Below are 144,179 nucleotides of genomic sequence, written 5' to 3'. Positions count from 1 at the left end.
CTTCAACATGCAACAAGAAGAAATGGGAGTGAGACAAAACATTTTTTGAGCATTCAATTTAATGAAAACAACGAATAAACTGAAACAGGCTGTTTTTCAGCTGATCAAAAGTTTAGGACCACACCGCCAAAAAAAGAACTAAACCCCCTCAAAACAGAAATCCAACTTCCAAACATGAACTCAGTAATGAGTAGCTCCGCCGTTATTGTTTATCACTTCAAAAATGAGTTTCGGCATACTTGATGCAAGCGTTTCTATGAGGTGAGGGAACATTTCTCCAAGTGGTGAAGATGGCCGCACGAAGGCCATCTACTGTCTGGAACTGTTGTCCATTTTTGTAACCTTCCCTTGCCATCCATCCCCAAAGGTTCTCAATTGGATTTAGATCAGGGGAACACGCAGGATGGGCCAAAAGAGAGATGTTATTCTCCTGGAAGAAGTCCCTTGTCCTGCGGGCATTGTGTAATGTAGCGTTGTCCTGTTGAAAAACCCAGTCGTTACCACACAGACGAGGTCCCTCAGTCATGAGGAATGCTCTCTGCAACATCTGGACATAGCCAGCGGCTGTTTGACGCCCCTGCACTTCCTGAAGCTCCATTGTTCTACTGAAGGAAAAAGCACCCCAGACCATTATGGCGCTCCCTCCACTGTGGCGCATAGAAAACATCTCAGGTGGGATCTGCTTGTCATGCCAGTAACGTTGGAAACCATCAGGACCATCAAGGTTAAATTTTTTCTAATCGGAGAATAAAACTTTCTTCCACCTTTGAATGTCCCATGTTTGGTGCTCTCTTGCAAAGTCCAAACGAGCATTTCTGTGGCGTTCAAGGAGACGAGGTCTTTGAAGAAATTTTTCGTTTTTGAAGCCCTTCAGTCTCAGATGCCGTCTGATGGTTATGGGGCTGCAGTCAGAACCAGTAAGGGCTTCCACTTGACATTTTTGTTCCATAACCCTCAGGATCATTTAAGACATTCCAAATGACTGCCTTACTGCGTCCCACCCCAGCAGCGATAGCGCGCTGTGAGAGACCCTGCTTATGCAGTTCAACAACCTGACCATGTTCAAAAAAGGAGTTTTTTTGCCTTTGCCATCACAACGTGTGACTACCTGACAGGAAATGACAATGAATCAGCATCTTTGCACAGATTTGGCTTTTTAAAGGCATGTGGTCCTAAAATTTAAATCAGCTGAAAAACAGCCTGTTTCAGTTTGATCATTATTTTCAATTAATTGAATGCTCAAAAAATGTTTTGTCTCACTCTCATTTCTTCTTGTTGCATGTTGAAGCTTTACTTGGAACCTTGTTAACCACTTCAGCCCCCCTAGCTTAAACCCCCTTAATGACCAGACCACTTTTTAAAATTCTGCACTACACTACTTTCACGGTTTATTGGCCGGTCATACAACTTACCACCCAAATGAATTTTACCTCCTTTTCTTCTCACTGATAAAGCTTTCATTTGGTGGTATTTCATTGCTGCTGACATTTTTACTTTTTTTGATATTAATTGAAATTTACCGAAATTTTTGCAAAAAAATGACATTTTTCACTTTCGCTTGTAAACTTTTTCAAATAAAACGACATTTCTATATTAATTGTTCTCTAAATTTATTGTTCTACATGTCTTTGATAAAAAAAATTTAATAAGTGTATATTTATTGGTTTGGGTAAAAGTTATAGCGTTTACAAACTATGGTACAAAAATGTGAATTTTTCCGCATTTTGAAGCAGCTCTGACTTTCTGAGGACCTGTCATGTTTCCTGAGGTTCTACAATGCCCAGACAGTAGAAATACCCCACAAATGACGACATTTCGGAAAGTAGACACCCTAAGGTATTCGCTGATGGGCATAGTGAGTTCATGGAAGTTTTTATTTTTTGTCACAAGTTAGCGGAAAATGATTTATTTTTTTATTTATTTATTTTTTCTTACAAAGTCTCATATTCCACTAACTTGTGACAAAAAATAAAATTTTACATGAACTCACCATACCCCTCACTGAATACCTTGGGGTGTCTTCTTTCCAAAATGGGGTCACTTGTGGGGTATTTATACTGCCCTGGCATTTTAGGGGACCTAAAGCGTGAGAAGTAGTTTGGAATCCAAATGCGTAAAAAATGCTCTTTAGATACTCTTTAGAATTTGGGCCCCTTTGCTCACCTAGGCTGCAAAAAAGTGTCACACATGTGGTATCGCCATGCTCAGAAGAAGTAGGGCAATGTGTTTTGGGGTGTATTTTTTTTCTCATATACCCATGCTGGGTGAGAGAAATATCTCTGTCAAATGACAACTTTGTATAAAAAAAATGGGAAAAGTTGTCTTTTAGAGAGATATTTCTCTCACCCAGCATGGGTATATATAAAAATACACCCCAAAACACATTGCCCTACTTCTCCTGAGTACGGCGATATCACATGTGTGACACTTTTTTGCAGCCTAGGTGCGCAAAGGGGCCCAAATTCCAATGAGTACCTTTTAGGAGGGCATTTTTAGGCATTTGGATTCCAGACTTCTTCTCACGCTTTAACGCCCCTAAAATGCCAGGGCAGTATAAATACCCCACATGTTACCCCATTTTGGAAAGAAGACACCCCAAGGTATTCCGTGAGGGGCATGGCGAGTTACTAGAATATTTTTTTTGGGCATTTTTTTGGCACAAGTTAGCGGAAAATGATTTTGTAAGAGAAAAAATAATAATAATAATTTTCCGCTAACTTGTGCCAAAAAAAAATATATTCTAGGAACTCGTCATGCCCCTCACGGAATACCTTGGGGTGTCTTCTTTCAAAAATGGGGTCATTTGTGGGGTATTTATACTGCCCTGGCATTTTAGGGGCCCTAAAGCGTGAGTAGAAGTCTGGAATATAAATGTCTAAAAAAATTTACGCATTTGGATTCCGTGAGGGGTATGGTGAGTTCATGTGAGATTTCATTTTTTGTCACAAGTTAGTGAAATATAAGACTTGTAAGAAAAAAATAAAATAAAATACATTTCCGCTAACTTGTGCCCAAAAAAAAAAGAATGAACTCGCCATGCCCCTCAAAAGTGATCTTTTTATAGCGCCGCAACAATTTTACGGTGTTTTTGCAGTGATCAGAAAAAAATTAATTTCTGTCACTGCGGTGGGGCGGAATGAACGCAAGTGTGCTCACAAGATCAGGCCTGATCGGGCAAACACTGCGTTTTTTGTAGAGCCTATAGAACATGTCCTATTCTTGTCCGCAATAGCGGACAAGAAAAGGCATTTTCTATATAGTTCTGGCAATGTGCGGATCCGCAAAATGCGGAAAGCACATTGCCGGTGACTATATTCTCTTCTTGACAAAAACTAAACGGGTGAAAATGCTCCAAACCCAGACACTGTAGCGCGTCTATAACAGGGGGAGCAATTCCTCTGCATGCGGTCCGCAGACAACGGCAATCCCCAGCAAAAAATGCGTACAATGGAGGATGCCGGTGCGGACCGCATGCACCACAAGAACATCTTACACAAAATGATACATTGTGCAGATGAAAAAGTATACATACACAATTCACTGCAAAAAATGCACCAAAATGATTCACAACTGACAATACTAGCTAATTCCTCAGGCTGATGTTAAAAGCTGAGAACTTTGCCAATATCTTCCAGTCAGGAACATATCGGAGCCCCTCATGCACCACGTCACGGTGTCCAGGGCCAGCTCTATCATAAGGCAGCCCAAGCGGCTGCTTGAGGGCGCAGAGAAGGGGGGGGCGGCGCCTGGGCGGAAATCAATTAACTTACATTTACCTCGCTGAGCCTGTTTGCTAAGCAGCTGGCCGAACCCCGCCCTCACTCTCTGTCACAGAGCGGCACGCAGCTGACAGGCTGAGGGAGCACACACACTCTGAGCTACGAGACCCTGGTGTATTTAAATCTCATTTAGCATGTCTTTCACATCACATCAGAGGCAAGGCATTTACCCACACAGCTATGACAGCTGTATAGCCAATTAAAAAATAAAAATAAAAAATATATAAGACTTCTACTGTAGATAGAAACATAGAAACATAGAATGTGTCGGCAGATAAGAACCATTTGGCCCATCTAGTCTGCCCAATATACTAAGTACTATGGATAGCCCCTGGCCCTATCTTATATGAAGGATGGCCTTATGCCTATCCCATGCATGCTTAAACTCCTTCACTGTATTTGCAGCTACCACTTCTGCAGGAAGGCTATTCCATGCATCCACTACTCTCTCAGTAAAGTAATACTTCCTGATATTACTTTTAAACCTTTGCCCCGCTAATTTAAAACTATGTCCTCTTGTAGCAGTTTTTCTTCTTTTAAATATTCTCTCCTCTTTTACCTTGTTGATTCCCTTTATGTATTTAAAAGTTTCTATCATATCCCCTCTGTCTCGTCTTTCTTCCAAGCTATACATGTTAAGGTCCTTTAATCTTTCCTGGTAAGTTTTATCCTGCAATCCATGTACCAGTTTAGTAGCTCTTCTCTGAACTCTCTCCAAAGTATCAATATCCTTCTGGAGATATGGTCTCCAGTACTGAGCACAATACTCCAAATGAGGTCTCACTAGTGCCCTGTAGAGCGGCATGAGCACCTCCCTCTTTCTACTAGTAATGCCTCTCCCTATACATCCAAGCATTCTGCTAGCATTTCCTGCTGCTCTATGATATTGTCTGCCTACCTTTAAGTCTTCTGAAATAATGACCCCTAAATCCCTTTCCTCAGATACTGAGGTTAGGACTGTATCACTGATTTATATTCTGCTCTTGGGTTTTTACGCCCCAGGTGCATTATTTTGCACTTATCCACATTAAATTTTAGTTGCCAGATTTTTGACCATTCCTCTAGTTTTCCTAAATCCTTTTCCATTTGGTGTATCCCTCCAAGAACATCAACCCTGTTACAAATCTTTGTGTCATCAGCAAAAAGACACACCTTACCATTGAGGCCTTCTGCAATTTCGCTGATAAAGATATTAAACAATATGGGTCCCAGAACAGATCCCTGAGGTACCCCACTGGTAACAAGACCTTGGTCTGAATATACTCCATTGACCACAACCCTCTGTTGCCTGTCCCTCAGCCACTGCCTAATCCATTCAATATGGGAGTCCAACCCCAAAGACTGCCATTTATTGATAAGCCTTCTGTGTGGGACAGTATCGAAAGCCTTACTGAAGTCTAGATAAGCGATGTCTACTGCACCTCCGCCATCTATTGTTTTAGTCACCCAATCAAAAAAATCAATAAGATTAGTTTGACATGATCTCCCTGAAGTAAACCCATGCTGTTTTTCATCTTTCAATCCATGGGATTTTAGATGTTCCACAATCGTCTCCTTAAGTATGGTTTCCATTAATTTCCCCACTATTGATGTCAGGCTTACTGGCCTATAGTTGCCCGATTACTCCCTACTATCTTTGATACCTAGTGTACATACACATGATAGCTGCCCCAGTACACTGTGTATGGATGTAGCAGAGCTGGGTGTGTTGGGGCAACTATTATGTGTATGGTTGTACCCTAGGTATCAAAGTTCTCTACAGTAGAAGGTCTTATATATATATTTTTTTTTAAGTAACTGTCTGTACAGCTGTCATAGCTGTGTGGGTATATGCTTTGCCTCTGATACAGAAGGTCATGGGTTTAAATCCCATCACAAACTTTTCTGAAAGACAGGCTAAATAAGAACATGAGCACCAAATCTTCAACACTAGAGGCTGCTGGGAACACAGGAAGAGGAAGAGGCTGCATCGCTGACATGGAGGTAAGTATAAAAGTTTATTTTATTTTTTTTCAAAATACCGGACTGTTACTTTACTGCCATGGGGTAGGGGGGTGGGGGTGGGCTATTGGCGCCATGATACTGGCACATGGAGGGGGGAGGAGAGAGGCACTTGATACTGGCACATTAGGGGGCAGGGGGAGAGGATGGCACTATGATATTGGCACATGGGGGGGGTATGAATCATGAGGGGCAGAAATGTGAAATGATGGGGGGGGGGGCAAGAAATGGATATGAATCATGAGGGGCAGAAATGTGAAATGATGGGGGGGGAGGCAAGAGATGGATATGAATCATGAGGGGCAGAAATGTGAAATGATGGGGGGGGGGCGCCAAAATGGAGATTCGCTTATGTTGACAAAAATCCTTGCACCGGCCCTGATGGTGTCTCAGCACGCATGGGGTCCTACCACTCAACTGCCCGAGGTGTGTGAACAGGGTCTGAACAGTGCAATTAACTCACAGCCACGCTCTCACATGCCTCCCGTTTAGGCCACTTTTTTCAGTGAGCTTTTGTCTTTATGTGTATGGAATGTGCCACTTTATTTTGTTGGTAACATTCTTTGCACCTGGTAGCTTCTGTGTCACATGGTCTGTTTTGGGTGCGGCTCAGAGCTTTATTTTACCTCACAGTGCATTGGTGATACCACTATAGAGGCATGTGAGAGCGTGGCTGTGAGTTAGTATTGTCAGTTGCATATTATTTAGGTGCATTTTTTGCAGTGGATTGTATATTCTCTTCTTACCTGATGTAGATGCAGTATGCCCTAATTTCAGAGTTCATCCATGATTTAGTAGCTAAGGCTACTTTCACACTTGCGACAGAGGAATCCGGCAATTTATTGCATTTTAAGGCCTCATGCACACGGCCGTTGTTTTGGTCCGCATTCGAGCCGCAGTTTTGGAGGCTCGGATACGGACCCATTCACTTCGATGAGGCCGCAAAAGATGCGGACAAGAATAGGCAGTTATATTAAAGGCTGACGGTGCCGTTCCGCAAATTGCGGAACGCGCATGGACACTATTCATGTTTTGCGGATCCGCGGTTTGCGGACTGCAAAACATACAACGGTCGTGTGCATGAGGCCTGATCCGTCTTACAAATGCATTGCAAGAACGGATGCCAGATCCGTACACATTTTTACCGGTCTGTGCATGCACAGACCGGAAGGACGGATCCGGCATTCCGGTATTTTGAATGCTGGATCCGGCACTAATACATTCCTATGCAAAAAAATGCCGGATCCGGCATTCAGGCAAGTCTTCAGTTTTTTTGGCCGGAGATAAAACCGTAGCATGCTGCGGTTTTATCTTTTGCCTGATCAGTCAAAAAGACTGAACTGAAGACATCCTGATGCATCCTAAACGGATTACTCTCCATTCAGAATGCATGGGGATATGCCTTATCAGTTATCTTCCGGTATAGAGCCCCTAGGACAGAACTCTAAACCAGAAAAGAAAAACGCAAGGGTACTTTCACACTAGAGTTTTTCTTTTCTGGTATTGAGTTCCGTCCTAGGGGCTCAATACCAGGAAAAAACTGATCAGTTTTATCCTAATGCATTCTGAATGGAGAGCATTCCGTTCAGGATGCATCAGTTCAGTCCCTCTTACATTTTGTGGCCGGAGAAACTAGTAGTGTTGAGCGCAAATATTCAAATCGCAAATTTTAATTGCGAATATCACCACTTCAAGAATTTGCGAACTTTTAGAATATAGTGCCATATATTCATGAATAGTGTTGATCGTGAATATTCAAATCTCGAATTTATCGTGAAAATATTACATTGCCGATTTTCGCAATCAAGTAAATAATGACTGGAGATCACAAATTCTCGGATTTTCAAATTTATGGCGGATATCCGGCCAAAAATTTGATAAATATCACAAATTTGAATATTGCCTTTGCCGCTCATCACTAATCACTAGGATATGCTACAGGTGTCAGACTGGTGTGAGTCCCACCTCTGGGATCTGCTTTTCCAAAGTGAAGGGTAAGCAGCCACGCATGTATGGCCACCTTCCATTTACTACTATGGAAGTTCTGCTGGCTCGGCTCTATCCGGCAGTCCCATAATGTTGAATGGAGAGGTGGCCAAGCTTACATGGCTTGCTTTCCACTCACTGCTGTGGGACTTTCCGAAATAGCATCTGGTTTCGGAAGTTCCATAGCAGTAAATGGAAAGGATACCGCACATGTGCAGAGTGCTCTGCTTCACTTCAGGGATCCTGTTCTGACATGCCACCGATCTGACATTTATGGCATGTCCTAGTGATGTGTCATAAATGTAGACATGGGCCAACGCCTTTAAGGACTGGCAACATTTTTCTGCCTCTGCGTTCCAGCTGTCATACGTTTTTAATTTTTAATTTTATTTTGAGTTATGAGACCTTGAATTTTGGGGGGCCGAGTTCTATTTTTTATTGGAACCATATAAAAAAAAAATTCCACTACATTCTGGCCAAAAGATGGGGATACTAAATAGAGGACCCCCTCATTCACAGGAATCAGAAAGGCATGCTCAATTGATTAAAATTACAATAAAATCCAGGAAGCTAATGGCAGATTACGTAAATTGGGGTATAAAGATTGGATGCTGGACAGATCACAAAATATTGTTGAACATAAATCCAGACATTTCCTTTTGTTTGACCCACATTGCAAAAATAACATGCAAGTTAACAAACTAGTGTTGACCGAGCACCAAAGTGCTTGGGTGCTCTGGTGCTTGAGTAGAACACCTCGGTATGGTCGGGTGCTCTACAGAGCACCCGAGCACAATGGAAATCAATGGGAGAACCAGAGCATTAAACCAGGCACCCACTGCTCTAAAGAGGGGAAGGTGTCTGGTTAACAGAAAAAGGTTAGAAATTGATGACAACACCACTGAAATGGTTCGGGAACAGCATGGGGAGGATGTCTGAATGCATCTTGGACTCCCAGGTCGCTGCTGGGAACGATGTTGTCCGAGCAGTACGCCACTTTTACAGACTGACAATAATACGCACAAAAGCGAAGATAAAATCGGTTTTACTTTCAATAGATTTTTATTGTCAGAGTATTGGCTCATGCCAAAAATGAAACATCATATAAAATACAGGCAGTAATATGAGTCACTGAGCACAGTACTCCTAATTTTTGTTTAAGTACAAAAATAAGATGTACAAACAAGTATAAATTTTCATAGCAAGATCATGTCATGCAAAGTATAACAAATAAACGTATAATCAAACAATAATCATACAGTAATTTTACAGTAATTTATGCCGCGTCCTCATTTCAACTTAAAATACAGGTGCAACCAATTTAAGAGACATTCAATAACACATATGTGCATCCACCCGATTCCCGTCACGATTGCTCTATCCCTCCCCTCTACCACAAAATATTATTATTTTGCATTATCCGGAGTCGCTGGACACAGACCCCCCCAGGGCTTTCCATTTCAAGTCATGCTGATCAACCTGAAAGGTTCGATGAGCTAGTATACAGTGTATATTCATATGATTTAGTGGTATTGACCGCAATAATGATCTCTTGAAGATCAGGAATAGTAGAACTTTTCCAACTTCTCAGGATTGCCAATTTAGTGGCGAGTAATAGATAGAAACATAGAAACATAGAATGTGTCGGCAGATAAGAACCATTTGGCCCGTCTAGTCTGCCCAATACAGGTCCTTCTAAAAAAAATTAGCATATTGTGATAAAGTTCATTATTTTCTGTAATGTACTGATAAACATTAGACTTTCATATATTTTAGATTCATTACACACAACTGAAGTAGTTCAAGCCTTTTATTGTTTTAATATTGATGATTTTGGCATACAGCTCATGAAAACCCCAAATTCCTATCTAAAAAAATTAGCATATCATGAAAAGGTTCTCTAAATGAGCTATTAACCTAATCATCTAAATCAACTAATTAACTCTAAACACCTGCAAAAGATTCCTGAGGCTTTTAAAAACTCCCAGCCTGGTTCATTACTCAAAACCGCAATCATGGGTAAGACTGCCGACCTGACTGCTGTCCAGAAGGCCATCATTGACACCCTCAAGCAAGAGGGTAAGACACAGAAAGAAATTTCTGAATGAATAGGCTGTTCCCAGAGTGCTGTATCAAGGCACCTCAGTGGGAAGTCTGTGGGAAGGAAAAAGTGTGGCAGAAAACGCTGCACAACGAGAAGAGGTGACCGGACCCTCAGGAAGATTGTGGAGAAGGACCGATTCCAGACCTTGGGGGACCTGTGGAAGCAGTGGACTGAGTCTGGAGTAGAAACATCCAGAACCACCGTGTACAGGCGTGTGCAGGAAATGGGCTACAGGTGCCGCATTCCCCAGGTCAAGCCACTTTTGAACCAGAAACAGCGGCAGAAGCGCCTGACCTGGGCTACAGAGAAGCAGCACTGGACTGTTGCTCAGTGGTCCAAAGTACTTTTTTCGGATGAAAGCAAATTTTGCATGTCATTTGGAAATCAAGGTGCCAGAGTCTGGAGGAAGACTGGGGAGAGGGAAATGCCAAAATGCCTGAAGTCCAGTGTCAAGTACCCACAGTCAGTGATGGTCCGGGGTGCCATGTCAGCTGCTGGTGTTGGTCCACTGTGTTTTATCAAGGGCAGGGTCAATGCAGCTAGCTATCAGGAGATTTTGGAGCACTTCATGCTTCCATCTGCTGAAAAGCTTTATGGAGATGAAGATTTCATTTTTCAGCACGACCTGGCACCTGCTCACAGTGCCAAAACCAATGGTAAATGGTTTACTGACCATGGTATTACTGTGCTCAATTGGCCTGCCAACTCTCCTGACCTGAACCCCATAGAGAATCTGTGGGATATTGGGAAGAGAAAGTTGAGAGATGCAAGACCCAACACTCTGGATGAGCTTAAGGCCGCTATCGAAGCATCCTGGGCCTCCATAACACCTCAGCAGTGCCACAGGCTGATTGCCTCCATGCCACGCCGCATTGAAGCAGTCATTTCTGCAAAAGGATTCCCGACCAAGTATTGAGTGCATAACTGAACATAATTATTTGAAGGTTGACTTTTTTTTGTATTAAAAACACTTTTCTTTTATTGGTCGGATGAAATGTGCTAATTTTTTTAGATAGGAAATTTTGGTGTTCATGAGCTGTATGCCAAAATCATCAATATTAAAACAATAAAAGGCTTGAACTACTTCAGTTAGTGTGTAATGAATCTAAAATATATGAAAGTCTAATGTTTATCAGTAATTTTTTGAGAAGGACCTGTATACTAAATACTATGGATAGCCCCTGGCCCTATCTTATATGAAGGATGGCCTTATGCCTATCCCATGCATGCTTAAACTCCTCCACTGTATTTGCAGCTACCACTTCTGCAGGAAGGCTATTCCATGCATCCACTACTCTCTCAGTAAAGTAATACTTCCTGATATTACTTTTAAACCTTTGCCCCTCTAATTTAAAACTATGTCCTCTTGTAGCAGTTTTTCTTCTTTTAAATATTCTCTCCTCTTTTACCTTGTTGATTCCCTTTATGTATTTAAAAGTTTCTATCATATCCCCTCTGTCTCGTCTTTCTTCCAAGCTATACATGTTAAGGTCCTTTAATCTTTCCTGGTAAGTTTTATCCTGCAATCCATGTACCAGTTTAGTAGCTCTTCTCTGAACTCTCTCCAAAGTATCAATATCCTTCTGGAGATATGGTCTCCAGTACTGAGCACAATACTCCAAATGAGGTCTCACTAGTGCCCTGTAGAGCGGCATGAGCACCTCCCTCTTTCTACTAGTAATGCCTCTCCCTATACATCCAAGCATTCTGCTAGCATTTCCTGCTGCTCTATGATATTGTCTGCCTACCTTTAAGTCTTCTGAAATAATGACCCCTAAATCCCTTTCCTCAGATACTGAGGTTAGGACTGTATCACTGATTTTATATTCTGCTCTTGGGTTTTTACGCCCCAGGTGCATTATTTTGCACTTATCCACATTAAATTTTAGTTGCCAGATTTTTGACCATTCCTCTAGTTTTCCTAAATCCTTTTCCATTTGGTGTATCCCTCCAAGAACATCAACCCTGTTACAAATCTTTGTGTCATCAGCAAAAAGACACACCTTACCATTGAGGCCTTCTGCAATTTCGCTGATAAAGATATTAAACAATATGGGTCCCAGAACAGATCCCTGAGGTACCCCACTGGTAACAAGACCTTGGTCTGAATATACTCCATTGACCACAACCCTCTGTTGCCTGTCCCTCAGCCACTGCCTAATCCATTCAATATGGGAGTCCAACCCCAAAGACTGCCATTTATTGATAAGCCTTCTGTGTGGGACAGTATCGAAAGCCTTACTGAAGTCTAGATAAGCGATGTCTACTGCACCTCCGCCATCTATTGTTTTAGTCACCCAATCAAAAAAATCAATAAGATTAGTTTGACATGATCTCCCTGAAGTAAACCCATGCTGTTTTTCATCTTTCAATCCATGGGATTTTAGATGTTCCACAATCGTCTCCTTAAGTATGGTTTCCATTAATTTCCCCACTATTGATGTCAGGCTTACTGGCCTATAGTTGCCCGATTACTCCCTACTATCTTTGATACCTAGTGTACATACACATGATAGCTGCCCCAGTACACTGTGTATGGATGTAGCAGAGCTGGGTGTGTTGGGGCAACTATTATGTGTATGGTTGTACCCTAGGTATCAAAGTTCTCTACAGTAGAAGGTCTTATATATATATTTTTTTTTTTAAGTAACTGTCTGTACAGCTGTCATAGCTGTGTGGGTATATGCTTTGCCTCTGATACAGAAGGTCATGGGTTTAAATCCCATCACAAACTTTTCTGAAAGACAGGCTAAATAAGAACATGAGCACCAAATCTTCAACACTAGAGGCTGCTGGGAACACAGGAAGAGGAAGAGGCTGCATCGCTGACATGGAGGTAAGTATAAAAGTTTATTTTATTTTTTTTCAAAATACCGGACTGTTACTTTACTGCCATGGGGTAGGGGGGTGGGGGTGGGCTATTGGCGCCATGATACTGGCACATGGAGGGGGGAGGAGAGAGGCACTTGATACTGGCACATTAGGGGGCAGGGGGAGAGGATGGCACTATGATATTGGCACATGGGGGGGGTATGAATCATGAGGGGCAGAAATGTGAAATGATGGGGGGGGGGGCAAGAAATGGATATGAATCATGAGGGGCAGAAATGTGAAATGATGGGGGGGGAGGCAAGAGATGGATATGAATCATGAGGGGCAGAAATGTGAAATGATGGGGGGGGGGGGGGGGGGGGGCGCCAAAATGGAGATTCGCTTATGTTGACAAAAATCCTTGCACCGGCCCTGATGGTGTCTCAGCACGCATGGGGTCCTACCACTCAACTGCCCGAGGTGTGTGAACAGGGTCTGAACAGTGCAATTAACTCACAGCCACGCTCTCACATGCCTCCCGTTTAGGCCACTTTTTTCAGTGAGCTTTTGTCTTTATGTGTATGGAATGTGCCACTTTATTTTGTTGGTAACATTCTTTGCACCTGGTAGCTTCTGTGTCACATGGTCTGTTTTGGGTGCGGCTCAGAGCTTTATTTTACCTCACAGTGCATTGGTGATACCACTATAGAGGCATGTGAGAGCGTGGCTGTGAGTTAGTATTGTCAGTTGCATATTATTTAGGTGCATTTTTTGCAGTGGATTGTATATTCTCTTCTTACCTGATGTAGATGCAGTATGCCCTAATTTCAGAGTTCATCCATGATTTAGTAGCTAAGGCTACTTTCACACTTGCGACAGAGGAATCCGGCAATTTATTGCATTTTAAGGCCTCATGCACACGGCCGTTGTTTTGGTCCGCATTCGAGCCGCAGTTTTGGAGGCTCGGATACGGACCCATTCACTTCGATGAGGCCGCAAAAGATGCGGACAAGAATAGGCAGTTATATTAAAGGCTGACGGTGCCGTTCCGCAAATTGCGGAACGCGCATGGACACTATTCATGTTTTGCGGATTCGCGGTTTGCGGACTGCAAAACATACAACGGTCGTGTGCATGAGGCCTGATCCGTCTTACAAATGCATTGCAAGAACGGATGCCAGATCCGTACACATTTTTACCGGTCTGTGCATGCACAGACCGGAAGGACGGATCCGGCATTCCGGTATTTTGAATGCTGGATCCGGCACTAATACATTCCTATGCAAAAAAATGCCGGATCCGGCATTCAGGCAAGTCTTCAGTTTTTTTGGCCGGAGATAAAACCGTAGCATGCTGCGGTTTTATCTTTTGCCTGATCAGTCAAAAAGACTGAACTGAAGACATCCTGATGCATCCTAAACGGATTACTCTCCATTCAGAATGCATGGGGATATGCCTTATCAGTTATCTTCCGGTATAGAGCCCCTAGGACAGAACTCTAAACCAGAAAAGAAAAACGCAAGGGTACTTTCACACTAGAGTTTTTCTTTTCTGGTATTGAGTTCCGTCCTAGGGGCTCAATACCAGGAAAAAACTGATCAGTTTTATCCTAATGCATTCTGAATGGAGAGCATTCCGTTCAGGATGCATCAGTTCAGTCCCTCTTACGTTTTGTGGCCGGAGAAACTAGTAGTGTTGAGCGCAAATATTCAAATCGCAAATTTTAATTGCGAATATCACCACTTCAAGAATTTGCGAACTTTTAGAATATAGTGCCATATATTCATGAATAGTGTTGATCGTGAATATTCAAATCTCGAATTTATCGTGAAAATATTACATTGCCGATTTTCGCAATCAAGTAAATAATGACTGGAGATCACAAATTCTCGGATTTTCAAATTTATGGCGGATATCCGGCCAAAAATTTGATAAATATCACAAATTTGAATATTGCCTTTGCCGCTCATCACTAATCACTAGGATATGCTACAGGTGTCAGACTGGTGTGAGTCCCACCTCTGGGATCTGCTTTTCCAAAGTGAAGGGTAAGCAGCCACGCATGTATGGCCACCTTCCATTTACTACTATGGAAGTTCTGCTGGCTCGGCTCTATCCGGCAGTCCCATAATGTTGAATGGAGAGGTGGCCAAGCTTACATGGCTTGCTTTCCACTCACTGCTGTGGGACTTTCCGAAATAGCATCTGGTTTCGGAAGTTCCATAGCAGTAAATGGAAAGGATACCGCACATGTGCAGAGTGCTCTGCTTCACTTCAGGGATCCTGTTCTGACATGCCACCGATCTGACATTTATGGCATGTCCTAGTGATGTGTCATAAATGTAGACATGGGCCAACGCCTTTAAGGACTGGCAACATTTTTCTGCCTCTGCGTTCCAGCTGTCATACGTTTTTAATTTTTAATTTTATTTTGAGTTATGAGACCTTGAATTTTGGGGGGCCGAGTTCTATTTTTTATTGGAACCATATAAAAAAAAAATTCCACTACATTCTGGCCAAAAGATGGGGATACTAAATAGAGGACCCCCTCATTCACAGGAATCAGAAAGGCATGCTCAATTGATTAAAATTACAATAAAATCCAGGAAGCTAATGGCAGATTACGTAAATTGGGGTATAAAGATTGGATGCTGGACAGATCACAAAATATTGTTGAACATAAATCCAGACATTTCCTTTTGTTTGACCCACATTGCAAAAATAACATGCAAGTTAACAAACTAGTGTTGACCGAGCACCAAAGTGCTTGGGTGCTCTGGTGCTTGAGTAGAACACCTCGGTATGGTCGGGTGCTCTACAGAGCACCCGAGCACAATGGAAATCAATGGGAGAACCAGAGCATTAAACCAGGCACCCACTGCTCTAAAGAGGGGAAGGTGTCTGGTTAACAGAAAAAGGTTAGAAATTGATGACAACACCACTGAAATGGTTCGGGAACAGCATGGGGAGGATGTCTGAATGCATCTTGGACTCCCAGGTCGCTGCTGGGAACGATGTTGTCCGAGCAGTACGCCACTTTTACAGACTGACAATAATACGCACAAAAGCGAAGATAAAATCGGTTTTACTTTCAATAGATTTTTATTGTCAGAGTATTGGCTCATGCCAAAAATGAAACATCATATAAAATACAGGCAGTAATATGAGTCACTGAGCACAGTACTCCTAATTTTTGTTTAAGTACAAAAATAAGATGTACAAACAAGTATAAATTTTCATAGCAAGATCATGTCATGCAAAGTATAACAAATAAACGTATAATCAAACAATAATCATACAGTAATTTTACAGTAATTTATGCCGCGTCCTCATTTCAACTTAAAATACAGGTGCAACCAATTTAAGAGACATTCAATAACACATATGTGCATCCACCCGATTCCCGTCACAATTGCTCTATCCCTCCCCTCTACCACAAAATATTATTATTTTGCATTATCCGGAGTCGCTGGACACAGACCCCCCCAGGGCTTTCCATTTCAAGTCATGCTGATCAACCTGAAAGGTTCGATGAGCTAGTATACAGTGTATATTCATATGATTTAGTGGTATTGACCGCAATAATGATCTCTTGAAGATCAGGAATAGTAGAACTTTTCCAACTTCTCAGGATTGCCAATTTAGTGGCGAGTAATAGATAGAAACATAGAAACATAGAATGTGTCGGCAGATAAGAACCATTTGGCCCGTCTAGTCTGCCCAATACAGGTCCTTCTAAAAAAAATTAGCATATTGTGATAAAGTTCATTATTTTCTGTAATGTACTGATAAACATTAGACTTTCATATATTTTAGATTCATTACACACAACTGAAGTAGTTCAAGCCTTTTATTGTTTTAATATTGATGATTTTGGCATACAGCTCATGAAAACCCCAAATTCCTATCTAAAAAAATTAGCATATCATGAAAAGGTTCTCTAAATGAGCTATTAACCTAATCATCTAAATCAACTAATTAACTCTAAACACCTGCAAAAGATTCCTGAGGCTTTTAAAAACTCCCAGCCTGGTTCATTACTCAAAACCGCAATCATGGGTAAGACTGCCGACCTGACTGCTGTCCAGAAGGCCATCATTGACACCCTCAAGCAAGAGGGTAAGACACAGAAAGAAATTTCTGAATGAATAGGCTGTTCCCAGAGTGCTGTATCAAGGCACCTCAGTGGGAAGTCTGTGGGAAGGAAAAAGTGTGGCAGAAAACGCTGCACAACGAGAAGAGGTGACCGGACCCTGAGGAAGATTGTGGAGAAGGACCGATTCCAGACCTTGGGGGACCTGTGGAAGCAGTGGACTGAGTCTGGAGTAGAAACATCCAGAACCACCGTGTACAGGCGTGTGCAGGAAATGGGCTACAGGTGCCGCATTCCCCAGGTCAAGCCACTTTTGAACCAGAAACAGCGGCAGAAGCGCCTGACCTGGGCTACAGAGAAGCAGCACTGGACTGTTGCTCAGTGGTCCAAAGTACTTTTTTCGGATGAAAGCAAATTTTGCATGTCATTTGGAAATCAAGGTGCCAGAGTCTGGAGGAAGACTGGGGAGAGGGAAATGCCAAAATGCCTGAAGTCCAGTGTCAAGTACCCACAGTCAGTGATGGTCCGGGGTGCCATGTCAGCTGCTGGTGTTGGTCCACTGTGTTTTATCAAGGGCAGGGTCAATGCAGCTAGCTATCAGGAGATTTTGGAGCACTTCATGCTTCCATCTGCTGAAAAGCTTTATGGAGATGAAGATTTCATTTTTCAGCACGACCTGGCACCTGCTCACAGTGCCAAAACCAATGGTAAATGGTTTACTGACCATGGTATTACTGTGCTCAATTGGCCTGCCAACTCTCCTGACCTGAACCCCATAGAGAATCTGTGGGATATTGGGAAGAGAAAGTTGAGAGATGCAAGACCCAACACTCTGGATGAGCTTAAGGCCGCTATCGAAGCATCCTGGGCCTCCATAACACCTCAGCAGTGCCACAGGCTGATTGCCTCCATGCCACGCCGCATTGAAGCAGTCATTTCTGCAAAAGGATTCCCGACCAAGTATTGAGTGCATAACTGAACATAATTATTTGAAGGTTGACTTTTTTGTATTAAAAACACTTTTATTTTATTGGTCGGATGAAATATGCTAATTTTTTTAGATAGGAAATTTTGGTGTTCATGAGCTGTATGCCAAAATCATCAATATTAAAACAATAAAAGGCTTGAACTACTTCAGTTAGTGTGTAATGAATCTAAAATATATGAAAGTCTAATGTTTATCAGTAATTTTTTGAGAAGGACCTGTATACTAAATACTATGGATAGCCCCTGGCCCTATCTTATATGAAGGATGGCCTTATGCCTATCCCATGCATGCTTAAACTCCTCCACTGTATTTGCAGCTACCACTTCTGCAGGAAGGCTATTCCATGCATCCACTACTCTCTCAGTAAAGTAATACTTCCTGATATTACTTTTAAACCTTTGCCCCTCTAATTTAAAACTATGTCCTCTTGTAGCAGTTTTTCTTCTTTTAAATATTCTCTCCTCTTTTACCTTGTTGATTCCCTTTATGTATTTAAAAGTTTCTATCATATCCCCTCTGTCTCGTCTTTCTTCCAAGCTATACATGTTAAGGTCCTTTAATCTTTCCTGGTAAGTTTTATCCTGCAATCCATGTACCAGTTTAGTAGCTCTTCTCTGAACTCTCTCCAAAGTATCAATATCCTTCTGGAGATATGGTCTCCAGTACTGAGCACAATACTCCAAATGAGGTCTCACTAGTGCCCTGTAGAGCGGCATGAGCACCTCCCTCTTTCTACTAGTAATGCCTCTCCCTATACATCCAAGCATTCTGCTAGCATTTCCTGCTGCTCTATGATATTGTCTGCCTACCTTTAAGTCTTCTGAAATAATGACCCCTAAATCCCTTTCCTCAGATACTGAGGTTAGGACTGTATCACTGATTTTATATTCTGCTCTTGGGTTTTTACGCCCCAGGTGCATTATTTTGCACTTATCCACATTAAATTTTAGTTGCCAGATTTTTGACCATTCCTCTAGTTTTCCTAAATCCTTTTCCATTTGGTGTATCCCTCCAAGAACATCAACCCTGTTACAAATCTTTGTGTCATCAGCAAAAAGACACACCTTACCATTGAGGCCTTCTGCAATTTCGCTGATAAAGATATTAAACAATATGGGTCCCAGAACAGATCCCTGAGGTACCCCACTGGTAACAAGACCTTGGTCTGAATATACTCCATTGACCACAACCCTCTGTTGCCTGTCCCTCAGCCACTGCCTAATCCATTCAATATGGGAGTCCAACCCCAAAGACTGCCATTTATTGATAAGCCTTCTGTGTGGGACAGTATCGAAAGCCTTACTGAAGTCTAGATAAGCGATGTCTACTGCACCTCCGCCATCTATTGTTTTAGTCACCCAATCAAAAAAATCAATAAGATTAGTTTGACATGATCTCCCTGAAGTAAACCCATGCTGTTTTTCATCTTTCAATCCATGGGATTTTAGATGTTCCACAATCGTCTCCTTAAGTATGGTTTCCATTAATTTCCCCACTATTGATGTCAGGCTTACTGGCCTATAGTTGCCCGATTACTCCCTACTATCTTTGATACCTAGTGTACATACACATGATAGCTGCCCCAGTACACTGTGTATGGATGTAGCAGAGCTGGGTGTGTTGGGGCAACTATTATGTGTATGGTTGTACCCTAGGTATCAAAGTTCTCTACAGTAGAAGGTCTTATATATATTTTTTTTTTTAAGTAACTGTCTGTACAGCTGTCATAGCTGTGTGGGTATATGCTTTGCCTCTGATACAGAAGGTCATGGGTTTAAATCCCATCACAAACTTTTCTGAAAGACAGGCTAAATAAGAACATGAGCACCAAATCTTCAACACTAGAGGCTGCTGGGAACACAGGAAGAGGAAGAGGCTGCATCGCTGACATGGAGGTAAGTATAAAAGTTTATTTTATTTTTTTTCAAAATACCGGACTGTTACTTTACTGCCATGGGGTAGGGGGGTGGGGGTGGGCTATTGGCGCCATGATACTGGCACATGGAGGGGGGAGGAGAGAGGCACTTGATACTGGCACATTAGGGGGCAGGGGGAGAGGATGGCACTATGATATTGGCACATGGGGGGGTATGAATCATGAGGGGCAGAAATGTGAAATGATGGGGGGGGGGGCAAGAAATGGATATGAATCATGAGGGGCAGAAATGTGAAATGATGGGGGGGGAGGCAAGAGATGGATATGAATCATGAGGGGCAGAAATGTGAAATGATGGGGGGGGGGGGGGGGGGGGGCGCCAAAATGGAGCTTCGCTTATGTTGACAAAAATCCTTGCACCGGCCCTGATGGTGTCTCAGCACGCATGGGGTCCTACCACTCAACTGCCCGAGGTGTGTGAACAGGGTCTGAACAGTGCAATTAACTCACAGCCACGCTCTCACATGCCTCCCGTTTAGGCCACTTTTTTCAGTGAGCTTTTGTCTTTATGTGTATGGAATGTGCCACTTTATTTTGTTGGTAACATTCTTTGCACCTGGTAGCTTCTGTGTCACATGGTCTGTTTTGGGTGCGGCTCAGAGCTTTATTTTACCTCACAGTGCATTGGTGATACCACTATAGAGGCATGTGAGAGCGTGGCTGTGAGTTAGTATTGTCAGTTGCATATTATTTAGGTGCATTTTTTGCAGTGGATTGTATATTCTCTTCTTACCTGATGTAGATGCAGTATGCCCTAATTTCAGAGTTCATCCATGATTTAGTAGCTAAGGCTACTTTCACACTTGCGACAGAGGAATCCGGCAATTTATTGCATTTTAAGGCCTCATGCACACGGCCGTTGTTTTGGTCCGCATTCGAGCCGCAGTTTTGGAGGCTCGGATACGGACCCATTCACTTCGATGAGGCCGCAAAAGATGCGGACAAGAATAGGCAGTTATATTAAAGGCTGACGGTGCCGTTCCGCAAATTGCGGAACGCGCATGGACACTATTCATGTTTTGCGGATCCGCGGTTTGCGGACTGCAAAACATACAACGGTCGTGTGCATGAGGCCTGATCCGTCTTACAAATGCATTGCAAGAACGGATGCCAGATCCGTACACATTTTTACCGGTCTGTGCATGCACAGACCGGAAGGACGGATCCGGCATTCCGGTATTTTGAATGCTGGATCCGGCACTAATACATTCCTATGCAAAAAAATGCCGGATCCGGCATTCAGGCAAGTCTTCAGTTTTTTTGGCCGGAGATAAAACCGTAGCATGCTGCGGTTTTATCTTTTGCCTGATCAGTCAAAAAGACTGAACTGAAGACATCCTGATGCATCCTAAACGGATTACTCTCCATTCAGAATGCATGGGGATATGCCTTATCAGTTATCTTCCGGTATAGAGCCCCTAGGACAGAACTCTAAACCAGAAAAGAAAAACGCAAGGGTACTTTCACACTAGAGTTTTTCTTTTCTGGTATTGAGTTCCGTCCTAGGGGCTCAATACCAGGAAAAAACTGATCAGTTTTATCCTAATGCATTCTGAATGGAGAGCATTCCGTTCAGGATGCATCAGTTCAGTCCCTCTTACGTTTTGTGGCCGGAGAAACTAGTAGTGTTGAGCGCAAATATTCAAATCGCAAATTTTAATTGCGAATATCACCACTTCAAGAATTTGCGAACTTTTAGAATATAGTGCCATATATTCATGAATAGTGTTGATCGTGAATATTCAAATCTCGAATTTATCGTGAAAATATTACATTGCCGATTTTCGCAATCAAGTAAATAATGACTGGAGATCACAAATTCTCGGATTTTCAAATTTATGGCGGATATCCGGCCAAAAATTTGATAAATATCACAAATTTGAATATTGCCTTTGCCGCTCATCACTAATCACTAGGATATGCTACAGGTGTCAGACTGGTGTGAGTCCCACCTCTGGGATCTGCTTTTCCAAAGTGAAGGGTAAGCAGCCACGCATGTATGGCCACCTTCCATTTACTACTATGGAAGTTCTGCTGGCTCGGCTCTATCCGGCAGTCCCATAATGTTGAATGGAGAGGTGGCCAAGCTTACATGGCTTGCTTTCCACTCACTGCTGTGGGACTTTCCGAAATAGCATCTGGTTTCGGAAGTTCCATAGCAGTAAATGGAAAGGATACCGCACATGTGCAGAGTGCTCTGCTTCACTTCAGGGATCCTGTTCTGACATGCCACCGATCTGACATTTATGGCATGTCCTAGTGATGTGTCATAAATGTAGACATGGGCCAACGCCTTTAAGGACTGGCAACATTTTTCTGCCTCTGCGTTCCAGCTGTCATACGTTTTTAATTTTTAATTTTATTTTGAGTTATGAGACCTTGAATTTTGGGGGGCCGAGTTCTATTTTTATTGGAACCATATAAAAAAAAAATTCCACTACATTCTGGCCAAAAGATGGGGATACTAAATAGAGGACCCCCTCATTCACAGGAATCAGAAAGGCATGCTCAATTGATTAAAATTACAATAAAATCCAGGAAGCTAATGGCAGATTACGTAAATTGGGGTATAAAGATTGGATGCTGGACAGATCACAAAATATTGTTGAACATAAATCCAGACATTTCCTTTTGTTTGACCCACATTGCAAAAATAACATGCAAGTTAACAAACTAGTGTTGACCGAGCACCAAAGTGCTTGGGTGCTCTGGTGCTTGAGTAGAACACCTCGGTATGGTCGGGTGCTCTACAGAGCACCCGAGCACAATGGAAATCAATGGGAGAACCAGAGCATTAAACCAGGCACCCACTGCTCTAAAGAGGGGAAGGTGTCTGGTTAACAGAAAAAGGTTAGAAATTGATGACAACACCACTGAAATGGTTCGGGAACAGCATGGGGAGGATGTCTGAATGCATCTTGGACTCCCAGGTCGCTGCTGGGAACGATGTTGTCCGAGCAGTACGCCACTTTTACAGACTGACAATAATACGCACAAAAGCGAAGATAAAATCGGTTTTACTTTCAATAGATTTTTATTGTCAGAGTATTGGCTCATGCCAAAAATGAAACATCATATAAAATACAGGCAGTAATATGAGTCACTGAGCACAGTACTCCTAATTTTTGTTTAAGTACAAAAATAAGATGTACAAACAAGTATAAATTTTCATAGCAAGATCATGTCATGCAAAGTATAACAAATAAACGTATAATCAAACAATAATCATACAGTAATTTTACAGTAATTTATGCCGCGTCCTCATTTCAACTTAAAATACAGGTGCAACCAATTTAAGAGACATTCAATAACACATATGTGCATCCACCCGATTCCCGTCACGATTGCTCTATCCCTCCCCTCTACCACAAAATATTATTATTTTGCATTATCCGGAGTCGCTGGACACAGACCCCCCCAGGGCTTTCCATTTCAAGTCATGCTGATCAACCTGAAAGGTTCGATGAGCTAGTATACAGTGTATATTCATATGATTTAGTGGTATTGACCGCAATAATGATCTCTTGAAGATCAGGAATAGTAGAACTTTTCCAACTTCTCAGGATTGCCAATTTAGTGGCGAGTAATAGATAGAAACATAGAAACATAGAATGTGTCGGCAGATAAGAACCATTTGGCCCGTCTAGTCTGCCCAATACAGGTCCTTCTAAAAAAAATTAGCATATTGTGATAAAGTTCATTATTTTCTGTAATGTACTGATAAACATTAGACTTTCATATATTTTAGATTCATTACACACAACTGAAGTAGTTCAAGCCTTTTATTGTTTTAATATTGATGATTTTGGCATACAGCTCATGAAAACCCCAAATTCCTATCTAAAAAAATTAGCATATCATGAAAAGGTTCTCTAAATGAGCTATTAACCTAATCATCTAAATCAACTAATTAACTCTAAACACCTGCAAAAGATTCCTGAGGCTTTTAAAAACTCCCAGCCTGGTTCATTACTCAAAACCGCAATCATGGGTAAGACTGCCGACCTGACTGCTGTCCAGAAGGCCATCATTGACACCCTCAAGCAAGAGGGTAAGACACAGAAAGAAATTTCTGAATGAATAGGCTGTTCCCAGAGTGCTGTATCAAGGCACCTCAGTGGGAAGTCTGTGGGAAGGAAAAAGTGTGGCAGAAAACGCTGCACAACGAGAAGAGGTGACCGGACCCTGAGGAAGATTGTGGAGAAGGACCGATTCCAGACCTTGGGGGACCTGTGGAAGCAGTGGACTGAGTCTGGAGTAGAAACATCCAGAACCACCGTGTACAGGCGTGTGCAGGAAATGGGCTACAGGTGCCGCATTCCCCAGGTCAAGCCACTTTTGAACCAGAAACAGCGGCAGAAGCGCCTGACCTGGGCTACAGAGAAGCAGCACTGGACTGTTGCTCAGTGGTCCAAAGTACTTTTTTCGGATGAAAGCAAATTTTGCATGTCATTTGGAAATCAAGGTGCCAGAGTCTGGAGGAAGACTGGGGAGAGGGAAATGCCAAAATGCCTGAAGTCCAGTGTCAAGTACCCACAGTCAGTGATGGTCCGGGGTGCCATGTCAGCTGCTGGTGTTGGTCCACTGTGTTTTATCAAGGGCAGGGTCAATGCAGCTAGCTATCAGGAGATTTTGGAGCACTTCATGCTTCCATCTGCTGAAAAGCTTTATGGAGATGAAGATTTCATTTTTCAGCACGACCTGGCACCTGCTCACAGTGCCAAAACCAATGGTAAATGGTTTACTGACCATGGTATTACTGTGCTCAATTGGCCTGCCAACTCTCCTGACCTGAACCCCATAGAGAATCTGTGGGATATTGGGAAGAGAAAGTTGAGAGATGCAAGACCCAACACTCTGGATGAGCTTAAGGCCGCTATCGAAGCATCCTGGGCCTCCATAACACCTCAGCAGTGCCACAGGCTGATTGCCTCCATGCCACGCCGCATTGAAGCAGTCATTTCTGCAAAAGGATTCCCGACCAAGTATTGAGTGCATAACTGAACATAATTATTTGAAGGTTGACTTTTTTTTGTATTAAAAACACTTTTCTTTTATTGGTCGGATGAAATATGCTAATTTTTTTAGATAGGAAATTTTGGTGTTCATGAGCTGTATGCCAAAATCATCAATATTAAAACAATAAAAGGCTTGAACTACTTCAGTTAGTGTGTAATGAATCTAAAATATATGAAAGTCTAATGTTTATCAGTAATTTTTTGAGAAGGACCTGTATACTAAATACTATGGATAGCCCCTGGCCCTATCTTATATGAAGGATGGCCTTATGCCTATCCCATGCATGCTTAAACTCCTCCACTGTATTTGCAGCTACCACTTCTGCAGGAAGGCTATTCCATGCATCCACTACTCTCTCAGTAAAGTAATACTTCCTGATATTACTTTTAAACCTTTGCCCCTCTAATTTAAAACTATGTCCTCTTGTAGCAGTTTTTCTTCTTTTAAATATTCTCTCCTCTTTTACCTTGTTGATTCCCTTTATGTATTTAAAAGTTTCTATCATTTCCCCTCTGTCTCGTCTTTCTTCCAAGCTATACATGTTAAGGTCCTTTAATCTTTCCTGGTAAGTTTTATCCTGCAATCCATGTACCAGTTTAGTAGCTCTTCTCTGAACTCTCTCCAAAGTATCAATATCCTTCTGGAGATATGGTCTCCAGTACTGAGCACAATACTCCAAATGAGGTCTCACTAGTGCTCTGTAGAGCGGCATGAGCACCTCCCTCTTTCTACTGGTAATTCCTCTCCCTATACACCCAAGCATTCTGCTAGATGTAATACTACGGTCCTAGACTTGAATGGGATTTTATCCAGGTCTATCAGTAGCAGGGCTAGAGCTGGATCTGGGGGAATCCGATATCCAGCGACCCCAGATATCTTAGTAAACACTTGAGACCAGAGAGGGCAAATTCCAGGACAGTACCAAAGTATGTGCAATAGTGTACCTTTATGTCCACAACCCCTCCAGCAGTCTGTGCTAGTATTTGGAAAAAATGTATCTAACCGGAGTGTAGTACCATCTCAGCATCGTTTTAAGAAAAGCTTCTAGATGTGCAGAGCATTTAAGAGTGGAGATAGCAAGCTTATTTGCTGCTGACCATTGAGCTGTGGAGAAGGTTGTTTTAAGCTCATTCTCCCATGCTAGGAATGGGGTAGTTTTTAGAAACTGATCCTTGTCCCCTAAAAACATATATAAAGACTTAATCCCTTTTTGAGCTGAGCCTTAAATGGACCATTGGACCAGTAATTGAGTATGATTCTTGAGAATAAAAGAGGGGTTACCCGACAATGTATGTCTTATTTTGATGTACGAAAACACCTCCTGTTGAGGGATATTGTAAGATTGCTCAATATCATTAAAGGTTTTTAAAACCGAGCCCGACAACAGATCTGCCACGGTGGAAAGTCCACTATTTTTCCACACCTTAACGTTTAAATCCGGAACCAGATATTGAAGAGAATCTATAGGGGTCAAGTGTTTCACTGATGCTGGGGCTGCTCGACTCAAATCATGGTATTTTTTCCACAAAGCCACTGATGTAGAGACATAAAAGTCATCATGCAACGCAGCCATGAGAAGAGCGCGTAGATTTCGATCTGGGATTTGTGATTGTTCGATGTGCACCCAGTGTTTTCCTACTTCTCCTTTCCACCATTCTTTAAGTTGATTTATCCTAGAGGCTAGATAATAATCGTACAAGTTAGGCATACCTAGGCCCCCGCATTTTTTATTTCTGCACATGATGCTCTCGCTATTCTTGGTTTAGCTTTATTCCAAATGAAGGCGCTTAGCATTCTGTTAGCTAGGTTAAAAAAGGATATTGGAACTGGAATAGGGATAGTGCAGAATAAATATAATAATTTTGGCAATATATGTTGTTGGAACGCAGCAATACACCCTAACCAAGATAGCTCCGATTTGGCCATGCTATCCAATTCCGGTTGAAGTGAAAGCAGGGGGGGGGGGGGGGGAAAGGAATTAGCTTTATATAGTTCCTGGGGGGTAACTGTCACTTTAAAAAAACCTAGGTACTGGACCATAGATTCCTGCCAATCTAAGGAGAATTCTGCTTTCAACCGAGACAAGATTGTCCCTGGGATCCCCAACGATAGAGCCTGGGATTTGCTTTCATTAATCTTATAATATGATATGGCCCCATAAGAACGAATGATATCCATCACCGCCCTCAAGGATTTCCTGGGGTTTGTTAGGGACAGAATAATGTTGTCTGCATACATCGATATGCAATGTTGCCTATTTCCAATTTGTACTCCCGTCACTTCGGACGCCTGACGGATCGCCTGTGCCAATGGTTCTAATGATAAGATAAATATTAAGGGAGATAGAGGACATCCCTGTCTCGTGCCATTAGATAGTGTAAACGGGTCAGACAATACTCCATTTGTTAAGACACGGGCTGAAGGATTAGAATAAAGGACCCGTATGGCTTGTATAGTAGACTCTGGGAACCCCATCCTACGGAGTACAGAGAAGACAAACGACCAGTTAACTCGGTCGAAAGCCTTCTCTGCATCCAGGGTAACCATAACCGTCGGAATACGGGCACGATATACAAAGTCAACCAGGTTCAGTACCCTCCTTGAGTTGTCTGTGATTTGGCGCCCTTGAACAAAGCCCATCTGATCAGGGGCCACTAGAGATGGAATGATGTTCGCTAGACTGGATGCTAAAATTTTCACATCAATTTTAAGGTCTGTATTAAGTAAGGAAATGGGGCGGAAATTTTGAGGAGTAGAAGGATCCTTACCAGACTTGGGCAAAGTCACGATAACTGCTTCCAACATTTCATTAGGCATATTACCGTTTCCATGGCACGAGACAGAGATGCGTGGAGGTGTGGTAACAAATGATCAGAGAAGGTCTTGTAATAAGAATTTGGAAGCCCGTCTGGGCCAGGACTTTTATGATATGGCAAACCCTTTATTACCTTAGAGATTTCGGCTTGAGTGACGGGAGCACTAAGGGATTTACTTTGGCATTTATCTATAGAGGGTATCATTAGGGATCCTAGGAAGTCCTCTATGTCCCCACGGGAAACAGGGACAAAGCCAGATTCTTCCTGTAAATTGTACAGTTGGGAGTAATAAGATCTAAACCGATTAGCTATAGCTTTTGGATCAAACAACTTGTGAGTCTTGGAAGGATCCCAAAGAAACGCTTTTTTCGATTTCACAACTCTTGATTTTACCCGACTTGCCAACAACTTCCCTGCTCTATTAGCTTGTGAGTAGTATGTAGCTTTAGTCTTATTGAGCGATAACTCATATGTGTGCAGGAAACTTTCTCTAAGTTGGGACCTAAGAACTTTCAGCTTTTCCGATAGTTCCAAAGAAGGGGAGGTCTTATTTTGTGCTTCTATAGTCTGTATTTGCAGTATAAGATCATTTTGATGTTTTTCCCTCATTTTTTTGTGTCTATGGCTTAGTTTCAATAGGATTCCCCTGATAAACGCTTTGTGAGCTGTCCATACTACAGAGGCAGCGTTAAATTTGAAATATTCCTGTAATGCTGCAGATATTTCAGATTAATATTTGGTGTTAGCTAATATGAAATCATTAGCCCTCCATAACGAGTTTGGTGGGGTTGTAAACTCTTCCCTTATTTCTAAGGTCACCGGGGCATGATCCGACCAGGTAATCGTCCCTATCGAAGATTTTTCAGAAACACACAGTGACAATCTATCGACAAGAAACAAGTCTATGCGGGAGTACGTTCTGTGTGCAGGAGAGAAATAAGTGAAATCCTTCTCTGAAGCATGGTGAATACGCCATACATCAAATAGGGAATTGGCTAGCAAAGATGGTATGAGGGATGTTGCATTAGATCTAGAAATAGAGGAGGAGTCTTGGGATTGGTCAGGTGCTATATTGAAGTCACCGCAGATAATCACTCTGCCTTCCTTCAGGGACTGTATTTTATTGAAAAGCTTGTTGAGAAAACGCACAGGACGTATATTCGGGGCATACACTCCCACTAGGGTATAGACTATATTATTTATAGAACACACATGAATAACATAACGTCCCCCTGAATCAATAACCGTTTTCTTCTCAGTGTGTGCCACTGAACTCCGTATTGCTAAGAGAACCCCCCTCTTTTTACCAATACTATGGGAGTGTATCAAGGTCGGAAAGGAAGGGTGTTTCAGCCTCCCTATATCAGCCTCCAGTATGTGTGTCTCTTGTGCGCAGAATATATCACATTTATTCGAGAGTGCCTCCTTCCACATCATCCGCCCCTTGAATGGACTATTCAAGCACCATCTTGTCACATATGAGGCTGCAAATGGGAAATCACTCAGACTGCGCGGAAGGAGACACTCGTCGGCATATTGCACTATGGTCATATGAATGGTGAGGTATAGACACGAGAAAAAATAAAGGCAAAAAGATATAAACATTAACAATGTAAACCAAAACTAACCACCCTGGAAAAGGGACGGTAAAGGAATAGCACAAGGGTTAGATCGCATATCCCCTTGTGATCTTTGTTGGGGGAAGACAGTCTTGCCTACCACCACGAGGATTCAAAGTAAGAGCACATTCCTGCTCCTTTTAGATGTAGGACAGCTGAAAGAACCTATCAGCGATGTTTTTTCTGGTGACGTCTCTCCACCTGATGCCACTCTCCATCTTCCGCAGGATGCTGGTGTTGCTTCTCAGTAGGAACCACAGACACCGTGATACCCCAGGTTGCCAGAACGGCTTTGCCCTCCTCAACCTTACAAATAACTGTCATAGCTCCATTTCTCTGTACAAGCAACTTCATGGGGTAACCCCAACGATATGGAACGGAGTGTGATCTCAAGGCTAAGGTAATTGGGGCTAGCGTGCGTCGGAGTTGCAGGGTAGCTATAGAGAGATCTGCAAAAAGCTTAACCGACTGGTATGGGTCCGGTAATGTGACTAGCTTCCTTGCCGCCGCTAGGGTAATCCTTGGCCTGGAAGAAATGCAGGCAGGCTAGCACATCTCGAGGCGTATCATCAGGGAGATGCTTTGGCTTGGCAATCCTGTGTGCCCGATCGATGATGAGGTGCAATCAGGCAGAAGAAGTTTGATCAGCTTTTTAATATAGGTTTGCAGGTCTGCCGCCAAGACCGATTCCGGCACCCCACGCAATTTTAAGTTGTTTCTGCGGGACCGATCTTCGAGGTCCGCCACCTTCGCCCGGAGGTATGCGATTTCCTCCGATTAAGTGTCATGCGAGTCTATCAGGTTATTATGCGAATCCGCGAATTCGTCCATCTTTTGTTCCACATGCTGGACTCTATTATCCAGGTCTGCGACTGACACCTGAATAGGTGCAATTAGATGCGATATGTGGCTGGTAACCGAGTGGTTGAATGCCAAAAGCATGTCCTTCAACAACAAGCTGGACGCCGGTTTATCGTGGGGAAGTTACAAAGCGCATCTGACAAGGTGTCAGCGTCTGACAGGCCATGGCTGCTGTTTGCTTCATGGGCATCCGCCCCCGGGTCTTGCAACCTGGGTCTTTGCTTAGCCGGACTTGTACCGGGAGATTGCTGTGACACCACGGTCCCCTGAGATGCCGTGATGCGCTCCGTTATGTCCCCTTTATTGTTACGTTGGCTCTTACCCGACCGGGGGTGTTGCGGGGATCCACGAGGGCTCTGTTGTTGCGAGCAGCCATCTTCTGAGGCGCGGGGAGATCCTCCACTAGTCGTGGATATCGACTAGGTTGTATCGGAGTGCCTCTTCCTTGTAATTTTTGGCAGCACTTGCACTTTATATACAGTAAATATACAGGAAAGAATGTTTCCTAACAATTTTTCCTCTAAAACCGATTTTATCGGGGGCGTGGCCGAGACGCAGAGGAGTATGGCCGCTTGATTCCAGAGCTCCTGCTCCAGACTAGCATTCCAACCCAGCAGAACCTTATTTTCGCTTTTTATTCTCTCCTTTTGGTGCCGATCGGGAAAAAAGAAGCATGAAAAACCAGGGGAAACTGGAGTTCTTCTTCAGCCACGAGCGAGGCAAAGATGGCGCCAACGCACGAGTCAGACAGACAGGGCCCAGCTCCAGCCCGATATCCACGACTAGTGGAGGATCTCCCCGCGCCTCAGAAGATGGCTGCTCGCAACAACAGAGCCCTCGTGGATCCCCGCAACACCCCCGGTCGGGTAAGAGCCAACGTAACAATAAAGGGGACATAACGGAGCGCATCACGGCATCTCAGGGGACCGTGGTGTCACAGCAATCTCCCGGTACAAGTCCGGCTAAGCAAAGAGGAGGGCCTCATTCACATTGTGGAACAATTGTTCAGGTAGTGGGACTCTTACACTCATAAAGCCTTTGCACTAAGTGAAAGGGCTGCCAAAAATTACAAGGAACAGGGACTGTAATACACCCTTTGTTACACATAAAGGAGGGCATCATACACACCCTTGAAAAATTATGATTGCTGGCCTGCTGGTGACCCTCAAAAACATTATAAGCAAGGGCCTGCTGCTGATCTGACAATCTAAAACATTAGGGGTGAGGGTCTGCTGCAGAGCTGACCCTTTAAAATATTAGGAGCGAGAACAGCCTAATGAGCATGTTGATATGATGGAGGAGGAGGACGAGAAAAAGAAGGTTGAGCCATATACCCTTTTTTGTGGTGGAAGGGGTGCATGGGAATACAGTATATTCAATACACCATAAAAGCCACAGCCGCATTTCTCTGGTGGAGTAGAGAAGTCAGGGACAATCCAGGCCTTGTTCATTTTAATAAGAGTCAACCTATCAGCGTTTTCAGTTGACAGTCGGATGCGCTTATCAGTTATTATGTCCCCAGTGGCACTAAATTACCGCTCTGACAAAACGCTGGTGGCAGGGCAGGCCAGCACCTCCAAGGCGCCAATTCGTGCCATGTGTCCAGCTTGGACACCTAATAGTTGTAAGGCATGGAGGGATCACTGAGGACGCTGACACGGTGTACTACGTACTCCTTCACCATCTTCCAAAACTATTCCCTCCCTGTGACTCTAGGCCGCGCATCAGTGTGGGGGATTAGCTCTTTTCCGGTGGTTGCAATCACACACTTCTTCACAGACACCAGGATTTAGGGGCCAAACTGTGGTTTATTGTGGCACACGGCATAAAGAAAAACACACAAAGCCAAAATAAAATACCTTGCCCGTCTGGGCCCTATCTAAACACATAGGTTTCCCTGACTCACCTAAAGCGTACCACAGTTCACACCCGTGATGAGATGCGGCTTTCCCAGCCCAACCTCCAGCAGCCTCCAGGCTGCTCCCACACCAGTGTCTCTTGTGGGATAGTGGTCTCTCAGCCCTCCCGGCTCAGACCACACAGAGCCACTCCAGCCTTCTGTGTGCAAGTCCCCCAAAGTCCAGGCTATTGCCTAGCCTCGTGGCCCCTCAGCCTTGCCTAGCTGAGACCACACTGACAGAGCCTCACCAGGCCTCTCTCTGCACACTCTCCAGAGTGAGACCCACCCAAGATCTAGTAGCAGGATTAAATAGGATCCCTGGACATGAGCATGCCCTAAGTCCCGGACTGGAACCTGGGGAAACAACACTTCAATGTTCACATTGCCACAAAGGGTACTGGCGGGGTGTCATGAAACTGTCCCAGCAGCCAAACAATTGCGCTGAATGTCACAGATATTTAGGATGCGCAAATGTAACACAAGAGATATACCAGAGGTTGTGTCACTGTCAGCAGCGGCCAAACAATTGCACGCAATTTAGCTCAGGGTGCGCTAATAATATGTATTGCAGCCATATAAAACAATAGTCCTTAAAAGGACTTTTGTGTCTCTAACACCTTTCAACAGTAAACCCTGCCTGGAAAAAAAAATAAAATTCCTGTCCCTACACTATCTGTCCCTTCTGCTGCAGCTCTCCCTGACTAAGACTGAGCCGAACCACGTGTCATTGGGTGCCAATCACTATAATGCCAGTAACCAACATGGCTACAGCATTACAGTAAGTGCCAGAACTTCCCCGCACGTTTATTGGCTGCGTAGCAGGCAACAAATGTGCGGGGAGGAGACTAGAGCATCGCGATAGAGCACACACGGTGTACGGCCAAACACTGCGATGTGCCGAGCATCACGATGCTTAAGTCAAAATGGTGTTCGGCCAAGCATGCTCGCCCAACACTATTAACAACTATTTGACAATTCCCATAGCATACAGTAACCAATTAAAACATATCAAAGATAAAATACTTACCTGTAGTTTATCAGGAAGATAAGTCATATTCTTGAGGGAAGTTATAGCTGGGTAGCAAAGAAGGGTAGACAGTCCCTGAGTCTTTCCAAATCTCCACTCCTGGGTAAGACTTTGTTGTCTCAACTAGGATTTTTTCTTATGGTGGTAAATTATATAATATGTGTAAATTCACTAGGAAAATGTCATGTTTTTCTCTTTCGCTTGTTAACAAAACATTTAAGATCAAGTCTTTTATTAACTGTGACACCAGATATTTTGTGTACATCATATGTTGTACGAAGTGTAGTGTTTTCTGTGTGGGTTGCACCAAAAGAAAAGTTGAGACCCGTAACGCAGATCATATTGGGTATATAAATACACAATAAATTAATAGACAACAAATTAATGGATAACTTCTTGTATTTTGGAACTGAATGTAGTATATATCTATATGATACGTATTGCATTTCTTATATGTATATTGTCTTTTCGTGATTGGTCCATTGTATGCTCATGCTGTGACTTAACACACACCTGGGCGAAACCTGTAAGTCAGGGATGTCAAACTCGTGGCCCTCTAGCTGTTGCAAAACTACAACTCCCATCATGCCTGGGCATACTGCAGCTATCAGGGAATGATGGGAGTTGTAGTTTTGCAACAGCTGGAGGGCCATGAGTTTGACATCCATGCTGTAAGTGATTTCTTTTTTCTTTTTTGTACTTGTTGCCTTTTTATAGATTACAATAAAGTGATTTTAGAAGATTTGGATCAGTTACATTTTTGTATTGCTCTGCTCGCTGGCGTGAGACGTTGGATCCGGACACTTTGTTATATCAGCAATTGCTCCTATGATACGCAAACTGTGAGCTTGTTTCCTTATTGTATAGAAATAAAACGGGGTATCCAGCTTCCAAAAAAGACGTAGTTCTTTATTCCAATGACACACAGAATAAAAAATCCAACATGGCGAGCAAGTCTACGCGTTTCAGATACTCTAATACAGATCCTTGTTCATGACAAGTTTGTTGCTAAATGGCTACATTCTTAAATAGCTGAACTTCCTGGCGCTCACAGGTGATTGCAATCGGCAGGAACGAACATATTGGGTTCTGCCTACTATCAAAGTGCCAGGTAAAGATGAGAGCAAGGATAAAGATAAAAAGTTGGATATATCAAAAAACATGAGCTCTAAAAATATGATATGAGCAAAGATCAGTAATGCAGAATTAAATCATGTTTGCCATTTAATCCTGTTGGAACTTGAGAACCCATGCGAAAAATCAAATAGGACTCCCTGTTTAGGAGTTTTCGCTTGTAGTCCCCACTTCTTGCAGGAGGATTAACTCTTTCTAAGGCCTGAACCTGGAAACCTGCGTTATCACCCTGGTGAGAAACCGCAAAATGTAGACTGGCTGCTGAAACATTTCTCACCTTGGTGTGTGGAATATCTGAGAGATGTTTACAGATTCTTACTTTGAGGCTGTTTGTAGTACATCCGACATATTGCAAACTGCATATGGAACAGGTAATGCAATACACCACATGGTCAGTCTTGCAATTCACATATTGGTTATTATTAAAGGTGTTGTGCGTGGCTGTGGAAAAAACAGTAGAGCCCATTTTCATGTAATTGCAACATGTACAAATGCGGTGGCCACATTTAAATGTACCCTTATGCCTTAACCACGTATTTTTTTCTTTTTTATTATTAGCGTCATTGTCAGATAACAGACTTGGACTGATTTATTGCGCTATAGTAGGTGCACGACGGGCAACGCATCTGATGTCAGACCACTGCTCATCACAATTTAAAACAGATAAATGTTTTCTGGCTATGGCACAGACTTGTGAAAATTCAGAGCTATAATTAGTGATAAAGCTGGGGACATGTTTGGCAGCTGCATTATAATTCCTGTTTTTGCATGTTCTTTGGTCGGGTCGTGCTGTGTCCGGAAAAACAAGTTTGTCTCAGGATTTATTTAATACATTGGCCCTTGCTCGATCTAAAGTCCAGGGGGGGTATTTTCGCTCTGAAAGTCTCATGGCTACAACCGCCATTTCCATTCTCTGTTTTTCCTCTTTGGAACAATTTCCCTTGGCCCAAATGAATTCTCCTTTAGGGATATTATGGACCATGTGTGAAGGATGGTACGATGTAGCCATGAGAGTTGTGTTACCGGACGTATCCTTACGGAAGGTACTAGAATTAACCTGTTGTGTAGCAGAGTCACCCTCCAAGGAAAGATCGAGGAAGGCAATGGTGGAAGTGGCATGTGAAATAGTAAATTTTAGGTGACATAGATTATGATTGAGAAAGGTCCCAAAAGAGGGTACGGCCGCAGAATCGCCCGACCATACAAACAGCAGGTCGTCGATATAACAGCCGTACCATCTCAGGGAGCCACTCCAAGGATTATGCACTGAAAATAAAAAGTGGCACTCCCACCATGCCATGTAAATGTTTGCCATGGAGGGCGAAAATTTCGCCCCCGTGGAAACTCCTGTTGCAAAATAACGTTGCGAGAACATAAAAACATTATGTTTAAGCAGAAACAGCACAACCCGACAGACAAAATCCTGGAACGCAGGAGAAAAATCAGAATAGACATTCAAAAACCAGCCTAAAGAGTCCATGGCTAAATTGTGAGGAATAACCGTGTATAAAGATGTAACGTCTGCTGAGATCCAAGAGAAGTGCTGTTCCCATTTAAAATCATGTGAATTGCAACACAAACTATGTGGTGTACTGTATTACCTGTTCCATATGCAGTCTGCAATACGTCGGATGTACCACTAATAGCTTAAAAGTAAGAATCTGTAAACATCTCTCAGACATCCACATACCAGAGTGAGAAATGTTTCAGCAGCCAGTCTACATTTTGCGGTTTCTCACCAGGGTGATAACGCAGGTTTCCAAGTTCAGGCCTTAGAAAGAGTTAATCCTCCTGCAAGAGGTGGGGACTACAAGCGAAAACTCCTAAACAGGGAGTCCTATTGGATTTTTCGCATGGGTTCTCGAGTTCCAACAGGATTAAATCGCAAACATGATTTAATCCTGCATTACTGATCTTTGCTCATATCATATATTTTTAGAGCTCATGTTTTTTTATATATCCAACTTTTTATCTTTATCCTTGCTCTCATCTTTACCTGGCACTTTGATAGTAGGCGGAACCCAATATGTTCGTTCCTGCTGATTGCAATCACCTGTGAGCGCCAGGAAGTTCAGCTATTTAAGAATGTAGCCATTTAGCAACAAACTTGTCATGAACAAGGATCTGTATTAGAGTATCCGAAACGCGTAGACTTGCTTGCCATGTTGGATTTTTTATTCTGTGTGTCATTGGAATAAAGAACTACGTCTTTTTTGGAAGCTGGACACCCCGTTTTATTTCTATACAGTTCTCAACTTGGTGCCTTTTCCAAGCACAGTCCGTACCGCACCTCAAGACAGATCAGGTGAGCGCAGCCTATGTAACTTTTTACACTTGTTTCCTTATTGTTTCGCAGACCCCCCCAGGAACTCAGAATTCCCTTTGCATTTACAGTGTGTCTAGCCGAGACAAGAAGTGGAGAGTGTCGGGGACCGAAACAGCAATAAATAGGCTAGATGAAGGTGAGTAAAGCATGACTCTTTTCATGACTCTTTTTAAATAAAACTTCCTGCCCAAGCAGTCTCTCACATTTTTATAAATATTTTATTATATCATTTCATGGGACAACACTGAAGATTTGACACTTTGATACAATGTAAAGAAGTCAGTGTACAGCTTGTATAACAGTGTAAATTTGGTGTCACAAACTCTGGATATGACGCTGAGCACGTGCACTCAACTTCTTTTGTCAGCCATGGCGAGGACTGTTCTTAGGCTACTTTCACATTAGCGTTCGGGGCTCCGCTTGTGAGTTCCGTTTGAAGGCTCTCACAAGCGGCCCCGAACGCATCCGTACAGCCCTAATGCATTCTGAGTGGATGCGGATCCGCTCAGAATGCATCAGTCTGGCACCGTCTGTCCTCCGCTCCGCTCAGCAGTGTCCGCCTGGCCGTGTGGAGGCAAACGGATCCGTCCAGAGTTACAATGGAAGTCAATGGGGGCGGATCCGTTCGAAGGTGACACAATATGGTGCCCCCCATTGACTTTCAATGTAAAGTCTGGACGGATCCGTCTGAATACAACTTGTACTTAGACTTTTTTAGTGAAATATAATGCAAACGGTTCCGTCTGAACGGATACCATCGTTTGCATTATAGGAGCGTATCCGTCTGTACAAATACCAGACGGATCCGCTCCGAATGCAAGTGTGAAAGTAGCCTAAGTGGTACCTGTCTTGTTAAACCGCTGTATGATCTTGGCCACCGTGCTGCAGCTCAGTTTCAGGGTGTTGGCAATCCTCTTATAGCATAGGCCATCTTTTTTAGAGCAACAATTCTCTTTTTTCAGATCCTCAGAGAGTTCTGTGCCATGTTGAACTTCCAGTGACCAGTATGAGAGTGTGAGAGCGATAACACCAAATGTAACACACCTTCTCCCCATTCACACCTGAGACCTTGTAAGGCCTCATGCACACGACCGTTGTGTGCACCCATGGCCGTTGTTCCATTTTCCGTGATTTTCTGCGGATCCATTGACTTTCAATGGGTACGTTGAAAACTCGGAAAATGCACCGTTTGTCATCCGCCTCCGTGATCCGTGTATCCTGTCCGTCCAAAAAAATGACCTGTCCTATTTTTTTGACGGACAACGGTTCACGGACCCATTCAAGTCAATGGGTCTGTGAAAAAACACGGATGCACACAAGATTGGGGTCTGTGAAAAAACACGGATGCACACAAGATTGGCATCCATGTCCGTGATCCGTGGCCGTAGGTTACTTTCATACAGACGGATCCGAAGGTCCGTCCGCATAAAAGCTTTTCCAGAGCTTAGTTTTCACTTCGTGAAAACTCATATCCGACAGTATATTCTAACACAGAGGCGTTCCCATAGTGATGGGGACGCTTCTAGTTAGAATATACTACGAACTGTGTACATGACTGCCCCCTGCTGCCTGGCAGCACCCGATCTCTTACAGGGGGCTGTGATCCGTACAATTAACCCCTCAGGTGCCACACCTGAAGGGGTTAATTGTGCGTATCATAGCCCCCTGTAAGAGATCCGGGGCTGCCAGGCAGCAGGGGGCAGACCCCCCCTCCCTCCCCAGTTTCAATTTCATTGGTGGCCAGTGCGGCCCCCCTCGGCCCCCCTCCCTCCCTCTATTGTATTTATATCATTGGTGGCCAGTGTGCGGCCCCCCCGGCCCCCCCTCTATTGTATTTATATCATTTGTGGCACAGTGTGCGGCCCCCCCCGGCCCCCCCTCCCTCTATTGTATTTATATCACTGGTGGCACAGTGTGCGGCCTCCCCCCCCCCCCTCGATCATTGGTGGCAGCGGAGAGTTCCGATCGGAGTCCCAGTTTAATCGCTGGGGCTCCGATTGGTAACCATGGCAACCAGGATGCTACTGCAGTCCTGGTTGCCATGGTTACTTAGCAATATTAGAAGCATCATACTTACCTGCTGGCTGCTGCGCTGTCTGTGACCGGCCGGGAGCCCCTCCTACTGGTAAGTGACAGATCATTAAGCAATGCGCCGCACAGACCTGTCACTTACCTGTAGGAGGAGCTCCCGGCCGGTCACAGACAGCGCAGCAGCCAGCAAGTAAGTATGATGCTTCTAATATTGCTAAGTAACCATGGCAACCAGGACTGCAGTAGCGTCCTGGTTGCCATGGTTACCGATCAGAGCCCCAGCGATTAAACTGGGACTCCGATCGGAACTCTCCGCTGCCACCAATGATCGGGGGGGGGGGGGGGAGAGGAGGCCGCACACTGTGCCACCAATGATATAAATACAATAGAGGGAGGGGGGGGTCGCACACTGTGCCACCAGTGATATAAATACAATAGAGGGAGGGAGGGGGCCGCACACTGTGCCACCAATGATATAAATACAATAGAGGGAGGGAGGGGCTGCACACTGTGCCACCAGTGATATAAATACAATAGAGGGAGGGAGGGGGGCCGGGGGGGCCGCACACTGTGCCACCAATGATAATACAATAGAGGGAGGGAGGGGGGGCCGCACTGGCCACCAATGATATTCAAACTGGGGAGGGAGGGGGGTCTGCCCCCTGCTGCCTGGCAGCCCCTGATCTCTTACAGGGGGATAAAACCTGAGGGGTTAATTGTGCGTATCATAGCCCCCTGTAAGAGATCGGGTGCTGCCAGGCAGCAGGGGGCAGTTATGTACACAGTTTGTAGTATATTCTAACTAGAAGCGTCCCTATCACTATGGGAACGCCTCTGTGTTAGAATATACTGTCGGATATGAGTTTTCACGATGTAACTCAAATCCGATGGTATATTCTAACATAGAGGCGTTCAATGGGGATGGATCTGTTTGCAATTGCACCATATTGTGTCATGACGGATCCGTTTGGCTCCGCACGGCCAGGCGGACACCAAAACGACTTTTTTTTCATGTCCGTGGATCCTCCATAAATCAAGGAAGACCCACGGACGAAAAAACGGTCACGGATCACGGATCTACGGACCCCGTTTTTGCGGACCTTAAAAAAAAAACGGTCGTGTGCATGAGGCCTAACACTAAGGCTCCATTCACATATCCATAATAATGGGTCTGCATCCGTTCCGCAAATTGCGGAACAGGTGTGAACCCATTCATTCTCTATGTGGTCTCCGCATCCGCATTTCCGGAGCGCGCCGCCGATCTTCAGGTCCGCGGCTCCCGAAAAACAAAAAATAGAACATGTTCTATTCTTGTCCGCAATTGCGGACAAGATTAGGCATTTTCTATTATAGTGCCAGCGATGTGCGGTCCACAAAAATGCGGAACGCACATTGCCGGTGTATCCGTGTTTTGCGGATTTTTGTTGCCAGCGGTTTAGACAACAATGGCTGTGTGTTGCGTTATTTTTTAGGGCAATCCAAATTTATACAAGTTATTGACTGACTACTTTACATTGTATTAAAGTGTCAGATCTTCAGTGTTATCCCATAAAAAGATAGAATAAAATATTTTCAAAAATGTGAGCGGTGTACTCACTTTGGTGAGATATTTGTAAGCTATTTATTCAGAGTATTTTAGAACTGGATCCGATGAAGCCATCACAGTACAATACTGATTGCCTAAGTAATGCAAAATAAAAAAAATCCATGACCACATTAACGTCCACTGCAGATAGATGAGTTTATTTCACAAACATACCGTAGAATGTTGTACAAATGCAATTTGGAAATGAGACAGAACTGGGGCATATTAACATTGGCTAGATTGGCACATAAATAGGATTATGTAGCATTTAAAGGAAAGTGTGGTTGAACCAAAGCCAACTTTTTGACAATTTGCCTTGCCACCAGTATTCTGTCCACTAACTCATCAAGTTAAATCCATCTGTGGTCTTTAATACTGCACATAAACTAAGAGAACAATACAAATAATCAGACATGGTCCTTGTCCGAGGACAGCTGGAGCCCACAGGAAGGACAACGCCGAGTGAAATAATGACATAATATTCATGAAATAAAAGTGCAACAAGGAATTCCACCAACAAGCAAGGAGTGCACAGCTGAAAGGGAAGCGCCACCTGCTTTATGAAACTGCATATATTCACACATATTCCTAGACAAGCTGGAAGAAACATTATTTTTTGCACAGAACTGAAATGCTTCCGAGTTCCTGGAAAGTTTTTTGCTTTTATTAGGACTCTGAAATTTCCATTTCCGTCTCTTGCGTGACGTCAGTCGTTTGCTTTTGCGACGTTTTACAGTGAAATGAGTCTTTGTAATAAAGATTTTGCTTGATAAAATATCAGGGGTGTAACATGCAGGTCCCCCTGTGTCCAGAACAGAAAACATCTATATCAGTCATTTTGCGAAACACTAATTTCTGGAGCTGAGTAACTAAAAGCGAATGAAATATTTTTACGCGTGTGGCTTGGTTTCAGATGATTGGAGGACGCCCATTTTCCAGACATCCTAGTGCGACTTTGTGTCTGGCTATAACAAAAATGTTTCACCTTTTTGATATTGATGACCTATCCGGCAGTCCCACTGGAAACATAACAGGGGACGGAACTAAAATCAAAAACCTCCATCCACTGTGTAGTGGCCGTGCTCAGGCTCAGAGGGGTACAGGAGAATCCCCCAGTAAGCAAGGTGGACCCCTAGTCTCCCACCCCTTGCACAAGTGCAAAATAACACAGTAGACCTACTGCACTACATACATATATTTAATGTACAGCACCTCAACCAGCCTATGTGTATAAAGAAACTCCCCAGTTTATTATTATAGACACGATCGGAGCTGAGATGACTTCTAGGTATAGAGGAAAGTTAGCTAGTATCCTCTTTTCCGCAGGACCTACCTTCTCAAAGGTGCTGCAGGGACCCCCGTATTCAATCATCAGGTAGCATCTTGCTGCTGTGTGAGCAGGTAATATTTGAATGTATCCGTACGGTAGGCCCCCAAAATACATTTTACTGGTGGGCCCTAGGCACCCCAGACCGACACTGGCCGTGCTGACAGACTGTAACTCAGCTCCCATTCATTTGACACGTCATGCTACGTCGTACTAGGATGTTACTCTGAAATATTGTATGTGTTATTTAATACCATTTATGGTAGACATGTTTCTTCAGTCTAAAGCCTCATACCATAGTTGCACAAATCTGTAATCTAGCACCCATAAAGGTGTATGGGACTTTAGTGTGCAATCCGACGTGTTCATCAGATGATGTATCATGGAGGTACACATTCCTCCTCAGGGCAGATATCTTTGTAGTACAGTGCATACAGAGACACATTGGATGGAGACATATGGAGGGCCTTCGTAGTGAGGGTCAAAGAGACTCTATGTGTCTCCTTACTGGCTCCACCGTTTGCCTGGCACCTTACGGTGCACACTGGCATACTGTGTTGTTCTTTTTTTTTTTCCGGCCTCATTCACACAACCTGTGCCTCAGTAGAAATGACCATTCGTGTCCACAATATGGACAAAAATAGGACATACGGATGCGGACAGCACATGGATGACATCAAATGCAAGATCAGATGCAGATGCTAAATACGGTTGTGTGCATGAGGCCTTTCAGTGTATTAGATTGTCCTCTATGGAGGACGGATGACATGGATGATGCGTCCAATTGTATGTCATTTATATATTTCAATACTGGTGAATAGCTTTAGCTTCTTACCTTTTTCTCTAAAGAAAAAGTTGTGCTATGATCAAATAACAGCATATTAAATACTTAAAATGTAAAATTTAACAAATAACATACGTTATATACATAAGTTTTTTTACTTGACCTATTTACTAAGCCCATACTTATGTGTTACTTGTGCAATTTAACATATATTATAGTCCTTGCTCTGAGTAGGACAACGATACCCTAAAACGCATACTGTCCATCTTCTCTATAATAGAAGACTGAATTGATGTGGCTTTTGTCATCAATCATTTTGCAAATGAAATATATAAATATCTTTGGTCATATATTCAGTATAGTCTGTGGAGACAGTTACTTTAAACAATGGCAACAGTGCTTAGATCCGGAGCCATTGATGTATGACGGCACCACAGAGTCCATCTCCATGTATGAGGAGTAAACGGTAGTAAGTTGGATGTCCCCCAGTCCCATATGCGAGTTACTACTACGGGGGCTGATTCCGTTGCTGCTGCAGTTCCCGTTGTGCATGAAGTAATGTGGTGGAGGTGGAGTTGGGGAGGAAGACATCAGGTTAATGGGATCCAGTGCTAGACTGTCATCTTTAAGTTCCTCCCATAGGTTTCCTGTGAATTAAAAACAGAAAACGGTTATACACATAAAAAACTAGGTCTTACTTCAGTATTCAAGAAAATTCTTCCTGCTTAGCAGTAATCGCTAGAAATAAACTCGTGGCACCTTTAGCGTTCCCCAAGACGACTGATCTGGTGAGTAAAATGCGCCCACTAATGTATGTTTCTGGAGTGTCTTCCAAGGCACCAAACTGTTATCTTTCAGTTAACCCTGTCCTCTATATCGCAACTTTACAGGGGTTAGAAGAGTTATCTGATGACCTAAATTCTCCCCCCCTAATGCCCGAGCCCCTTGTATAGATTATACTTACCTGATCCCGGGCATTCGCGTTACTCCGTTACTCCGGATCCCTGTCCGGCCACAGGTGAATCTCCCTGTCGCTCGTATCAAAACATCCGAAGATGGGGGGGGGGGGGGTTAATGTAGCCACTAGCAGACGCTGACAAGCCCCCTTAAGGCTAGCCATTGTCACGGCCTGCTATTGGCTGCACTCCCTGATGCAGGATGTTTTGATCCAAGCGATGGGGAGAAGCAACGTTTTTTTAAAAGTAATAAGTAACTGGCTAAGTGCTTTGCCTCTAATATAGAAGGTTGTGAGTTTGAATCCCGGCAGAAACTTTTCTGAAATATAGGCTGTTTAGGTTGAGGTTCTCTTGATAGGTAATTTTAGCAAATATTTGTGAAATTGTGATTTTATACTGCTCTTTCCATTTTTGAAAAGTCGTCAGGCTTGTCTATGTTAATCAGGTACACTCTAGATGTATCAAGTGTTAGGAAGATGCATGTTTGCTGCTGAATAGGGGTTAATAAATGTCACCCTGTAATTTAAAAGATTTTTTTCAATAATTGTGCATTCTTACTCCAGTGTGCCAGTGGCGTTAAAAAATAGAGGAACGTCCCTTGACAAAATTCCCTTGATAGTCTTCCCACTGTGGCCCTCAATGAGTAAGAGCATTGATTTACAGCTTACCTTGAAGTTCAAAGTCTGTAAGAGAGGGATTGAGAGCATCAATGTCATTGCTCAGCTCGCCCTCCATCAGTTGGTCTTGCATGGTTCTGGTAGGCGAGTGCTCCGTTAACAGCTTCATGTTGTGAAGCGGAGGGGTGTGAGCAGGTATTGGAGAGTCCTGGGGATTAATGGATTGGGTAGTCATTTCACTTTGGTTCTCTGGTGGAGAAAAATGATTCTGTGGTATTGGATGAGGCTGTTGTATCATTGCGGGGGAGATCTGGGGATATCCATGAGGGAGTGAAGTATAGCTCGGTGGAGGCTTCTTGCCAGGCATAGAATCAGAAACCTCACGCATTGTCTGTAGTGATGCAGACATGGTGGAGGAAATGTTCTGCTCACTCTGAATGGTCATGTGCATTGTGGATGGTGTGTTCATGATGCCAGATGGGTTACAAGCCAGGAGTGAGGATCTCAGTTTCTCTGTTCTCTCTCCTATCAGCTTGTCAAGATCCTCTGTGGGACAAATGTAAAGAAACATATGGTGAAATATAACATGACTGCGTGCACCATTCCTGAACATCCAGTTTCCTCAGGCCTCTCTCATTTTATAGTGTCATCACTTGTTTTTGTTACAGTACTTTGACTAATGCTCATGATTTTTCATCCATGGAAGACAGCTAAATAGGGCATGCACACGTTGAGAGCATCAGTCAATGTAGTCATAGCAATCTCTGTTACTCATAGGCACAGCCCTACTTAGTCTAAAAAAAATCTTATCTCTCATGCACATCTAAATATTGGTCAGCCAATTTTTATATTTATATTACTCTTTACTCTTCAAAACCCACTTTAAAGGGGTTGTCCCACAAATAATATTCTACAGTTTTCAAACCAGCACTTGGATCGGAATAGTTTTGCAATTGCATGAAATTAAAAAATGATTATAGCTACTTAGTTAGTCAATGAAATCTATCTGTATAGCGCCACCTGCTGTTTGCCCCCTTTTAAATTTATTTGTCCTTCTCACTGAGATGGAAGCACATGCTCTATTCAATCATGAGGTACATGGCTGTTTCTAGCTTTGTTAGAAAGAGGTTGTCATGTAGAAGACTATGTATGATTTAGATTTTTTCATTAATCATGGGATAACCCCTTTAAGTATTCATTGGGATTAGGCCCATCGGCATTTTATGAGTAATATATGTAGATTTAGGCATATGCAAGCACACACCTGCTGTTGAACATTCAGATACTAATAGTGAACTAATGAAATTCACCACATACATTTGAAGTCGCCCACTAAACCCCCACTAAAGAAAACCCTTCCAAATGCAAACATGTTTAAAAGACATTTGGCAGCAAGTGAGATTTCACAAAGACAGTCACAACTCAAAGGTGTCTACTGTTCTCCGAATGTTCAGAAGACCTTGGAAGAGTAGCATTTTCTCCCCAATCACCGTGGGTTACCTTACCTGGCTTTGCCATGCTTTTCCTCACTGTTACTGGATCTTTCCGTTTCCACTTCTGCAGCTCTTCTTGCATCTTATCAATCTTGGCCGGGTTCAGGGCCCACAAACAGCCTTTACGGGATGAACTTCCAGATTTGTTCTCCACTTTCTCAAAACACTTGTTTAGGGACAGGTTGTGACGCACTGAATTCTTCCACCCATCTGGAGCAGTCTAAAAATACAATCATTTCTTGTAATCTGTCAGTTGATTTTGCAACTCTTCCAAAAAAGAAAACATCATATATAAAGTCACTATTCTAAAATTATATTAAATTATTATAATATTCCAAGATAGTATTCATATACTGTATGCATGGTAGAATCCATGGTATTTCCTAAAGGCTGAGGCTTTCATCATAGTCATAGCAAATATTTTTATGATTGAGTTTATAATAAGGTCATTCAAAAAGGATAGGCCATAATTAGCTGGTTGGCATGGTTCTGGCACCCTGCACCCATGCCATTAGCTGTTTGTCTACCGCTGGAAGGAGAGAGCTACATCAAATTTGCAGAGGACTGAGCTTGTCCCCACCCATCAGCTAGTGAATTGCCTATCCGGAGGATAGTTCATCACTTAATAAAAGGTAGGCAACCCCTTTAAAACCAAACTTTATTGCATAGCATAATTAAAATTACATATAAACACACCAAGAACAAAAATGAGTCACACAATATAAGATTGGACCCAGGCACTCCCATACAAGTGTTAGGTGCCAAATGTGCAAATAGTTGGTAGCAATCATACAAACAGGGGCGTAACTAGCTAGGAAAGGCTGGGCCCATAGCAAACTTTTAAGTAGCATATTCCCCCCCCCCCCCCCCCCCCCCACTCCACGCATTAAAATTACACACCAAAATGCACATTACTGTGTGCATGAGCCCTAAATCTGTTAATGAACTTTTAAATTAGTAGTAGTGGCAGTGTCTGACCCTATAGTTCTATATAACTGTATAAAACTGTTGCACATTTGCCACATACCATTCGTATGAGAGTCTCTGGGTCCAATCTTATACTGCGTGACTCATTTTTTTATTCATGGTCTGACTATTTTTAATTATAATTTGCAGAAAAGTTTATTTTAACTTTAGCAATACTCTTTGGCCTTTGTATGTTTTTGTGTAGGCCGTTGCTACCAGTGGCATAACTAGAAATGACTGGGCCCTGCAGCAAATTTTTGAATGCTCCCTCCAAGCAACTTCTCCTTGCAACCCCCACTTCTATGACCAATCAAAATCGCTCTCTCAGACCAGGTCCGGTAGCCACTAATGCCGTTTCCAACAGTGTCTCTGTATATAATGTCATTGTATAATACTGTTGAGGGGACCCTGACAATAAAATCTCTTAGAGCCTCCTCCTGGGTGGGCCCCTTCTGAATTTGGGTAACAAAGCAGCCACTTCCCCTATAGCAACAACCCTGCTTGCTACCAGCAGCTGACATGCAGAAAGCAGGGTTTACAATACTGAAATGCAGTACCCATTCATTTTAGTTAAATTCAATGCATGAAGTAAGAAGAAAGAAGCTTGAGAAGGTGAGAATTTGGAGAAAAAGTAAGGGAGATAGCTGTCAATCATTGGCAGGTGGGTGGACGGCTTCCAAGGCTGCAGGTCTTACATGGTAAATTTCCTAAAATCTACTTTAACTATACACATAAAAGAAGCAGCAGTGGAATCAGAGAGGGCAGCATAAAGGTAGTAACAAATGCCCTTTAAATAACACCCAGGAATGCCAGATTAGACATTTTGGGGGAGATTTATTAGAATCCACCTTTCATTTTCCAAAGACATTTTGATAAATCTGACAGCTCCTCCTTAGGATGCAGGTAAGACATCTCCTGGAGATGCTCCATCATGAAGGAATATGGGTAGCAAGAAAATAGTATGGAATAACTCAATGAACCACTGGTAGGCAACAGTGTAGTAGGCCATTCTTTGGGGACAGATCAGACTGAAAGCAGGACTACCTGGAGAATCGTATCTATTTTTTTTCCTACTGATTAGTTGATATGTAGAAAAAAACTTTAATTCGGTAAGTGCAGGTGTTTTACAAGGTGGTTTCCAAGTGCATTGACAGTCCTGTCAGAAACAACAAAATATCCCTTTATTTAATCTACATAGGACCGTAATTCTTAAAGGGGGGTTCACAGCTCTAGTTTTTTTATATAGAATAAAAAGTCCCTTGCATCCCTACGTAGAGCCACTGAGTTGAATGATAATATTCTCTTTGCTTGCAGCGGCCAGTAGAGGGAGCTCACTACATATGAATTTATATAGCTCCCACTGAACTCCATAATAAATCAGTATGCACTGCCATCTAGTGGCAACAGAAATACTGGTCCATGAGGTGATTCCGAATTGACATTGGGGTTATTTTGAAAGTATGCAGGATTATCATGATATTTCTGGATTACTAGGTTCTGGATTAGAGTTAGTCCCTGGAGACACTTGAAGTCAATAGTGGCAAACCGATAGCACGGGTGCCAGAGGCGGCACTCAGAGCCCTTTCTGTGGGTACCCGCACCCTGGAAAGTCTATGGTGTACCAATATGCCTTAGACTTTTCCTGCTATTCACCAGCGCAGGGCGCACTATGAACAGCACAGGCAGCGCATTGACTGTAGGCAGACTATTATAGCTAAATAATAAAGTACATGGAAGATATACTATAATGGACTGTAGTATTCAGGGTAAATTGCTTTGTTGCCACTTTGCAATAAATAAGTGGGTTTTGGGTTGCAGTTTGGGCACTCAGTCTGTAAAAGGTCCACCATCACTGCTTTAGGTCAATACCGAAAAGATATTGCAGACTTTTTCAGATTCATGGTAGGCTCCTTGCAACAATTCTTGTGATATGCAATTTAACCTTGACACATGAGTCAACGGACATAACTCAGTGAAGTTACTAATATCCAGCTTTTATTTGAAAAAGAAAGTCATTGATATATTAAGCCCTTCCCGCATTTGAAAATGGACATAGAGTTATGACCAGTAGGCCGAGGAGTGGTTGCTGTCTGTAATACTGTATTTAGCTGACTTTATAATGGACAGGAACGGTGTTACCTCTGATCCCAGCTGTTTAACCCCTTACTTCCATTTTCAATTGCAACCTTGGCACCCAGGTGGTTACACACAGAGAGGGGGCTTCCTCAATCACCCCATCAGAACCTTGTGATCATGAGGTGCAGATGTGTTGCCAGGGGGTCAGAGGCATAGCTATGGCTCTTGGAATGCAGGACATAAAAATATTTTTTTTCCATGGAATTTGCTATTATCGTGCAAAACTATACATATTTGACATGTACATAAACATGTTTGATATTGGCATAAATGTACTGATCCATAGAATAAAGATAAACTGTCTAAAATCCTGGTGTGCCTAATGTCAACATTGCTCAGTCCTCAAGGGGGTCCAATACCCAGCACCCCCAGTGATCAGCTGTTTCCAGTAGCCACTATTGCTGGAAATAGTGGATAGAGCTGAACTGCAGTAACCCAGTGTGGCCACTACATTGTGGATGGAGCTATGCTTCTGGTTTCAGATGCTGAAAAAAGCTGATCGTGGAGGTGCTGGGTTTCCTAAAGTCATCAATATCTAGAGCCCATGTAACCCTTTAAAGAGGGCTTACCATAACCACATACCAAGGGTGACAATGGGACCGCAGCCTCATTCTAACAGAGGAAAACAGGATCCCTGTTCTCATGAATGGTGGAGGTCCCAGCTGTCAGATCCCCAAAAATCAGGCAGTTATTACCGAACCTGTGGATGAGTTTAAGGCTTTGATAATGGGAAACCCCCTTAAAGGGATTCTGTCACCTCCCCTCAGCCAAAAAACGATTTAAAAGCAGCCATGCAGCACAGCTTACCTGGATTAAGCTGTGCTCTTTTATCTTGAAATCCGTCCAGCAGTTACTGCAAAAAACGACTTTGATCGATATGTAAATGTGTCCTGAAGGTGCCCTGAGGGGCGTTTTTTTCTTCTTAGTGAGCCCAGTACCGCCCCTCTTTCAGTGCCCAGCCCGCCTTCCTTGTACTTTCTAACCGCCGCCCCCAGCCTGCCACAGCCTCCCCTCCCTCTCCTCCCCCTCCCTGACGGCCGAACGAACTCTCGCACAGGCGCAGTACCCACTGAGGGCTGCGCCTGTGCGATCATCAGGAGACTGAGGGCGGCAGCTTCATCTTCGTCACTGGGCATGCGCCGAGCCCAGTGACGTCCGATGTTAGCTCTTTCCCTCAGTCAGCCTGGTAGGAAGCGCAGAGGATTGCCGATCGGCTGCTGCACCCTGCGCTTTCTCCAGTCTGCCTGCCACAGTGAAGACGGCCAGCGATTTCTTTCCCCACCCTCCCTTCAGGAAAGAAATAAGTATTTGTTGGGGCGAATTAGGTATTATTATATTAAGTAAAGGCAGGCAGACTGGAGAAAGCGCAGGGTGCAGCAGCCGATCGGCAATCCTCTGCGCTTCCTACCAGGCTGACTGAGGGAAAGAGCTAACATCGGACGTCACTGGGCTCGGCGCATGCCCAGTGACGAAGATGAAGCTGCCGCCCTCAGTCTCCTGATGATCGCACAGGCGCAGCCCTCAGTGGGTACTGCGCCTGTGCGAGACTTCGTTTGGCGTGAGGGAGGGGGAGGAGAGGCAGGAGAGGCTGTGGCAGGCTGGGGGGCGGCGGTTAGAAAGTACAAGGAAGGCGGGCTGGGCACTGAAAGAGGGGCGGTACTGGGCTCACTAAGAAGAAAAAAACGCCCCTCTGGGCACCTTCAGGACACATTTACATATCGATCAAAGTCGTTTTTTGCAGTAACTGCTGGACGGATTTCAAGATAAAAGAGCACAGCTTAATCCAGGTAAGCTGTGCTGCATGGCTGCTTTTAAATCGTTTTTTGGCTGAGGGGAGGTGACAGAATCCCTTTAAGTAAAAGAACGTGGAAAGAAACCATTTGTATTCTCAAAGCACAATAGTTTAGGAGATGCTCATGTTGGCCCAAGTGATATCACAGTACAGGTTACTAAATACAATTACTTGTGACTGCAGTGCCCCCTATGTATCATAGACAGGCACAGTAGGACTCTATCAAACAACTACTCAGCTTCTTGGCCTTCTGTGACTATGACATTTAGGCATTTACCTGAATTTCTGGTATTGAGTGTATTTTAGACTTAAAGGCCAAAATATATACCATAGTTTATGACGTACTTCTTGACTTTTAATTTGTTTTATGATCATTTTAGAACATGTATTTTGCTGCAAAAAAAATCATGAAAAACGGTACCAAAATAATTTAGATCTCGGATTTCACCTAAAATAATGATGTCACTGTCTTAAAGGATTCTACGATACCCATGAGTAAAGTATAGAAAATGACTACTAATTTCTTGTTGGAAGACAATGCTATGGCTCTTAGGAATAAAACTATAATACCCCATAAATAGAGCCCAGACAGGATCCACTTTCCACTTACCCAGCCCATAAATAGAGTTGTGTCAGTCAGACAAATGTCAAATGCCATGCATCACTTTTATAGTTGTGTCTGTGTCTCCATTCATAATAACAGACATATTCAGCCTTCTATCAAGTGGTTTCCACCCCAGATAATTGCATGGAATTTTCATTCCCATTAATGGATTGTAAATACTTGGAGGAGATTTTCAGCAATTAATCGCAGTCATAAAATATTAAGACCACCCCTACCATAGTTGTAATGGTTTGTAGGAAAGAATAGGAGTGTTGCTCACATTTGTCCCGGGAACCATGCTGTGGATTCATGATTATCATGGACCCTGGAACACTGCAATCCCCATCATGTCATCTACATTAATTACTATGCAATGAATAGGACATTTCAAATGATGTATTACCAGGTGCGGATTGGTCATAGACCCTATAGGGAAATTTCCTGGTGGGCCGATGCCCAGGGGGCCACTCAAGCCCTCTTGATGGCCACAGACCAGGTACATAATGATCTGATGCTCAATGGCCACAGGTGCTCTCCTGAACGCAACTGTGATACAGTTGAATACTGGGGTTGGGTACCCTGCAGTATTTGGTTCTGCTGGGCTGGTATTCTGTGCTGCATTACGGTATTGCAGGCCCCACCTACTTCTGTTGTCTCTGCCTATTTGTTTTGTCTTGTCTTCTGTCCATTTGGACCCACCTACAACATGGGGCCACTTTTAGATTTTTTTCCAGGGCCACTTTAAGTTCCCAATCTGCCTCTGCATATTACTGAAATAGACATGCAATAAAAAATATAGTTTATTTTTTAATGTATATATAGGTTTTCTTCTTTGCTAGTGCCCCCTGCTGTTTATCTTTCTAGTTTACCTTCTCCTGCATTCAGAGGTAGACTAACATGGTCAATAGCTCAGTGATCTTGTACAGAGGCAGGTGAAGCTGCCCAGAAATCTTTCATTAATTCATCCATCCCTACTTCTAAATTCATAAAAAAATATACAACTCTGTAAATAGTGGAGCCAAAAACTCTGGGAACATTACATACAGTATCATCTGTATGTCGGGTGCTAGATGAACATACTATTTTGTATGTGCCGTAATGGGGAAGGAAGGGCTTAAAGGGAACCTGTCACCTGGATTTTGTGTATAGAGCTGAGGACATGGGTTACTAGATGGCCGCTAGCACATCTGCAATACCCAGTCCCCATAGCTCTGTGTGCTTTTATTGTGTAAAAAACCCGATTTGATCCATATGCAAATTAACCTGAGATGTGTCCTGTACGTGAGATGAGTCCAGCATGAAGGAGCCCAGCACCGCCCCACATCCTCAGAATATCCTCCTTGCTTCCCGACGTCAGAAAGCCAGAACGCCGTCATCTCGTGATGCTCGAGCTAGCTCGCACATTGCGAGATTACGGCTCTCTGGCTTTCTGACGTCGGGGAGCAAGGAGGATATTCTGACTATGTGGGGCGGTGCTGGGCTCCTTCACGCTGGACTCATCTCACGTACAGGACTCATCTCAGGTTAATTTGCATATGGAACAGGTTCCCTTTAACAAGAGCTCACTGCAAGGTATCCTTAGCGATGCGGGCTGTTTATTGTCTCATGTGAGCTGCTGCCCACCCACATAAAGGGAGGTCCTCCAGTTAGGTAGATGAGTGAGTTAAAAAAAAAAAAGAGTATGAATGATGTAGGATAACCCCTTTAACTGGGTTGTCTTGCTTAGAAAAGCCCCTTTCAAATATCCCTCTAGGGAACTTTGAGTATAGAATGGGGGCTCCTTGTTGCTGGATCATTATGTATTAGCCAGAAAAAAAAAAAGGCAAAAGAGAATTTAAAAAGTTTAGGGCACCAGCAAAGTCTTTTTACCGATTTATGGAATCAACTCCAGCTTTTAGTTGTCATAGATTTCAACTTCTGGTTCACAGACCTCCTGCTTCTTGATAAATTTGGCGCTTCGTACACCAGTGTATTTTTTTATTGAATGGCGTATGAAACACCAGTCCTAATAAATTCCCACCATTCTCTTTATCAGTAGGACCTGTTATGACTGTCCATAACTTAGACAGCCAATAATTTAAATAAGAGAAGTGTAATGCTTCATTCCCCCAGCTGTGGCACTGTAGAAGTATTGCACTCTTCCTATGGGGTTTCCCCTCAGACTACAACTGATTGTTGGTGTTCCCAAAAGCAGGACACCATGCGATCACCTATCATTGGGGGACCCTTGTAAAATACAGGCTGTGTTGCAGAGAAGACAACCTATTCAATTAATTCTAAGATGTTTGGAAAACCAAATGTGTCATCCAACATTCTTAGATTCCGGAGCATCAACTCTACCAAGTTATACATGATATATCCGATGCTCCAGCACTGCAGCTTAAAGGGGCTTTCTGATCTTAGACAGTTGTGGAATATCCACAAGATGTACCTACTGTATCTCCAGAACAGGGCTTCCTTGACCCCTGTCAGGCTGGGCAGGGTTGCCAACTGTCTAGAAATTACTGGACAGTCCGTAAAAATAGGCAACTTTTTTCCTGTGTCCGTGAAAAACAAATAGACGTGCCCGTGATTTTTTTGAGGTTGGTGGTATTTTACTAGATTTTTTTATGATAATAATCATTTTGTAGCTCACAGCTTTTATCTGTAAAAAATGTTGGCTGTCCATGATTTTGGGATAAGTTGTCTAAATATAAAGAAAGATTCTGGTTGGCAACCCTAACCCTGGGTTCACACCTGAGCGTTTCTGAGATGCGCGTTTTACGCACGTATTTGTCGCGCGTTTTTTGCAATAGTAAACGCGCGTTTGACGCGCGTTTGTGTGATTGACTGCAGTGTTGTCCAATGAGTCTATGGCCAAAACACGCGACAAGCGCCCCAAAAAAAGCTCAAGAACTTGTTTATGCGTCGGGCGTTTTACAGCGCGTTCAAACACGCTGTAAAACGCTCAAGTGTGAACCAGGGCCATAGGGAAGCATTGGTTTTCACGTGTTGAGCGTTTTACAGCGCGTTTGAACGCTCAGGTGTGAACTTAGGGTAATGCTGGGGACATGGCCTCTGTCAGTGAAGAGGTGGCTGCACATGCGGTATGGCACAGCATTTCAGCCAGTCCGCTGTTGCCGAGACTTTTAGTACTACATCAACTAGAGACCAGCAGGTTGTCATTCTTTACATTTTGCCAAAAGTGCTAGTGAAGGAACTGTGTCTGATTTTTGCTGTGGCGTACAGAAAGGCAGATGTGTCATTCCATACATTTTTTACTTGTTTTGGATTATTAATTTCTGCTTTGGGGCAACAAAAGTGTTTATTACACATTCCTGACTGGTAACGGTTAATGAACAGAACTATGAAGATCGACTGTCAAGTCCTCTTGATGATTGTCATAAACGTCTTCTGCACACAGGCATGGTTCCTTAATTGTTTGTACGTGTCACACTGGTTGTCAGAATAATCTAGATGACTGAGGATTAGGTATGGGTATGGGAGGTTTTGCTGAACAGATTATTGGGTAAGATCGGAACGTGATGTACTAGTCAGGAAGATCTTACCTTGAAATAAGGAAAGTGCTCTGTCATGAAATTGTAGATCTCGCTTACAGGAAGGCTGCCGGTTTTACTGTTCTTAAGAGCCATAAATATCAGGATGCTTTGGGGGAAAAAAATACACGTGAGTGTGTGAGCATCAGTGAATTCAAAACTGTTCTTAAATCAACGGTGTCACCCAACCAATATGAGCCAACAAAAATATACACAAACCACAATTGTTTGTATGCCATACAAAGTTACATGTGTATAATATCCATGAAAGAAGTAACACATATGCCTATGGTAAAATACACTATAAATGAAAACCCAATAAAGAATTACCAGACCGCATAGAGTATAAATACATTTTATTAATAGAATTAATCAATACATGAAAAAAGGTGCAGGGAAAAGGCAGCATCCGCAAGAGGAAGGAACGGTGGTGATATACTCATATCATAACGAAAGTGCAAGTGCAAAATGCAAAATGTACAGCAAAGAACCATAACCCGTATTGTGCTTCCTCCGGGATGGCGCCAGCTCCAACGCGCGTTTCAGCAAACCTTCATCTGGGGGTGGCATCATCACAGAGGGGCACACACTAAATACCCCGGTTGGCCAATCACATCGCTTAGTGGATAATAGAAAATGATGAACAGCAGCGTGCAAGCACAAACATGAAGGCAAAAGTCGCATAAAATGAAGATCTGATAACACAAGATGCATCACGTGAGTAATCACATGATCGCGCATCAAATCACATGATATCCATGGCAGACGCGCGATACTATGATCACACACATGCCAGTGGTATCAAGCACAAGATTGCGCATGCGCAGCCCCAATGCAGAACCATGGAAACCTGCACGCTACCTGTTAGGAATGAATGCAGCATCTAATATTACCATACATAATTATGCATATATATGAAAAATTGTGCATTTTGTCCTGACACATAATTTTTTTATTTTTGATGGGTCCTTCTACCTGCAGCTCCAGGGGACAGCGATGGAGGCGCCTTGTGCGCCCTCTTATGCTAATTTGATCCTGGGGCTGGGGGAGAAGGACCTGTTCCTGTCAGATCGACACCCGTTGATGGACCGCACCATTTTTTGGGCGCGGTACATCAACGATGTGCTTTTGATCTGGCAAGGGGATTTTTTTTCAGTTACAGACATTTTTTGGGTTGTTAAATAATAACAACAAGAACATAAAGCTTACATACAAATATGATAGGGATGCTATTGATTTTTTGGGCTTACAACTCCGAAGGGGGGTCGATGGTTCAATTTTGACCAATTTTTTCAGTAAACCGACTGCGGTCAATTCATATTCACATATTTCTTCATCTCACCCCCCACAGATTATCAAATTGATTCCAGTTGGACAGTTCTTGCGGGCACGTAGGATATGTTCGACTGATGATATGTTTGAGGAACATGCGGAAGAATTGCGGCAACATTTTCAGCGGTCCATTAAGGCGGCATATAGAAGGGCTAAGTTAAGTGCTCGCTTTGACCTTCTTTATTCTCAGAAAGAGAAATCGAAGGATGACAAAGTAAGGTTCATTACGAACTATCATTCCAGATGGCAGGAGAGGAGAGCCTGTTTGAAAAAATTTGGGCCGATCCTATTAACAGATCCGATTGTTGCGTATTATGCCACCTGGGGAAACCGAAGTGGGGATTTGTACCATGTGAAAGGTGTGTGACCTGCAGCAATATGGTGAGGGATACAGACATTTCCGGATACTACTGGCGAGAAGATCTTTCAAATCACTCATCGTTTGACATGTTCCAGCTCAGCGGTGGTGTCTCACGCCACATGTTCATGTGTGAAAGTATATGTGGGCCTTACCACGAAAGAATTGAAAATCCGAGTACGAGAGCATGTTCGCGACATTGCATCGGTCCGAGATGAAAAAGATGAGTCCAAATTAAGACCGATTGGTAGGCATTTAAAATCCCATCACTGCTGTGATTCGACGGGTCTGAAGGTACGGGCCATTGATTGTATACCTGCAAATGTGCGCGGTGGTGATATTTCTAGGAAATTGGCCCAATTGGAATGTAGATGGATTTGGAGATTGAACACTCTGAGCCGAAATGGCTTGAATGAATCTTCTGGCTTTTCATCCTTTCTGTAGGGATTTTCTGGTTCTGCATACTCAGTGTTTTCAATTTTTAATTAGCATTTTACTTTTAGATTTTATGATTCTATTCAGCGTGCATCACTTATGGTGGTTTATTTTGGCCATTTGTATCATGTTCTTGCTTAATAGTCTATATTCATGTTATATATCCTTCACTTCACTAATTTAGCATGTATCTGATGAGATTATATAGCATGAATTGTCAGCAGTAATTGAGGCATCTGTATATCTTGAATTGTGCAATATTTTTTTTTAAAACAATTTGAATCATGTCACTTTTGATGATTTCACTATTTATCATCACTTTTTGTCCCACACATATTATTTCATCAATATAATTGTCTCATTATTTTGAACACTTTATTTGGTATTTTGTATTTTATTCCACATTTTTTCACATAGTTCTTATTTGATTTTTTTAGGTACATGCGATAGATTTTTTTAATTAGTTCATACACATTTATTCATTATGCACCATTTATTCATTTACCTTCACTTATTTCACTTATGCTTGTCTAGGTTGTATATAGTCGCTTAGTTATCATAACTTATTTTTATACACACATAATGCTTTTATATAAATGCACAAATTTTTATATATATGCATAATTATGTATGGTAATATTAAATGCTGCATTCATTCCTAACAGGTAGCGTGTAGGTTTCCATGGCTATGCGTTGGACCCACGCATGCGCAATCTTGTGCTTGATACCACCGGCATGTGTGCGATCGTAGTATCGCACGTCTGCCGTGGATATAATGTGATTTGACGCGCGATCATGTGATTACTCACGTGATGCGTCATGTGTTATCAGCGCTTCATTTTATGCGACTTTTGCCTTCATGTTCGCGCTTGCACGCAGCAGTTCATCATTTTCTATTATCCACTAAGCAATGTGATTGGCCAACAGGGGTATTTAGTGTGTGCCCCTCTGTGATGACGCCACCCCCAGACGAAGGTTCACCGAAACGCCATCCCGGAGGAAGCACAATATGGGTAATGGTTCTTTGTTGTACATTTGAATACTATTGCATTTTGCACTTTTGTTATGATATGAGTATCACCACCCTTGTGTCTTCCTCTTGTGGATGTCACCTTTTCCCTGCACCATTTTTCATATATTGATTAATTCTATTAATAAAGTGTATTTATATTCTATGCGGTCTTGTAATTTTTTATTGGGTTTAAATCAACTGTAGTTTAAAGGGGTTGTCTGCCTTTTTCTTACTGATGATCTATCCTTTGGACAGGTCATCAGCATCTGATAGGTGGAGGTGCAACACCAGGGACTCCCGCTGATCAGTTGTTTGAGAAGTCAGTGATGCTCGCAGTAGCGCCGCAACCTTCCTGCTGCTTCCCGCAGGCCAGTGACGTTGTGACTATAGGTCACGTGGCCTCGGCCCAGCTCAGCCCGATTCACTTCAATGAATGATCGAATACAGCTTGACTTTATTGACAGGTTTCTCCCTATTTGCTTAAAGGGAAGGATTTGTCAGTCAATTTGAACTGGATGGGCAGAAACCAGAGGGGCCTAATGTACAGTAAAATTAAGTTTTTGCTGTAAAGATGGGTCACTTTTCCACACCAGAAAATCTGGCGTTCTATGAGGTTCTCAAGATTTTTTCTGAATTTGTAATTCCTTCCGCTCCCTTCTGTCATCGGTGTAAAGGGACACTCCCTCTCTAGGTGGAAGGTGGAGAAGTGACTCATCTCCAGGCAAGAGCCAAGAACCCATGCAAAATGCTAAAAGAAGACAAAATGTAACTTTTTGTGTATACGCTTCTGTGCAAATGTATCTCTGTAACTCCCTTCCAACGTTTGGAGGTCAGCTAGTTTGACTTTGATGTCTTATGTTCTTCATAGGTCAGGGTGAAAGTCAGAATGAGTTATAGATATACTGTGTATTTGTGTGCTAAATCACACAGCCAAAGAAAGTCTATAGCTAAGCTTATAGCTCTGCGGTCTGTGCAGTTGCAATAATAAGCATTATACTTCTCTGACATGCTATAACCCCAAAGTAAGAACACACAGCAAAATATATTATAAATAATTGGTTTAATAAGACAAACTAAGTAAAGTGCTGAGTGCATATAAATAGACAGTACATTCAGGAATAATGCGTATAATACCGACCAGTGCAGTCCTGACCCTGACATCCCCTGAGGAAGCGATGGCGAACCGTGCGTCGGGGTCAGGACTGCACTGGTCGGTATTATATTTATGCATTATTCCTGAATGTACTGTCTATTTATATTCACTTATCACTTTACTTAGTTTGACTTATATGGATATATTGCCTTGGATTGACTTTTGGAAGGAAATAGTACTATACTGTTTGGGATGTTGTTTATGCCCTTCTGCTTCATCATTTCAGTTGAGTGTAAGGCATCCAAATGATAAGTGGTTCAGCCATTCAGGATTTGCATTTGTTTACAAATGGCATTTGAGGTGTAGTCCTATTTCTTTTTTCCTGTGTATGTTTGCTGCTTAGACTTAATTTTAAAATATTTTTGTACACTACGTGCAGAATTATTAGGCAAATGAGTATTTTGACCACATCATCCTCTTTATGCATGTTGTCTTACTCCAAGCTGTATAGGCTCGAAAGCCTACTACCAATTAAGCATATTAGGTGATGTGCATCTCTGTAATGAGAAGGGGTGTGGTCTAATGACATCAACACCCTATATCAGGTGTGCATAATTATTAGGCAACTTCCTTTCCTTTGGCAAAATGGGTCAAAAGAAGGACTTGACAGGCTCAGAAAAGTCAAAAATAGTGAGATATCTTGCAGAGGGATGCAGCACTCTTAAAATTGCAAAGCTTCTGAAGCGTGATCATCGAACAATCAAGTGTTTCATTCAAAATAGTCAACAGGGTCGCAAGAAGCGTGTGGAAAAACCAAGGCGCAAAATAACTGCCCATGAACTGAGAAAAGTCAAGCGTGCAGCTGCCAAGATGCCACTTGCCACCAGTATGGCCATACTTCAGAGCTGCAACATCACTGGAGTGCCCAAAAGCACAAGGTGTGCAATACTCAGAGACATGGCCAAGGTAAGAAAGGCTGAAAGACGACCACCACTGAACAAGACACACAAGCTGAAACGTCAAGACTGGGCCAAAAAATATCTCAAGACTGATTTTTCTAAGGTTTTATGGACTGATGAAATGAGAGTGAGTCTTGATGGGCCAGATGGCTGGATTGGTAAAGGGCAGAGAGCTCCAGTCCGACTCAGACACCAGCAAGGTGGAGGTGGAGTACTGGTTTGGGCTGGTATCATCAAAGATGAGCTTGTGGGGCCTTTTTGGGTTGAGGATGGAGTCAAGCTCAACTCCCAGTCCTACTGCCAGTTTCTGGAAGACACCTTCTTCAAGCAGTGGTACAGGAAGAGTCTGCAAGGTAAGAAAAACATGATTTTCATGCAGGACAATGCTCCATCACACGCGTCCAAGTACTCCACAACTTGGCTGGCAAAAAAGGGTATAAAAGAAGAAAATCTAATGACATGGCCTCCTTGTTCACCTGATCTGAACCCCATTGAGAACCTGTGGTCCATCATCAAATGTGAGATTTACAAGGAGGGAAAACAGTACACCACTCTGAACAGTGTCTGGGAGGCTGTGGTTGCTGCTGCACGCAATGTTGATGGTGAACAGATCAAAACACTGACAGAATCCATGGATGGCAGGCTTTTGAGTGTCCTTGCAAAGAAAGGTGGCTATATTGGTCACTGATTTGTTTTTGTTTTGTTTTTGAATGTCAGAAATGTATGTTTGTGAATGTTGAGATGTTATATTGGTTTCACTGGTAAAAATAAATAATTGAAATGGGTATATATTTGTTTTTTGTTAAGTTGCCTAATAATTATGTACAGTAATAGTCACCTGCACACACAGATATCCCCCTAAAATAGCTAAAACTAAAAACAAACTAAAAACTACTTCCAAAAATATTCAGCTTTGATATTAATGAGTTTTTTGGGTTCATTGAGAACATGGTTGTTGTTCAATAATAAAATTAATCCTCAAAAATACAACTTGCCTAATAATTCTGCACTCCCTGTATATGTGAACAATAAAACAATTATTTATAATACAGTATATTTTGCTGTGTGTTCTTTCTTTTGGGATATGATCTATGTTTATCGCTCGCAGCAAGCATTTTGTTAGGAGCCAATTAGTTTTTTGGTGTTTTTTTTTCTCTGAAATTTTTCTCTGAAATGCTGTAGGCTCATGTATTATAATGGTAGGTGAGCCTATAGTTCAGTGGTTAGACAGCTAGTTTGTAAGCTGGAGTTTTTGGGTTCAAGACCCAATAGAAACCTTGAAAAGACAATAAAAACCTTGATTTAGCATACAAATACACAGTATATCTATAACTCATTGTGATGTTGACCCTGACCTATGAAGAATGTAACACATCCAAGTCAGAGTCAAATATCAAACTCGGTGTCAGGGTGAATATTTTGCCTCAAACTGACATTATTCTGATACTTGACTATGATATCTGACCGTGTCCTAAAATGAACACTGTAGCACAGTTTATATGTAGTCTGTAACCTTAGAGATACATAGGTCTACATAGGAGCTGTAGATCCCCCCCCCCCAAAAAAAAATTTTATTCTTTTTTAACCAATATTTTTTTGTAGTAGCATTACAAGAGTTGGTTGCAAAAGTGTACATTTCTATATAGTGTATTCATATACACAATTCTATATTGGCATTTTCTACCTGTAGGAATAGATAGGTTTGGGGTACAGGGGTTGCTGTGATTCCATGCCAGCTTGCGGTGCAATCCTTTGGTAAGGGTAATGTGATGTAGAAATGTATGTAACAGGATAGCTTCCTCCTGTGGAATACTAAAGGAAAGACAATATATGGTTAGTGCAGGTGCTCATAAAAAATATTCAGAGGCTTAAAAGTGATATTCCAAGAGTGTATATCATCTTATCAATATCTTAGTGAACTGAGGAACTGATTCTGAACATTATTGGTTCTACTGGTTCTGCCCTCAAAACCACTGCAGTCTAAACTAGTCTAGAGCTGGAACGTGCCTCAACTGAATAATAGCATGTTTGAGAGTCCACGGACAAGTCAAATAGGTTCACCTGAATGCCTGTATACACTAGCAGTGACCACATAGCATAGCAGATCATACACAGCATAGTGCCTTATGATTCTCTACAGCAGTTTCAATTTTCAGTGCCTGCTCTGTTAACTCTGGGTGATTTTCCATTTTTCCATTTCCAGAGCCATAACTTTTTTTTTGTATCTTTGTGTTCACATTCCATTGTGTTTTCTGATGGCACTATTTAGTATTGCATAAGAGGTAGTGGGAAGCTGCAAAAAAAAAAAAAGACCCATGACCTTCATTCTTTAGGTCAATACGATTATAGTGATACCACATTTGTATATTTTTAATATTGAAAACATTTTTTTTATTCTTTTCATCACCATATTCTGACCCCCATGACTTCTACAAAATTGTCTGGGGCCCCACTTTTTGCAGGACAACCTGTTTTATTGATATCATTTTGGAGTGTGTATGACTTTTCATAACTTTTTATTCAACTTTTTTGATGAGGTGATGCAAAAAAAAAAAACTAAGCGGCCATTTTGTTTTGTTTTCTGTTACTGCGTTCTCCGCATGGGATAAATTACATTTATATTTTAATAGTTTGGGCATTTTGGACACAGCGAAGCCTATGTTTATTTTTTATTGTTTACTTTTATTTTAATTATGGGAAAAGGGGGTGATTTAAATTTTATATATTTTAATATTTTACTTTTTTTAGGTGACTATAAGAAGCAATCATTCGATTGCTTCTGCAATGCATTACATTACTTTGCAATTCATTGCAGATTTGCTATGTCCTTATGGAACTCTGCAACCTGCAAGGCTCCATAGGAACTACATAAATTCGGCGTATCCACCACAAGCGCAGGGATATTAAGACCGGCATCTAAAATGTTGGTCTTAATAAATGACCCATTAAAGGTTAAAATATCTTGGTGTGTTCAGTATCGAATATGAGTGCCACACACCGAGATACACATACTTACATGCACGCCGTTAACATCAATGAAGTTATTAATGGTTGTCTAGGGAAAGTTATCTCACACTGAAAGCACTTAGGCACACAAATAATCAATGTCCCAGATTTGCTCGATAAGAAACAAGTCTGGAGGCGCTGCAGGCCATGGTAGCACATTTAGGCCATGCAGTTTCCTCACATTAGCACAAGGCCTGGCCTTGTCCTGTTGAAAAAACTACTCTTGGGACACTTTGGAGAAATGGCCGTACCACTGGTTCCACAACCAAATCAATTTCAAGCTGTTAGTGCACCTGAAGTTAAGACTAGAGGAGTTCAGCTACCTACATTATGCCACCCCACAACATAATCCAGGAAGTAGGACTGGTGTGACATTTTCTTGTGAAGGCCTCTCAGGCTATCATTGCATCTGAGACAAAAGCAGGACTCATCACTGAAGAGGATAGACCTACATTCCAGCCTCCATTGCCGTCTTGCTGTGCACCATGGTAGCCTTTGAGAGCGGTGGTGTGAGGTTGATGGAGCACCTGTGTGTTGTAATTTCAATGATGAAGAGTGTATGTTGCTTACTTATATAGCACCAATACATTCCATAGTCCTTTACAAACATTAACATCACTCACTGTCCCCATTGGAGCTCTCAATGTAAATTTCCTATCAGGGTGTGTTTGAGGAAACTGAAGTACATGGAGAACATACAAACTCCATGCACATGTTGTACTTGGTTGGATTTGAACCCAGGACTTCAGGCACCAGTGCTAACCACTGAGCCACCATGCTTCCCACATGATGTTACTTTATTGTGTCTATTTTTCCTGTACGGTGACAGCACTATTTCCCTTAGCCAAATAGGCCAATATATGCTCTGACATACCCTTTGATCTTTACCATGAAGCATAATAAAATATAATTTGGTAAGTTTCAAGACACACTGTCCTAAATTTCAAACTAAGATCTGATACATTTACAAAGTCAGGACTGCTACTTAGTTATGCTCCTTTCACAGGCTGGCTTGAATACCAAAGTGTATAATGTATTCTCTTTAATTACAAGATAATAAATCAATTATCACCCCCAAAATAGGTCGATATAGATGCAGTGGAAGACATCTATATGTTTCTACCACCATAAAACATAAAAGGTGGTGATTTAAAAGAACACTAAACATAAAAAATCACAAAAAAGAACCCCCCCGAAGGGAGAAATGTCTCCCTTAATGTTCTTCCTTTAGTTTCATTCTATTTTGCTTCATATTTCAATTAAAACTAATAAATATATGTGTGTCCTAGAAGATCAGCCATGTCCCCCTCCTCACTATTCTGTGCATGACTGTAAGACACGTGGCTGCAGCAGGAGCCTCCCCCCTGTCTCTCTGCAGTAGGGTGAGTGCTGCACTTTCATCTTATTTGAGGAGTTCTGTCTGCAGTAGGACATAAACATCATTAATCCCTGCCTTTTAGCTAAACCCTGTCTCCTCATCTGGTCACCAGCCAAAAATCGAAGAAATGAGTAGTATAGTAACCCCTGTGTTCCATGCAGAATTTCTAAAAGACTGTATTAGGAACATGCAACAAGAATATGCCGTAAACGGAGAGTATGTATTTTGTTTTTCCTGTTTAGTTTTATCATTAACTTCTAAATTTAGTATTCATTTAAAAGCCTAAACTACAGACCAGTTCTGTTCTGTACCTGGCGGTTTTATTGAGGGTGGGAATATGAGACCAATTAAATGGCTCTGGTATAATGTTCAGAAAGTTTATAGCTGGGTTTATTGGATTTTATTAAGACATTTCAGTGTCAATTATGATATATTATTGTACATTTACAATATAAAAAAGTTATCCCAGCTCATACTCAGCGAAATTACTGAAGCTTGGTCATGTAAGGACATGCATATATACATATAGGTCAAACCAGGAAAATATCAAATTAATTTTAAAGCTAATTTAACTTCATGTTCACTCTATGTATTGGGAAATTCTCTCAAGGTACTGTATATCAATCTTAAATACCTGTCTTTTTTTAATGCAATTGAACAAAAACATTGCCACAATCGCAGTTATAAGTAATGTCCCATTAAGCTAGAATGCTGCCTACTTGTGTTACCTAATTTGAGTTGCATGATGTGATTTTCTTTCTCTTTAAAGGGGTATTCCAGTTATATGACGTTATATAACTATTAGATCTAGGGGGGTCCTACCGAGCGCTGTACTTGGTTATATCCGGAACCTCCATAGAAATAAATGGAGTGTCTGTGCACATGCCCAACTGGCTGCTCTGTTCATTCAGGGTACGGCCCCCCCATTCTCGTGATGCTATCAACCAGATGGTAAGGAACCCATCTCCGACTTTGTTATGGGACCCTATGAATTCAATGGTGGCATAATAACACATGCCATATGTCAGCATAAAACCTAAACTGGGAAAGACCAGGGTGTGCTGATTCTTCAGAACCAGACACAGTTCAGCCACTTTAGTACATGTTAGTTAGAGATATACCATAGCAGAGTTAACACACACAATTGGTTAGTTATCATATTTAGTTAACGCGTTATTACTCTGTCTGTTAACTCTGCGACATCCATAAATGACTCTAGCCAGAATGGTGAAACCAGTCGAGAGGTCCATTTTATGTTTTAATGACTTCTATGCTACTTCAAGTAAGTAGGGGTGTTAAATGTGTTGGATTTTATCAAAAAGTACTGTGCAAGGTATTTTTGTCCTTGATCTCCCAGTGCAGATTCAGTCGAATCTGAAGACCTAAGACTGTGTTGAACCCAGGGAATTTGGAAGAGCAGAGAAGTAGTGTAGTGCTAGTGCTAACCAACCATTTACTTATCATATTCCAGTGGGGGGATAGAGAAGAAGGATGACCACTTGCATAATGTACTAAGAACATACACTACCTTCTATACTGCACAAACTGAAGAAACTCTGGCATCTGGGCTGCTCGACACACTTACATACTTATCGGGGAAGAGGTGAAAACCTTTTTGGCCCTGTAACTTTGTTATATAAGGATCCTTGGGACATTGATTTTATTTGCACTCCATGCGGCTGATCAGATGCCTAGTAAGCTGTTTTAATCCCTTCCTAAACTACTGCATTGGGTTAAGGAACAGGGCCTCTATCACTAAATTTATGGATAGCAGTTCTTAAAGGGGTTTTCCGAGATTTTTTGATCGTGGGGGTCTAAATCCCAAGAGGATGGGTCCTCAGTACAAAAAAACTCTCAGAAAACCCCTTTAACTGTTTACAGACACCATAAACATTGATAACAGCTTCATTGCATGACATAACTATAGGGGGTGTAAAGGTTTGCAGTTACACCCAAGCCTAAGATACTCTGAAGACATTACAGTACAGTATTTATATTGTTGCTATTTTAATATCTTTTCTAAGTCCATCACTCGTCTTCTAAAGTTTCCAGAGTATATAAAGTTGTACATTTCTCATAGATTCTCTCCCTCTGGCATTTTCCATTAATTTATGTTATGTGCAACTCCAGAATAATAATATATTTTTCTATCATCGCCATCATGTCATTCTTCCCATGTACGCTATGTAGAGTGTTCTAGATGTTAGACAAGCAGTTAGACAGAGCAATCATTTGTATGTCTCCACCTAATAAGATGACACTGTCACAATCATTAATCACATGCATTGTACATAAGTCCTTCACCACCTGCAGACATGTGCACCTGGGTCCTTTTCCATTTGTGAAGTGAAATTATATATATATATATATATATATATATATATATATATATGGTTTCTAAAAGTATAGTTTTAAAATATGAAGATAAAATGTCTTGAAATGATTGCTGTTTAAGAATTTTATTCTAAATTGGGTCACTTGAGTTATAGTGCCCGTAGGTGGTCATGATGACCTCCATGTATTCGCAGCTATTACACAGTTGCAGTTGTTTTTCAACCCCTTGCATGGACTAACCTAATTTTCTTCCTATTTAGCACCCTACCCTTAAAGGGACACTAAACCGAGAATCCAAACAAAGAAAAAAGAACAACCAACAAAACGTAGCATAATCTTGTTATGTCTTTGTTATTTGCTCTTGTTTTATCAGATATCACAAGTGCAGACCCTGAACAATTAACTAGAAAAGCAGTGCATTGTTCTCTCAGGCTACAACCATGTCTTCTCCCCCTCCCTCTCCCCTCTCTGATGCTCAGGAGGTATATGAGGAGGTGTCTGAGTTTAGTCTGGATACTTTTTGTCTACACAGTGAGTGTGGCCATTTTGTTGGAACTATTTAGGAGTGACGAGGGGGCTTTTGTAGCTAGGGCTTAAATAGTTTTGTAGCTAGGATGATTTTGCCTTTCAGGGCCCTGGGAAAGCTGGGTTAGTTGCACAATGTAAGGGTAACATTATGGGGTCAGTGTGTAGATCTCCACAACACTTGTAATCCAGTTTTTCAACACTAAATGTCAAATTTGCCTAGACAGACAGTCAGAGATCCGTCCTGGCTATATAGGCGAACTTAAGATCCAGACACCTGGGAAAGCTGAGTAGCACTTTCTGTAGTGTCAGTGGTGTGTTATTGTCTAGTAAAGCTGCACACATACAGGGGAGGTTTTGTAAGAAGCTGCTGAAGTTTTGCAGCGTCCCCCTCTTTCGCAGCGCTGTGAATGTCTGTTGAAGTGAATGCAGTGTTAAGCCCCGCTCCTTAGTATGCTTCCTGTCTGCCTGTGACCTCTGTGAGTTGGACTCCAGCAGAAGATGGCGAGGCAAGGAGAAAGGAGAAACTTCACTGGCTGCATAATATCTATTTGCAGATGTCCATGAATAAAGGACTACAGACAAACTTTACTCCCTTCAAACATTTCAATGTTAACAAGGTATAGAGATCTGACAAACCACTCCAGCCTTGTCTTTTACAAGGTTTAGGAAGAAGTGGATGGGAGCCAGCCCCAAGCCTTCCTTTTTATGGGACACAGAGAAGAATATTTCCTTTTTTGGTATGAAACCTGCTTCTCATTTATACACATTCTTGTCCCCACCCTTATCCATAGTGTTAAGCATTTCTTTAAAAGGGTTGTCAGGTCTTGAAGCCGACAACCTCTGGGGTCCTCCCCACTTCTGGTGTCCCTCTCCGGTGTCCTTCCGCTGTTTGGTTCCCAGGCGCTTCTGGTTCTTGCAGGACCAGGAAATGGCTTTGTCCCATAACAGCAAATCACAAGCCTCAGTGGTCACAGCTGCTGGAACGGTACATCACTGCTGTGACATAGCATTCAAGTTGCTGTGACCACTGAGGCCTGCGATAGGTGCTGCTGGAATGAGAAGCAACTGGGAACGGAATAGCAGTGGGACCGCGGATAGGTGAATGTTTTTTTTTGTTTTTTTATGTTCAGGGGGACAGAAGAGGATCCCAGGGGTTGTTAGCTTCAAGGTTGGACAACCCTTTATCTCTCTAGTTTATATTTATTTAATTACGAAGATATCTAACACTGTTTGGCCACACACTATATATTGGTAGAAATATGACACAAACAAGTTCTAGGCCAAACATAAAGTCGCACTTTTCTTGATGTAGAATGGCCCATAGTGGGCCATAGAGACACACAAGTGAATTACCTAAATCTCCCTTAGACGTGCAAAATGGTTTACTCATAGACAGCTTTATAATCTCCTTCCCTATTTTATAGGAACATACCAAACAAATCTAAAACATGTAATGATGAATCATTTAAGTTATTAGTCAGAAGACACGTCTCACAGGATTGCAGATGCCCTACTTCCATCCTCAATTGAAAGAAGCAATGTACAGACTTGATAGTACATGCAAGCCTTAAAATAGAAATCTGACAGTTTATTATCTTGTATGTAGTCTTGCCAAACACATGTAGTAGGTAATTTTTTATACTTCATTGGGACACATTTAAGCAAATTGAATTTTATATATACTTCCTTACAGGAAGTATTTTCCCATGGTATCCCCACATAGCTACAGACGTGGACAAAATTGTTGGTACCCTTTGGTCAATGAAAGAAAAAGTCACAATGGTCACAGAAATAACTTTAATCTGACAAAAGTAATAATAAATTAAAATTCTATAAATGTTAACCAATGAAAGTCAGACATTGTTTTTCAACCATGCTTCAACAGAATTATGTAAAAAAATAAACTCATGAAACAGGCATGGACAAAAATGATGGTACCCCTAACTTAATATTTTGTTGCGCAACCTTTTGAGGCAATCACTGCAATCAAACGCTTCCTGTAACTGTCAATGAGACATCTGCACCTCTCAGCAGGTATTTTGGCCCACTCCTCATGAGCAAACTGCTCCAGTTGTGTCCGGTTTGAAGGGTGCCTTTTCCAGACTGCATGTTTCAGCTCCTTCCAAAGATGCTCAATAGGATTGAGGTCAGGGCTCATAGAAGGCCACTTTAGAATAGTCCAATTTTTTCCTCTTAGCCATTCTTGGGTGTTTTTAGCGGTGTGTTTTGGGTCATTGTCCTGTTGCAAGACCCATGACCTGCGACTGAGACCAAGCTTTCTGACACTGGCTAGTACATTTCTCTCTAGAATTCCTTGATAGTCTTGAGATTTCATTGTACCCTGCACAGATTCAAGACACCCTGTGCCAGACGCAGCAAAGCAGCCCCAGAACATAACAGAGCCTCCTCCATGTTTCACAGTAGGGACAGTGTTCTTTTCTTGATATGCTTCATTTTTTCGTCTGTGAACATACAGCTGATGTGCCTTGGCAAAAACTTCGATTTTTGTCTCATCTGTCCACAGGACATTCTCCCAGAAGCTTTGTGGCTTGTCAACATGTAGTTTGGCATATTCCAGTCTTGCTTTTTTATGATTCGTTTTCAACAATGGTGTCCTCCTTGGTCGTCTCCCATGTAGTCCACTTTGGCTCAAACAACGACGGATGGTGCGATCTGACACTGATGTTCCTTGAGCATGAAGTTCACCTTGAATCTCTTTAGAAGTCTTTCTAGGCTCTTTTGTTACCATTCGGATTATCCGTCTCTTAGATTTGTCATCAATTTTCCTCCTGCGGCCACGTCCAGGGAGGTTGGCTACAGTCCCATGGATCTTAAACTTATGAATAATATGTGCAACTGTACTCACAGGAACATCTAGTTGCTTGGAGATGGTCTTATAGCCTTTACCTTTAACATGCTTGTCTATAATTTTCTTTCTGATCTCTTGAGACAGCTCTTTCCTTTGCTTCCTCTGGTCCATGTCGAGTGTGGTACACACCATATCACCAAACAACACAGTGATTACCTGGAGCCATATATATAGGCCCAATGGCTGATTACAAGGTTGTAGACACCTGTGATGCTAATTAGTGGACACACCTTGAATTAACATGTCCCTTTGGTCACATTATGTTCTGTGTTTTCTAGGGGTACCATCATTTTTGTCCATGCCTGTTTCATGAGTTTATTTTTTTACATAATTCTGTTGAAGCATGGTTGAAAAACAATGTCTGACTTTCATTGGTTAACATTTATAGAATTTTAATTTATTATTACTTTTGTCAGATTAAAGTTATTTCTGTGACCATTGTGACTTTTTCTTTCATTGACCAAAGGGTACCAACAATTTTGTCCACGTCTGTATATAACATATGTATTATACAGAGTACATTATACACTAGATATATCTAAGTGTACCAGTATAGAAATACAGAATTCTATTGGACTATGATTTTTGGATTCCTCCCTGCCTCTGCTTGACAATCTGTGGCTCCTAGGCAGTGGTGGCACTCTGTTTTACTGCAGAGCTTATGCTCAGCTCTGACATGGGTGCGCTGTGCTCTGTGGCGCTAGCAGTAAGAGGGGAAAATATATTTCAGGGGGGAGTGAAGAGTGGGATGGACCATGTCGCGGCTGGATCTGTTATTCTTAAATTTGGGTAACCCTACAGAGTGGTAGTGCTAGGAGACTTTGACATAAATTTATGTGGTGTGGACTGAACCATAACTATCAATAGCAGATAAGAGTCATATTCACTCTTTTGTGGAGTCTATAAACCGCCTGGCCTATCTGGAGCTTAGGGTGTGGGCTGGCTCCTACCCCTAGCTACAGAAGCTACTAGTTGTGTTAGGAGTAGGGAGTGTGAGGATGGGCCTGGGTAGGCATGGAGCGGATATTATATGCAGCGGCGTTGCTAGGGCTGGTTTCACCCGGTGCGGTAGAAAATGGTGTCACCCCCCCCAAGCCCCCCCCAAAGCTTACAGCCCCATCACCTCCTTTCCTCCCTGGCAGCAGCTCACCTAGGTCAGGTGCACCCCACTTTCGCTGGCTGGCTGACCGAGACACCAAATGCTGTTTTAATTTCTTCTGGTGACCGCTTCTTCGTGTGGTCATCGTGTTCTGACCTGTGTGGACGAGTCACGTAGGGGATGTTCATCAAGCTCCACCCTGCCACCGTGCCGCCACTGATGTCCCTTCACATCCTTTACTGAGCCTGCCGAACCAACCCAAGCGGTAACTGGGGGGAGGGGGGAGTTTGGATAGCAAACATACCGCTGACGTGGGGGGGCTAAGCAGACAGATCGCCAGGAGCGGATTAAGTGCATGTGAGACCCGGGGCTGTCTACACCACACGGGCCCCTCCCTCCATTTTAGTTTATTTTTTTCTGTATGAATAGGCTGCAGTGCTTCGTGAGCGTCACAGTCTCCTCCTAGGCCATATGACATCATATTCATCGTTCACATGGTCTAGGTGCAGCTCAATCCCATCTGAGTGATTGGGGCTGAGCTGCAATACCAAGCACAGTTCTATCAAATGGACAGAGCTGTGCTTGGTAAGGAGCAAAGAGGCTGCGGTGCTCACTGGGACATCGCGTTCTCCTCAAACAGCTGATTGTCTGGGGTGCCAGGAGTCAGACCCCCACCAATCTCCTAACTCTCTCTGTACAGATGTTATAGATGTTACCTGCAGTCCTATGTAACACCTCACATAACACAGTGAATTATTGTGCTATGTGGGGTGTTATATAGGACTGCAGGTGACATCTACAAATTAAAATCTTAGCCCTCTCTACATATAGGAAAATACAGCACAACATACCTCTTACTTCCAGTGACATCTCCTGTCATGTAGACCTTCTCCTCCGTTTGACCCAGACCACCATGACAAATTCTTTCAGCCGCATCTCGTCTCTGCAGAGTTTGTTACACAGACACGTTCAATTTACTCATAATTGGGGTCAGTTATCAAACTGGTGTAAAGTAGAACTGGCTTAGTTGCCCACAGCAACCAATTAGATTCCACCTTTCATTTTCCAAACAAGCTGTCAAAAATGAAAGGTGGAATCTGATTGGTTCCTATGGGATACTTAACCAGTTCTACTTTACACCAGTTTGATAAATGATCCCAAAGGTCCCTGTCTACAGCAGTTATAATCTCCGCTAGAGTGCCCCCAGTAGTAATAACACCCTAGATTGTGCTCCAGTTAATAATGCCTGAATAGTGTCCCCAAAAATAATGTCCCCTAATAGTAATTTTTCCCACACAGCCCTATATAGTAATTTCCCCAACACTGCCCCATATAGTAATTTCCCCCACACTGCCCCATATAATAATTTCCACCACACTGCCCCATATAGTAATTTCCACCACACTGCCCCATATAGTAATTTTCCCCACACTGCCCCATATAGTAATTTCCCCCACACTGCCCCATATAGTAATTTCCCCCACACTGCCCCTATGAAGTAATTTGCCCCCACACTGCACTCCCATGAAATAATTTTCCCCACACTGCCCTCCATGAAGTAATTTGCCCCCACACTACCCCATGAAGTAATTTGCCCCCACACTGCACTCCCATGAAATAATTTCCCCCCACACTGCACCCCCATTAAGCAATTTGCCCCCACATTGCACCCCAACAAGTAATTTGCCCCCACACTGCACCCCCTGAAGTAATTTGCCCCCACACTGCACCCCCTGAAGTAATTTTTCCCCAAGTAATAATCTGCCCAAACACTGCCCCATATGAAGTGATTTGCCCCCATTTAATAATCTGCCCCCGAACTGATTTGCTACCACACTGCCCCATGTCCTCCTCTGCCCCCCAAAGTAAGTTAGCACACACAGAAAAAAATTTCAAAAAAATTATTAAAAGCTAATACTTACCTGTATCCGGCATAGTGAGGCAGGCACACATTCTTCATTGTCCTGTGTCCCTCCCGACACAGGCGCGTGATGACGTCATCACGCACGCCTGCGGCGGGATTTCACTACCGCATAGGCCTCAGACCTACTAGGCCTGAAGCCTATGGCGGTGATCAGTGGCGGGGCAAGGAACTATTCGCTCCCGTGCCCCCCCGCAGTATGTGGGCGAACGCCCCTATTATAATCTGCCACTGGGTCCGGCGGGTTACTCACCCCATCAGACTGGTGTCACCCGGTGTGGCCCGCACCCCCCGCACCTCTCTTGCAACGCCACTGATTATATGGTCTCTCCTTCTCAGGCATTCAGATCCCATGGGCAGAGAGGAGAGAGAGAGGGAGGGGAAGATTTTGGAGAATTTTCATGGCTACAGCATGAGAGTCAGCAAGGTAAACAATGTAAAGCATTAAGGACTTTGATAACAAGTTAAAGGATAACGGTCGTATATATATTTTTTGGGGAGTATTGGATTGTGGTGATTAATATCTCCTTGGTGGCCCTATTTCAACTTTTTACTGTGTATTCAATTACCCCTTAATTCCACATTTTTGTTCCCTGTACTGCCTACTTTTACCTGTGCCTAAAATAGGGTTGCTAGGCATGGTCCGTCTATGTGTTGAAGGACGGAGGACGCAGCGTGCAGGCTCACATTACTGACAGCCAGGGACTGTAAGTAAATGACTAAAGCCAGGTCCTCCCAGCAGCTGATAACAGTGCCTGGGCTGTGTGCACTTCTCCCTGTCCCTGCGCTTGGCAGACGCTCCCTCACCCAGTAGAGCTGAAGAATGCAGAGTTGAAGCAGCGCAGACCAGGGAAGGGAGATCTGCCATCTGCTCAGTGTATAAATGAAAGCAACATGTGGTAAGAGGACCCCTTTGTGCTGCAGGAGATTAACCCTTTAGGGGGAGGGCTCTGGTTACTGACACTTTTGGGGGGCTATTGTTGCTGGCAAGTGAGGGCAGGCGGGATTAGCCTCAGGGTGAGGGCAGTGGCGGCCATCTTAACTGAATAGTGAAATTGCAGTTTTATGCAGACTGGTTGCTAAGGGCTGAATCTTATTAAATATGGGGGAAGTCAGTCTAATAGTAACTGATTCTGGAATATCATGTTATTAGTAACTACATATATGAAAATTGAAATTAGGGTCTAAATGTGACAGTTATCCTTTAAGACACCTTATTATCCCCAGGTTGGTGGATTAAAGAGTTACAACATTTTAGTCAAAAAGGTGATCAGCACACATTATTCTCAGGCCCTGCAGTGGAGGGATAAAGAGTTAAGACACCCTGCACACTTCAGGTACGATTTGGCCAGTCGTATTATTGGAACGGCACAACGCCATGCGAATTGCAGACATTGTGACCGATTACAGTTGCTAGACACTGTATCAAGAGAAAGAGTAATCAGAGGGCCATTGTTTCCAACTACTTGTTTAACTCATGCTTGGACACCTGGGGAGAATTTGCACTGTGTACAGATAATTGCTGGCTGTACTACAACTACTATTTTGTGCACAGTATATAGAGACTTTTGTTAAGTTCAATCCGGCCTGGATACTCACTCTCTTAACACCACATGGCCTTGCACCCACACATCAAGGTCACCCCAAACTACCTCCAGACAGGAGCCTTGAGAAGTGTCTGGAGGGAATATCGGGTGCCCCTCCTTCACTGCTCTGACCCCAGGGAGTGACAGCCCGAGGGATTACACCATGACACATCATCATCAAAGCCACTACCACTCCCATCCTCTTCTTCAGCTCCTCGGGCGCTCGCTGCACAAGCGGGCAGCCACCAGCTCCTAAGAAATGGCAGTTTATTTATTTTATTTTAACCTATTAAATCTGATGTCTTTCTGGGGAAGTGGGAGAGGTGAGGGACCAGGGCCATGGCTCCTTGACTGTTCAGAGCTGATAGGTGAAGGAACCCCCCCTGTCAGCTGCTCCGCCTATAAGCGCTTGCTTAAAAAGAGAGGGTTGACCATTGCTTGTTTTTCTACTCTGTTTTCCTGAATGGCTAGGGGACAAGTTGGAGGGGGGTGAATAATTAGCAACCACGGCATCAGACTGGCCCACCAGAGGATCCTCTGGTTAATACAGACACCAATGCAATGGCTTCCTCCTGGTGGAGAAAACTTCATCCACAGATGGGAGATGTTTGAGCTGTACTCCATTTATAACCAGAAAATTGGCTATTTTTTTGCTGAACTGAATGGAGGTTTCTTCCAGAGACATTATGCACGCTGCCTTTACCTTCTAGTAAAAACTGATTATAGAAAAAAGCTTATTTCTATTTCCATAACTACTAAATTTTTGCATTCACAGCAGATACTTTTTAGTCTCTGAACTTGCATGACACACACCTTGCAACCTGGTAATATAGCACAATATTTAAGAAATGTCCCCTAGGGTTGGAAGACTAGGGGATGCACAAGTGACAGCTTGTCAGGCTGCCAGTCTACAGGTGGATTGATACTGGTAATATAAGTGATGAGCATGTTGTCTCTCGTCCATGTTATGCTCCAGCCCAAGGCACTTTCTGGTTTTCTACAATTTCTACAATGAATTATGCCAATGTATTGTAATAACCCTGGCACCTGACTGTAGGAAGGGAGTAGGCTTTTCTTCTTTTTTTTTTTACAATTATGAAATATGATTTTGGCAATACTGACTTCAGGATAACTACGGTGCTTAACATGGGACTTGGAACCAGATAACAGCCAGTAGGCTGGGAGAAAACCTTCATAAATAAATAATCGTGAGAATGTACCCAGCTTACAGAAATAATACATTATATTACGGCCTCACCCTACTAGGATGTCTTGACATTTTAAAATTCTACAGTGAATGCATTTTACAAACATTAGACAGTTGGCTTACCAACTAGTAAATATATATAATTTTTTTTACTAACTCGACATTGCGCATTTCGTTACAGCCATATGTTGGAGGTATACATCAGTAGTATTCTCTGAAGTATATCTCAGATGGAACTTATGTGACTGCGAAATCCATACGGTGGCATACCGATGCATCTATTGGCTACAATGTACCCCTTAAGGACTGAGCTCATTTTCACCTTAAGGACCAGGCCATTTTTTGCAAATCTGACCAGTGTCACTTTAAGTGGTGATAACTTTAAAACGCTTTGACGTATCCAGGCCATTCTGAGATTGTTTTTTCAGCACATATTGTACTTCATGACACTGGTAAAATGAAGTAAAAAAAATAATAAAAATGTAATAGAAAAATACCACATGTACCAAAAATGTGTAAAAAAATGCAAATTTCCAAGTTTCAATTTCGCTACTTCTATAATACATAGTAATACCTACAAAAATAGTTATTACTTTACATTCCCCATATGTCTACTTCATGTTTGGATCATTTTGGGAATGACATTTTATTTTGTGGGGATGTTACAAGGCTTAGAAGTTTAGAAGCAAATCTAGAAATTTTTAAGAAATTTTCAAAAACCCACTTTTCAAGGACCAGTTCCATAATACTAACCACCCCAAAATGACCCCATTCTAGAAACTACACCCCTCAAGGTATTCAAAACTGATTTTACAAACTTTGTTAACCCTTTAGGTGTTCCACAAGAATTAATGGAAAATAGAGATACAATTTCAAAATTTCACTTTTTTGGTAGATTTTCCATTTTAATATTTTTTTCCAGTTACAAAGCAAGGGTTAACAGCCAAACAAAACTCATTATTTATGGCTCTGATTCTGTAGTTTACAGAAACACCCCATATGTGGTCGTAAACCACTGTACGGGCACACGGTAGGACGCAGAAGGAAAGGAATGCCATACGGTTTTTGAAAGGCAGATCTTGCTAGACTGTTTTTTTGGACACCATGTCCCATTTGAAGCCACCCTGATGCACCCCTAGAGTAGAAACTCCATAAAAGTGACCCCATCTAAGAAACTACACCCCTCAAGGTATTCAAAACTAATTTTACAAACGTCGTTAACCCTTTAGGTGTTCCACAATAGTTATTGGCAAATAGAGATGAAATTTCAGAATTTAAATTTTTTGGCAAATTTTCCATTTTACTATATTTTTTTACAGTTACAAAGCAAGGGTTAACAGCCAAACAAAACTCATTATTTATGGCCCTGATTCTGTAGTTTACAGAAACACTCCATATGTGGTCATAAACTGCTGTATCGGGCACATAGCAGGGCACAGAAGGAAAGGAATGCCGTATGGTTTTTGGAAGGCAGATTTTGCTAGACAGTTTTTTTGGACACCATGTCCCATTTGAAGCCCCCCTGATGCACCCCTAGAGTAGAAACTCCAAAAAGTGACCCCATTTTAGAAACTACGGGATAGAGTGGCAGTTTTGTTGTTACTATTTTAGGGTACATATGATTTTTGGTTGCTCTATATTACACTTTTTGTGAGGCAAAGTAACAAAAAATAGCTGTTTTGGCAGCATTTTATTTTTTGTTATTCACAACATTCATTCATCTGACAGGTTAGATCATGTGGTATTTTTATAGAACAGGTTGTCACAGGACGCGACAATACCAAATATTTGTTTGTTTCAGTTTTACATAACAAAGAATTTGAAAAAAAAAAATGATTCTTTAGTGTCTCCACATTCTGAAAGCCATAGTTTTATTTATTTTTTGGGCGACTGTCTTGTGTAGGGGTTCATTTTTTTGGGGATGCGTGTGACCTTTTATTTTTTACGGTATTCACCTGAGGGGTTAGGTCATGTGATATTTTTATAGAGCAGGTTATTACGGACGCGGTGATACCTAATATATATACTTTTTTTTTATTTATGTAAGTTTTACACAATGATTTCATTTTTGAAACAAAAAAAATTATGTTTTAGTGTCTTCGTAGTCTGAGAGCCATAGTTTTTTCAGTTTTTGGGCGATTGTCCTATGTAGGGGCTCATTTTTTGTGGGATGAGGTAACTGTTAGATTGGTACTATTTTGGGGGGCATATGCCTTTTTGATCGCTTGGTGTTTCAGTTTTAGTGATGTAAGTTGACAAAAATGGCTTTTTTATACACAGTTTTTTTTATGGTGTCTATCGGATGGGATGGATCATGTGATATATTTATAGAGCCGTTCGTTACGGACTTGGCGATACCTAATATGTGCGGTTTTTCATTTTTTTTTTCTATTAGAAAATCAGGGGAATGGGGCGTGTTTGTTTTTTTCTTTTTTACTTGAAACTTATTTTTTTATTCAAAACACTTTTTTTTACTTATTTATTTTTTAAACTATATTTCTGTCCCACTCTTTTAGGGTCCTGATTCCCTCTGCAATGCATTACAATACATTTGTATTGTAATGCATTGCCTGTTAGTGTATGACACTGAATCAAAAACAGGTTGCCTAGGAGACCGGGGTTGAGGCTGGATCTTCTCGGCTCACGTAGAAGGCAGTTCCCGATGCAGTGCAGGGCATTGGGCAGCCTCTGCACGGCATCTGGCTGCCTTGTCACGCATCGGGTCCCCGCCACAGCAGCGCAAGGGACTCGATGCGATCACTCACCTGCCGCAAACAACTTCTATGTTGCGGTCAACGCGGACCGCGGCATAGAAGGGGTTAATCCGCGATTAAACAGCGATGCCGGCGGATATAGCAGGGGCCTGGCTACCAGGGACTGCCGGACCCCTGCAGTGATCGGGGGCGCACACCGCTCCGGTGCCTGCCCGATCATCCCGTCGTGCATGTACGGCGGAATGCATTCTGGCAATGCATCCCCCGCCGTACATGTACGGCGTTCTGCGCTAAGGGGTTAAAGACATTATTCCATGATTAATGTAAAAAAACATATATGAGACATCATTTAGTACATGATAATCTCTTTCTGACAAAGCTAGAACCAGCCCTGTACCTCACATGGATCTCCACATTCATTGCTCTGCTAGATTTATATCAAGCTGACAGCTCAATAGGAGTGTCTTTTCTATTGCAACTAAGGGTCATGTCTGGTCTCTCCCTATCACAGCTCAGGAAACAATAGAAGGATGAAACTGAGCATGTGCGGCCATCTCAGTGAGCAGGACAAAGAAATAAGAAAAAGAACTAAGAGCAGGTGGTACTATATGGATACATTTTATTGAATAGCTCAGTGACTATACAACATTTTTAACTACATGCAATTATAAAAGTACTCAGATCCAGGTGCTGGTTTGAAAACTTGTAGATTTTGTTTTTCGTGCAACAACTCCTTTAAGAAAAACTATACTGCAGGTTTTACCATTTATGGGATGGCCTGCTGTATAGGAGAGCACAGTCTTCTGCCCTTTCTTAAGCCCCCTTTTACACAGTGGGTTTCACAAAAGCAGAATTCGCTGTGTATTTTGATGCAGAAACCCACAGTCTGCTGGAGTTTTTCAATATAAATGCCGCAGACCTGCTTGTGCTTTTGCCCCATTTATTGGAGCTATGGGACATGGATTCTGCGCAGCCACTGCCGGCTTTTTGACTCGAAATGCGTGGCAAAAATCCAGCATCAAAAGAAACCTTGTGAATAGGGCCTTATATGGTCTAAGAGAAAGTTTACTGAAAGGATATTTCATTGGTCTCCGTGTAGTATTATATGTACTATAGCACTGTGCCACTGTGACATTGCATTTCATGAATTTTAGGCCCCTTTCACACGGGCGAGTATTCCGCACGGGTGCAATGCGTGATGTGAACGCATTGCACCCGCACTGAATCCTGACCCATTCATTTCTATGGGGCTGTGCACACGAGCGGTGATTTTCACGCATCACTTGTGCGTTGCGTGAAAAAAATCGCAGCATGCTCTATATTGTTTTCCACTCAATGCAGGCCCCATAGAAGTGAATGGGGCTGCGTGAAAATCGCGAGCATCCGCAAGCAAGTGTGGATGCAGTGCGATTTTCACGCACGGTTGCTAGGAGACGATCGGGATGGAGACCCGATCTTTTTTATTTTCCCTTAAACAATGGTTATAAGGGAAAATAATAGCATTCTGAATACAGAATGCATAGTACAATAGCGCTGGAGGGGTTAAAAAAAAATATATAATTTAACTCACCTTAATCCACTTGATCGCGCAGCCGGCATCTCTTCTTTCTTCTTCTTTGCTGTGTGCAGGAAAAGGACCTGTGGTGACGTCACTCCGGTCATCACATGATCCATCACCATGGTAAGAGATCATGTGACGGACCATGTGATGACCGGAGTGACGTCACCACAGGTCATTTTCCTTCACACAGCAAAGAAGAAGACAGAAGAGAAGGCGGCTGCGCGATCAAGTGGATTAAGGTGAGTTAAATTATTATTATTATTGTTTTTAACACCTCCAGCCCTATTGTACTATGCATTCTGTATTTGGGTACCAAACATGCCGATTTTTCTCACACGCGTGCAAAACGCATTACAATGTTTTGCACTCGCGCAGAAAAATCGTGCATGTTCCCCCAACGCACCCGCACCTTTTCCTGCAACGCCCGTGCGAAAGAAGCCTTAGAGTCAGCACTTTATTTTTCTTTCCTTTCTAAATAATTTGAGCAGGTAAGAAAAAAAAAATTATCACCCATAGTATCTAATTAGAGTTTAACTTTTTTTTTTTCACCTGCACTGGATATATGTAACATTGACTAAGTAACAATTACATAGTTTTCTCTTGTACAGTATGAGACACAGTGAATGTATCATTTCTGATATTCTATTGTCCATTATTACTGTATTTACTGTTTTTGTTGTATTGATTGCATATTGACTAGTGCTTTTACTCACATTGATATATGTTAACCTGTGTATAAGGACATGTAGAGTATTAAAAGTGCTATCCAACCCTTTAATAGTAAAGGGTCCTCTTCCTCAGCATACGCCATCACTATCTGATTGGAAGGGGAGGTCCGACCTCCTTCACCCCTACAAATCAGCTGTAGCCGAAACTACAGAGCTGCATCTGTTATGCAGTTAGATGGAGTTTGTCACTGCAGCGCTACAGTAACCAGCTCTGTCTACTGCACAACGTATAGAGCTGTGTAGCTCCGGTGCCAGAGTTACTGCAGAACAGCTCAGATCAGTGGGGATGCGGGGTGTCGGATACAACCGATCTGATAGTGATGGCCTATCCTGAGGCTATTTTAAAGGTTTGTTTTTAAGTTGAATGATTTTGAGATATTGGACCACATTTACTCATAATGGTGTATTTTACACCAGTAGAGGGAAGTAGAAAAGGAGCAATTTGGCATAATTTACAAAGTAACTATTAATAGGTAAAATCTTGTTCCAAAAACGGTTGCAAACACATTGATGAATTTGGGCAATGCGTTATAGTAGAGGGCTAAAGAAAATTGTTGAGGGAAAAGTAAGACATGACGTTCCAGTCTAGTTCCTGTAGCCTACTGTAGGACTTGAACTGGGTTGTGTCTAGTCACTTGGTGCTCTCAGTTTATAAAGAGTTATATTGGGAACATTTTGGTTATTGAAGGATGTGGAGTTGGATCTTGGATTTATGTCCTCATGAAATAAAAGTTTTGTATTAGAAGTTGATTTATCTTCTAAAGTAAATTGGAGATAAAGGGAAGAAAATCTAGATTAAGAAACATTTTTCTAATTAATTTTTACTTCTCTCGGTCTTTGAGCAAATGCTACACAGATTTTCAGGTTTTTCAGTAAAGTCAACAGGTGTTACATTCAGAACATGTATAAATTCGGCAATCCATTTGTAATATGTAAAAATTATTAAATGGCACAATAAGAAGACCCCCGCACTATAAAAATCGATGCAAGTGATTAAGTCATCTTTAATTGTGAGGACTCCTGTACTAGCAGTCCTCACAATTCAAGACGTACATCACTTGCATCAATTTTCGAATGCGGGGGTCTTCTTATTTTGAAATTATTTGGCTTGAGGCTTGAGGCCCATCTCTTGCACATATATCTTAGATGGTGTGCCATTTGAACTGCCTCCTAAAAGTATTAAATGGGTCATCTCATGATAACAACCCCTATCTGTGGGAGGACTATGCTACATTTTCTTTCTTGGGGATTCTGATTTAGTATTTTTGGTCATTCACTCCATTAGAAAATAAAAACATGTATTACGGATCTCTACTTGGTAGATCCATAAAGTTTTGCATGGGCTTTTTAATTGGCAATCAATTAAATTGAACTTCTTTTTGAAAAGAAAAAAGACCCCTTTGGTGCAAGATCTCTGCTTGCTGTACTAAATGTGGTTCCAGTATCTCCTACTTGCCATGCACGTGAATTTTTTGCAGTAAGTAGGAAGCTGACAGCTACTGTTTTTAGTCATCATCGAGGGACGTCATTTGCTTAGGACCCCTCTCTATGAATCAGAATGGAGAGTTTCTCTGTACAAGAGACTCCAAGTCTAGTGGATTTGAGCATTCCTTAAATTAAATGGACGGCCTTCCACCTGAATGGTCACCATAGTGATACTACATCCCTCGTGTGGGAACTGATGAGACAATCCCAGAAGGAGACAACCCCTTTAAGAGTCAGATCGAATTTTAACCCATTCTTTTTGCTGAGACATGTTTTTTACCACCACCTATCGACGCTTGAAACCTCAGACTTTATTTGCTCTTCTGTGAGTTAAGTTAGTACATGCAAATCTTTATTTTTGTGCTTTACTAACATGCACTAAGTAAACTGTAGAAGTCAGGTGAGTTTACATGTGAGAGTTACCTGAGGAAATGTCTGTGGGGCACAATAGATCTGCTGTGTTGGGGATTGGGACCAGTACATCCTTTGCTCTTTTTCTTGCTGTCTCATAAGCAAAGATTGAGGCTTCAGCTTTACTTCTGATCCCAGCTACAAAGAAATGACACATTTATAAGTCAGTCTCATATGGTTTGTTATAACATCGCCAGTCTCCAGTGTATAATCACTGCAATCACTGCAAAGAAAGCGCCAATGGTACGGCTGCTTGCATTGTGCACTGTATATGAACGTGCTGCACATGTGACCAGCATTATTTTGACACCAGCTGGGCCAGATTGGTCACTTTAACATGATTTTTTGTATTACTGTAATGTGTTTTTGTTGCGTTTACTCGTTAAACCTGTCAAACTAATGGTGGCTACATCTGTATGTACAGCGCACAATAGAAACAGCACAAACAGGTCTGGAACTTTCCAAAAAAGTACACGTCATTGCTGCAGACGCCAATCATGTTTCATGGATCATGGAGGTACCATACGCAATGGCTTCTAGCAGAGAAGAATAAAGAATGCAATGGACCATGCCACATTTTTTCCTTGTGGAATCCTTTTTGTATTTTTGTGGATTCAATCCATGAGAAAAGGTACAGTATGGGCCCATAGAATTTTATGAACACTGAGAAAATGCTACCATGTGTGGAAAAAAACACCAGAAAAGAAGCAGCAGTAGAACACACAGGTTCCTATAAATTTTTTTAAAAACACAAGCACTTATTCTTGCATTTTTGTCAAAGTTATGTGTGTAAGTACCCTGAAGGTTTGTCTGGCCTAATTTAAAACCTATTAGCTGGCAGGACTGTTTAAAAAAAAAAAAAAAACACCCACAGGGACCAATTCTTTATGGGCAGGCAATCAGTCCTTTAAAATATGACCTGTTGGATTTACTTTAGACTCATGGAGAAGAAACCCTGTATTAAAGGAAATGTGTCACCTATAATTTTGTTCCGCTAGTTAAAACCAGATAGTAACACATATCTTATATTAAAAGTAACACATACAATAACACACATCTTTATGAACATGATTATTGGGGTGGCCATCTCGTCTGAGCTGTTCTTAACAGAATTTATAAAGCATTAAGAAACTTGCTTTACGACAGCCCCATGGGCCATAGACACAAGGGACCTCATTGACTTCTATGGGAGAGTTTTCTGGGCATGCTCTGTGACCTGTGCAGAGGTCATTGTACAAGGAAGCAGTAGATGTGCTTTGGCAATCACCTATTCTGAATGGTGGATCCTTTGATATCTGTCATTGTAATCCTGCCTGTGATTGTAATGAAATGATTGTTAAAAAGTGATCTGTACAGATCAAGAAGTGGCGCCTATTAGAAGGCTATGCAGCCAGAGGGAAAACTGAAGGGTTTTAGGATTTTTAAAAATATAGGTAGTAACATGGAAAATTACAAATAGCATAATCTAAAATTCTTTCAAAATTGGTTTAACATAAAAAACTAATTAAAACAATAGGTTTAGATATAACAATGATCAAATCATTTTTATCACTATCATTATTTTGCATAAGGGATTCCAGTTGCTGCTGCAAAATGCTGCTCTCTGCACTTGCAGTATGGCTCAGTACTTTCTTATAGGATGTGACCTGAACTGACCTAGCTTATAAGGACGACCTCCAACAAGGTATTCCTCACCAACAGGTCATATTTTACATATACATTTTGATGATATGTTTACACATATGTTAGGATGCTTGTAGCTTTTTATACTGTAGGATACACCTAGAGCATTTCTTTGTACACAGGGGTGATACTGAAAACACAGCAAGAATGCAGGCCAACAGCACATCAAATACAGATAGGACAGGAAATGAAATAGAACATGCCAGAAAGTGAGGCAGTGTGATTCCCAGCAGTGCAGAAGCCCTTCATACTTGCCCCAAAAGAAGCTGAGCCAATAACCAGAACCATGATCAGTCCACTAGCAGAGTCCCAAGCCTGTGGTTATAAGCCACTAAATAGATTTGAAGCCACGTTCAACGAGAACCACCTTGGAAAACAGCAAAGAGGTGAAGAAGAAATAGCATGTTATGTGATAGCGCGAGACAGGATAGATATGTGAAATCACCAAGTTGCCATATTAATGCCCTTTAGAAGTATCCCTAAAGTAGAGTAATATATGTTCAAAACATATAAACATAATCTATTTGTTGTTCAAATATCATGAAGGCCCAAAGTTATCCATTGTGAGATCTAAATACTGTATATACTGTATATGCGGATATCCTCTGTAACAATTTGACCTGGGTAGGACTTTCATAAGTGCAACACAGCAGTCATTAAATCCCTTGCCCTCTAATGATGACTTTGCTTATTCTGTAAGTCTATTCTGCAAAGCTGGAAAGTAACCTGCAGAAAATACAGTAGGAAATATCAGTCTACTGTGTGTACTCCATGAATACTTACACAAAAATGATTGATAGATATATATATATATATATATATATATATATATATACAGTTGCAAGAAAAAGTATGTGAACCCTTTGGAATGATATAGATTTCTGCACAAATTGGTCATAAAATGTGATCGGATCTTCATCTAAGTCACAACAATAGACGATCACAGTCTGCTTAAACTAATAACACACAAAGAATTAAATGTTACCATGTTTTTATTGAACACACCATGTAAACATTCACAGTGCAGGTGGAAAAAGTATGTGAATCCTTGGATTTAATAACTGGTTGAACCTCCTTTGGCAGCAATAACTTCAACAAAACGTTTCCTGTAGTTGCAGATCAGACGTGCACAACGGTCAGGAGTAATTCTTGACCATTCCTCTTTACAGAACTGTTTCAGTTCAGCAATATTCTTGGGATGTCTGGTGTGAATCGCTTTCTTGAGGTCATGCCACAGCATCTCAATCGGGTTGAGGTCAGGACTCTGACTGGGCCACTCCAGAAGGTGTATTTTCTTCTGTTTAAGCCATTCTGTTGTTGATTTACTTTTATGCTTTGGGTCATTGTCCTGTCGCAACACCCATCTTCTGTTGAGCTTCAGCTGGTGGACAGATGGCCTTATGTTCTCCTGCAAAATGTCTTGATAAACTTGGGAATTCATTTTTCCTTCGATGATAGCAATCTGTCCAGGCCCTAACGCAGCAAAGCATCCCCAAACCATGATGCCCCCACCAGCATACTTCACAGTTGGGATGAGGTTTTGATGTTGGTGTGCTGTGCCTCTTTTTCTCCACACATGGTGTTGTGTGTTTCTTCCAAACAACTCAACTTTGGTTTCATCTGTCCACAGAATATTTTGCCAGTACTGCTGTGGAACATCCAGGTGCTCTTGTGCAAACTGTAAACGTGCAGCAATGTTTTTTTTGGACAGCAGTGGCTTTCTCTGTGGTATCCTTCTATGAAATCCATTCTTGTTTATTGTTTTACATATCATAGATTTGCTAACAGGGATGTTAGCATATGCCAGAGACTTTTGTAAGTCTTTAGCTGACACTCTAGGATTTTTCTTCACCTCATTGAGCAGTCTGTGCTGTGCTCTTGCAGTCATCTTTACAGGACCGCCACTCCTAGGGAAAGTAGCAGCAGTGCTGAACTTTTTCCATTTATAGACAATTTGTCTTACCGTGGACTGATTAAACAGCAAGGCTTTTAGAGATACTTTTATAACCCTTTCCAGCATTATGCAAGTGAACAATTCTTAATCGTAGGTCTTCTAAGAGCTCTTTTATGTGAGGCATCATTCACATCAGGCAATGCTTCTTGTGAAAAGCAAACCAAGAACTGGTGTGTGTTTTTTATAGAGCAGGGCAGCTGTAACCAACACCTCCAATCTCATCTCATTTATTGGACTCCAGTCGGCTGACACCTCATTCCATTTAGCTCTTGGAGATGTAATTAGTCTAGGGGTTCACATAATTTTTCCACCTGCACTGTGAATGTTTATATGGTGTGTTAAAAAAAAAACATGGTAACATTTAATTCTTTGTGTGTTATTAGTTTAAGCAGACTGTGATTGTCTATTGTTGTGACTTAGATGAAGATCAGATCACATTTTATGACCAATTTGTGCAGAAATCCATATCATTCCAAAGGGTTCACATACTTTTTCTTGCAACTGTATATATATATATATATATATATAAAATAAGCTTACCATAATCTGTGAGCTTTCCTCGTGGCTGGTGTACTGCATAGAATTACACCATGCTGTTTCCACAGCTATATCAGGAATGTGTGTCGCAAATGACTCATTATCTTCAGGACAGGTTGGACCACAGACATTTTCATAGCTGTCTATTCCATCCATGCTTTTGAAAGGTTTCTCCCCAAGAGACATAGAATGGATAGCATCTGGAAAAACGTCACTGAATTGCCTCTTGTAAGGATGAAACTGGGTTTTCTCTTTGATGAATTTACCAAAACTGGTTTCTGCAGGCTCATCACAGCTGTACCTTCTGTATTCATCTCTTGGAGAGGCCTTCCCTGAAAATCTCATAGGAATGTGATCTTGAGGTGACAAGGAAAGGTCGGGGCTCATGGATGAATCTTCTGAGCTTTTTCTTTCGGTCTGGCTTTCAGAATCACGTGTGTTTCCACCATAACTGTCCTAAAACGGCCAAGAAAGAAGACTGTTTTAGCAAAGTTTTAAGACATTCTTGCATTTGAAGTATTTGGCACCACTGTAAATCATGTATGTTACACATGTATGTAATGTGTTTAATGACATAAATTACAAGCTTCTTGGTACACTGCATGAAAAGGGTTTGTCTCTCTTTGATGTCTGATGGCAATGCTTTTTTCTGACCCACCTAGCAACTCAATTTATCAGCAGTGCATCCATAGATGCATACAATAGCAGAGACTAGGCTTGTGGACAATGATTTTGGATCCTGTGGATATAGCAATGTCCATTGTGGAATTAGAAGCGTATTGCTAAAAAGAGGTACTAGAAAGCTTGCAACTCATATTAGGCGCAGTTGGTGAGAAAAATGTTATTTGTTTAGTATTGTTGAGCAAAGCAAAGCATTCGAAGCGGAATTTGGTCCAAAGTTTAGGAAAACTTCGATTTGAAACAAATTCAAATGTCCTTGTACTTTGGCGGCAACTAATTAGTCTCTCCTAAAATGGTGGCTGCACGTGTTACAAAGTGAAAGTAAGAAGCCTGGGAATGCAAGATCACCGTGCAGCCAGCCAATCTGCAGATAGCCATCCCATGTGATGTCACAACCTTGTAAAACCCTCGTCCCATGCTTAATAGGAGAATATTGGAGAGTTTAGGGAAAGTGCAGAGAGTCCTATTTTGCGTCAGTTGTATTTACTTATTCCTACAGCAGCCATAAACTGAGATATGTAATTCAATACCAATAGGTTGGAAGCGTATTATTCCAGGGCCAGCATGCCAACCAATACCATTCAGTCGTCTGCACCCCTTAGGGGGGCCAGGTCTTAATGATGACCATCCTAATCTTTTGCTGGCTTTACTTCTTCCAAATGATCCCTAAAAGTCTCCATGTCCTAGAAAAGTCGGCAAGATACAGAGAGGAGGAGCTGGATGTTCATGATGACATATTCTCATCGATATTAGATCATGTGGAAAAGGAGGAAAAGCAGATGCCAGAAGAAGGGCTCCCACCTGTGGGGCAGGAGAGTGCTGGGGTTGGGGAGGTGGGTATGCCAGAGCTGATTAATATTCTGTGTTTACTGTCAAATAACCTGCAGGAGATTGCAGGCTAGAACAGCAATAATGTACATATTGTCAACCAGCCAAACCTCATACCAGTTCAGAGCTGAACCCGGACATACCCATATTTTCACCCAGACATCTCATGCTCCGATGTGCTCCTTTGCCCTGTGCTAGATCATTACCATTATACTAATACTGTTTGTCCCCTGATGAACCTTTAATTATCTATAAGGGGACACGCGTTGGGATATTGTATTGTGTGTCAGAAAGTGGTAGGGCTGTATACAGACATGTTAGCCCAGTTATGTGGACAGAGTGCATCTACCTTCAAGTTGCATCTCTGGCCTAAGCAGTGTTGATAAGGGCAAGAGTAGGGACAGATATAGTATACCTTGTTTATCTGCCCCAATTGTATCCTATGGCCCTCATTTTCTCTGCTAACCATCCATTGTATTGACAGCTTTTGTGTATGGGACATTACATTTTGTGTCAGAAAGTGATAGGGCTGTATAATGATAGGGTAGCCCAGGTACGTGGACAGAGTGCATCTACCTTCAAGGTGCATCTCTGGGCTGAGTAGTATTGATAAGGGAAAAAATAGGGACAGACAGAGTATATCCTGATTCTCTGCCCTAATTTTATCCGGTTTTCCGAATTCTCCTTGCTAACCGTCCATTGCAGTGACATCTTTTTGTACTATTTGTATCATGATCCAGTCTGGACCGCACCTATTATTATGTTTTATATTTTAATTGTAATTAGATTAAAAGTAAAGTTTTAGGAAGTTGCCCTCAGTGATACTTCTTTTAATTTGCTATAAATTTGCTGCAATCTGTTGCCGCTAAGCAATCACTGATTGCTTGGCACTTGATGTTACGATTAATATTTGATACTGTCTAGATTAATCTGTTTGAATACGTTGCACTTTTATTTGTAAATTGTTATATAAGTGCTTCTAGTTTATAGCCCGGAGCAGTGTGCTGCATTCCTTAAATTGTAATCTGAGTTGCCTTATCTTGTATAAAAATCAAGATACTAAATGACAGTTATATTATTACATCTCTGGGTTCATTATAAGATCATACTGGTAATATATAGCCAAATGATTCTACCTTAGCTGCAAAATAAAACAAACAAAAAATTCCTGGATGTGTGGATCACCTTACGGGCAACAGGTGCCTATGGCAGTGTATGTACTTTTACTTTGAAATCACTTAAAAAATACATTCCATATTATAAGCCTGATACTATATTCTAACAATACTATAATTTTCACTGCCTAATTTGGGTATTCAGACTAAGCTAGTGGTGCGCCTTTGGAAATCAAGTCACAAAATCTGGCTATTTATATTAGAATGTATTTGGGGACTTATCCTTGATGTATCTTCTGGGGTAAAAGGGGTTAAACTGGTTAGATTTAAACCCATTATATCCACCATTTACCTAGTGCATCAAGCCCCTGAGGAGTTGGTGCAGAGGATGGGAGTTGTAGTGGGTCTGATGAGATGTTGTGTCATGGTATATTCCCTTGAGCCATTGCTCCCTGGGGATTGGTGCAGTGGAAAGGGGGTTTAAAGACTCAGGACAGAAGTAAAAGAATAAAGGTCTCTTTCTACTGAGTGCAAAAGATAATGTGTAGTACATCCAGCAGTAGTTTGTACAAAGTGCAATTTCTTTTCCCAGATGATGAGGTATGGTGGTGGGCAAAGTGGCAATTGAGGGCACCTATCTTGCTGATGACTTCCTTGCACTTCTTGCTTCTGGATATAGGTGTCCACTGTGTAATGCAGGCTTGGTGATGGCTGGCTGAACCATAATCTCTCACCTGCAGAAGTGTCTGTAAAGCCGTGGCTGGCTTGTCAACCTGCTGACTGACAATACTGTAGCTTCTCTGATTTCTGGAGTTTTGTTATTCTTGCAGTCTCTTTGGAGTAGTTGTCTCACAGGAGAATTGGATCCATGCTGGCCCCTAAAGGAGGCGTTGGAGGTGTTTCCTCCCTCCTCACTGTCCTAGCTAGAACTCTCCATCCTGGCAGGAAGCAGAACCAGCTTTTCTTTTCAGTTGTTCTCTGTCAGCCACTCACAGATACTATATATTATCCCTTTCTGCTTCCCTTGTTGCCAGATATAGACCTTCTTTCCAGATCTTCTATTCTGACCTCTGGTGGGGTTGGAGTTTCTGTGGAGGTGTTGGAACTGGTGCTGTTGGATCTCCGGTTCACTCCTGTTTGTTGTCTCCCTTCTGGGATTGTTTGTGTTGTTTGTCCTTTCCCTGTTGTTACCCTAGGTGTCAGTGGTGAGGACTAGTGCTCCCACCGCCCTATTCGCTACCTAGGGCTTATTTCAGGGTAAGCCAGGTACAAGGCACGTGCTCGGCATACAGGTTAGCAGCCCGTCTAGGGACATCAGGTCAGCCATGTGCCAGTGCTAGGTGAGTTAGGGGTCACCACTCCTCCCTCTCCCTAGTGAAAAGGTACTTTCCTTCCCTCCTCTTTGCGCCACACGTCTGTTACCTGCCATATGAGACGTGATATTGTCTCAACTGAAACAACATACCTATTCAGCCAAGCTGAAGGAGCATGTGCATGTGTGAGTCTGGGAACATACACCTCATATTCATATGGGCAGCATTAATGTGTTGGTAAGACATGCAGATGTCATCTCAGGATGTACATCTCCATTTTCATCTGAAGAAGGGGCTGCACCCTGATACGTGCTATCCTGGGTGGTAAAGCAGGCAGATGGTGCTTTCCTGAAGCTTTACATGTGGTTTCAATGATTCAGTGTTATAGAAACATGTATGCGTGTGCTTTTTTTTTGTTTTCTACTGTATATTTGCTAACAATCTCTTTGGGATTTCCCTAGAGGCTGGATCTGCAACAGCAACATTACTTTTGAACTGTGACAAATTAAAATTCCAATGACATGTAAGATTGGTGCTTTCCAACCACCATACCTTTGCCTGATATTTACCAAATGAGTGTGTTAAAGAGAATTATTAGGACCCTGCTTATTGAGGCTTTTTAGCCTCAATCAGTCATATTGGGCACTTTAGTGCCACCAAAACATCTCTGATCACCAGTCATGAACTTAACAAGACCTTTGAAGGTGTTCAGTGGTATCTAACACAACATGTTAAATTCTTTAAGTTGCTAGTTGGGGCCTTATCTTCCAGCACATCCCACAGATGTGTATTCTGACAATTTAATTTGATAGCCAAAAATAATTATTTCAGTAATTCATGCTACAATAGCTCTTCTGTGGAATAGGACCAGATGGGCTAGCGTTTGCTCCAGTCCCCACAAATATCATTTATCTTGGTGTACACACTGTTGCTGGTTCACTGGTTGTCCTTCCTTGAACCACTTTTGGTAGATATCAACAACATACTGAGAACACCCCACAAGACCTGTTTCTTTGAGGATGCTCTCACCCAATTGTCTATCACAATGTAGGTCTTGTCAAAGTCAGGCCTCATGCACACGACAGTATTTTTTCGCAAAACGGGGTTCCGTTGGTCCGTGATCCGTGACCGTTTTTTCGTCCGTGGGTCTTCCTTGATTTTTGGAGGATCCACGGACATGAAAAAAAAGTCGTTTTGGTGTCCGCCTGGCCGTGCGGAGCCAAACGGATCCGTCCTGAATTACAATGCAAGTCAATGGGGACGGATCCATTTGACGTTGACACAATATGGTGCAATTGCAAACGGATCCGTCCCCATTGACTTTCAATGTAAAGTCTGGAGTCCCTTTTATACAATCTGATCGGAGTTTTCTCCAATCCGATGGTCTATTTTAACTTGAAGCGTCCCCATCACCATGGGAACGCCTCTATGTTAGAATATACTGTCGGATATGAGTTACATCGTGAAAACTCATATCCGACAGTATATTCTAACACAGAGGCGTTCCCATGGTGAAGGGGACGCTTCTAGTTAGAATATACTAAAAACTGTGTACATGACTGCCCCCTGCTGCCTGGCAGCACCCGATCTCTTACAAGGGGCCGTGATCAGCACAATTAACCCCTCAGGCGCCACTCCTGAAGGGGTTAATTGTGCGTATCATAGCCCCCTGTAAGAGATCAGGGGCTGCCAGGCAGCAGGGGGCAGACCCCCCCTCCCCAGTTTGAATATCATTGGTGGCCAGTGCGGCCCCCCCGCCCCCCTCCCTCCCTCTATTGTAATAATAGCATTGGTGGCCAGTGTGCGGCCCCCCCCGCCCCCCTCCCTCCCTCTATTGTAATAATAGCATTGGTGGCAGTGTGCGCCCCCCCTCCCTCTATTGCATTAACATTGGTGGCAGTGTGCGCCCATATTGTCGGATCTGAGTTTTCACGAAAAAGCTTTTATGCAGACGGATCTTCGGATCCGTCTGTATGAAAGTAACCTACGGCCACGGATCACGGACACGGATGGCAATCTTGTGTGCATCCGTGTTCTTTCACGGACCCATTGACTTGAATGGGTCCGTGAACCGTTGTCCGTCAAAAAAATAGGACAGGTCATATTTTTTTGACAGACAGGATACACGGATCACGGTCTCGGCTGCAAAACGGTGCATTTTCCGATTTTTCCACGGACCCATTGAAAGTCAATGAGTCCGCGAAAAAAAATGGAAAACGGCACAACGGCCACGGATGCACACAATGGTTGTGTGCATGAGGCCTCAGTCAGATCTTTATGCTCGCCTTTTTTTCCTGCTTCCATCACGTCAACTTCAAGAATAGACTGTTCACTTTCTGCCTAATGTTTGTCATACCCTATGACTGTTGACATTGTAACAATATAAGACATTTTAGGCTGTGCTTGCAAGGTTTTTTCCCCCATTATATAAATGTTAAATGGATGCCTCCAACAGATGCAATACATTAATATAGGGGGTAGAATTCAGACTAGTTGACATTTTCAATAGAGTCATCAATGACAAGCATTACTCAAAAATAATACTCCTGATTTCATTTCTACTTACCATGGGTAAACAAGATGAGCCTGTTTGATCATTTATACCCTCATCTGTTTGGTTTGTGGGAGAACAATCACCGTCTAGAGATCCTGATGGAAAAGGCATGCTTGGTTGGTCTTGCATTATTAAATTCGGATTGGACATAAAACCTGTAAAGAGAGAGCTTTTTTTTTTTTACAAAGCAATATATAATTAATATCCAGTAGATGTTCTAATAGTGTAGCTAACATATGTTTTGTAGTGTTCAGAATGTAAAAAATCTGTCTAATGTACAGTAAAACCTCCACTGCATGACTGCATAGCTAGGAGTCTATAACTGTTGGCACTTGCTGTAGGACAGTTTTAGATGGTCTATTGTAGAATACCTCTCTCAGGAAATGCAGTCTTCAGGAAGAGTAAAGGTTATTATGGCCAGCCGGGAGAATTTAACATTTTAAAGATGCGAAGGAAAATGCTCAAAAGGGGAGAGAGTCCCTATTCAACTTATATACATGACCATCCTGGACTCTACATACATGTCTAATACTTATTGGATGGGTTAAACTCTCTGTGCTACCTTGTTGGATACAACCATGCATGAACAGCGCACATAGTGGACTTCTTAGTGAACATATTTTCAATTTCTGATATTCACTACAAAACCTCCTTTGCCCTATCCAGTCTAATTTATGGCCCTCACCAGAATGATCATACCAGAAAGCATTATAATGTGTTGTCCCGGAACTCACAGCATCCCAACTTACTATGATGCAGTGAGTTTGGGTCAGATGAGCAGTGGTCAGTCCAGGAAATGCGGTCATTTCACAGATTGAACAAAGCTGTCTGTAACCAGCTTTACTCTGTAGTAACCACTTACTAAGTGAGTGTTTTCCAAAACATACAAACCCTTTAATACATGATGCTAAACAGCGGTTTCTTCAATATTGTATGAATCTGGATCTTTATACTATTTTCTTTGTGCTTTCAACATATTAAATTATTTCAAATTTGTAAAAAATATTTTAAAAAGTAATCTAATAATCTACATTGAGGATAATAAAGCTTAATCAAGCTTAAACTGAAGACTGAAAAAAAAAAAACATAGCTTTTTTTTATGGCCTAAGGGTGGAACATGAAGTATAGAATCAAGATCTGGTATGTACAAAAAAAGTGTCATCATGAGTTCAGCAAAAAAATCCCTATCTTCTTTCTTGATAAGACTGAAGGAGTGAGCCTAAGGGTCCTTTTACATGGGCCAGTGCCAGGCCAATAACAAGCGCTGACTGAAGGTGTAGTAGTTGATCCGCGCTCATATAAAGTGCATTTTACATAGCCTGATACAAAAGGTAGAATGGGAATAATGTCCCATTCGCTTTGCATATTGTTGGCAGCACATCTGCTGGTTTAGCGTGATGTGTTGTTGGCAAAAGACCATTTTAAGTGCCCCATGAAAGATGTGATTGGGGGCACCTTTACACAGGCTAAATATCTGGAACGAGCATTCATATGAACATTTTGTTCCCAATAATTGGCCTGATCCTTGGCTCTAACTCAATGAATCCTACTTATAGCTGTTATATACAATATAATGGTACATGCCAGCTAAAGTGACAAGAGGTTGGCAAAATGAGCAGAGGTGTGTGGTGCCAACATGGAGAATGGTTAGAAAAGTGGGAACTGACTGTAAATTGTTTCCTTAAAAGGGGTATTCCCGTCTGGGAATTAAGGATATGCCTCCACCGCTTGGACCTGCTTCTGTCTCAAGAATGGGGCCCCAATGTCAATGGAGAGCACAACGCGCATGCATGGCCACCCATTTAGTCACTGCTATGGAGAATAGCCAAGCGTGCTTGCTCATAAAGGATCCAGACAGTAGTGTTAGTTTTATGTTGTGTGGAGTGGTCAGTAGCTTATTGGGAACCTCCTTCTTGGAGGCACAGAATGAGGCACATGCCACAGAATACTTTTACAGATGCAACGGTGGGCATACACCTTTAATAACCGGGTCCAACACCTATTCCTCCTTACTCTCCCATACACATGAATGCTTGGTTTGGCAGCTGAGTACTGCTGAGTGTATGTGGTTTCAGTGGAGAGGGAGGAGTAAGCCACTAGTGGCATATTATCTTCTTTGAGAACAAAAGGAACTGGAATGGTAAAAATCAGCAGCGTCAGTCCTTATCATGGACAATCAGCATGTCCCCACACACATATAATAGTCGGGCGGTCTTGCTGAAATTAGCAGGTTTGACCACCTTTGCTATAATTTATACTGGACATCAAAAATTTTGATCGGTGGGGGTCTGAGTGCTGAGACCCTACCAATCGCTAGAACAAGGAGAGACAATCGCTCGGATGGTAAGAGGGTGAATGGAGAGAGATTTAGATATGTGAGCACTTCTCTCTCCTCATTCTAGCGATCAGTGGAGGTCTTAGCACTCAGACCACCTCTGATCAAACCTTTTGACCCTCACTGTACATACGAAATAGTGCCAGGTAAATAGCAATGACAATAAATATTGACATAGGAGCGTCTGCTGAGTACTTTCTGCAACAGAAGTGTCCACATGCAGAAGGCACAATAGCCCAATAACACATGAGTCTCCTCTGGGGTCCTGCATTGGTCTCTACTCAGTAGATCATACATCTGAGCAGCTAGTCATCAGCCATGCGAATGTGGGAATCTTCTGTTCCAACCTCAACATGCAGAACCTCCTTAAGTACTAACTCTAAATGGATGATTTTAGTCTTCTGGGAAGACTTCCCATGGTAGTGGTGACGTTTGGATATTTGAACATTAGGTTAATATGTTAAGATATATGTCATGATGCAACAAAAGAGTCATATCTTTCATGCTTTCAGGTCATTCAAGAATTTTGCAAGAAAAACCTAAAATCTGCATCTTCTACACTAACATCGGAATTTCTGTGCTTACCTCCTTCTCGTTCAATGCAATCATTTCTTAATCATATCAAAAGTTTTGATCAGTGGGGATCTAAGTGCTGAGACCCTCATCGATTGCCAGAACGAGAAGAGAGATGTACTTGTATATCACTCCTTCCCCACTGCAGGAGACTGGCTCAGTAGAAGACTGTGTCCCTCTTGATTCTGTCCTCTGCATTTTTATTCTAGCGATCAGTGAGGGTCTTCTGACATATCAAAAGTTTGAACACTCAGTGAGCCTTTAAGAAATGATTGCATTGAACGTGAAGAAGTTGATGTTGAATTTTGGCTTGAGTCTGTATTGTTAAATAATAAAACATCTATCTTGAGTCAATATCGTTAAATAAACCCCTGGGGGGGGGGGGGGGGGGGGGGTCACAATATGGAAAACTGAAATGTTTTGTATGAAACCTGAGTTTACTTACTAAATAGCCTTGCCACATATGGAGAAGAAGCCTCCAGATCTAAAAGAAAACTACAGATATTGATTTACATGTTATTTGATTTACAATATTTGACAGATTTTATAATTTGAATATAATTTCAGTGTGAAAACATACTAGCTGTCACTAGGGCATTAAGAAATTTGCTGTATGGCTATATTCAGTTCATCGTTCAGTTCCATTGTTCACAACCACAGGAGCAGACAGTGACATTGATCGCAATGTGCCTGATGGACTCCACTGACGATAATGGGACCATCAGGTCTCTAGTGTAACTCGAGCGGTAATGGCGATGCCGAGGTTACGGCTATGGGTTCCCAACAGGGGCGTAGCTAAAGGCTCCTGGCCCATGGTGCAAGAGTTCAGCTTGGGCCTCCCTTCCCTCAGTGCTTTGTGGACAGGGGCAGGGGGGCACATAGCCTTCCTGCTGCCCGGGGAAAAAAATTGAAACAGCAACCCCCAATGCCAAATTCTTGACCTAACCTCTTCCCTCCAGCCAGAGGTGTAACTTGACCAGGATGCACTTTCTATAATAATGGTGTCTTCTTATGCAGCACAAGGGTCTTTGGGCCACCTCAGGCTCCTGGGCCTGGTAGTGACTGCTACCTCTGCACCCCCTATAGGTACACCCCTGGTTTCCAACCCAATTAGTAAGTGCATCTTATACTATATAAAGATCTGTACGTCAGTGGGGTGCCAGGGGAGGTTCGCCCCGGGTGCCGGCTCTCATTGCTGGAGCACTGACGCCCATATACTGCGGCTGGGCAAGGGAGCGCATAGTTCCCTGCCCCGCTGCCGATCACCGACATATGTTTCTGACCTAGCAGGCCTGAGGCCTATGCGGTAGTGAAATCCCGGCGCGTGTGTGATGGCGTCATAGCGCGCCTTCCTCTGCGAGCAAGCACAGGTGAGTATTTAGCTTTCAGTTTTGGGGGGGCACAGGAGGACATGTGGGGAAAAAATATTATGGGTGAGATTACTATGTGTGGGCAAATTATTATGGGAGGGATTACTATGTGGGGGCAAATTATTATGAGAGAGATTACAGTGTGGGGGAAATTACTGTGTGCGGTCAGTGTGGGGGAAATTACTGTGTGGGGGCAGTGTTGGGGAAACTACTGTGTGGGGGGAGATGTAGGGGACATTACTGTGTGGGGGCAGTGTGGGGGAAATTACTATATGGGGCAGTGTGGGGGAAATTACTGTGTGGGGGGAACTACTGTGTGGAGGCGGTGTGGGGTAAATTAATGTGTGGGGTGCAGTGTGGGGGAAACTAATGTGTGGGGGCAGTGTGGAGGAAACTACTGTGTGGGGGCAGTGTTTGGGAAACTACTGTGTGGGAGGCAGTGTCGGGGAAACTACTGTGTGCGGGAAACGACTCTGTGGGGGCAGTGTGGGGGAAACTACTGTGGGGGGCAGTGTGGGGAAAACTACTGTGTTGGGGCAGTGTGGGGGAAACTACTATGTAGGGGAAACTACTGTGTCGGGGCAGTGTGGGGAAAACTACTGTGTGGGGGCAGTGTAGGGGACATTACTGTGTTGGGGCAGTGTGGGGGAAATTACTATATGGGGCAGTGTGGGGGAAATTACTGTGTGGGGGGAACTACTGTGTGGAGGCGGTGTGGGGTAAATTAATGTGTGGGGGGCAGTGTGGGGAAAAATAATGTGTGGGGGCAGTGTGGAGGAAACTACTGTGTGGGGGCAGTGTTTGGGAAACTACTGTGTGGGAGTCAGTGTCGGGGGAAACTACTGTGTGCGGGAAACTACTCTGTGGGGGCAGTGTGGGGGAAACTACTGTGTTGGGGCAGTGTGGGGGAAACTACTGTGTGGGGAAAACTACTGTGTGGGGGAAAACTACTGTTTGGGAGGCAGTGTGGGGAAAATTACTATATAGGGGCAGTGTGGGGGAAATTACTGTGTAGGGGGGCAAATTACTATGGGGGATTTACTATGGGGGAAGTGTGGGGTAAATTACTATGTAGGGGAAACTACTGTGTCGGGGCAGTGTGGGGAAAACTACTGTGTGGGGGCAGTGTAGGGGACATTACTGTGTTAGGGCAGTGTGGGGGAAATTACTATATGGGGCAGTGTGGGGGAAATTACTGTGTGGGGGGAACTACTGTGTGGAGGCGGTGTGGGGTAAATTAATGTGTGGGGGGCAGTGTGGGGAAAACTAATGTGTGGGGGCAGTGTGGAGGAAACTACTGTGTGGGGGCAGTTTTTGGGAAACTACTGTGTGGGAGTCAGTGTCGGGGGAAACTACTGTGTGCGGGAAACTACTCTGTGGGGGCAGTGTGGGTGAAACTACTGTGTTGGGAAGTGTGGGGGAAACTACTGTGTTGGGGCAGTGTGGGGGAAACTACTGTGTGGGGGAAACTACTGTGTGGGGGAAAACTACTGTGTTGGGGCAGTGTGGGGGAAACTACTATGTAGGGGAAACTACTGTGTCGGGGCAGTGTGGGGAAAACTACTGTGTGGGGGCAGTGTAGGGGACATTACTGTGTTGGGGCAGTGTGGGGGAAATTACTATATGGGGCAGTGTGGGGGAAATTACTGTGTGGGGGGAAATTACTGTGTGGGGGGAACTACTGTGTGGAGGCGGTGTGGGGTAAATTAATGTGTGGGGGGCAGTGTGGGGAAAACTAATGTGTGGGGGCAGTGTGGAGGAAACTACTGTGTGGGGGCAGTTTTTGGGAAACTACTGTGTGGGAGTCAGTGTCGGGGGAAACTACTGTGTGCGGGAAACTACTCTGTGGGGGCAGTGTGGGTGAAACTACTGTGTTGGGAAGTGTGGGGGAAACTACTGTGTTGGGGCAGTGTGGGGGAAACTACTGTGTGGGGAAAACTACTGTGTGGGGGAAAACTACTGTTACGGGAAAACTACTGGGAGAAAACTACTGGGAGGCAGTGTGGGGAAAATTACTATATAGGGGCAGTGTGGGGGAAATTACTGTGTAGGGGGGCAAATTACTATGGGGGATTTACTATGGGGGAAGTGTGGGGTAAATTACTATATGGGGCAGCGCGGGGGGCGTTGCTATTGGGGAGACACTGTAGGGGCAATTCTATTATTTCTGGGGACACTATACAGGGATTATTACCTGGAGGGTGTTATTATTACTGGGGACACTCTAGGGAACATTATAACTGCTGTGGACACTATAGGGACATTTGGGGTAATTTATCAAACTGGTGTAAAGTAGAACTGGCTTAGTTGCCCATAGCAGCCAATCAGATTCCTCCTTTCATATTTGACAGCTCCTTTGGAAATCCAGTTCTACTTTACACAAGTTTGATAAATGACCCCAATTATGTCTACCGGGGTCATTATTTTTTCAGCAGTATAGTACCTTGGGGGGCACAACGGGCACAGTATTAGGAGTGGCAGCAGGATGACACTGTGGGGACACCAGGATGGGGAGGTTGATGGAAAAATTACAAACTCTGTAGAGACAAGATGTGGCTGAAAGAATTTGTCATGGCGGTCTAACGGAGGAGAAGAGGAAAGAGACTATCTACATAACAGGAGATGTCTCTGGATGTAAGAGGTATGTGGTATGTGGTCAAGTTTTGGGGAGGGGGGGGAGGGTGCCAGAGAAAGGACCTGCCCCGGGTGCCAAACACTCTAGACACGCCACTGCTGTACATTATGATTCTCCAATAGATAAGCCACAGTGACAGCATTACATGTTGAAAACTTGGAATATGCCAAATGACAAACTTAGCTCATTTGTATACAACTAATCTCTTATTTTCTATCAAAGGAAGCAAACGTATACAGTACAGACCAAAAGTTTGGACACACCTTCTCAAAAGTTTGAAACAACTGAAAATATGTCATATTCTAGGTTCTTCAAAGTAGCCACCTTTTGCTTTGATTACTGCTTTGCACACTCTTGGCATTCTCTTGATGAGCTTCAAGAGGTAGTCACCTGAAATGGTTTTCACTTCACAGGTGGGCCCTGTCAGGTTTAATAAGTGGGATTTCTTGCCTTATAAATGGGGTTGGGACCATCAGTTGCGTTGTGGAGAAGTCAGGTGGATACACAGCTGATAGTCCTACTGAATAGACTGTTAGAATTTGTATTATGGCAAGAAAAAAGCAGCTAAGTAAAGAAAAACGAGTGGCCATCATTACTTTAAGAAATTAAGGTCAGTCAGTCTGAAAAATTTGGAAAACTTTGAAAGTGTCCCCATAGAAGAAGTTTATAACAGGACAATGACCCCAAACACACCTCCAGGCTGTGTAAGGGCTATTTGACCATGAAGGAGAGTGATGGGGTGCTGCGACAGATGACCTGGCCTCCACAATCATCGGACCTGAACCCAATCGAGATGGTTTGGGGTGAGCTGGACCGCAGAGTGAAGGCAAAAGGGCAAACAAGTGCTAAGCATCTCTGGGAACTCCTTCAAGACCATTTCAGGTGACTACCTCTTGAAGCTCATCAAGAGAATCCCAAAAGTGTGCAAAGCAGTAATCAAAGAAAAAGGTGGCTACTTTGAAGAACCTAGAATATGACATTTTTTCAGTTGTTTCACACTTTTTTGTTATGTATATGATTCCACATGTGTTAATTCATAGTTTTGATGCCTTCAGTCATGAAAATAAAGAAAACTCTTTGAATGAGAAGGTGTGTCCAAACTTTTGGTCTGTACTGTATATACAACCATATGCAGTATATACAGTGGAATTCCTTTAAATCCAGCATAATCCTAAGAAAAGTCTGAAAATCTGGTGCTTGTTGTCAGTGCAGAACTGCAATATAATGTGGAATTTCAGACTGAGGGTTTAGCCACATGTAATGTAACAAATCCACGCGCTGCATAGAATTTCCACACCAGAATCCATGCGTAAACAGCCACGGGGCACGGATTTTAAATCAGCTGCGGATTTTACTCTTTGCAGTGCAGAGGGAGAATCTATAACAAATCCATTAGGGTTTTCACACTGAAATCCACAGCACAATCCACACAATTTGGTGCACAGTTTGCCAATGCAGATTTCAGACGGAGACATTGGTAACCTCAAGGTGCCCATATACTTTCATAGATGTTATCCTGCCAGTTATATATGTAGTGCCTTGGAGCATGGGTGCTTTGGACTATGGACGTTTATGGACATTTGCCCTTAATGTTACTACGCAAATCCATCAACTCACTACTTTAGTGCACTTTATTGTTGAACTGCAACTTATATGTTTATTGTAATATATCCGCCAAATACAGTGGCCGGGTTTGGGGTGGCCCCAATGCAATGCTGGGTCCCCCATACACCGTTGAGGCATACGCTGACTCCGACTGAGCGAAACTTGCATATTTATTACAACGTTTATTTCAGGGGAGAGAGCAATAAGGGATGCTACCAACGGCCTACAAAGAGAAGTAAGGGCCCCATAGCAAGGATCAGACCAGGCCCCCCACACAGGACAGAAGGGTTTCTGCCTAAACCCTTTTCAATAACCCCTGGGCCATTTTTCCTCATTTTGCTTCATTTGCTAAAAGTTGGTCCTTTTAGAAGAAGAGGAGATAATCCCAACTAGGACTGGGCTCCCTCTTGCCCTGGGCCCCATAGCAGTCGCATGGTCTGCCACTATGGTAATTACGCCCCAGGTTGCTAATAATGTTTCCCACTTTAGAGCCAAGAATTGGACATGTTAAAATCCTTGTTTCCAGCTAAGTGGGTGAGTTTGGCCGGCTTTCCTGGGCACTTTTAGTAGCAGGTATTTAACATTTTATTTCTTCTTGAAGGTTCTCGACCATTACAAGTGAGTTTGAAACACTTCTCACCCTTTAATCTTGAATTTCTGCTAGCATGGCAGTGTTTTGGTTCCATTGACTCCGGATATAAGGAATGTTAATGTATGTACCTGCACATGCCTACACAGTGACATGGTGTTGCATGAATTTCATGTTAACATGGAAATGGTCATATCTTTCTTCAAGACACTGACGAATAAGACTGTAATGGCAGGAAAGTCTAAAGCTGCTGTTTTAGTATTAAATGTCGGCAGCTGGAAACGCCTTTGACAAATGGCCTATATGGTTACCGCATTTTGTAAATGTTGCATGACAGCCCATTACTCTGATTACCAGGTCACCACTCAGGGAGTATAGCAATGAGGAAGAGGAGGTGAGAGCATGAAAGATAAGATGAGAGCTTGGTGATGCTGGATAACAGCAGAGCTGATTCATTCGTTTTTCATGGATAGGGAATCCCTGGCTGGAAGCCCACAGCAAGACAATATCTAGTTTTGTTTCCCAACAGATCACATAGGAAACAGTCCTAAGCATGTAAAGCATGGTCACCTCCTGGCACCAGGATGTCTGTAGTGACTCTTTTCTCACATGATGTTTATTCTATGTACTCCTCTTTGTGTGCATTGAGATGGACAGATGGCCAACAGCGATCCCATCCAATTTTCCCATACATAGACATGCTTGGCTTGACCAACCATGGTTATGTAGTGAATGGGGAGAGGGTGGAAAGCGGCTGTCATACACCTCTTATCTACCGTACCTTACCTTCTGAGAACAAAAAGATGGGGCAGTTGAAATCTAATGTGCCCAATCCTTATCTCCCCTGACATCATCATTGGAGAAGTGTCCGGAGGCCCCATACACATTAGAGGGTTGGCAGAACTCACCAAAATTTTTGGGTTTGGCCGACATAGAACAAATTTGTGGAGCTTGCTTTCCATCTTCGGGAATAGGTAAGTAAATGAACATTCTCACTGTTTGCTCTTAGTAAATGCTCATTATCTCCGCGGCAGTACCTTGCAGGGTGACCCCTTAGGCCCCTTTCACACGAGCGAGAATTCTGCGTGGGGGCAATGCATGATGCGAACGCATTGCGCCCTCCCGGAATCCGGACCCATTCATTTAAATGGATCTGCGCACATGAGCGGTGGTTTTCACGCATCACTTTTGCGTTGCGTGAAAATCGCAGCATGTTCTATATTCAGCGATTTTCACGCAACGCTGGCCCCATAGAAGTGAATGGGGCTGCGTGAAAATCGCATTGCATCTGCAAGCAAGTGCGGATGTAATGCGATTTTTACGGATGGTTGCTAAGAAATGTTGTTTGCAAACATTCCGTTTTTTATCACTCGCGTGCAAAACGCAGTAAATCGCATTGCACCCGCGTGATAAAAACTGAACAACTGAATGTGATCGCAGACAAAACTGAATGGCTTTGTTTGCAAAATCGCACAGTTTTGGCTACTTTCACACCTGCGTTTAGGTGCGGATCCGTCTGGTATCTGCACAGACAGATCCGCACCTATAATGCAAACGCTTAGATCCGTTCAGAACGGATCCGTTTGCATTACCATGAACAATAATGATAATGCATACGGATCCGTCCAGACTTTACATTGAAAGTCAATGGGGGGCGGATCCGTTTGAAAAATGCACCATATTGTGTCACCTTTGAACGGATCCGCCCCCATTGTTCAGGTGTCCGCCTGCTGTTCAGGTGTCCGCCACAGCGTTCAGGTGTCCGCCTGCTGAGCGGAGCCCAAACGCTGCCAGACTGATGCATTCTGAGCGGATCCGCATCCACTCAGAATGCATTAGGGCTGGACGGATCCGTTCGGGGCTGCTTGTGAGAGCCTTTAAATGGAACTCACAAGCGGAGCCCCGAACGCAAATGTGAAAGTAGCCTAGGTCTGGACGGATCCGTTTGCCTCCGCGCGGCCAGGCAGCGTTCGGGTGTCCGCCTGCTGAGCGGAGCGGAGGACAGACGGTGCCAGACTGATGCATTCTGAGCGGATCCGCATCCACTCAGAATGCATTAGGGCTGGACGGATCCGTTCGGGGCCGCTTGTGAGAGCCTTCAAACGGAACTCACAAGTGGAGCCCCGGACGCAAGTGTGAAAGTAGCCTTTCACTGAACTCATCCGGACATAATCTGGACACGCTCGTCTGCAAGGATCCTTAGGGTACAGCCACACGCAGCAAATCTGGCCAAAAAGTCTCAGTGTATCTGGTCAAAATCAACTATAGCATACTGAAACTTTTTTATATTGGCTTGTATTTAAAAGATGTTAAATAAAATATTTTGAAAATCAACTACAGTCATGTGAAAAAATTAGGACACCCTTTGAAAGCATGTGGTTTTTTGTAACATTTTTAATAAAAGGTTATTTCATCTCCGTTTCAACAATACAGAGAGATTAAAGTAATCCGACTAAACAAAGAAAACTGAAGAAAAGTCTTTTCAAGATCTTCTGTAAATGTCATTCTACAAAAATGCCTATTCTAACTGAGGAAAAAGATAGGACACCCTTGCCCCTAATAGCGAGTGTTACCTCCTTTGGCTGAAATAACTGCAGTGAGACGGTTCTTGTAGCCATCTACCAGTCTTCGACATCGGTCTGAGGAAATTTTACCCCACTCCTCAATGCAGAACTTTTTCAGCTGTGAGATGTTTGAGGGGTTTCTTGCACGTACAGCCCTTTTCAAGTCACCCCACAGCATCTCAATGGGATTCAAATCTGGACTTTGACTTGGCCATTCCAGGACTCTCCATTTCTTCTTTTTCAGCCAATCTTTGGTTGATTTACTAGTATGTTTTGGGTCATTGTCATGTTGCATGGTCCAGTTCCGCTTCAGCTTTAATTTTCTAACTGATGGTCTCACATGTTCTTCAAGCACCTTCTGATACACAGTAGAATTCATCGTGGATTCTATGATGGTGAGCTGACCAGGTCCTGCTGCAGCAAAGCAGCCCCAAACCATGACACTTCCACCTCCATGCTTCACAGTTGGTATGAGGTTCTTTTCTTGGAATGCTGTGTTTGGTTTACGCCAAACATGTCCTCTGCTGTTGTGTCCAAATAATTCAATTTTGGACTCATCTGTCCAAAGAACATTATTCCAGAAGTCCTGGTCTTTGTCAACTTTATCTCTGGCAAATGTCAGTCTGGCCTCGATGTTTCTCTTGGAAAGCAAAGGTTTCCTCCTTGCACACCTCCCATGCAAGTTAAACTTGTACAGTCTCTTTCTGATTGTAGAGGCATGTACTTCTACATCAACAGTAGCCAGAGCCTGCTGTAGTTCTCGAGATGACACTTTAGGGTTTTTGGAGACCTCTTTTAGCATCTTGCGGTCTGCTCTTGGGGTGAACTTGCTGGGGCGACCAGTCCTGGGCATGTTGGCAGTTGTTTTGAAAGCCCTCCACTTGTAGACTATCTTCCGGACAGTGGAATGGCTGATTTCAAAATCTTTTGAGATCTTTTTAAATCCCTTCCCAGACTCATAGGCTGCTACAATCTTTTTTCTGAAGTCCTCTGACAGCTCTTTTGCTCTCACCATGGTGCTCACTCTCACTTCAACAGTCAGGAGCACACCAAACTAAATGTCTGAGGTTTAAATAGGGCAAGCCTCATTCAACATGCAGAGTAACGATCTACTAATTATGTGCACCTGGTGTGATATACCTGTGTGAGATCTGAGCCAATTTAAGAGGGAATACATGTGAGGGTGTCCTATCTTTTTCCTCAGTTAGAATAGGCATTTTTGTAGAATGACATTTACAGAAGATCTTGAAAAGACTTTTCTTCAGTTTTCTTTGTTTAGTTGGATTACTTTAATCTCTCTGTATTGTTGAAACGGAGATGAAATAACCTTTTATTTAAAATGTTACAAAAAACCACATGCTTTCAAAGGGTGTCCTAATTTTTTCACATGACTGTATAGCAACTGTATAAATCGAACGGATTTTGGTGCAGTTTTCAGTTCACAAACGCTGTAAATTTGCTGCAGATTTCACCCTCTACCTTGTAAAGGTTGAAAATCTGCTGCATATTGTATGTTGGCATGCTGTGGGTTTAAAGCCTTCACTAGATGTCAATAGATTTAATAGATTCAATAGATTGTGTAACATAAAGAGGGATATGTACGATACTTTTGCAAATTGTGTCAAAATGTGTACTGCATAGCATGCATCAAATTTATGATATGCTTTTTATTTTATTAGGGATGTAGCTAAGAGATGCCATAAAAATGTATTAGGGCCTGTTTACGTAGTGTTTTTTTCCTGTGGAAGTTTGACACAGACACTGAAATTCCGCCGACGGCTGTGTCCTTTTTACCTCTCATTCTTTTCAGTGGGAGGCAGCAATGAAAATGTTGGAGCTGCCACAACCGCACCAAGAATGGACATGTCCCTTCTTGACACAGTTGATACCTTCAACTTTGAAAAGAATGGGAGGCAGAAAGGACATATTTGCCGGCGTAATTTTGGTGAAGGTGTCTATGCCAAAATTCCATGGAAAAAAAAATGCCATGTGACTGGGTCCTTAAAGAAGTGCCCCTTTTTTTTAAGTTCCAGGGCCTAAGAGCAACGGTACCCTCTGTGTCCTCCTCCTCTTTAGTTACTGTATGTCCCTGGATCTAGCAGAGTAATAAAATATCATGGCAAATGATTGGTGTCCATGTATACCTGTCATAAGGTGGGAAGAGGAAAGTGTCTAACATGCCTAGCCGGTTGTATTATGTTATCATTCCATGGATGCCATTTTGATAAACTACATTGTCATGAACTGATGCACCTTATGACAATATTGATGGATCTCTCCCAGTGTTTCTCAACTTTGGTCCTCAAGTCACCACCAACAGGTCATGGTTTTGCAATCTCCTTGGTATTGCACAGGTAATATAATTATTCTGCATGCATTGGGCGTTCTTATTATCGGATATCCTGCAGTAATGACCTGTTAGGGGTAATTGAGGAAAGGTGTCGAGAAACATTACTTTATGCACACATACTCTTTACTTATGACAACAAAAATTGGGGCAACCATGGTGTCATGCGTGGACATGTAAGGGTGAGGACACATGGGGTGGAATTTTTGCAGTGGAATTTTTGTGTTGCGTATTAGTCGCCCACAATTCCACTACAGAAATTCCACAGCATTACAATCACTTATGGCTGTACCTTGAAGTGCACCTTCACATGTTGTGGCAAAGTGAATGAGATTTTCCAGATCTCATGTGCACTTTGTTGACTGCACAGATTTTAAAATCTGCAGCATGTCAATTGTGCGATTCCGTACCTTGCAAATATACAAAGTTAAAATTCCTCTTTGTATTTCACCCAATGCCATCGTTTCGCATAAATTTTCATAAAATGCTGAAGTTTTATAATGACTTTTTTGTTCAATTCAAAATCAGGCCATGGCTTGCAATATGGCTCAAGTGGAATTTGCCAGAAGGTCTGATGTTGCTTGAAGCAATATTTGGCTCCTCAGGGCTCAAAAATACTTTTGGTCAATTATACCTTGTTTTTAAATGCAAATAATATGCAGTCACTAGGTGATGCATATTCAGACTTTCTACAGGGTTAAAAATTGACAATCCGCATCAGAATTTCCAACAATAAAAGCATGAAAGCTGCAGAAAATATGCATTTAATAATGCAGATTTATGCATGTTTTTCAATCATGTTTTGCATTGTGTTTTCATGCAGATTTTCTACATACAGATCAAAACAGATGACGGGTAGAATTGCTGCAGATTTCGCCACAATTTCAAAGTTAAAATTCCTCTTTGTATTTCACCCAATGCCATTAAAGGTGGAAATCTGCAACATAAATTGACATCCTGCAAAAGTAAGATCCTCACAGGAGGTTTACAGTGTGGATTTAGGCAGCCAAACAAAGATCACAGATCACAGACCGAGCATGGAGGACATTAATCAGAGATTCAACAATATTACTAAAGGATCTCCAAAGATCAACAGTGGATATGGAAGTATGTGCCCATAGGAGTACGCTGCACAGAGATTATGTAAGAGTGGCCAGAAAAAAGCCATTGCTTAAAGAAAAACCTTAAAAAACACTTTTGGAGTCTGTCAAAGAGCCTGTGGCAGACTCCCCAAACATATGCAAGAAGGTTCTCTGGTCAGAAAATTGAACTTTCTGGCCAACATGGGAAATGCTATACAGTAGGTGATGTGAACTTCACATCTCCCATCACAATAACCATACCATTCCTATAGTGAAGCATGGTGGTGGTAGCATCGTGCTTTGTGGATGCTTTTCATCGGCAGGGGCTCGTCAAGATAGAAGGAGAGATAGATTGCAGTAAATACAGGGCAATTCTTGAGGAAAATCAATTTCCGTTAGGCAGATTTCATACTAAGATGGAGGTTAACCTTCCAGAAGAACAATAACCCTAAACATGCTGCTTAAGCTACAGTGGAGGGTTTAATGGGAAATCTTCAAATGTCTTGGATGGGCATAGTCAAAGCCAGACCTCAATGAAATTAAAAATCTGTGGCATGACTAGAAGACTGCTGGACACCAACACAACCCATCTAACTTGAAGGAGTTGGACTTGGAGCCATGTTGTCTGGAAGAAAGCGCAAAAATCCCAGTGTCTAGATGTGCTAAACTAATACAGACATACCCAGAGACTTGCATCTGTAATTGTAGCAAAAGGTGGTTCCACAAAGTATTGACTTTCAGGGGGTGAATACTTATGCACAATAAAGTTCTCTGTTTTTGTCTTATTTTTTGTACTACAGTAAAAGCTATGTTCCAACTTCAAAGTGGTAGGTGTGATGTGTAAATTAAATGGAACAAACCCCCCAAAATCCAGTCTAACTCCAGTTTGCAATGCAACAGAACAAAAAGAACATCAAGGGGTAAATAGTTTCACAAGGCATTGTAGATGTTATCCGAGTATGTAGGATCAGCAAAAGCTTATTTTAGATGCCACTAGCCATCTAGGCCAGCTCCTAGGTTGCAGCTGCTCCTCATTCCAGGAGCCTGAGGAAGCCAAGAAGTCCCTCTGACCCATGTGAGAAGACCAGTACTATTAATCATGTGCACTGGTTGGGGGCCTGTTCTAGATTTGGCTTCAAGGTACAGGAATTTCATATTACTCTACTGACTAGAACCAATATTTTCTTTGCTTGTGTTTTCAAAATATAATACAAAACTATTATTATGATTAATAATAATAATAATAATGCAACTTAAGAAGTGTTGAGAAGTAGCAGGACATCAGATATGAGCCTGGTATACAATAGAAGTGTTTGGTGAGGAGTCACCAAAGGATAACATTATACATTCTAATTATAGAAGAGCATATAAAAATGTTCTCAAATGTCCTTATTATGTATCACTCTTCTCACTCATTCGTGTTTTCTCTGTATATAATCATCTGTATATATAATATAATGTAATACAGTTTATCTTACATTCATATATGATGAAACCAGCCATGTCCTGAATATCAGTTGTTTAAACCCTCAGTACCATTGACAGTTCTAAAACTGACTATCATCTGGTTTACAGGCAGTGCATTAATTGTGTACAAATTAATGCTGATCACTAGTTCCAACAGGGTTCGTTTCGCATAAATTTTCATAAAATGCTGAAGTTTTATAATGACTTTTTTGTTCAATTCAAAATCAGGCCATGGCTTGCAATATGGCTCAAGTGGAATTTGCCAGAAGGTCTGATGTTGCTTGAAGCAATATTTGGCTCCTCAGGGCTCTAAAATACTTATGCTCAATTATACCTTGTTTTTAAATGCAAATAATATGCAGTCACTAGGTGATGCATATTCAGACTTTCTACAGGGTTTAAAATTGACAATTTTACTTCTGGGGACTGTGGAGGTGTTTAAGTCTCATCAACAGGGAACATGCGATCTTAAAGAATGGGAGCAATATGTTTAGGATAACATAAAGGGGGGTCATTTATCAAACAGAAAAACGCCTACATTAGGCATATTTTTGGCACAGATTGCGGTGCAAAGTCCTCCCCACGCTATTGCCAGGCCTAAAAAAGTGCGTGTGGCGTGGGTCCTCTCTTTAATTAATTTCTACACCTCTCTAAAATGGTCTAAACGTAAGTCAGCTAGGAAGCTGTCTTACATTTAGAAGTGGCGAAGGATACGCCAAAGTTATGTAGAGACGAGTGTTGGTTGAGCACCAAAGTACTCGTGTGCTCTGGTGCTTGAGTAGAACACTTCCCGATGCTCGGGTGCTCTACAGATGGAAGTCAATGGGAGAAAACCAGGCACCCCCTGCTCTGAAGATGGGAGGGTGTCAGGACTCTAGTTTGGCTTAGGAGTCCCTGCTTTAACTCCATATATCCATATATGGAGTCAGTGCTTGGAGACACCCAGTGTATTTAAATCTAATTTAGCCTCTGTTTCTGAAAAGTTTCTGGTGGGATTCAAACTCACAACCTTCTACATTATAGCCAAGAATGTTAATCACTACACTACAGAGCTGTATGGACAGTTACTAAAATTAAAATAAAATAAAAAATGAGACTTCTGCTGTATAGGAATACTTACTACTAGTAATTTTTTTTAGTAACTGGCTATGCAGCTCTATAGTGTAGTGGTTAACATTCTTGGCTATAATGTAGAAGGTTGCAAGTTTGAATCCCTTCAGAAATAGAGGCTAAATTAGATTTAAATACACGGACTCGATCATCGCGCTAAAGCACACGCGATATTCGGCCGAACACCGCAATGTACCGCATGCTCGCCCAACACTAGTAGAGACCAGGATCCACCATCAGGTATAGGGGTTATTAAGACTGGCGTCTAAAATGCTGATCTTAAAAAATGTGCCATGTTGTTTTTCCTGTTTTGTTGTACTATAGCCGGGAATTAAAATAGATTGTAATTTGATTTATACAACATGCCTACAACTTTGAAGGTGCAACCTTTCCTTTTTTTTTTATTTACTGTGAAACAGCAATTTAGGCAGTAAATCCAAATAACTGGAATTCTCTGAGGAGCCACCTTTGGCTGCATATGTCTCTTGAGGTATGTCTCTGATTTCGCTCGTTCTTCCAGGCAAAACAGCTTCAACTTCTTTAAGTTAGATGAGTTGCGTTGGTGTCCACCAGTTTTCAAGTGATGCCCCAGATTCTCAGTTGGACTGAGGTCTTTGACTAGACTATCCCCAGACATTTAAATATTTAACCCATAAAATACCCCAGTGTAGCTTTAGCACACATACATGCATACATACATACTTACATACTCACTCTCAACCTTTCCGTTTTCATCAATTTATGTACTTTCTAAACAAGTTATTTTTTGGTCACAAATTGGACTATTTTGTAAGGTCTATACAAACTAAAATTAAAATCCATTTTAATTCTAGGTCCAGGCAATACAGCAAAAAAGGAAGAACACCAAGGGAGTGAATACATTTTCCAATGCACTGTAAAGCTATAGGTGCCACTTTGACCCTCTAGGTTCACATGTAATAGAATACTATGATCAGACGCCTGAAAGAATACTACTAAGAATATTTTGATGTTATTACTTGGAGATGATAGACACTTATAATTTGTATCTTTTATGCTTGTTAGAGAGTAAATAGAAACATTTGTTTTGTTGCTATTGGTTATTCGCTGGTTCTTACTCATCAGTTTTTATACTGATCTTGTGCCATTATGACGTACAACAGGATTACAAATATTACCAGTTCTGGTATGACTAATAGTTTGAAACTTAGAAATATGTAAATGGTTATTAAGGATACTTATCAGTGAAATGAATACACAAATGATACCTCTCTAAAACCACCTCTTTGAGAAGACCACCCCCTTATCCAGACTAGATTTCCTGTGACAGGTTTTTTGTTCCACTATGTATTATGAATTCTGGCCATTTAGACTATGTCCCTAGAAGACCATTTTTCAATGCAATTTTGGTTGATTATGTGAGAGAGCTTATGCTGTAATTGCTTTTGATTCTGTGCCCTCGAAGGGGGTTTCTGAGTTTTCAGACCAATGGTCTATCCTTAGAATAGGCCATCAATGTACAACGCATTTGGAAAGTCTTCAGATCCTTTCACTTTTTCACATTTTGTTATGTTGCAACCTTGTGCTAAAATAAATCAAATTCAAGTCTCCCCCAATCAAACTTTACTCCATAATGAGGAAGTAAGAACAAAATTTTAGAATTTTTTGCTAATTTAAAAAAAAGGAAAAACTAAAACTTTGCATAGACTTACGTACTCTGACTCTTTGCTATGACACTTGAAATTTAGCTTTGGGGACCTACCATTTCTTTTGATCATCTTTGAGATGTTTGTACACCTTGATTTGTAAATTCAATTGATTGGATATGATTTGGAAAGATACACCCCTGACTATATAAGGTCTCACAGCTGACAATGCATATCATAGTAAAAACCAAGCCATGAGGAGGAAAGAACTTCCTGTAGAGCCTAGAGACAGGATTGTGTGGAGGCACAGATATGGACAAGGGTACAAACATTTCTAATGCACTTAAAGTTCACAAGAATAGAGTAGCCTCCATAATTATTAGGTGGAAGAAGTTTGGAACAACCAGGATTCCTAGAACTGGCTGTCCCACCAAACTAAGTAATCGTGCGTGAAGGGCCTTGGTAAGAGAGGTGATCACTTTGGCGGAGCTCCAAAGATCCTGTGTGCAGATGGGAGAAACTACCCAAAGGTCAACCATCACTGGAGCACTTCACCAATCTAGGCTTCATGGCAGAGTGGTCAGGCAGAAGCCTCTCCTCAGTAAACGACAAATTAAAGCCTGCATGGAGTTTGCAAATAACACCTAAAGGACTCATAGACTGTGATTCTCTGGTCAGATGAAACCAAGATTGAACTTTTCAGCCTCAATTCTAAGTGTCATGTCTGGAGGAAACCAAGCACCTGCTTAATACCATCTCTTCAGTGAAGCATAGTGGTGGCAGCATCATACTGAGGTGTGTTTTTCAGTGAATGAAACAGGTAGACTGGTTAGGGCTAAAGGAAAGCTGAAGAGAGCAGATTACAGAGATATTCTTAATAAAATCCAGTGCTCTGGACCTCAGCATGGCCTGAATGTTCCCCTTTCAACAAGACAATGACATACATCCTAAAGCCTATACAACACAGGAGTGGCTTAAGGACAACTCTGTGGATGTACTTGAGTGGCCCAGCCAGCGCCCTGACTTGAACCCAATAGAACATCTGTGGAGAGACCTGAAAATGGCTGCTCACTTATGGTCCCCATCCAACCTCACAGGGCTTGACAGGATCTGCAGAGAACAATGGCAGAAAATCTCCAAATCCAGGTGTGAAAACCTTGTACCATCATACCCAAGAAGACTGGAGGCTATAATCGCTGTCAATGGTGCGTCAACTACCGTAAGTTTTAAATGCTCATGTTAGTGCAATATTTTCATTTTACTTCCCAATAAAGTAGGAACGGTTTGGGTTTGGCTATAATTTATCTGCTATATTCTAATAACATATTTTTTAGACTATAAAATTACCTTTTTAGCAAGAGAAATTCTTGATAACAAGTACATCTTACAGTACAGAGTCAAAGAAGTCTGCCAATGATCAGGCAAACATTAAGCTACAATGCTCCTGAACACAGGTCTCTTCTGTTGCCATTTTTATATTTATTCAGCTTGAAGAAAGGGGCAACAGAAGCAGAAGTGGGTTGTTTGGTCAAATGGTGTGCCTGGGGAGACACAGGAACTAGCAGCCCCTCAAGGAACAAAGTGCAGATGAGACAAGAATAACTTCTGGGACTGTCCATAATCTTTAGAGACAGTCCCAGAAAATTTGGGCTGTTCTGGTCCAAAAATGGATGGGGCTTATGTAAGTAGGTGGTCCTGGGTGGACTTATGAAGGTCCCACCTATAAGTGGATGTTCACGGTCTTACTGGAGGTTCTTGGGGGTGAGGCATACCTACCCCTAATTAATCAACTATAATGTTAGTAAGTATGGACAAGCTTACTCAGATGACAGAAGTAGACAAAGGTCATGCAGAGGGGAAACACGTGAGGGGTAAGACAGCACAGATACAGACTGATGAGGCTGTATGAAATAATAAGTAGAAAGAGTAGTGAATTAGACTGCAATGACGACATCTAGCTCCTGTCCCCTGACTATACAGATGTAGTAGAGTTGACACACATGCTTTCTGAGACGTGTTATCTAAACTAAATGCGTCAAGCAAACACCTAAAATTGCTTTTCAATGGCTTTTGTTTCAAGATAACGTGATTAGTTAAGAAATTTGAGTTAAGAGTTTGAGTGTTAACCCTGTTACATCTGTACTTATTACAGCGTGTGCCATCAGCAGGAGCCGTCTCCAGCAATCTTCAAGGCAAACTTTTTAATTGCTGTTTTCTGACTATTAAATATTTTTTTCCCCCTATTTTCTGTTGACTAAACCCAGGATCTGTCCTATAGTCAGGTCCATCTTGTCTAAAAAACACGGGCATCTATTTGACTGATGTTGTTCAGGTCAGTGAAACACTCTTTACTCCACCTGAACACCTACGGGAAAAAGCTTGCAAATGTGTGCTTTAGTTTGGGGGGGGGGGGGAGTACAAAACTGGATATTTGCCTTGGGTGAAAGATAGTCTAGATTCATGCCTTCTGCCTGAGGAAACAACTGACATTATACAGGCATCTCCTGCTCAAACTCACATGTACATTTGTATACCCTAGAGAACAAATATTGTCAATGTCAATATTCAAATATGTACTTACTGTAAGTGGGGACAAGAAAGTCTGTCTACTCAAATATATTAGTTTCTTTTAAACAACAATTTACCAACATAATTCCATCATTGGAAGCACAATCTTTAGCAGAGGAGAAAATCCAAAGAATAAAGGAAACAAGTCATGTTTACCATCCAGTGAACGCGGAGGAAGTTTACTTTTTTCTCAATTTCACCCCATTAATATTTCTTTCCAGCTTCTCAATACATCATATGGAATATTAAATGGTGTCTTTAGAAAGTATTACTTTTCCCTCAAAAGCATCATTCTGTATAAATAAGCACATTTAGGAGCACCACTATGCAGGGAGCAAGCAGAAAGGACATTGGTCTCTTAATTTTTGGGATAAGCAGGGGTCTAAGGCTGGATTTACATGGGGCAATTTTTCGGCCGATTTATCAGGAATGAATATTAATGTCCCCCCCTAATACCCAGGCCTCTCATACTGGTCATACTTACCCCACTCCCTGGCACCCGCCATTGCATCTCCCTGTCACACGGATCAAAACATCTGTGAACGGGGTAAGGAGGGGGCATCCATTAGCAGATCAGGACGGGGACATGCTATTTGGCTTCCTGGTTTTGCAGGTGAGCCAAGTGTCTTTTGACAAAACCTTTGCGTCCATTTAGAAATGAATTTAAAAATTGCAGCGAACAAAATGCCACTGCCAGCTGCCATATGCCACTGCACTATTTGACTTCGGGTAGCATCACTGCCGTCCTTTGTGACCTCACCCTTAGGCCTCATGTCCCGGCCGTGCCCGTATTGCGGCCCGCAATCTGGAAGGTGTGGTGTGGAACAGCACTGCGGAGTGCTTCGTGGTGTTTCTCTTTGTGCTTCCACACAGAAGGATCATGGACCCATTCAAGTGGAATGGGTCTGGATCCAGTCGCGCCAGCCGATAGTGCCCGTGCATTGCGGTCCCCAATGCATGGAACGGTCAAGCAACGGCAGTGCATAAGGCCTTAGGGTGCTCAGACTAAAATTAGAATATAAATAAAACTGCAATAAGATTCATCACAATGCTCAAACCTGCTTGTTGACAGTTTCCAGTCTAAGTTAAAACAAAAAAGATAATAAAAAAATAAAGTAAAAGATAAAATACAAATGATTGGTGGACCTTGTAATAGATGGTGGTATTGAGTTCATCCTGCTTTGCAGTGACTGTCTGCCCTGGCTCACAGTGGTGGAGTTCCAAGAAGCTGACCACCCTTTATGGCATCCATATAGCCTAGTAAGGATACCACTGTAACGGGATATTTACTTTCGTGTAGGCGACGGACACAAAAGGCTGGCCAACTCATAGAGTGAGTCCTACTGTGAAAGGAGCTAATTCAGTGCTGTATATTGTCCAAATGAATGAGTGTAGACAGAATCTTGTACTACGCAGATTTATAATTACCTTTGGGAAATAACTAATTACCTTTCTCCCAAATAAGTAATTAGTCAGCAAATCCTAAATATTCTCATGATCTAGACAATTGAAACTGAAAGGCTTTCCAGGTAGTGACTCCCAAGGTGAGTGATGTTCGACGTAGTCTTGGCTGGTGACAGACAGGAAATGCTGGGACCTGTCTGTGCAGAGGAGCCATTATTGGATTGGTCATAAGGTTGGGCTTTGATGAGTGGTCCCTATTGTTTCCTGGTTCCATCTTTTTTTTTCTTCCATAGAGCTCATTAGCACCAGCTTCATCGTTCACTCAGGGATCGCCTTCCATCTTCCTTTCTTTAGCAGGAAGGTGTGTTCCTTGTTCCACCCTAATTGTTTCTGTTCTTGGCTGTGGCAGCTTGTTTTATGCTGGGTGTGGTGTAAACCCACATGAAAGTGCTGCAGACCCATCTTCTCCTGTTTTGCTTTCTCAGTGCAATATTCCTACCGAGGACTATAGGACCTGCTCAGAACATCAATTATCAGCCAATCCTCTGTCACTCCCACCAACCTGCTGGGAATTGTCTAAAACTTAAGCTCTGTAATTATCTGTCTTGTAAGGCACATAGTCCTGAATGCTTTCTCCAAGTGTAGGGATTCACTGCTACATAGTGTCTAGTCTGGAAGTGAAAGGACCAAATCACTTGTGATGTAGCAGAGCTAAACCTGCCATTTAATAGTTTCTCTTGTGCAATGTTGTAATGCAGTAGTCTGATCCAGCAGTCGCATTCCCTTCGATCTGTCCTCTTCTTCTGGTTAACCTAGCCAATGCATGTTAGTACAAGAAGGGGACAAATGGAAGAAAGAATGAAACTGCGGGACGACAATATTACATTGTGGAAAATGTGTTTGCTGTTGCCATGGACATGCATAGTCTGCATAGGAGCTGCAGAAACAAAATGATAAGAAATGTCTCTACAGGACTGCTGGAGGTCAGACCATTAGTGATCATTCATTTATAGTTCTGTGGATAGGTGTTAAGTGTTATTTGCTGTACAATGATATGTGATGACTCATGATACCATTAAGTCACAAATTCAGCCCTGCTATCAACAGATGTATATACAGGAATCTAATGTATAAACTAACTATCTATTTATCTATCTATCTATCTATCTATCTCTCTCATATCTATCTATCTATCTATCTATCTATCTATCTATCTATCTCTCTCTCATATCTATCTATCTATCTATCTCATATCTATCTATCTATCTATCTATCTATCTATCTATCTATCTATCTGTCTCTCTCATATCTATCTATCTATCTCATATCTATCTATCTATCTATCTATCTATCTATCTATCTATCTATCTCTCTCATATATATCTATCTCATATCTATCTATCTATCTCATATCTATCTATCTATCTATCTATCTATCTCATATCTATCTATCTATCTATCTATCTATCTATCTATCTCATATCTATCTATCTATCAATCAATCAATCATCTATCATAATTATAACATTCCATAATACAGTTAAATTATAAGATTTCCATTCACACTTGAAATTTGATGAGAACTTTGCATGGCTGCTCAGTATTTTTCTGTTACTTCCCTATAAGAGTCTTAAATGGGTTTTCCAAGATATTTTTACTGATGACCTATCTGGATAGGTCATCGATATCTGATCGGGGGGATCCCCACCGATAAGCTGTTTGAGAAGACAAGGGCTCTCACAGTAGCACCATGGTCTTCTCCAGCTTTTCCTAGGCCAGTGACATCACGTTTATCGGGCTCATGGCCTAGGAGCAGCTCAGCCCCATTGAAGTGAATGTGGCTGAGCTGCCATACCAAGCACAGCCGCTATACAATGTATGTGCTTGGTGAGCTGAGAGAGGGCCGAAGCGGATGCCTCCTCAAACAACTGATCGTCGAGGGTCCCAGGTGTCGAACTCTCGCTGATATGATACTGATCGATAAGTCATCAGTAAAAGTATCTTAGAAAACCCTTTTAAGGGATACTGTAAATTAATTTTCATGTAAACATTACATTTCCAACATCCCAAAATGATTCCAAAGATAATATTTTATACATCGAGATTAACATTTTTTCCATAACTCAATGACCCTTTAAAAACATTTTTCTGTGACACCTCTCTGGTAGATATGTTGACCTCATTCAATTGAATCTCAAGCTTGGTGGATCAGTTTGTGTTTTCGCGGCAGTGTTTGTACTGCTATTACATAATACTTAAAGTGCCACTTAGTGCATACTATGCATACTGTATACTAAGGCAAGTTAATTAAAAGTTACTTATCATCTTTAAAGACTTTTGACATGCCATAATGACACGTTAAATGTTTTGATTGGTGGAGACCTTAACTGATCACACGAGTATACAGACTCATAGGAATTAATTCATTCACTGCTTCCTCACGTCTCCAAGTTAAGCCATGCAGAAACTAGGCAGCACAGTATTGAGCCTCTTCATCTTAGTAATCGGTCGGGTCTCAGCACCCAGACCCCACCAATCAAAACTTTTTTTTTCAATGATAGATAGCTTTTAATAAAACACTAAATGAAGTCAGATTCTCAGAACTAGAAATAATTAGAGATAAGGTAGTAAACATGGAGCATCGAGGATTATTGTAGGCCTCTCTCCAGTCTAAAATGACTGCTCCTGGGGGACCAAATGATAACAGTTGACTCGGTAAAAAATATATCAGGGAGAATTATAATGGACAGACGAGATGTCTCCTGCGCTGCTTTGAGCTGCCATCGATTTCGGTCTTCATTTATGTCAGAAAACTGCTATAAATGAGTATAAATGTGCTGGGCCCAATGGTCCTTCCCCGCCCTCTCCATGTCCCCTTTTCAGAAAGTGGTAAAGGGAGGAGTACAAGCACTACTCGAGATATAATTTTGTTGCAGTGGTGTATAAAAAGTAGCAAGCACCAGTTTTGATAACTATCCTCCTGTATATTCAGCATCCATACCAATAGACATAATAGAACACATTAACATGAGACATGTCCTACTTTACTCTTCCACAAACTGAAGAGAACATACAGCAATGATTCACCAATCTCCTGAGTGCTGACGCAGCTGCTGGCACAGCTTCTAGAGGGACACCTCAGTGGTAAAATATTACAATAAAAAGATGAATCACTCTAGAAACTATAGGTGAAATCATATATGGTTGCTGAAAATCCCAGCGAGGACCCTGATGTCAGCAAATGGCCAACTAAGCATGTTTATGTATGTGTATATATGTGTACAGTAAGTGTCCAGTGTTTTGGAACATCTAATAATTCAGCACCTCACCAGTCCCCAACTTCCTTGATTGCCTAAATTTTTCTTTATAGTGAAGGGAAGCAAATAAAAAAGAACGGTTAAAAAATATCAGGAGCTGAAACCTGCACTGTTGCTACTGATTGCAGAGCTTCACATTCATTTCTTTGGGATATTGGACCCATGAGTGAATTTACAGTACATCTAGACATGTAATATTGCAGTTGGAACCTGGTCTGAATAACAGGACAATATTGAAAAAAAAAATAAAAATATATATATATATATATATATATATATATATATAGGAAAACAGGGCTTATTACTTCAGAGGATCTTGCTCCCCTCACCCTTTGTTGGGTGATATCCAGATTAAATGATGTGGGGTTGAATATTTTGGAAAGTACCAAGGTTTTATCAGTTGCATTTCAGTGAATATTGTTTATATTACAAATTAGTTTTTTTTTTTTATTGAAAAATATGATTTACAAAATGGTGATACTACCACAATTTCTTTATGTGCTTAGGAATACACCTATTTGGATACAAGATAAGTACTTTAAACTCATGGAAAGAATAATTAATGATTTGATATGGGGAAGAAAGCGAGTTCGAATAAAGTTGGAATATTTGTACAAATCTGTGGAGTGCGGGGGCCTAAATCTCCCTTACTTCAAAGGGTATTTTATTGCAGCCCAGTTATTGAGGTGTTATGAATCAGAGAACAGCGCACTGCTAGGGAAGTTGGTATCTAGTCACGCCCATAATAATATTTTTACCCTGTTGGAATCTGGGCTATTGAAGAGCTATGAGCGAGGCTATAGAGAGACCATAAAATTACTCCTGAAAGCGTGGGCCACAACTAGGACATGGTTGAAGGTTAAGGGTTCACTTACATTTACGCCTCTTTGGCATAATGTGCATCTACAAAGGCTAGAAGACATTACAGCCGACACATTTTGGCAGAAGAATAAAATTCTGTATATTTCACAGGTAGTTAAGGATAGAGATATTAAACCATTTATAGAGATGACACATAATATAGAAAACCTTTCCTGGTTTAGGTATTTTCAATTGCGCTCAGTACTATCCAGTCTGGACGATAAACTGGTGTTGGATATAGATAATTCATCTTTTTTGAATGATTGGGTAGGGGGTACACTGTCTAGAATAAAAATTTCAAATATATATAAGTTATTACTTAAGGCACGGTTTAGTGATACACAGTCACCAGGACAAAGAACGTGGGAGGCGGATTGTCCGAATTTACAATTAGAAGGGTGGGAGAATATTTTTGGGAACTTAGCTTCACTATCCCAGAACTTTAACCATGTCTTAGTACAATTCTATATCTGCCATAGATTATATATCACTCCTTTATGGATGAATAAGTGTGGATTAAGAGACACGTCTAACTGCCCTAAATGTGACACTGCAGGAGCGGATTTTCTTCATATGATATGGACTTGTCCAGAACTCATAAAATATTGGAATGCTATAAATAACTGTATTATGTATAAACTAAAAATTCGAATCCCCTTTGAATTACAAGTACTTGTGCTTAATGATCTTTCCAAACTAAATAATCATAACTATCAAAAGATCCTCCTGAGTAGGATACTGATGTTGGCCAGAGTGCTGATCAGTCGGACCTGGTTTGCTCAATATACTCCAGATATAAATACATGGATAAATTTAGTTAATAAGGTAAAAAACTATGAGAAAATCATGTATAGACAGAGGGAAGCTGAGGAGAAGTGGATTAAGATATGGGCTGGTTGGAGGACCTGACTAGCTGCGATTTTTGTTTTTGACGCATCACAGGTAGGAGGGGAGGGGTTAGGGAATCGGGGTTGGGGGGGAATTGCATCCTTTTTTCTATTTCTATCTGTAGTGTTTTTGATATATTAATTAATAAAGATAATCAATTTAAAAAAAAGAAAAATATGATTTACCAAAGTTTACAGAACAAATAGGAAAGGAAGTAATTATAGTCATTGTTTTTGCATTATTCAGGTTACAAGCAAAATGAGGATTCTGGTGCTGGAAGGTAAGTCCAGTGATGAACCATAGGTGACTCCAGCATAACTTGTGACAACTCATAGACTGTCATCTTCTGATGTGACGTCTGTCGGTCAGACTGATTTCTTGCGGAAGCACGGTTGGCATTGTTGCCTTGTACCACCAGGGCTCTGGATTCAGTTCTGAACAATCACAATATCTACATGGAGTTTGTGTGTTCTCCTTGAAGCAACTACTGATAGGTAAATGAGCTTCCTATGAAATTGGACCTAGTATGTGTGTCTAAAATTAGAAGGTGAGCCCTGTGGGGACCCAGAATGATGTATATGATGACAATCTCCACTCTGCAGAGTATGTTGCCACAATATAAATAATGGGACATAGATAATCAACCCTACAACTTCTGATCTCTGGGGTTTATACATGATTTTTTGTAGGAAAAGCAGATATTAACAAATAAAATATGGAAAAATACAGCTTGTGTAGTTGACTTTGGATGGGGTCATTAACAATATCAATTTACCATTACAAGATTATGGTTTATACAGTCCGAAGCATAAATAAAATTGCATGTCATACAACAGCAGATTATGGACTTGAGCCTTAGTATAATATACAAATTACACCGCAAGATACGAGTTTTGTACTGTATTTACAGTGAAGGGCTCTATGTTGCCACCTGCTGGCTATGTGGTTTTATTGCTCTGGAGATTTTATGTTATGGAATAAAAGGAGGGGACAATATGTCCTGTTTTGGGGTATTTTAGCCAGTTTCCCATCATACACACCTATCATACATAGATTTCAAGGATTACAGTGGGAATGATCAGTTGGTTTTTGGACCATTCGAAAAACTGTATCCACCATCAACACTTCAGAATGAGCTGGCCAATTAGGGACAACATCTCACAACGTTTTAGGGAAAAACTCATAATGCTCATGTAAAAGTGGTGAATAATTGTTAGTGTATGGGCAATTACACTTTACGCACATCATTTCAGACAGTGATTGACTAAAAAAGCCCAACATGTGTAATACCTCAGAGTGGTATTACCACCTCTTTACTCCCCTCTACTGTCTCCTACTGTTAACCCTGTGTCATCATGTGTATTTATTCCAGATCCTGCACAATGTGTATTGCAATTCTATGCAAATGTTATTTTAATGTGTAATGTACCTGGTTCACCAGCAGATGGCGGCAACAATGGCAGAGCTAGTTTGCCTAGAGTGGAACCTTCTATCCATTCTAGCCCTCTCTAGAGATGGAGGAGTTCTAGTTAGTGAAGGTCAGTCTAGCTTACCCCCTTGCATGGGAAAGGCTGTGTTCCAGCCAGCAGAGCACTGTCTGCTCTGCTGGGCCCGTAGGCCTAAGCTGAATGCCTCCAGATTTGAAAGTAAAGATTCCCTGAATAAAGACAGGACTAGAGAAACATTGCACAAGAAAAACACAAAATGCAATCGCACTCTGCAACCAGCACTCTGCCCTGCCTTTATGCTGGATGTTGAATAAGGCATTGGTGTACATTTTGGCCAAAGGTAATAAGCCACTCACCACGTCATGGTCGCCTTAATGAGTGGTCCCTAACACTAGTTCCTACCTGTTATGGGCCATAACAGCCACACAAAGTCCAGGGAGCGCAGGTACAGCATGCACGCCAAACACCCACACAAAGTCCAGGGAGCGCAGGTACAGCATGCACGCCAAGCACACCCACACAAAGTCCAGGGAGCGCAGGTACAGCATGCACGCCAAGCACACCCACACAAAGTCCAGGGAGCGCAGGTACAGCATGCACGCCAAGCACACCCACACAAAGTCCAGGGACCGCAGGTACAGCATGCACGCCAAGCACACCCACACAAAGTCCAGGGAGCGCAGGTACAGCATGCACGCCAAGCATACTTTTTATATACACATGGGCTCTACTCCTCACTCCCCCTGTCTAACATTCCCCTTATTTACATACTTATAGTGAGGAACAGAAGTATTTGAACACCCTGCGATTTCTCTTGCCCTGCTGAACATAAATATTTGAACACCTGAGAAACAGCAAGAATTCTGTCTCTCAAAGACCTGTTACTGTGCCTTTTATAAAGTCCACCTCTACTCCACTCATTAATCTAACTTAGTAGCACCTGTCTGAGGTCTTTAAAGAGCCCTGTCCACCCCACAGTCAGTCAGACGCCAACTACTACCATGGGCAAGACCAAAGGGCTGTCAAAAGACACCAGAGACAAAAGGCTAGAGGAGATCTGTGTGGAGGAGTGGGCCAAAATCCCTGTTGCAGTGTGTGCAAACCTTTTGAAGAACTACAGGAACCATTTCACCTCTGTAATTGTAAACAAAGTTTTCTGTACCAAATATTAACACTGATTTTCTCCGGTGTTCAAATACTTATGTTCAGCAGTGCAAGACAAATAAATTCTTTAAAAATCATACAATGTGATTTCCAGATTTTTTTTTCATTCTGTTCATTTTACCTCCCTTCTCAGTCACATGTTTACACCATCCAATCAGCACCTACTACTAAATTCTCATTGTTTATACACTGCTGTCACAACCTCAAGATCAGCACTTTATACCCTTCATACGAGGGACATTATACCTTCACATAGAAAAATAATAGGGCTCTTTCCCTCTACTCTGAACATACCCACTTTTCTATCAAACAAGGTTTCAGGTCAAAATCCATATTTAACCCGGACGGCTGCAGAGTGCCTAATTTATAGATCCACTCTACTTCGCTGCGATTAATCTTGGCGATGGGATCTTCCCCTCGCCATTTGTTTACCACTCGTTCCAATGGATTTGTATTATGCACTCTTTTGAAGTGTGCAGAGACACTATGCTTCTCAAGCCCTCTTTTTAGATTCCGGAAATGTTCCTGTATCCTGTATCCATATAATGAAATTCATTCTATCTTCAAATTTTTCTTTACAAAATATTTGCTAATGAGGGAGACTTAGTACAGTACTTACCCAGTAATCTATAAATGATTAATAGCAATACTAAATTACATCAGCCAACATAGCTTAGTGGTTAAAAGGAATCCATGATCTTGGACTGCAGTAATAGATGAGTAGCACTTGAGAAATAGAGTCCAGATCACAATTTTTTATTTTCATTCTGCCCCCCTGTAACCCTATTGTGACCTCTCAAAGCTGCTCTAAAATACACAGTCCGGACTGCTGTGCCATGACTGCATAATAGAGAGGACTTCTGTGCACATGCACAGCAGTCCTGACAATGCATTTCACTGCAGCTTTAAATGCTAAGAGCGGGAGAATGGAAGGCAGTAGAAAATTAAAAAGTACTAACCATTTATTACAGCAGATAATAGTCCAAGATCGTGGTGACAGATTCACTTTAAGTGCACGCTGTGGCATCGTCAATAAGAAACACAATAGATGCAGGCTTTTTCTAACCTTAGTTTCAGCCCTTTTGTCAGTTGAAGGGCTGCAATATGTACAGTATATATAGACCTGATTAACTCAAAATTAGGAAATTACTGCTCCATTAGCTGTCTCTTTCTATACATGTATATACACTCACCTAAAGAATTATTAGGAACACCATACTAATACAGTGTTGGACCCCCTTTTGCCTTCAGAACTGCCATAATTCTACGTGGCATTGATTCAACAAGGTGCTGATAGCATTCTTTAGAAATGTTGGCCCATATTGATAGGATAGCATCTTGCAGTTGATGGAGATTTGAGGGATGCACATCCAGGGCACGAAGCTCCTGTTCCATCTGGTGACTGTGGGGGTGTCACGGAAGGTGTACAGGAAACGAGACAATGCAGAATGAATATATGACTCACTGGATCCAAAACTAAGGAACAAAAGGGAGACCCCTGCATAAGACCTGGCACTCTCCCTGACTGCTCAGCCTATGCAAACACCCCAATAGTGGATGATCGCATATCCTCGTACCTCGACTATATAACACCTGAACACCCTACAATAGTGAGGGGACACGACCACCGGCTCCCTACACTAGACACGGAGGGAGTCGGGGTCACCTGGGATCCAGCAAACAGAAAATGAATGTACAGCACTTATCTTGTAGAAGACTGGGAAATAGGATCAGCATGCACACACACTCCAGGAAGTAGTATAAACCGCACACTAATGCATTATGGGGAGGAATTTAAAGGGATGCAATCAGTCCAACTACATGACAGCTGAGAGAGGCTAACTGAAAACCAAAACAAAGAAAGCTCAAGGAGGAGGTTCTGAAAGGCATCTGTCAGAGCTTCTCAGATGTCTGGTTGTGACAGGGGGCCATTTTAGTACAGTGAACTCATTGTCATGTTCAAGAAACCAATTTGAAATGATTCGAGCTTTGTGACATGGTGCATTATCCTGCTGGAAGTAGCCATCAGAGGATGGGTACATGGTGGTCATGAAGGGATGGACATGGTCAAAAACAATGCTCAGGTAGCCATGGCATTTAAACGATGGCCAATTGGCACTAAGGGGCCTAAAGTGTGCCCATAAAACATCCCCCACACCATTACACCACCACCACCAGCCTGCACAGTGGTAACAAGGCATGATGGATACATGTTCTCATTCCGTTTACGCCAAATTCGGACATTTGAATGTCTCAACAGAAATCGAGACTCATCAGACCAGGCAACATTTTTCTAGTCTTCAACAGTCCAATTTTGGTGAGCTCGTGCAAATTGTAGCCTCTTTTTCCTATTTGTAGTGGAGATGAGTGGTACCCGGTGGGGTCTTCTGCTGTTGTAGCCCACCTTTCTTTCCCATTCTGACATTCAGTTTGGAGTTCAGGAGATTGTCTTGACCAGGACCACAATCCTACATGCATTGAAGCAACTGCCATGTGATTGGTTGACTAGATAATCGCATTAATGAGAAATAGAACCGGTGTTCCTAATAATTCTTTAGGTGAGTGTACGTTATGCATGGGAATGTATGGAATCTGTTGCTTGGCAATAATTCTATATCTGATAGGTCCATGATGTATGGGAAGCAAAGCAAAAAAGTATTTGCAGGTAGAGATGATCATAATGTAGATAGAGCAAAGTCCAGCTCTCAAGTGGTAAAGGTGCTCTGACCTGCTCTGCACGGATTGACACCCAACGTAGATGCAGCAAAAAAGTCCAAATGGATCCCGAGAGTAAAAATATGTATAAACAAGCAATCCTTGTGCATAAAATGCAGGAGGATGACTTGTTTATAATTTTTTTCTAAATGAAGAAATAAAGAATCATTATTTTACTCGCTGGATCAGAGATGATCATAAAACTTGATCTAAATCCACCTAATGTGACCAACAAAAACACAGACACAAAGTCATTTTAGAAATGTGAGGAGCTCTATGCCTTCAGGCCGAATTTCACTGTGAAGCTTGTTGAAGTGTGACAATGGAAGTGGGTTTAGGATATTGGGACTACCTACAGTACGTCACAAAATCATCATTTACTTAACCTTGGGACATGAGAATGTAGGAACAATTAGGGAGAAAATAACAGATAAATGGTAGATGGATAAGATAAAGTGCACTTTAGGATGTTATTATAATATAAAATAATATATTATAATATAATATATAATATATATATATATATATATATATGAAATGGTAGTTTGAACATTGAGTTTTTACTTTGTCATTATGGGGTATTGAGTGCAGAATGATGGGGAAAATGTTTTTATTTTAGCACAAGGACGCCACATAAAACTTGAAAAAAAGTGAAGACTGCACTGTAGATAGATGACTTATCAATGAAGGATAGACTCATTTTTATTTACATTATTAGGCAATTCTTAGTATGGGTTCCTTAGTTAAAAGGGGGGGGGGGTCCTCTGTTCAAGATCCTCATTTATTGGTCAGAATGAGTATCCTGTTCTGCTTAGGGCTAGTTCCACAGCAGAAACACTTCTGCTTTCTGCTGAGGATTTTCAATATGAGAGTGGCGGGCCCAAGATTTCCAGCTGAATTTGAAGGACACTGCACCAATAAAGGACAAGGCATGATTGCGGTAGACAAACCAATAGAGGCAATTACTGTGCAGCAAAATTGCAGCGTTTAGCCAAATTCCACATGCAAAAAAACTCTGTGTGAACAAACCCTTACACAGAACCCTCTGATTTAGGGTACTTTCACACTTGCGTTGTTGGATTCCGGCAGGCAGTTCCGTTGCCAGAACTGCCTGCCGGATCTGGAAATCCGTATGCAAACGGATAGCATTTGTTCGCGGATGCGGATCCGGCTGATAAATACATTGAAGGCACCAGATCCGTCTCTCCGGTGTCATCCGGAAAAACGGATCCAATATTTATTTTTTTCTCATTTTTAAAGGCCCAGTATTAATGCATTTCAATGGAAATTATTGACGGATCCAGCATTCCGGCAAGTGTTCCAGAATTTCGGTCGGAGAAAATACTACAGCATGCTGTGGTATTTTCTCCGGCCAAATACCGTAAGAGTGACTAAACTGAAGACATCCTGATGCATACTGAACGGAATTCTTTCCATTCAGAATGCATTAGTATAAAACTGAAGCGTTTTATTCCGGTATTGAGCCCCTGTGACGGAAGTTAATATCGGAAAACTTTAGTGCAAGTGTGAAAATACCCTAAAATGGACACTGTATAATGCTTCATTTCCCCTGTGAAGGTGCTGCAGGACACTTACTGACAGGTTTCCACAGAGTTTAACATTAATCATTGGTGTTCGGAATCCTAGCAGGAGAACAATTCCTGACCACAAGGAACCCTTCAAACAAGGAGGGATTTTCTGAACCCCTTTAAGAAATGCAGTTATGATTACAGTGTACAAGTATAAAGCACCGTGTAACAGATGTGCCTACTGATACTGAAAATCTTATGTACAAAATTAAGGTAGTTTTTCTCTGTTTTTGCTGCAAACTCTTAGAGGAACGCCCTTCATTAGGTCTGGCAACTCATCAGATTTCATACATGGCTATTAAGAAAATGATCAGAGCCTTGAGGGACAAAGCCTTGGGATGAGTGAAGGAGGGGCGCTAGGTGGGGCCCTGTGCTGTGATACCACAAATTTCACCCTTTTGATCTACATGATTTATTACCTTGTACTCCTGTGTAATTGTTTTAATATTGTTTCTTGCACTTTGTTGGCTGGACGAGCAACCGGTAAATGTATGGTTTACGATGTCTTGTAATCAGTACACATTTAGTAACATAGTAACATAGTATATAAGGCCGAAAAAAGACATCTGTCCATCCAGTTCGGCCTGTTATCCTGCAAGTTGATCCAGAGGAAGGCAAAAAAAATAATATGTGAGGTAGAAGCCAATTTTCCCCACTTAAGGGGTAAAAAATTCCTTCCCGACTCCAGTCAGGCAATCAGAATAACTCCCTGGATCAACAACCCCTCTCTAGTAACTATAACCTGTAATATTATTACACTCCAGCAAGCTTCTTCTAAATAAGCTGCATGCTCAAGAAATTAGTAATAGGGCATGTCAAGGTAGGGTCTAGCACGGATATATGCCCCCTAGTCCTGGGTGTGAGGGGCTGTCGCTAGTCACTGTGCCTTGCCCAGGGTATACAAGGCTGGATCAGTGTCCTAATTCTTTTCCTAGATGTAGAAAATGTAGCGACAAAAAAGCTCAGTAGTAAAGCAACACTGCTGAATAAACCACTGTCCTTGGATGCCTAGATTTTCTATTGAACGCTAAGATAAGGTTGCATTGTGTGGCACCTACTACAGACCATTAGTGCAATGAACATCTTGACATGAACTACATAACCTCCAAATCCCCCAAACATGACCTAGTTTTTACCCAAATCCCTAGATATGGAAATTGTGTTCAATCATTCTCAAGGGTTCAGCCGCACATAATCCGTTTTCTGTCTGCATTCCCAGATGGAAAATGTGCTGTGGATGAAAGTACCAGCAAAGTGAATGAGACCTGTAGAAATCTTATCCACACTGCGCACATTTTTGATGGGGACCTGTGATGTGGATTTTTTTATCCACGGCTTGTCAATTTCTGTCACATAATTTTTGTGCCTACACAGTATACAGCGCAACATCTGAATCTGGGGAAATATATGGGGTCTTTTATCAAACTGGTGTAAAGTAGAAGTGGCTTAGTTGCTCATAGCAACCAATCAGATTCCACCTTTTAATTTTGACAGCTCCTTTGGAAAATGAAAAGCTGGAATCTGATTGGTTGCTATGGGCAGCTAAGCCACTTCTACTTTATACCAGTTTGATAAATGAGCTCAATGATCTACAACACTTTACAGAAAAATACAAATGCTTCATAAAACTAGAAAATGACTAGAACAGTTCTATATGTAATAGGATGAACTAGTTACAGGATTATATGTACGAGGAAACTGTATACAGGAAAATATAGTTCTCTTCAAATATTCTTTCAAGCTTATACTATTTGTGAATTTTATCGGCTAATCCTATGATAGGAAGCAATGACATATCACTAGGATTCTACTATTTTTCATGAATAAAGTGAAGGAAGCTGTGCTGTTCTAGAGAATGGCGCTGTGTAGCACCAACTAGATACTAGAAGGTTGCTTGATTGAAGCACAATAAAGAATAGGATGATGCTTTACATGAAATAATGTTATCTCAATAATTGTATTATATTGGAATTTATATTCTCCTTTGATCACTAGTGATGAGCGGCATAGGCAATATTCGAATTTGCGATATTTCGCAGATTTTTGGCCGAATATTCGCCATAAATTTGCAAATTCGAGAATTCGTGATCTCCATTCATTATTTACTTGATTGCTGAAAATCGACAATGTAATATATTCGCGATAAAAATTCACGATTAGATTATTCACGATCAACACTAAGGGGTAGGCAACTTTCCTACTGGTTGCTAGGGATGTTGCTAAGTGCCGATACTCACAATAAATTTGCGATACATTTTCAATTAGCATATTCCTGAATACGAATATATAGCACGAATTCTCGAAGTGGCGATATTAACGATTAACATTCGCAATTCAAATATTTGCGCTCAACACTATTGATTTCCTGTATATAATGGTATTTTGCTTGACACTAACAAATCAAACTGTAATGTACTTTCTTTAACAGTTTGAAATTAAAAACTTAATAAAAACTATTGAAACAGAGAATGGCGCTGTGTTGTAGATGGGTGGCGTCATTGCTGTATGAGAGAGCCACAGGCCCGCCCTGTGACCCCTTAATGATGAGGAATGGTGGGAGTTCTGGAAGTTAGACATCATGGATCAGAGAATGATGGAGATATGCCATCACTTTTTATCATGGAAATACCTCTTTGAAGCAGTCCTAAAGATCCATCTCAAAGCCAGCATTTATTATTATGGCAGAACATGGATTGTGCGCCACATTTTACACCCGTGGGATGGCTCCAGACTGCATTTCAATTGTCCATTTCTCCATGATCCATTCCATACCTCCATTCCAAAGACACATAGGCGGTCATTTATTAAGACTGGTGTTTTAGACGCCAGTCTTAATAAGCCCTGCTCTGGAGGTGGTCCGCCGAAGTTATATAGAGCCGCCGGCCTCTACATAACTTTGGCGGATACACCACCGCTTCAAAATCTACGCCAGCTCCCTTGATGGAGTAGATTTAGACCATGTTCTACGCCTAAAACAGGCATGGAAAGTGGTAAATGAGACGGACCTGCTGGCTCGTCCCCTTCCTCGTCCACGCCACGTCCTCTTTTTTAGACCTGGCGTGAGCAGGGAAAAGTCGCAGATCACGGCACAAATAACCTTTGTGCCGCAATCTGTGTCAGAAATACACCTAATACAGACTTATTTCTGGATAGTAAATGACCCCCATAATGGCCTAGATTTTACTAATCCCATAGATGGCTTAAGCTTAGACCGGCGGTCTAGACCTGCCCCAGATCTATCACAGGGGCTCAGGCTGGATGATAAATGTGATGCAGGTACAGACACTTTTCTCTGACTCTACACCAACTACTGGTTGGATTACTTTGAGACAGATTTTTATACCAGAATTGTGGTGCCAAACAGCACATCTTAGGCATGCCCCCTGTAAGTGAAGCCCTGATGCTTTTTTTTTTCAAGCAATTTGGAAAAACATGTAGAAACCCTAGTTGCACTAAATTTCATTACTTTTTTGACAGATTGTAGGTGCAGACGGACTAGTAAATCTGGGCTATTATAGTTAAACCCAAGTATCACCTTTCTTATTCTCCTGCACCGCATACAGCCTGCATTCTGTCTGGAGACCCCACTGTATGACCTCCATAGGACATAATGAAAGGGTTGTCCTTATGGGCAGTGTGAGGAAACTGCTCATAATACAATTCCCTGAAATAATGGTAATAGTTATTCCAGTGGTGAACCTTGATTTTTACATCTGCTACTACTGAACATGTCACCATGTTGTTCTCATGTATACACTGTAAATGATAACTAGTTTCTCTCTTTACCAGATTGAGTATTCACCATCTCTTCTTCTAACTGAGGAAAGTCGTCCTTTTCAGGTTCCATGTGATCTCATTAATAAAGATCTGCTCCTTTAACACCCATCAGTGTCTATGGCAAGTTTTCTTTCTGTGGACAAGGGAAATATATTATATACCTTGCTGTGCTATAGACTGCACACAGGACCTTGATGACATGTAAGGATCTGTATGCCTATAATTAAGTCTATGGCTTGTATATAATATTTTTGTCAGCTGCCAAACTTTTGGTATTCTCTTAAAGGGGCTTTCCGGTAATAATTATATTTTATGTAATGCTAGCAGCCTGCCTCCAGAAACAAAAGATTCATGCTTATCTGCTCCCCGCTGTCCTGGTCCTTCGTGCTGCCTCTGCTGTGTCCATGTTCTGGTCCCCGGAGTGATTACTTCCAGTGGTGCATGGACATGGTCACATGCTCTGCTGCAGTTAATTACTGGCTTTATTGGTGATGTGGCCACAAACAGAACACCACCACTAAAGCCAGTTATTGGCATGCAATGGAGCATGTGACCATGACCATGCATCACTGGATGTACACACTCTGGGGACCGGAATATGAACACAGCGGAGGCAGAGTGTCACGTGAACGATGGATGTGATGTCTCTGATGCAGGACCAGTGGAGACTGGAGCAACTGGGACCAGAGCAGGACATCGAAAAAACCTGAGTTGCTTTTACATTACAGTATTTTAGACAGCCGTCTGCTCTAGACAAAGTTTTTTTAATCTTGGAAAACCCCTATAGATGTTTAGACCACAAGATGGCCCATAAAATCCGGAAGGTTACTGATACATGCATTATGTGTGATATAATGAGATTCACAGTATTAATATTAATTGATCTGCATGAAGAATAACTACATCATAAACTTATAGATGTTCATACTGCATTTGTTATGTTTTCCGTGTTGGAATGAATGTCAAATGTCAAAAAGTTTGGTGACTATTCAATAAACTTGTGATCAGTGTTTTCATCAATTGTCTCATTTTCTTTCTTTCTGTTACTGATTTTAACCCTGTGATCAATGAGATGAGAATGGAGGAAATGGTTGCTATTATTCACATTCATTATCTCATTAGCCTCAATGAACAATGGATGGGACGAAGGAGGTTATTTCCACTGAATAGGAAAATGTTGCATGCTACACTTTCCTGTTTGTAGTAATTAGCATCCATTGCCAAGATGAACAACTACAGAAGAATTTTTGGTCAAAACTTCTGAATTACTGAAATCCTTGGGTCAATGTTGATATTGGTTTCTGACCTTCTCTTGTGGGCTAAGAATGTCACTACCTTATCTTTCTAACAAAAATTGCACATATACAAGTTTCTTATGACTTATTGCATCATTCCTCTATAATATATTTATGTAACCATAATGATTCAATGGCTATACCGGTTAGGGTTTGGGCAAAATTATAATTGACCATGAGCATCCACCATGTCTCAGCCTCAAAAGCTCCCATCCTTACCATTCATGGCCTATCTATACTTCTTTCCTGAGGGTTAGTAACAAAGCACATTTCATGGCAATGGTATTTTTGGTGCTGTTATTTTTTGGTACTTTCTAGCATTGTTATGTTGGCTCTATATAGCACTGTTATGTGGACTTTGTAGTGATCTGTGATCTATTCATCATATAATACTATAGAGCCTTGTAGCGTTGGGTTCCTAGGTTTAAATCTAACCAAGAACAACATCTGCATGGAGTTTGTATGTTCTCCCCGTGTTTGCGTGGGTTTCCTCCGGGTACTCCGGTTTCCTCCCACACTCCAAAGACATACTGATAGGGAACTTAGATTGTGAGACCCATTCGGGGACAGCCCGATGCTTATGTCTGTAAAGAGCTGCGGAATATGTCAGCACTATATAAGTGCATAAAATAAATAAAAATAGATAAATAATAAATGTAGAACCTACATAAAAGTATTATGTGGGTACTGTGTGTAACTGTTTTTAGGCACATATTGACCAAACTGAATCAGCCCTTATTGTATAGAATGTATTGAGCTCATATCTCATTTTAAGCACTTTAGTTACCTAATAATATTCATAACCTACAAACTTTCATATTTCAATGATGGTTAGCAAGTAGATGAATTGGTATAAAGTTGGGGCTGAACACAAACGATATATTCATTTATGTATAGTAAAGGAACAAAATCATTTGTATAAAAGAGAGAAGAAGGTTTATCTGGTAGAGCACAATCACAGCCTGCTAAACCGAACTGAACTTAAGAAGCTACACAGATGAAAATGTCTTCAAGATCTTAAACAAGTTTGATTTTTTACCTTCTACTATACAAAATATTTTATATATATATATATATATATATATATATTCGAATAGCTTATTGCTAAAAAAAAAGTTTCAATGTATGGTGATATTCCAAGATAATTCAGGCGGATTCACATATTTCAGTCACCTGTATACATGATGTGTCCTTTTAAAGGGGGTTTAGTATTTTAATGTTTTGTGATCTAAATCTAATAGTTCAAAGTAGAAATCCAATTTTACATTTGTACATAGGTGCAGTTAGATTGAAGGATTACATAAGTTTTGAGGTTTCTATTAGCTAAGAGCAAAAGGTTAATATGCTAAGAACGGTGAAGATGCTTCCTTCTTGATATAGCGTAAATTAAAAGGCATTGGCAGAACAATCAGTCACTGAAGTGCAGGTTTATTAGAAGGTTCAAAGGGTATTGAATTGCAGTGTATTATATAGGGGGATTGATTTTTGTTATATACCAGGTATGGCTTTGGCATTTCTATTGTGCAGTAGGAACAAACTGATTTTGGACTTATTCTATTTAAGTCTCATCTGTAAGATATTGTATAAGGGCTCATTCACACAACCGTGGTTTAGTTCCGCATCCGAGCCACATTTTTTGCGGCCTGGGTGTGGACCCATTCACTTCAATGGGGGCGCAAAAGATGAGGACAGCACTCCACGTGCTGTTCGCATCCGTTGCTCCGTTCTGTGGCCCCGCTAAAATTATAGATCATGTCCTATTCTTGTCCGTTTTGCGGACAGGAATAGGCATTTCTATAATGGGCCTGTCCATTCCGTTTCGGGAATTGCGGATGGCACACAGGCGGTATCCGTGTTTTAGGTATCGCGTACCGCAAAAAATGGCACAGTCGTGTGAATGAGCCTTTAGGGGTGTAGGGTGCAGAGGTCGCGATATCGGAGCTGGCCCCAGTGCCGCTCAACCGATACCAGTATTATAAATGCTACATGGTATGTGGGGGACTTGTTAGAGACTTTGCATTGGAGCTTTAAGTTATACCTCTGCATGATATTGCTAATTCTTTGATGGGTATAGTGAAAATCAATGTGCCTTCTCTTAGGGCTCATGTATAATAATGCGTCTATGTACTTGCAGATTGACCTCTTATGATAGCTGCATGTATTGCCTAATCCCTTAACATGGAAAAGCACAGTTTCATTCGAATGAAATGCCTGACTTGTAACTTACTAAGGTAATAATGTTGAAACAGACTGTTCTAAATATAATTTATGATGTCAAAAGGAAACATGACTTCTAAATTTTTATTTTATTTTTATATTTTTACATTCTATACTGTAAATCTTGGACTTTTTCCTATAGTGTGCAAGTATGGCCACCGCTGCGGGGTTGCAGCATGGTCGTAACCCCTGGAAATGAGCAGTATATAATGCGATGGAAAAATGAATCAATCACAATTAGAGTTGAGCGAATCCAAATTTCTGGATAAATTCGATTCGCCGCAAAGCCGAATTTCCTCGTGCTTTGTAGCGGCGAATCAATTTAACCTGAAATAGTGTAAAAAACTAAAATAATTATACTTACCTCCTCCATCTTGCTTGAAGATCTGGCGCGAAATCTCGCCCGGCTCGAGATGACGCCACCACGCTGGCCACCAGCGAGATTTCACGCCAGATCTTCAAGCAAGATGGTGGCGGACAGCCCGTCACGAGCAAATGGAGAAGGTAAGTATGATTTAAATAAAAAATTCTGCTAATTTTATACTGTTTTTACTCTCAGATGCCACAATCATGTGTAAATGCGGCATCTGAGGGGTACAATGATGGGGAGCTGCACTATCGCTGCTCCCTATCATTACACATGCTATTTACAAACAAATGAGCTTCGTGACGTCACTAAATGTTTTAATTTTTTTTTATTTGCATTTGAATCGAATTTTCCAAAACTGTGCTCATCCCTAATCACAATACATTAGTAAGTGCCTTATATTAACTTTGTCTTCATGATAAAGGCCATTTGCTGAAGTGACACAACCCCTTTAAGTTCTGTCTGATTCTATATTTTATGTTAAATATTAGCCACCTTCCTTTAATAAAGTACTTCTGTATTCAATGAACTTTTACCAGTTGCAAAACTACTATTGGGCCTATAATGAGTTCTGTGTCATGCTTCAGGTGCCCCTGATGTTGTATTTGGATTGGAATCCAGATAACATGTTTTATTTAACTGTATTATTTCTACATTGAAGGCGGTTAGTGGCATAGCAGCTGATGTTTTTAAAGGCTTTGTTCGCACCAGCTTCAACTGTTCATGACGGGGCTATGACAATTACGTTGGATCCCTTATCAAACAGATCCCAATGAATACTGATGGATCCCACTGAATAGTACTATTCTTGCCGTCAGAAAGGGCCGACTGTGAATGGAACCTATAAAAGCACTCCTATATACCGCTACATAACAATGCAACATGCCTTATATAAAAGTAAAACTGGCAGGTGCCTCTGTACCCTCAGATAACAAAATATATTTGATGGATGCCAGACCGTGAAGCTGAAATATATATAACGTATGCAGTATCTGCGTTACTACATCATGGTGACAATAAATAGAATCTTACATAATCAGCCTTCTTTGATAGTGCTTTACATAACAAAGGATTGATGTGTCTCTTTCCTCTCATCCTCTGCTACTTAAGTAAAGGTTAGAGATTAACCTTGTCTTTTAAGTTGGAGCAACATTCTTTGTTCAAACCGATTGTAAACTTTTAACATTTAGGGTGTAGGAAATAACAGCATGTAAAGTGTATGTATGAGCGGATTCAGGGTAGTTGTAAAACGTAATGTAATCTTTTAACTAAAACCCCCTCCAAAAACATTCAATTTAGTGTCGGCTTCATATTCTTATACAACAACCAAACCTAATACTGGGCAATTGCAGAATATAAAAGCAACAGTAATTTCCTGAAAATCATCTCACTCTAAGTAATTCTATCTTTACAGAAAATATAGAGAAATGTTTCCATTAAAGTCCCCAGTGGGAATGTTCTGATGGCAAATGCCATCGGTTGACGTCAGTAACATCCATTCTGTCTACGCCGCTTTAACCAGTAAAAGAAAAGCAAACCTGACGTTCTGTTTTTTTTTCCATTATACTCAATGATATCCATTAGGGTCACTACACACATGAATTAGGCACTGGTGTTTTTTTACCACAAAAACAAAAACCAAAAGACAGCAGCAGAAACCCGTGTGTGAAGGTACCCTTAGGATCTATTAAAAATGGGCCTAATAGAAAAGGAAGCCTTGACCCGCCAGTCTTTCTGGTGTATTAAATAATGGATTGTAATGATGCACATTATTTCATACATGTTTCATCGACTACTGAAAATCCAGCATGCCTGTGCCTTCATAGGTCATTACTGAAATTGCCTCATGCCTAGTAACTATACACTTATCATTAATTATCCCAGTTTTAAAAGACGGGCAATTTAATCTTTTCCAGTGATTTAAAAGACATCAATGAATCCGGTCCAACGGATGCAAGAATAATTGTTACCGAGGTGCATTATTGCTTTTTTTTGTATTACACATGCCTATAGACAACATCTTAAGACTACCATGGTGATCTCAACCTGAGGGTCCCAGCTGCAGTGAAGCTACAACTCTCAGCATGTTGGTAAAGTTTTACATCAGCTGGAGAGCCACATGTGTTAATACTTAGTGCACAGAGGGATCATGATTAGCCCTACTGTTACTATAGATTATGAATTTTACCAAGTAATCTGAAAATAATGTGTTTTCCAATTAATGATAGCTGTAGTTTTGTTATTCACTCCTGCGTCCTCTACAACCCATCATTATACTGTTAAAGATCTTAGTCCCTATCTCAATACAATCATCTAAAATAATAAAATAATTCTATCTCTTCAAAATGTCTAGTATTGAATTTTTTGCATGGAAATAAATACAGCATTCTGTCTATTGTGATAGCAGGAGAGACCTTAGATCATCATCGCCTACAACTGGAAGACATAAAACGGCCTCTAGCTACATGGTGGTTAAAATTCGGAAAATATGAATATCGTGCAAAAGTCCATTTATTTCAGTAATGTAAATTAAGAGGAATTGCATCAATGCAGCTCAAAATTAGAATTTTGTGAAAAGGTTCAATATTCTAGGCTCAAAGTGTCACACTCTAGTCAGCTGATTAATCCATACCCCCTGAGCAAAGGGTACCTGAGATTGTGACTTTGGGGTTTCAAAAGCTATAAGCCGTAATCATCCAAATTATAACAAATAAAGGCTTGAAATATCTCGCTTTGCATGCAATGAGTCCATCTCGTATATTAGTTTCACCTTTTGAGTTGTATTACTGAAATAAATTAACTTTGCACAATAGTCTACATTTTTCAAGTTTCACCTGTATATACTCACTGGCATAATAACAACCTAAACTCCAAGCCATACACATTTCACATTTGGATGTACTTCTCTACACTGACGCTTAGTTCACAAGTTCAATGACAATGTTGCTGGAGGTTCAGTTGCTTCTTGTGACATTGGACATCCTGCCATTATTTATTACGAAAGATGGTTTCTGTTAGTCCAAAGTACCAAAAAGTGTGTTCTAAGCAGTGGCTTGCCTACTCAGCCATGTATGCACCAATAAAAAAACATTAAAAAAAAGTTGTAGAAATTGCAAATATTAATTGTTAATTAAATTCAATATGCAGTTTAATGTGACTATTGTATTACTGTAATTATTGCATTATATTTCTAATTAAAAATGTACGCAAAAGCCCAACGGCTAAGATATGAATAACAAAAAAGTAAAATAAAAGAAGATATGAAAAATATAAATAATATATTAACACATAGAAAAGCCACAAAAAAGTCCTCTTACCGTATTTTGTTGTCTTATATTCAGAGTACTGTGCTCCTTGTAAAGTACATTGCAATCTTGATGATGCTGACTGATCTTGCGCTTGAGTATCTTAAGGAGAGAGGCTGTACAAATACTGTATTCCAGTTGGGACTGTCACCTAATCTTTCCTCAGTATTGAGTAGCTGGGCTGTAGTAAAGGCCTTGTACTTGTACTCTTCTTTTACTTTGGCTTCTACGCATGAGTTGCAGAAAGCGAGTGGAAGATGTATGTCGTCTCCTCTTACCTTCCTAGTGAAGCACAACAGCGTGCTGCTGCTGTAGCCTAGGAATTAGATCAGGGAATATGTCAGAGGTGGAGAGGATTCAGGTAGGGAAAAAAAAGGCATGTTGCAAATACATCTGAGATTACATCAGTTAAAATAAGGCAGGCAGATAGCTGTGAGAGCCAATTATTATATCAGCTCTTGCTTGCCTCAGGCAAATCTGCATATAGTATGAAAAAACGTGACTAAGCTACAGGTTCTACAAGCTGCACGTCAAGTGAACAGAGGAAAACGTATATTTAGTGCCGTGCACCAGACATCATGTTAAAGTACAAAAAACTTTTCAGATTCTCTTCCTGAAAGGAACATTTATGTATACAAATAAGTACAGGGCCTATGGAAGCTTTACATGTTCAAGATAAAAAACATTCTAAACTCACTTTTTTCAATAATAGGAACCCCACATGGCTTTTGCTTAGTTCTGCTGTACATGTCTTTTGCTTAGTTCTGTGTGTCTTTTCTTATTTTATGTAATTTCCTCCATCTGACCCAATTTTCAAATGCCTAACCAACTATCCTATCTCCAGCAGGATAGTCCTTGATGTTGGTTTCTGTCCTGTTGAACTGGGAAAGCTGCCGAATGGCCCGATTTCAAATATTCTGTATATCTGTGGACACTATTTTTAGGTTAGGAGGCACAATGGGAGCATCACTACTATGTAGGCGTCACAAGGGGCACCACTAGAGGCACTAATTTGGTGAAGGATACTCTAAGCAGGCATCCTCACTAGTTGGGGATCACTAAGGGGACATCATTACAGTGTGTGGTAAAACTAAGAGGGCATCCTTCGGGGTGTGTGTGTGTGTGTGTGTGTGTGTGTAATAAGAGGCTATCATATGATTTTGTTAGATACATGTCATAGAATATTACAGTCTGAAGAAAGTGACGGAGTACAGATGCCCCAACCTCCCATACTGCTTTGTGCAATGATCCCCAGCTCAAAGACTGCTTATCCAGTTAGATTTTAATGGATTTTTTGCTGCGACAAAAACCTGCAACAAAGCTGCTTTGTGCAATCATCTGAAAGACCAGCAGAGTCTACAGTATGTATTAGTTTAGGGCAGGCATAGGGAACCTTTTTGCTACCAAGGTCCATTTGGATATTTGTAACATTGTTCACGGGCCATACAAAATTCTCAACTTAAAAAATTGACTGCTATATTTGGTCAAGCAGATAATTGACTTAGGGGTAAGTTACGGAAATTGTGCTTCAATTTAAAAAAATCCAGAGTGCAGCACAAAATGGCCCCTGCACTATATATATTATATATTGTGCAGGTGCCCAGGGCCGGCTCCAGGTTCATGTGGGCCCTTGGGCGATAAATCTCAGTGGGAAGTATAATGACCCCATGCACAACTTTTTTGCGGTGCGGAGGCACGTACAGTAAACCCACGGAAGCACTCCGTAGTGCTTCCGTGGGCTTCCGATCCGTGCCTCTGGTCTGCATCTCCCGGATTGCGGACCCATTCACAATACGATCACGGCCAGGCAATGGCCGTGTGCATGAGCTCTTAGGAAAGTGGCTGCTCTCCTCAGAGCCAGGTGAAGCCATGAATGAGGGGAAGGAGCAGCTCTCCTCATGCTGACTGAAGGCTGGACTCCACTGACATCTCCTCCTCTTCTTCCGTTCCTATAAGCACCAGTGAACCCTGCTGTGGGATTTTGGTGCTCCCTGTCCATGCTGAGTGACAGGAGGGATCTGTGGGGTTCACATGACTGGAAGGATGAAGAACTTTTGGGGCTGATTTGACCTGGACGCTGGCCATATCGATTCTGTGCTAATGGTTACAGGCTGTGCTGTGTTGGAGGAGGTGAAGCTATGATTGGTGCCTGTTGTGTGGCTGCTGAGGGAGATTTGTGCTTTGTCACACACATATGGCGACTGGCCATATCATTTATACCACCGCACCCTAAGTCACTAGCCCTTCTCCTGTCCCATACACTGGCAGCTCTCTGTGGCACTGAACCCTCCTGATGCGATGCCCCACGGCCGCCATGTTACTGGCCCTGGTCACACCTGTCTAAACTCCTAGTTTCTTCCAGCTCGGCTTCTATGCTGTGCGCTGTCTTCTTCTGATCAGCTCCGCCCCTTCTGTGATCCATCCACGGTCCTCCTCCTCTAATCTGTCTCGCAGCGCAGGCCTAGAGATTCTGCGATATGGCAGCAGCGTGGCAGCAGTAAATGTTTAAAGGGACCGGCGCAGAAACAAGTAGGCCCCCTAAGGAACAGTGGGACCCGGCACTTGCCCGGGTATGCCGGGTGCTGACGCCAGCTCTGCAGGTGCCATTTTGACCAAATATAATATTTTTAAGTGGAGAATATTATATATTTATTTCTTTATTTGGCATTAATGGCAGCCAAGCTCATCCCAGCAGGGTCCAGAGAGAGGTTCACCCAGCTTCCACTCTCTCTGTCTTTGCCTTCACAACTGCCCCTGCATCCTGTCCCTTTCTCAGCCTCTGATCAGCCACCCCACCTCCATCAGCCTCAGATTAGCCTCCCATCAGACCCCCCAGCCTACATCAGCCTCAAATCAGAGCCCCATCAGACCCCCCAGCCTCCATCAGCCTCAGATCAACTCCCATTAGACCTCTCAAGCCTCCATCAGGCTCATATCAGCCGCTAGCCTCAAATCAGACCCTCCAGCCAGCACTATCTTCAGATTGGACCCCCAATCAGACCTCAGATCAGACATTTAAAAAGAAAAATAAACTTACCCTTCCAGCTCTGGATGGCGCCGCCACTCGGCAGATTCACTCACTCTCCTTGGTCTTCTTCCCGCCATGCTGTACTGTGACCTGACAGTGCACAGCATCAGGTCATAGTGCGCGCCTACATGCACTACGTCCTGACACTGTACATTTCAGGACACAGTGCGGGGTCTGGAAGAAGACCAGGAAAGGTTAGTACAGCCAGCACAGCGCTGTTATCACCTTCCTGTGCCTCCCACATGCTAATTATCGTTTCCATTAGCAGTCATTAGCATTTGGACTATATGCTCTGGAAAAGGGCAGGGAGTCGGGGGCCATATGAAATGATCCCACAGGCCGGAGGTTCCCCACCCCTGGTTTAGAGCACCAGTCCTTATCTATATCTGGTTCGGGGGTCTATATTTAGGATGTCTGGTCTGGATCTGCATTTAAAGGGTCTGGTTTTGTGGAGGTATTTATTTTTGCATGGCTGGTTGGAGGTCTGTTCTGGGCTCTGTATTTGTTTAGGGTGTATGATCTTATTTAGCACATCAACTCAGGAGTCTTTATTTGTTCCTGGGGTCTGTTAAAAGTTTAGCGGTTTAGGGTTTGAGTTTTTGTTGCTGTAGAGGCTAGAGATGGTTAGGGGCAAAAAATGTCTTTGCAACAATTCTACAGTTCTCAGGAGAAGTCTTCATGATGGTCTGGGATAGATGAAGAAGAAAAAGAGAACATCTACAATAAGAAGATCCCCAGTGAATCACTAGATTCATAGTAAGTTAATGATCCCTTGTCAATAGGATGTAGTAAGTCCTAGGTGTCAATACTAGCACAGAAAGATGATGTTGACTGTTGACACAGCATGGTAGGGTGTTGGTGGGTAAAGTGTGCACCTGTTTTTGGAGTAGCCCAAGGCCTATGGTCTACATATTAGCTACATATTATCAATTACATATATGAATTAGTCATTTTAATGACTTCTTAAGGATAGCATCAATGCTTATTTTGCTAGTGGCTGATAATAATAGTAATAATAATAATAATTACTGTATTGTTGAAACATATTTCAATATCAAGATAGCACAGAGATAAAACAATTATGTCAGTGCAGTGCATCAGCACAAATCCACTGGGTTGAGATTCATAGTGGGAGTAACTGAGTGGACATTACAATTTTTGTAAATATACTTATTTGAGGCAGAAGTAATTTTTTTGCTGTCAGTTTGTTTCCCATAAAAATCTTTATACATTTGAATGTTCAGGTCCAAATTATAGGAAGAATACTTGGATCATGTGCCTCAGAGCCTCTTCTACAGGGTGGCCCACGAAAAAGTAGCCCGCCTCCTGCGATAGTATGACAAGATGAACGAGCAAGTGGATTTTTTTTTTTTTTTAATTACCCACAAGTCACAAAAGATGCTGAAAGTGCTCCACGTTCACGTTTATACATCTTATGGCACATCGGATTATGTTGGCTGATAATGCTTGCAGCTCTACAGCAGTGATGCTGCGGATAGTGTTTGTGATGTTTTCCTTGAGTTCATTTAGGATACACTTTCTGTTTTAAATTTCCCCACAGATAAAAATCGCATATCGACAAATCTGGGGAACGTGGTGGCCATAAACCCTTGCTTACAATTTGCTCATCTGTAAACAGTTCATGAACCTGTGCCAGTGAGTTCCATGAGGCGTGGCATGTTTTCCACTTTTGTTGAAAAAGCGGGACATTATTTCTTCCGCAGCATCACTGTTGAAGAGCTGCAAGCAGTATCAGCCAACATAACCCACATAGACGTGAACGTGGACCATTTTCAGCATCTTTTGTGACTTGTGAGTGATTTAAAAAAAACAATGCACTTTTTCGTGGGTCACCCTGTATCAGGGGAAAGTAAGGGTCTCCATAAGTACCAGCCTAGTCTTTCTATGAGCTCAGCCTCAACAAGCTCTCTGTTTATCTATTAAACATATATCAATCTATCAATCTGTAGCAAGCCCAGGATAGGGGAGAAGTTAGGAGTGATAGTAACAAGAATGGTGGTTGTAG

The 144,179-nt window shown here is 41.9% G+C and overlaps 1 protein-coding gene across 3 annotated transcripts; it reads right to left on the bottom strand.

Annotated features, from left to right (window-relative positions):
• Nucleotides 1-42,282: 42,282 nt before the first annotated feature.
• On the bottom strand, nucleotides 42,283-139,512 carry FOXN1 (forkhead box N1). 3 transcript variants are annotated; one of them, XM_044283632.1, is made up of 10 exons: nucleotides 139,138-139,512; nucleotides 131,951-132,074; nucleotides 92,921-93,063; nucleotides 86,421-86,873; nucleotides 82,256-82,381; nucleotides 61,101-61,228; nucleotides 54,240-54,336; nucleotides 45,206-45,413; nucleotides 43,752-44,246; nucleotides 42,283-42,774 (listed from the first exon to the last, which is right to left on the bottom strand). In XM_044283632.1, exons 2-10 carry the CDS (start codon nucleotides 132,009-132,011, stop codon nucleotides 42,503-42,505), a joined length of 1,983 nt encoding a protein of 660 aa, XP_044139567.1. In that variant the 5' UTR covers nucleotides 132,012-132,074; nucleotides 139,138-139,512; the 3' UTR covers nucleotides 42,283-42,502. The 3 variants fall into 3 exon arrangements, with proteins under 3 accessions (XP_044139567.1, XP_044139568.1, XP_044139569.1); XM_044283633.1 differs by lacking the exon at nucleotides 139,138-139,512 and having other exon boundaries at nucleotides 92,921-93,077; nucleotides 131,951-132,075; XM_044283634.1 differs by lacking the exons at nucleotides 131,951-132,074; nucleotides 139,138-139,512 and adding an exon at nucleotides 96,262-96,304.
• Between the last annotated feature and the right edge of the window lie 4,667 nt (nucleotides 139,513-144,179).

This window comes from Bufo gargarizans, chromosome 3 (assembly GCF_014858855.1).
Source record: "Bufo gargarizans isolate SCDJY-AF-19 chromosome 3, ASM1485885v1, whole genome shotgun sequence".
Classification (NCBI taxonomy): Eukaryota; Metazoa; Chordata; class Amphibia; order Anura; family Bufonidae; genus Bufo; species Bufo gargarizans.
Note: the sequence above shows the minus strand (reverse complement) of the source record. Positions and strands in the feature narration are given on the sequence as shown.

What these genes read in the sequence shown, in the direction of transcription:
- FOXN1 (XM_044283632.1), bottom strand. Translation starts at nt 132,011, where the DNA reads ATGGAACCTGAAAAGGACGACTTTCCTCAGTTAGAAGAAGAGATGGTG. An exon ending in GCTCATCTTGTTTACCCATG is followed by an intron (nt 86,874 to 92,920) that starts GTAAGTAGAAAT and finishes TGGCCGTTTTAG; the next exon opens with GACAGTTATGGTGGAAACAC. An exon ending in AGCACTTTCCTTATTTCAAG is followed by an intron (nt 45,414 to 54,239) that starts GTAAGATCTTCC and finishes TTGTATTTTTAG; the next exon opens with ACTGCTCCAGATGGGTGGAA.